The 144,179-nt window shown below is 40.8% G+C and overlaps 1 protein-coding gene across 4 annotated transcripts; it reads right to left on the bottom strand.

Annotated features, from left to right (window-relative positions):
* Positions 1-81,448: 81,448 nt before the first annotated feature.
* Positions 81,449-142,373, bottom strand: MPPED1 (metallophosphoesterase domain containing 1). 4 transcript variants are annotated; one of them, XM_054282071.1, is made up of 7 exons: positions 142,296-142,373; positions 129,105-129,367; positions 123,956-124,137; positions 111,347-111,572; positions 92,333-92,448; positions 87,628-87,741; positions 81,449-84,157 (listed from the first exon to the last, which is right to left on the bottom strand). In XM_054282071.1, exons 2-7 carry the CDS (start codon positions 129,254-129,256, stop codon positions 84,039-84,041), a joined length of 909 nt encoding a protein of 302 aa, XP_054138046.1. In that variant the 5' UTR covers positions 129,257-129,367; positions 142,296-142,373; the 3' UTR covers positions 81,449-84,038. The 4 variants fall into 4 exon arrangements, with proteins under 4 accessions (XP_054138046.1, XP_054138045.1, XP_054138043.1 ...); XM_054282070.1 differs by lacking the exon at positions 142,296-142,373 and adding an exon at positions 141,751-141,850; XM_054282068.1 differs by lacking the exon at positions 142,296-142,373 and adding an exon at positions 141,362-141,451.
* Positions 142,374-144,179: the final 1,806 nt, after the last annotated feature.

The following is a 144,179-nucleotide window of genomic DNA, read 5'->3' as shown; positions in this document are numbered from 1 at the left end:
TGCCAACTACTGAATCCAAGTCAATGTACTATTTTACTTCAGCTAGGCATAGCACTGTGACCAAACCCCAAATCGCCTTATGGGCAGAATAGTGTACAGAATATAAATGGAGAGAAATCACTTTACAGCCCAGCTTCAAGGATCTCAGCAGACAGATTTTAGGCCACAGGACATTTCCCAAAATGTGATTTCCTGCATAGGATCACTGTCATACACTGACTAGCTTCCTAAATTCATATTTTCCTTTTCAAAGCCAAAATACCATAGGCATGAAATTTTTTGTGGCTTTTGGTTAAATCTAGTCCAGTATCTCTCATGATTAGTCTCTTGTACTGAGAAACCAAAAGCTGTGAGAAGAAAACTGACAGAAAAGACTTTATACTTGTTGGCAACAGTGCCGAGGGCATATGGCCAGTCAAGGAGAAAGGGAGAACAACTTAACTCTTACACAGCATTTTTACTCCAAAATATTGCCTTAAGCTTGCCCAGGCACCCAAATCAAGCAGTGTGAGGAGGTCAGTAACCAGATCAGGAATTATTGGATAATGACTCCACAGCTCACATTTTATCTATTTAACCTGTTGAAAGAATGGAATTGCCTGCGTATGTAACAAGTTGGGAATTTTTTTCTGTCTACACACTGGTTAGCTGCACAGAGCTCAGTGCAGATATACATTTTGCAACAGCAGGTGCTGTATGAGAGTGTCATCTGCAGTAACCATATTGCTTTGTGCATTCAGCAGATAAATCTGATTTGCTTCTAATCATTCACAGTGGGATATACCAATGATCGACTATTACTTTGTCAAAAATTGCTATTATGGAGGTTTTGTTTTTTTTTTTTCAATTAATGTCACTTGTTAGTTTAAATCTTCAAGTAAATCTTACTCTTAAGGGCAGTTGCATAATGGAAAGATTTCTGCATGTATTCTTCCACTGAAGCTTTATTCTAGCACTGAAAAATATAGTGACATTTTAATGATGCTGTAAGCAGAAACGTTCAAGCCTATGCATGCTGTATCTCTTAGCTGATATTTCTGAGATAATAAAACTCAAAAGCTTGACCAGGTGAATGGAACAATAGCAAAAGCTTTTCCTCATCATCTAAATTTAAGAATGAAGTAACTTAATAGTACTTGATAATAAATGTAAAAAGAATTAATGGGCTAAGGACATGATTTCAAGGTTTTTAAATTTAATTTATATAATATGACATTGGTTTTGCCAGGAACCTGTTTGTAAGAAATAATACATGACAGCATTTGATAGTTCTTTGAGGTATATACAGCTCATGGGCTCCTAATACAAAATTCAGGGCCTGTAGAAGTGGTTTCAATTTTGCCTGGAGACTTCAGCTACAATTTTATCCTTGTCTGGTTTAGGACCAGATCACCAACACATTTTTCTCTGTCTCTGTCCCCTCTGCAGCATAATCAAGCACATCCAAGGCACCATTGAGGTGTTCTTCACTCAGAAGAGCATCACTCATCTGAGTCCTGAATTCCCCGAATTCCCTGATTTCCATCACTTCTACTCTCCAAATTTCCTTCATTTAGAAACAAAACATCATCACTTAAGGTTGTGTAAAGGGCTGCATAAACTGCAGGAATAAAATTCACAAAATCTTTCAGCATTCCCATGTGGGAAACGCTGAGATTGTGTCTTTGAGCTTTGCTCCCTTGATGAGTGAGAGGGGTGAGTGAAGGGTGCTCTTGTCAGTGGCTGGGAGCAAATCATGCATGACCAATGTGAAGGCTTGGCCAGAGGACCTCACTTCTAAGACTCTTTTCTCATGGCTGCCAGGATTTTTAATTGGTGACTTTTATTTGTGATATTAGGTAAATCATTATTCTCAGTGGGTCAGGACTCCGATGAACATAATATCAGTTAAAAACACAAAGACATGTTTCAACAGCAGAAGTAGTTTTTGTGCTACCCTCATGCTTCATTTCTTTGATTTATGATTTGTATAAAAGTATCAGATGCTAAGGCACTGATGATTAAAAATGCCTAAATTCCTAGTACTTTGTCAAGGACCAGTATGGGATGATATATCACATGGTTTTGCCAGCTATCCATGCTGTTATGGCTCTAATCAGTCAATTCTCTTGGAAATATATTCTTCTGAACTTGGACACATCCATAAGCATACTTCCAAAAAGCCATACCATGCAGAATTATTCTTATTACTTTTGTAATTTAGCTGGCCTCCTACAGTAGATAAAATGCTGGATTATCCCTCAAAAAGATGCACATTTTTATCTGGCCCTACAGTGGAGCAATATTTCTGTTTCTCAGTATTTCTACCTATGGCATCTAAATATTTATTGCCTTTCTAGCACAGCCTGAAATCCGAAGGCCAGTTTTATAAGTATAAGGAGGAAATGTTTTGAAATTAAAAAAACAAATCCTGTGAAATTCCTTCTCAGTTTTTATTCCAACTGATTCAGCTTTATCTGAAACCAGAGCTTAATGCTGGTGAGTTCCTCCCTGAGCTCCCCACCCCAGCTCCTGGAAGGACCAAATTCATCCCTTTCTGTGATAAAATAGGCAAGAGAAATGTGCTGTGTTGGGCAGACACAGGCAGCACTGAAAGAGTTCCACAATCCACTCCTCAATCTGCAATATGTGGCAAAGCCACTGCATCTGGTGGACGGATCAGCGGCACCACAAACTGGAGTGAGGAATGCCAGAGCTTCACACATCCTCACTGGTGCTTCTTCCTGAGCTCCCTCCAGCTCTCACAGGATTTTGGCAGCTGTCACTGCTGAATCTGAAAAGCAACTGTGGGATTACTGAGCAAGGAGGTGGAAATGGAGAGGTCTGCTGCTCTGACTGACACAGCTTTGCCTGGTTGCTCATTTTCAGTGCAGAATTGCTCTCCACAGTGTGATTTGAGGGATTTAGCAGCCCATAGACTTTTGAGTGTGAAGAGATCTCAGCTGGGGGCTCAAAATAACTGTTATTATCTTGGCCTTAATTTTAAAAATAATCTGTTATTTCATACTGTTTGTTTCATATTCATTTATCCAAGACAATAATCAGACATGAAATATCTATCCTTCCCACAGCTTTTTTTTTTTTAATAACTCATTCCTCAACAGCATTGTTGGCAAAGCCCTTCTCTGCATGGAATGAAATGACTCCCTGGTGAAATTTGAATGCCAGCACTGCCTCTGTCTTCATTTATCTTGAGTGTTTGGTGCTTGGCCCTTCCCAGCCCGTGTTTTGGGCTCTAGGCAGTGGAAGATGCTCAGCCCCTGAGCCATGGGGCATCTACTGCTCACAGGCAGCACCACTGGAAAAAGTCAGGTTCCCTCCACACTCCGTGCTGTCAGGTTGCAGTTGACCAATAAACTGTGTGATTCTTCTAACTTGTGTTGAAGCTTTGCTGGCTGTTTAGGCTGAGCTTAGCAAACTACTGGACAGTCTAAAACCAGGAGGTGTTTTGTAAAAGATCCTGGAAACTTGGCATACCTCTGGTAGTTTTTTAGCTTTGGTCTTTTCATCCTGGATTAGAAAATGCTCTTAATACCACCTGCCACCATTTTGAGGAGCATTAGGAGTTTTAAAAGCTTTTCTGAGGTGACAATAGTAGGAACTCAGCACATTTCAAAAAATACCTGAGGGATGTAGCTGCCTACAAAACCATCTGAAGCAGGAGTGCATTTAGCCATTGGATCTTTCTGCAGTACCACTGAAACTGAATAGGAGATAGGGTTTGGAGAATTGTGTGGACAGGTCCTTATTGATTTTAAAGTAATTACCTATGAACTATGATACTAGTTAAGTTACCAGAATTTTTAATGTAGTTTAACATTTCCAATACTTTTGATGCTTTCAAATTTGGGTACAATGTACATCATAACATTAAAACACCTCAATATCCTATTCCCCCTAGTTAGTTTCTCTACTGTTATGTGTAAATAATGAGAAGAGATGCATTAACTACTATCTCATTGTAGACATCTCTAATGTGAATGTCTATGCCTGAACTGCCCCTCCTGGACTCTGTTTTATAGTCACTGGAGAGGAACAATGGGCAGGATTCATCTAATCAGTTAGAGATGTCTGCTTTAGGATGAGATGAATCCTGTCCAGAAAGGGCTTCTTCCTCCCCAATGACTATAAAGGGACCTGAGAGTGGCTCGCTCAGGTGCAGGCATGTGCATTTGGTTAGATGAATTCCACAGGCAGGCACTTGGAATGGAGAAAATAAGTTGGCTCAGTTTACATATTTAGCAACAAAAAAAGCTATGCAAGCTTACTCTAATGATGAGAGTTGCACACACTGGCATCATAGTGATGATGCGAAGTTCTAGTTCAAAATTTTTATTGGAATGTAGGGTATTTTTATAAGGAAGTCTCTAAAAAGCATTTTTCTTTTTTTAAAAAATCAGATTTGGACACAAAGCCTGAAAGCCACAGGTAAAATTGCGTGGCAACAATTTTGAGAAAAACTCCAGGATCCTGGGAGCACCTTTGGAAAGCAGACAATTTCTTTGAGAAAAAGCAAACATAAGTAAGTTGTAAGCTCCTATTTGTTATGTGAGTCACCTGTGGCTACATATTTATTGAAAAAGAGACGTGTATCCACACAGAGATCACCCTTGATTAAATTCAGTTAAAAAATCTCTTGGCAATGCTTCCTCCAAGTGCATTCTTATTTCGAATCCTATCAAACCTAAAGTCTTAATGAGGTCATTTATTTTTCCTGCTCTGAGAAGATTATAGTGAGTGAAAGAGGGTGAGACATGAAAGCATTGCAAACTCTTTTTTCCTCTAGCAAAATAGACCCAGCTAAAGGAGATGAACATTTCTCTAGCGACACTGTTCTTCACAAGCTGTGCAGATACATCCAAGATGTTTATCCCTCTTTAAAGCAGGTTTTCTTTACGCTTGATGAGTTAGGAGCAATTATTTTTATGTGCCGCCTCTGTTAATTACTATTACAGCTAAGCATTTTTCTCCTATAATCTTCAAAGTCATCTGGTGGTTGCCAGTGTTTGTTTCCTGTTAGAACAACGCCCAGAATCTGTTTTTCAAGTTTCTTATATATAGATATGTGCAGTTGGGGACTACATAATCTGTAACAACTTCCTTGATGACCAAAAATTTTTGACCTTCTACAATTTCACTTTAAGTCATGTTGGCCAGTAGTTTAATCCTCCCTGTGGCTGCCTTTGAACTCCTGCTAGTTTTTCTGTACATTTCATCAAATGTTATGGCAGAAATGAGAGTTGTGCTTTCACAGAAGTTACATTGGTATGAGAAAAATAAGTAATATAACTTCTCAGGTACTGCTGTATGTTCCTTTGTTTCTACAGCCAAGGACTGCCTGAGTCCCTTGTGCCTAGAATCATACTGGCAATTTATTTATGCTTTGATTATATGTTATGAATGGTAAATCTTGTGGTAAAGCTTGTAATCAAGCTTCTCTTTCTATTCTGGCCTATTTTCTCTGTTTCTCATTGCAGGACTTCATTAGAAACTTTGTTCCTTCCTTCTTCTTCCCACTCATGCTGTGTTAGTGAAGTTTTATTTTTATAATTTTACCATTCCACTTATTTTTCAGTTTTCTATGGTCACCCAGTCTTTCAAAGTTTTGGAGAGGGTATTTTTTTCAGATTATTTGTGGATGTGTGTATGTATATATTTATATAGATATCCATGGAGAGGGATGTGTTTACTCAGTTTATACACCCTCACACACAGAGAGACACATATACATGGATGAGTGTGCATAAAATGTATGGATAGAACAGGGCTAAAAATCAGCCCCTGCAAAACCTCGTTAGAAACAGACCTAGCTGAGAATGGGTTATTGTCCACAAATGTATTTGAAGGTTTCTGTTACCTGGTTCTGTTACTCACCACACTTTGGTATCTGCTACTGCCAATAGAGGGATCCAGATGTGGAAATTTGCAGCTGTTGGCATCCCTTTGTTGAGTCCACCATTATTATCTGTGTTGTACCATAAAGTGTGGTAGCTCCCAGAAAAACTGACTCCCTTGTGGGTGAAAGGAAATGCAATGCTGACTGACTTTGGCATTTAATGGAGAAGAAGTGCTATGAAAAATATTCAGACACACATGATCAACACAAGAAAAGTCCTCTTGGACATCATATTTTCTGTTCACACTAAGATCTGCACAGTAACATTTAACAAATACTGTTTTCCTGCTCAGCTGCTGTATTATTCTTAAAAATTTATGTTAATGTGAGTAGGTTTTCAGCTATTGTGAAAAACCCATATAAACCAAATAAAGATATTTCTTCCTGTCTTAGCGACAACAAAAGGAAGCTTCCTGCCTTTTTTTTTTTTTTCCCCAGGAGATAGAAGCAGGTATGAACTTGAATGTCTTCTGCTCCAGGACTTACATCCATTCATGTTCTTATCTAAAAAATTTTAAAAGGCTCATGCAGCAACCTTCTAATTTTCCATCACGTCACTGCCCAATTCACAGGTAATGGCCTGCTCACTTTTCTTCCAGCTGATGCTCTTTCCAAAATATTCTCAGTGTGTTGGAGTCTAAAATGCCACTGGTCCCTACCTTTTTAATCCTGAAAGCAAAACCCCAGCCTAGTACTGGAGCTTTCTAATGTGCAAGCTAGAAATATAATACTCCCTCTAGCTGTACCACAAATTTAAATTTATAATGTTGAATGAGATTGATGTTTTATAAAAGGATGAGTGAAGCACCCTTTGATATTCTATTGTGAGTCTTGTAATATTTTGTGATTTACTTAAAACCTCAGATCCTAGAAAAAATTGTGAGGCAAGTATTTCAACACTAAAGAAATATCAATAAACAACTTCTCTAGCCTTCTATAATCTTTTCAGAGGGTTTCTCATGTTTATGGAGACACAGAAACCAAAAGGTATGAAAATAATTTGAGTGAGGGGCAATATTTGATATAAACTAATTGTGCTTTTTTAGCTAAAAAGTATTCTTGCTGTATCTATTATTTTTATACATTGCATAATATGAAATGAATGATTTTTTAGTTCTTATGTTGATAATATGTGGTCACTCAGTCACCTAAAACATTGGCACTTGTGTCATTTGAAGATGAGACATTATTTTTTAAATTACTTTTAGAGTCATATTGTTGCATCTCCTGAAAATTTGGAAATTTGGAATTGCAGTATCAAGTTATAACCTTTTACCTCCAGTATTATTCTTTTTTTTTTCCTCCCAGTCTCTTCTAAGAGGAGATTGTTCATCTCAGGGCAAGGAATTCAGGTGGTATTGGAAAGTTTCCTTATTCTTGCTCTTATATGCATCAGAGAAACAAATCTGGTTTGTCTCCAGTTCTGAAACATGGCATGAGGTAAACTTTAGTGTTCAGAGAATTCTACAAAGTTTCACGGAGCACAGTGGGTTTAATATTATCTCTTAGAACTGCAGTGCATGAACACCTATTAAATGTCACGTGCTGAAGGAGACCAATGGGTTGTGAGTGACATTTCAGTTAAGGGCAGGCATTAAAATGTGTAGGATAAAGCTGCACCTTGGAGAAGCAAGGCAGGTGTCATGGGTGTGTGCACCCAGATATGGCACTTAAGAATGGATGCACACCCCTTTGGTCCCTGAGCACAGGGGAGAAATCACAGACAGACAAATCTCCTCATGTGAAGAGATAAAATCAGCATGACAGACAAAGCTAATGAGAGTCAGAGCCATGTAACAATTATTGTAAGATAATATTATGGAACACAAACAGAGTGCTCTCATGTTTGTGAAAGGTTTGTGTTTGCAGTTTCCCATCTGTCAGCTGGACTGTAACACCGTGTGTGACACTGGGAGCACTAAACCTGCTGCCCCACAGCTCCCTCCATTTTCAGCAGGACCTTCATGTAGCATCTCCCAGAGTCTGGATTCCTTTGTGTGTTTGGTTTGGGAGATGAGCTCTGGTAAGAACTGCCTGTCTTTGCCAGTTCCTCAGCCCTCATGCTGCACAGAGCTGTGCTGGGCTGCCTTTCTGTCTGTCATGATGGAGTGCCATGATATGTGTTCCATACTGGCTTGGGTGATCATCTCTTTGGTGGACAAGCTGTATTTTTTCATTACTTTGATTTGCTACATATTGCACTCCTTAACTTGTAGGCTCTGTATTTCTAAATTGAGTGAGCAAATAATAGTCTGAAAAAATTAAAGCTCTCAGTCTGGTTGACACAAGCAAAGGAAGCACTGGGCATACCTTCAGAAGCACTCTTGGCATTTTTTATTATATGGTTTTATATAGATGATAGATCACAATTCCTTTCTAATATAATTACATAAAAACTGTTCACTTTAACTCTGCAGTATTTCATCCATATACATATACGTGTGTGACCTCAGAGGGAAAGAATTCATTTAGCAATTTATAGGAAAAGAAAATCAGTTTCATACATTGCAGTAGATAATAATAATAATGCTTACAACATTCAGGCAATGATTCAGTAAAGCACTTTACTACTACGATTTTTATTCATTTACTGAACAGGAGCATTTCTAAATGCGGTTGTTAACAAAGGCAGAGGTATTGGAGATGGCGGAAAGACAGGCAGAAGAAAGAACTATTTAATCCCCAGCTTCTGGAGGCTCCCACTGTGAAAGAAACACAAGTAAAATAGTTTATATTTATACATAACGTTATGATTTTTTTTTTTTTTTTGTTGGAATAGATCAGTACATCTATCTGCAGTCACATCACTGATGTTGGGCTGACTTAGAAAATGATCTGGGCAATGGAATGAAATCCTTTTGACTAAATAAAGTTGAGCTTGCAAAGTGGCCAATTAAGAAAATGTTTAATGAATCCTGAAGTAGTATGTCTTAACATTTCCATATTATGTAAGTTTTGAACAAAATGCAATTTCTTTTAATCATATTTCACTTTCATGGGTAAGATCTAGCCAGTCTGTACAATTGTTTCTTGTGAAGTACAAGCTGTCTTTGTATCTTCAGTACCAGATTCCCCAAGTTATTTACTGGGGGAGGTGGGTGCATTATCAGGTTTTGCTTCCATATGATTTAATGCAGTGACAAGAGTCTCTAAAGAAAATTCAAATACCCAATAGTAGTTTCACAAGACCATTATCTTTTGATTGCCAAACTTTAAAGTATTTCCCAGACCAACTGATGAAGTAAATAATTGCTCATCCTCTATATTATTACTGCCACCCTGGATCTCTGTGGAGGACTAAAGGGAAACAGAATTTTCTTAGGGTGAATTTCATGAACAGAAAGCTGTGTGTCTAGTGCTTAGCCAAAAAAGCTGAATCACTGAAGGAACTATTTACTCCTAATTTTTCTGTTATTGTTCCAAATCCTTTGTTCATCTTTTTCTTCTTTCTGCCCATTATGTCTCCTCAGGTTTCTTTAGAGAAAATAAAAAAAACAATCTGAAAAAATATGCAGGCTACTGAAACATGTGCAACCTCTCAGTTATTGTAGGTCAGGATGATCTGGCAGTGTAGAGTGACATGCTGGAATCAGCATTGCTTTGGTAAGTGTTTATTCTTTTTTATGCTTGTGGGGAAAAGGCCACAAGAAGTTACCTTCATCAGCTTTTAGAGAACCTGGTATTTCAGATGAAAAATAGAGCCTTCCAGGAGTTAATTAATTGATCCAAAGCAGACTGGATAGCTTGGCTATCATAAATTCAAAGACATGTTTGAAGAAAAAGAACTGGTAGTAAGTGTTTCTTTTTAATTCTGTAATCATAGTCTCTTTTATAATGACTGTGGCAAAATGCTGGACTGTGGTTTTGTAAAATGTTATGCTCTGTGTACACTTTTTAGCTAAGTTAGTTGGTTCACATTAATTCCAGCAATCAAAAATCCTAATCATCACTTCTAGACTCTGTTTCTGAAGCATCAGTTGCAAAGCAATCTCGTGGTTGGTAGAAGTTTTTGAAAACCCCAGCAGAATCTCTAGCTGACTCATGTGAATGAAGCAGAGGAACCATAGTAGTATTTCTTAGCTTTGTGTTGTCAGATCTGTTTTTCTGATATTTTGCTACTTCTTGTTATATCTATAATTCTTTATAATGTACATAGATTCAAATGGATCCAAGAGAACATCATGGAGCTGTGTCAGGGGAGGGTCAGGGTGGATATCAGAAAAGGTTCTTGCCCAGAGGGTGCTGGGGCACTGAACAGGCTCCCCAGGGACGGTCACAGCCCCAATACCTGCCAGAGCTCCAGGAGCATTTGGACAATACTCTCAGGGATGCTCAGGGTGGGATTGCTGGGGTGCCTGTGCAGCACCAGGGGTTGATGGTCCTTGTGAGTCCCTTCCAGCTCAGGATATTCTGTGATTCCATGAAAATATATTCTGTGTACTACACAGACATTGCATATTTCCCTGGGCACAGCTTTGACAGTTCTGAATTTGCAGCTGACTTACAATGCTTTCCTTTGGAACCGTTCACCAAGATACAGAGAGGTTATTTGCTGAAACCCACAGGCAACACTTAGCCTGCTTTCCCTGACAGAAATAAATACTCTTTTGCTCACTGAATTATTCCAAGAAATAACCTAAGCTGCAGGTTGCAAATTTACTACCTAGTGTAAAGAAGCTGTTCATAATTTTCAATATCAACTCCCTTTTAGGTTTGCATTAGTGTGTGAACAGACTCCATATTTAGCTTTGTCTTAGGTACTCTGGAGTGTTGTTGAGAGAAAGCAGTGTCAAGAGAGATAGCAAAGACACCAAAGGACTACACAGGTATCAAGAGAGATACTAAATGCACAAAAAGAAGGTTCCATTGAACAGCCCTGAATGGTGTGCAATTGCTTTGAAATATTTGGATATTAGTAGCTGTACCAGGCTAATTTTCTACTCTGGTGGCTCCAACAACAGCACCATTTGGTGCAGCTGCTCAAGTCCATTCCAGCTGTTTTTTTGGTAGAACCAGAACCTGGAACCAATCTAGGTCCCCAGCCAGCTAAGACAACCCAAGGGGTTTCTTCACCTCCTTCAAGGTCACCTAAAATTTTGTGTAGTACAATGTTTGGTCAGATCTGCAGTTATGCTGAGACTTTTTTTATCCAAACAGGATCCTGGCTTTGTTTCTTCTCAGAACCTTTATTTTTGACACACCTAATTTATGCATGAAAAACATTCTTAATCTAAGTGCTATAGCTACAGACAGATTCTAAAGCTGGTTCAGATGGCCAAATTTCATCATCATTTTCCCTTGATAAAAGCTATTGTCTTCAAATTATGCCCTGAGTGGCCTGAGTGCCACTTGCAATGCACTCAGTCCTAGGGGGTTTTGTTTTACAGGACTGAGAGGAGGAGCAGGCAGCAAAAGCTCAGTGTCCTCAGCAGACACAGACCTGCTTCTTCAGTCACTTACAGAAACAAATCTGTGAAGGCAGATGAGGGGGTGATTTCCTGCAGCCTTTCCAGTCTGTTTTCAGAACAAGTGTTTTCATGGGTGAGTTCTGGGCCTGATGTTGCACAATGCTTTGAAATTAGTAAGCTAATTTTTTTACGGGGAATGTAATTTTGGTTTAGCTTAGATGGTTTGCAAATATCTTAATGGAACATATGAAATAAGAAACCTGCCTTTCTTGTTCCAGCTTGTAATACTGTAAGCGATAACCCAGGTCATTTTAAGTGTAAAATATGTCATTTTAGTTTATTTTTCCATGTGGTAATGCTATCAAAACTACAGGAACACTTTTTTTCCTTACCAGCATTACAAATTCATTCATCTTTTAGGTGGAGGAGATCCTTTCAGATAAATTTGTGGAAAACCAGAAATATTTTCAGAAGGTTTTGCAGTCCTGTGATCCTGAGTGTACAGGCACAATGAATAGAAATCCTACAGCTTCTACAGCTACAGCTTCAGCTGTGTTGTCCCTCTTTGCCAGATCAACAATTTGGGAGGCAAGTTGATGGTGTGTGAGTTGTAACAGGTTTAAGGTAAGTTCTTTTTTCACCATAACTTACTTTCTGTCCTTTAATGTGGCAGCTATAACTGGTGATTTTGAGTCTTTTGGTTTGCCTTAAGCATATCAGAAAGAGAAGATTGGTGGAAGAGATTCACCATTCCTCATGTGATAAGCTTGTAACTTATTTAGGCTCTGAATGTTGGAAACTCTTGTGAGTTTGACATGATGACAGCATTTCAGAGGTGAGACAAGCCTTTTCTCAACAAAGGAAACCCATGCTGTGGATCCATGACATTATCAAATATTATTTAGCATTAGAAAACATAAAGAAATCAAAATTAGTGTCTTTCTTCAGGAGACTAGACTGTTGTTGTTAAGAACAAGAAATGGAAATTTAATTTTCTCAACATAAAATGTAATTTTCATTCTAAACAGGTTCCCCAAAGGAGACCCTGAGGAGTCCAAAGAGCTACAAGCATGAGTAGCATGGGGTCAAAATATCCATGCCCCAAAACCAGAAAATTATATTAAGCATTTTATTGCAATTACATTTCAGTTACATAATCAGGTCAGTTTATAATCAGGTCTAATCTGCACTCTCAGAAGCTTGGGTTTTCACTGCTTACAGCCAGTGACTTTCAGAAGGATGTAGAACTCTCTCTTACCTTTGAAAATGTAATAGAAAAATCAAAGAAATAATTTCCAGTCTGACCCTCACAGCCTAGTGTCCTGCTGATCATTCTGAGTAAGCACCAAACACAACAGCATCAATAGGAAATGATTTTTGGAAAACAGTCTTTTGTCCTGAAATATGAATGAGCCTGAGCGTGCTCAGTGCAACCAATTCTGCCACACACATTTTCCTTTCTATAAATATCTTAAGAGAAAACTTTGGGTGTAATGCACCAGGTTCATGGAAGTCATGTTCCCAGCACAGTGTGCAATAACTATGTGCTTTCACCATTTGTCAGTTTTATAGCTCTGTGTTGTGTAGTATATAATTAGTCATTGATCATGAACAAGTAATTATCCTTTGAATTACCTGAGACTCGACAGTTATACAATTTTCTAAATAATGTTTCTGCCATTATTTGTGTCAATGAGAGATCTGTACTGTAAGAAAAGTCAGGAATTGTAGCCACTTTGAATTGGAAAGCAGCCCTTCCTTGAAATTCGAAACATTACCTCTAAGAAAATAATATAGAGTAAGGTACTGAGAGGCAAACTGTTATGGCTTAATTCATTCATCACTGTGGTCAATGGCTGTTCTGCTTTTGTTTTAACAGGATGAATGAGAAGCCTTGTGAGATCAGTCTAGGAAAATGCTGGGCATGGAGATTGCTCCAGCAAAGTGCAGGGAGCTGTGGGAATGACTCTTGCTGATTCTGTGGGGGTGAACATGGAGCACATTTGCGTATTTGCATTAATAAGCTGTGGCATTGCTGAAAAGTGCAGGTATTCTGCCCAGTGAGATGTGCAACGCCATGGATGGGATGAGTTTGGAATCCTCCTATAGGAACAGCCTCTGAACTGCACATCTGAAAGACAAGGCTTGTGCCCTGTTGCCAGGGGCATTCAGGGACATCCAGCCTTGCACTGGGCATGTTTAGAAAACAGGGTCTCCTTCACACCATATCATTAATTCTTCTATAGTAAACATCTCTTAAGGCACCCGTTCTTATCAGTATTGTTCATCAGGGTCATGGTCTAGGCAGCTGATGACTGCTCTGGAGAAGAGATGTAGTTCTTAGAATAAGATGAAAAGAAAATTTACACTTATCAAGATAAAAAAATACCTACTTGATTGGAGTAGTATTTGGTATAGCTAATTAGGTTAGAATGGCTCACCCATGGGTGAGGAGATATTTCATAAAATTCCCTTTGTTGTAATCTCCTTGTAGAGTTCTCACTCTATATTTAGCCTGACCCCTTAAACATGAATTTTGCCTCATACCTTTTTATCAATCCATATTTCTTAGTTTCAAATGTGGCATTAATTTTTATGTTAAATCTTATTTAAGACATCCTAGGAAAATGTTGTGGATTGTGTAGAGAAACAGTGGATGGCACTGTTCATTCGCTACTCTAATATGGTAAGAAATACCAGTTTTAAAAAGGCTGTATTTTAAAATAATAAGGAGGAAAGAAAAAAAGAAAAGTAATTGACTCCTCTAAATGCATACACACTGGCTTAAGACTATCACATCTGTGCTGGGAATGTTGTAACCAGATTGGGGATTTAGCACGGGTGCTTTAAGGGATGCAGGGGTTTTGAGCAAAAGGTGGTGAAGTGACTGAATTACATTCTGAATTCCAGTGGTTCAGCTACATCAGTCTTATTTATTTGAAATGATACTTCTGCTTTGGGGGGCTCCTGCTATAATTGGACTTTTGCATTGATGTGACTCATCCGGAGGCACTTGAGGAGAATACTGCCATCGCTAAGCAGAATAACTGGCATGCTTGTCCCAGATGGCTTCCTGGGAGATGGCACTCAGACAGGGGAAAAGAGGGAACAATTTTTAAGGGCGTTTGGAAGCCTTTTATGGATTAGAATCACAAAGCAGATGTTGCTGTGTAGTGTTCACAGCCATTTTCTGTGTGAAGGCTACACTTGTTTTAGCTAAACAGAGCTTCACAACTGCTGGAAAATGGTGACTCTTTCCTCTCTTTGTCACCCCCCTGACACTTCCTCTCCTGCAGTACATATGGTGTGGATTGGGTTTCTGAAGAGAAATTAAAGCTTTGATTTCTTTTCTCTTCTTATTTTTCCCCTGAAGGAATGAATAGGAAGGTACTTGATATGTTCAGTTACAAGTGGGATTTTTTAGCACAGGTATTTTTTTTAGTGTCTTCTAAATAGAAATGGAGTAAGTGAAGTGTAGAGAATGCCATGTCTCCACAAGAGCCTTCTGCTTTCATCCAAGACTGCTCCAAAGCTTCATGAACATGAATGAAATCCTGGAAGGTGAAATAGCTCAGGAAAGCAGTGACACAGTGATGACAAGGGCTCTGATCCTTGAGCACTGCTAATTTATACAGAAGTGATTTCAGAGGGTCACTTAACAGGGAATACCAGCTCCACCTCTCCATTGGAAGTTCCCTCAGAATAAGATGAGGGGCTGAGCAAACAGCGTGCCTGGTTAAACCCAGGAGCACTGACTTAGCCTGCCAGGGATTTCAGTTTGTATTCATACACCAGGCATTGAATGAAGGCAAACAAGGGCTTTCATTCATGATTTCCAACTGATTTATTTGTGCAGTGCCTGTGATCTTAGCTCCCTTTGCCACCAATGCAGCTGATTTGACAGGTCAGTGTCAGGTGAGCCGAGCTTCTTCCCAGTTTCCACCATACAATTTAAGCTTTAATTATGCAGGGTATTCACAAAGGTTTGTATCCTAAGGCTCCTTCTTAAAGTAATAAAGCTCTTCCAGGTAATGATACAGTGCTTAAATTAGGTTCCTGTTTTAAGGAACGGGAACCTTCGAGGAAGGAGCCTGGAAAGGCGAGTTCCCAAGGATGGCTTTCTTAGTGATGCCCTTAGCTGTGCATTGAAAGGAAATTTACTGCCTTGATCATCTTTGCCTTAAGACATTTGTATTATATATTGTTCTCAACCTCCCCAGTTACTTTATCTTCTTATTTTTTCCAGGTTATACAATAAATAGAAGGATAACCTTCTGATAGAATCTTTTATAAGATGCTTTTGGATAACTTAAAAATTGCTGTTCTTCCTGGAGAATTTAAGTGGTAGCAGCTCACATATATCAAAAGAAATGCACCAAAGAGAAGAAAAAAGGCAAACAGAGCTTTCAGAAGTTACTGTTATTATAGACAATTTTCTGTTTAATATAAGGAAAAAATATGTATAGAAATTAGACTTTCAGATAGACTGAGGATATATGTTGTTTTTCTAATGGTAAGTACTGTCCTGGGCTGATCTCTCATTTCACAGAGATGTATTCAAAATTGTACAACTCTCAAAGCATTGCAACAGGAGAGCAAACACACATAGATCCTTCACCAAAGACTCCAGGATTCAGGTACAAATGTTGAGCTCACTTTACAGGGTCCACAAGGATTATCTCTCAGTGCCTCGTTCAAAAATTAGGGTTTTGCCAGTGATGACAGCAAAAGAGAAAGCTTGTGATCTTCAGCAGAATCAGCACAGGTCATGGTTCAGGACCTGGATTTGAATGTCCTCAGAGGATGGGGAGCTGTGACACATCTGATGGCTGTGGCTGCTGTCACACCCCCATGTGCACAGCCACCCCCCCTGGCACCTGGGGCACCAATACTACACACAGGTACCACCTATTGGCCTGCCTCTCTTTTAATTTGAATATATGCAAATGCCTGCCTGATCATGGCAGAATGGGGAACAATGGGGACACAGCAGACACCAACAAATTGTCCTTTGTTATGGAGTGAGCCTCTCCTAAAAGTATTTCTTTTGCAGTTGCATGCTAACCTCCATGTGTGGTAGAGCCAGGACAAAAGCATTTCCTTTCCCTTGACCCAGATAATGCTTTACTCTGATATGTCCTAGGAGGCACTCCCTATCTTCCCTTGGGTTTTGGCATTCCAAAAGCAGAATTCCATAAAATATATGGAATTCCATAAAACATACGGAATTCCATAAAACAGAACCCTATGCAATGCTCACTTTTCTGTCAATAGATCTCAAGACAGGAGTATGCCCTGTCTTGACCCAGACAGGGAGAAAGATTCAGTTCTCCTCTGTCACAGACATCTTTTTGTGAAAATCTTTTCTTGGGATTTTTTTCCCTTCTGAGAAGCTGAGGCCTCAGAAACAAAATGTAAACAATGGTTATCTGTTGCTGTGGAATGCAACAGGTTTGTCTGTGATTGGGTGATCTTGAATGTTTACAATTAATGGCCAGCCACAGACCAGATAGCTTGGACACTCTGTCCGAGCTACAGATCTTTGTTATTCATTGTTTTCTATTCTTAGCTTAGCTAGCTTCTGAGAGGAAACCTTTCCTTCCATTCTTTTTAGTACAGTTATAATGTAATATATATATATAATAAAATAATAAATCAAGCCTTCTGAACATGGAGTCAACATTCTTGTCTCTCCCCTCATCCAAGAACCCCTGTGAACACTGTCACACTCCTCAGCCTTCCTCATTTCCTCCTAAATGATGTGACCTTTTTGTGTTTCTTAAGTCCCCCAGCTCCTCTCTTTAGTGAGAATTTGTGACCAGTAATGGAAATTATTATTACATGAAGTCTCTAGGAAAGCAAATCTGGCCTCTTCTACTACAGCGGTGATGTTGGACCAATGGTCTGTAATGGGTGGAATCTTGATATTTCCACAACTTTCCATCTGTAAGTTCTTTAACAGGTTGGAGTGGTTAAGGCGAAAGATCCTGTTCCACATGACCTTCATTACTCCTCAAAGCTTCTAGCAGGCTGCTTCTGGCTCTGAAATTTCTAAATTTGTTTTTGCAAGACACTAGGATATATCTAAGACCTTATGGTTGGCTCCTTCTATGTAATATTTTTTGAGTACCGAGTGTTCCCACAGATGCCTTCCAAGATTGGCTCCAATATGAGTTGTACATCAGTCAAGAAATCAAACCTGGTGTTTTTTTCTGAGTTTCATGAGTTTGTCCTTCCTGTTCTTGAGGTCAAAAGAGCTTTCAGAAATTCCTCAAAGTTATTTTTACTGAGGTCCAACAGCATTCTCACTGAAGACTGTCAAAGCAGAGAGCTGGCAAGATACAAAAAATGCAGATGACTCACCGACATGGAATACAGCTCTGTCACTAGGACACAGTGCACTAAATTCAACATAAAGCAGCGACCTCACTAATAAATATCTCCATCTCCATCTTCTGCTCAACCACCATCTGGAGCTTTATCCACACCTTCAACAAGTTTCCTGGCACCCAGAACTGGTGTGTCAGAGCAGAGGGTTGGGCTGGGTTGGTTGGGCCTGAGACAAGAACACTGTGAGCCAGCCCCAGTGAGATGGGAATGTGCAGGGAGTGAGTTTGGTGCCTCACACAGCTGGGAAATGAGCTTGTGGCTTGTTCCTTCAAGGTGGAAAAACAACATTCCTCTCACTGCAAGCAGCTGGGCAAGACACAGTCCATGGCTAGCCCAGAGGAGCACATATGCTGGCTGCTTGGCTAGATGTTAATGCATGGAAAAAATAATGGATCTGCCTTCCCAGCTAGGAGCATGAAGAGTCTCTCTCCCTTTTGTGACTGTCAATTTCACAAGACTTGTAATAACTGTGTCTGAAGGCCCCTAGCACTCTTCAATTTGACTGAAATTGCTAAATGGACACCAAATTCAGGGGAAAGGCTGACAGATGTGGATGAAAAAGCTGATTGTGTTGTTCTTGTTTTCCTAGGAAAGCAGGGTGAAAGTGTTGCATGTTGGAGGGGAATATAATTTAAAATATAAGCTTGCCCGAACTCAGGATAGATCTCAAGGATCCCCAGTGACTCTTGTGTCTCTTAACAGGCTTTGAACTCTTTGTGACTTTGTAATTACTGCCTGAAAGCAGGAATAGATATCTTAGAAATATGTCAGTAAGTTTCCAGTTTTTCTTCTTCCCTTTTTTTAAAGCTACGTAGTGTCTTTGCATTTCTGCATAGATTTAGGGGACAATTTTAGCTAGTTCTTTAAGAGCTAATATGAATACATAGCAATATTCTGTAATTTGTTCTTTCCCTATTTGTTATTGATATTCGTTGTTCAAGAAACCTGTTGAGATTTGACTTTTATCAAAGTTAGATACAAAAGAGGCTTTAAGTGTTTCATAACCTTAATGCAATCTGTTGATAGTGCTCTTTCTTTGTTGAATATAAAGCCCAGATTTTTTTCCTGATCCCCCTCATTCTACAAATGCTTCACTAATAAGAATTCTTATTATTCTTGAATTTTTTTTTTCTTTTAATACTGAATTTTACATTGTGTTCTGGGCTTTCGTATTCTGGCCCTATATACTGTGCTGGTATGCTTCACTGCTGCACCTCCAGCTATCCTCAAGTTATTTTCCCTTTAGACTCATTTCCCACGAGACTACAGTTCCTCAAGAAGGTAGAAATCTACATTTTCCCCCCCTCTTCTCCTGCCTTCCTTTTGTAAATGTCATAACTTTTTCATTCCATCATCATTCCTGCCTAAGGTGGATTTCAGCATTTCAAGTAGTTTCTCTGCATTAACCAGGATAAAATATAGAAAGACTTTCCCTTCACTGGATTTTGTGGCATCAACAGGATGTCACTGCCACATTCCAATGATCTTTTGGACAACCCCTGTTCAGCTGTAATCATTATTCAACCAATTAAAAACAGCTCTTTTACTCTTAGGGGATAGAAAAATCTCCAAATCTCCAAGAGCTTCAAATCTAAACACTATTGTCCATAAAGATTTCCAGGTCCTGCTCTTTATATCACATTTCAAATATTCATGTGCTGACAACCAGCATGCTTGATCTGTGATGTCTGGTTTTGTCTCCTCTATGACCCTGTGATACATAACCCAAGTCCAAGTAATTTTAGGTCCTCTGCTGAGTGGCTGTGATTAATCCCTTTTTGTGAGCTTTTCTGTCAGCTCCTTTCTTCAGTCTGCTCTAAGGCTTGCCTCCTAGGTTATAAAGCTGATGGACAAAGAGGGCTCCTCTGTGAACAAGATCCTGACAGGGAAAATGCAGTTTAAATGACACCCTGCAAGGGTCACTCACTCACTTCCAGAACACAAGGCTCAGGTTTGAACTTCAGCAGGGAGAACGGGTATAAAGGAGATTTGAGTTTGTCATCATCACCTGTGCTTTAATTACCTGTTCACTTTCCTCAGGGATGTCCATGGCTAGGCCCATGTTGACAGGCAGGAGCACCACAGAACAGCTGGTGATGTTTTGGCCATGTCTCCCATTCAGTCAGGATAGCAGATATCTCAGAAGTCCAGGGGCCTCCAGCACATGAGTCCATCTGAGATCCTCATGAGGGAGTCACCAGTCACTGTCATCTTTTGATCCCTGTTGTGGAGGCTTAGAGTTAATCTGCTGTGTGCTGCTCAGATCAAAGCCAAATTCTTTTCATTAGCATATTTTTAGAATAAGTGTTAAAATGTTAAGATAATCTTCAAGTTTAGGGAATACTGTAAAACACACTTAAATCTATAAAATGAGACTGCTGAATATTTCTGCATTTTGCTTATATGGAAATACATGCTCTAAAATTTAACAAAAATAATTGTTCTAACTTTCTTTTTCATGGTTTATAGTAAATCCATAATGGATGTAAAATAGATACAAGTGGGACACATTGCATACACTTTAATTTAATTTCATTCTGTCTTTAAAAATTATTAAATATTTAATTTTTATATATTTTAATGCCTCAGTGATGAAGCTTGTGGTATTTCAGCAAGAAGGGTATATAGTCCATATCTATGCACTTTCTTACAGGATCCAAGAAGAAAAAGTATTATGAACATTCCTCCTAAGGAAAAAAGCATGGAAGTGATTTACTTGGGATCCTAAAGGACATAAAATGTCAAAAGATAATTTTTTTTCCTTTTAAATTCAATGGAAATGCTTTCATTAACTTCTTTCATGTTAGCTTAGCCATCTCATGCTAACTGAGGAGGTATTAAGGGATCAAGGTGGCTCCTTAGCTGATGAAGAAACTTGGGCTCATTAGAAACTAAGTCTGTGATATGGGGGTTGAGCATCTCCATTAGCAAAGGAAGTCATTCAGAACAGTATCAGTCATTCTTAAATTTTTTTCTGTGAAGGAAATATTTGCACAACACAGGCCTTGCAATCAATGTGTGTTCTAATTTGATGAACCTATCATTTTGTTTCTTCCATGGCTATGTCTTGTTTGTCAGTACAGCAGTTCCTGCTCATTATTGCGGAATCAAATCTTTGAAACTACAAAATAAGTGACTTGTCTTCATGCATGATCTTTCAATTTTGTAATCAAACAGCTTGAAGACCAAACCAATAAATATGCCCAGAATACAACTGTTGATGAAGTAATTAAAAGGCTGAAGGACAGAGAGATACAGCAGGCAGCAACTCTTAAAGACAGTAGCACCAGAAGTTACTGAACAGTATTTGTGATTTCATTGTTCTTTTATTGAACTGAGGATGATGCATTTCTGAAGTTTTGGCAATGCACAAAAGAGAAAACATCACCATGTACATGCAGTCAGGGATATGCATCACTATTTTGTGATGTTCTTGGCTTGTGCAAGATCAACAGAGTCCAGTTCCATGGAAAACTCATAAGGTTTGGTCAGGGCAGCCCCTGGGATCAATCCAGGCTGGGGATGAGCAGAGGGAGCATCCCAGGCAGAAGGACCTGGGGGCTGTGGGTGAGAGCTGGCCCTGCCCCAACCCAGAGCCCCCCTGTGCTGGGCTGCAGCCAGAGCCCCAGGGCAGCAGGGCAGGGGGGATTCTGCCCCTCTGCCCCTCTCTGCTGAGCCCCCCTGCAGGGCTGCATCCAGCCCTGGGCCCAGCACAGCAAGGACAGGGAGCTGCTGGAGCCAGGCCAGAGCAGGGACACCAAGGGGAGCAGAGGGATGGAGCAGCTCTGCGGGGAGGAAAGGCTGAGGGAATTGGGATTGTTCAGCCTGGAGAGGAGAAGGCTTTGGGGTGACCTCATTGTGGCCTTGCAGTGCCTGAAGGGAGCCCACAGGAAAGATGGAGAGAGACTTGACAAGGGCCTGGGGTGACAGGACAAGGGGCAATGGCTTCACACTGACAGAGAGCAGGTTCAGATTGGATATGTGGAACAAATTGTTCCCTGTGAAGGTGCTGAGGCCCCGGCACAGGTTGCCCAGAGCAGCTGTGGCTGCCCCATTCCTGCAAGGGTTCTAGGCCATGTTGGATGGGTCTCTGAATACTATGGTCTAGTGCAAGGTGTCCCTGCCTGCCAAATGGGTTGGAATGCACTGATCTTTAAAGTTCCTTCCAACCCAATTCATTCTATGATTCTAAGACTGCCCAGGAACTCTGTCTTCCTGCTGCTGTTTATGATCATTCAAATGGGACATGCTTCCCTGCAATAGTCCTGTTCTGCCCTGCTTGTGCTGAGTGAAACAAGCCTGGAATGAATAGGGATGAGAGCTCTGTGTGAATAAACTGGTTAAATGGGTTTCATTGTCAGAACTGAAGTGGCAGACTACCTTATGTCTCTGGTAACTGCTTTGGCACATATGTTTTCAGGGAAATGCAGTCTGAAACTGATTCTCCATCACTGTGGTCTTTAAGGATCTCTGCAACTTTTGTAAAAGAAGGGGGTTTTCCACTTCATAGTCTAGATAGTATTCCAGCTGGGAGTTTTCACATTCTTCCTGCTTTGATTTCCCTGACACTTCCAACAAGAGGTTCAGCAATCCCTGCCCTGGCAGCACAGCTGCTTCTCATGCTGGCTCCATAGCTGAGCAGGTGAGCCAAGGCCATTGCCCACCTTGGTGGCACGTTTGCCACCGCTGCTCTCATCTACAGCTTTCTCTGGAGCGGCCAGGCAGTTGCTGCATGGCTGGGCAGGGCTGCATTTCCTCAGAGGTGACACAGGTCACTCCAACAGGGATAGCCTGCTGTGACAGTGGTAAACACAAAACCATACCTGTTTTCTGATTTGTCATTCCAGACCAAGCCACAGAAGCGGGCAAAAGCTGTCCCCAGCATGGAACTGGGTAAGCTTTGTTTATCTGAATAACATTATGCTACAGTGGCATTGCAGGAGTGAGCAGAATGCACCCTCTGAGGGGTAATTATCTTGGTTTGCCTGAACAACCCAGAAATGCAGACATAACATTAGCAGTTTTCCTTTGCAGGGTTATACTGTTGGTTCTTCCTGTTTTTTGTTTGTTTGTTTTTTAGGGAGGGTGTCCAAGAAGGGCCCAGGCTCTGCTCCGTGGGGGTCCAGCAATGGCACAAGAGGAACAGACAGGAGCTGATGCCCAGGAAGTTCCACCTGAACATGAGGACGCAATTCTTTCCTGAGCACTGGAACAGACTGCCCTGAGAGGGCAGTCCTGCTGCCTGGAACAGACAGCCCCATCCTGCTGGAACAAGAGGGCTGGAGCAGAGCTGTGGTCCTTCCCAGCCTGAGCCATTCTGGGACTCTGTGTGAGGCATGTTAGTGAAGGAGGATGCCAAACTCAGCTCCTTTTCCAAAGAGCACCTTAGTATCTCTGGCATGGCTGACCTGGCTTTTCTAGGAACTGGGCAAGCAGGTGTAGACCCTCCTTTGCACCCTTGGACTTGTCTAACATCTGATGTGGTTCAAAATCAGAAAGATTGTACCTGCAGCTGTGTTAAGCACCATTTCTATGTGTGACTTCACTCTGGTAAAGGTTTTCAGTACCTCCTCCCTGTAAGGTCATCATCAATCCCTTTCTTTTAAATAAGCAGACACTTTGCCTTTTGTGAGCACAGAACAATGACCTAGTCCCACAATTTAATATGAATTAATCTTGCATGCAATTTCAGCAGAGTTTTATCAGTTTGGGTTTTTTTCTCCAGATGAAAGTGCTCATAGTTGAGACTGTCGTCACCAACATTACTGTTGTGGCTGATTCTCCCCAGCTTTGATTGGATTTGTGCAGCCAGATTTCTTTATCACTGCTATTAAGCATTTGATCTGATGGTAAATACTTGTTCAACTGAACATAAAATGTGCTTGCTTATCCAGAAGCTTTACATTCATAGAAAGGAATGATAATTTGCTAATTATTCTCAAATTTTTAGCACTCCTTATGCTGTTCAGTTATTTAATGATTTTTTTCTTTTAATCTGTATAATTAAGTAAAATATAATGGCAAGAATAATCACTGTAGGAACACTTGGGAAGTTAGGACAGAGCTGTGCAGAATAGTTATAAAAAAATACATCCAAATCAGGAGTTCCAAAGCAGCTGAAGGAAGAATAAAAATTTGGAGAAAACCCTCAGCATCAGGAGGGGCTGCAACTACAGCTTTTCAGGGAAACAGGAGGTGGGAGAAGTGCAAGAAAAACAGGGATAGGTAACATGAAGAGGGGCACAATGGGAGACTGCTGCCACTCAAGACTGCTGCTCCCCTTAGTTGCAGAAACACAGAAAAAGAAAAGAGGAGGACACATGGGAGGAAGATGAGAAAGTTCCTTGCTAAAACAGATTACCTCAAATGGATCCCTAAATCTGCTTTGAAGGGGTCATGCTTCCCACCTCCCTGCAGATAGATCTGTGTGGTTCTGGGATCTGAATACATTCAGCAGCATTTCTTGTCCAGGAGTTAATTATGGCTCATGAGGAACAGGGACAGCAGCAAATTCTACAAATCACATTTTTCCTCAAGTTTACTAAATGAATTATTGTGATTTCTTCTGGCACTTGTTGCTTTCCAGGTGAAGTTTTATCTTAGCTTGTCTCTCAGTGCTTTTGATGAATTACCAGTCTCAGAAATATAGTTAAATTTGCTCTCTGACTGTTCCTGGACAGATTTGAAGTTGTACACAATAGTACTCTATTTAAATAGCTTACTGTCAATGCAAGGAAGAGACATCATTTTCAGTGTAATTTAAAATTGAGCCATAGGATAAAACACACAGATATTTATTACTCAAAACAGCATATTTGGAAGAAAAAAGAGTCATTATAGGAATTACTTTATTTCTCATCCAGCATGTGTTGGAGGATCATGGCATGCCAATGGATCACAGTCAATTTAATCTACTGTTAGTTAATTGAATTTAGGGTTACCAGATGGAAGGTTGAGTTATCTGGATCTTGTGGCAATACTGGAAGTTTTAAAAAAAACCTTAACAGTACTAAAGCATGAAACAAACCTTTCCTGAGAGATCTAGAAGCTTTGTATTTCAAGTGAAGGCTATTGGTGAAATTAGGGAGAGATCAGTGGTGAGATTTTTAGCACACTGCCTGTATTCTTTGGCTCCTGATCCAGCTAAGCTGCTGATGAGGCCAAGAGGGAGGCTGAAACCTGTGGGATGTGAATGAAGATCCACAGGTAGTTGCTATGGAGTTGTCACCACTAACAGATTGCAAAAAGTAAATGACTGATTGCTCTGTCTTGAGCAGATCCTCGTTCTCAGCATTTTGAAACTCTTACTCACAGTTGTGGAATGATATTATATCCTAAATTATAGTCGATGCTTTATGATAGTGTTGTTCAGAAGCTTTTTCTACCCGTGTGAAAAGCCAGAGGACAGTAACCAGTCCTTTAAGGAAAGAAAGACATTTATGTCCAGTTCTATGGGCAGTACATACAGTGAGAAATCTGTGGTGTGGCCTGGGTTTAATTTAAAATACAGCTTTTGGATTTTTAAGCTGTTAAGGAATGTTGCTACTAGAGAATGCTGAAATGCTGTTGCCTATAATGCAATTGATGGTTTTGTTTGGGTATCAAGAATCCCAGTAAGAGGGCAAGGTTGGCTGTTGGTGTAGGTACAGATGTGTTGTCCACCCGGATAACCAGGATCTGGTCTTCACTGATTTACAGTTGCTAAAGAGTGAATAAGAGTGTATTCATAGTTTGGGAGCACATTTTTTAAAATCTCAGCTGCTTGCCTTACCCCATCAGTCATTTCACTGATTTCAAGGCACTGCAGTCAAGGGTTTTCATTTTCAGCCCTTAAAGACAAAGTTTATGCAGTGTGAGCCAATTGCTTGGGGTGGAAGCCTCAGTGTAGACTAGAGCTAGTTAGTAATTATCCATTCATCACTTATTTTTAAATTTATGTTTCAGGTTTAAATTTGTGGGTGAAATTCTGATGCCACGGAAGACATTTTTGTCATTGGTTTCAAGGCCTGTTTTAGCTTCTGTATTGTGCTTCTGTAATTTTTTCTCTCAGAGGCTGCATTTACTCTTTTCATGCTGTTACTACTATTTTCTGCTGTCATTATTTCTCTTTTAGGAGTAAGACAAGAGGAAGAGCTGACTTGTGGGTGGCTGACATAATATTCAGGTTTTTCCTCATTCAGGCCTGGAAGTTTAGAAGTTTGTGAATGTAGTTTGTGAATGCAGCCAGCTAATCAGGTATCCACCAAAATACGTGCACCTTTACATCCAGGAGCACAATAAAAGATTTTTGAAACAGGTTGACCTCAGGAAAAATGAGTGTGCCAGCTCTTTGATTTAAATCAAGGATCAACAGTGTTTTGTCTGTATTTAAAGCTTTTGCCAATTATGAGAATCACAGCTTTTCTTTCCATATGTTACTATATCACATAGTTGTAAAAGGAAGTGTGACCCACATTTAATATAAAGTGAGTCTCAGAAACCAGAAGGCAAAAGAAAAAACCCTCCTAACTTTTTTCTTTTTCTATGATTTGTGATTCACTGGGGTAGAGGGTGGTCTGTAGTTACAGAAAAAGAGACCTGATCTTCTTATAATCTCTAGCAGGAAGATAACATAAGTGCAAATGTTCTTGACTGTATTTCAATAGAAACTCAAATTAAAAAAAAATAAATAAAAAGAAAGGATAGTGCAAGTCTGTAGAGGAGAACAGGGTTTAAAGAGCAAAATTAGGAGAAGTTAAAATGATGCAGTGAAAACTATTTAGTGATTTTTTTGAGCAGTTGTACAGGCTCTGTATGCCAGCGTATGGAAGTATTTTAAAAATAAATGAAACATTCCTTTATGAAAGACCATTATCTTAGTGGTTTTTTATCACAATCAGGAGTAGGGTGTAGTGAAATGTCAGTGTGTATATTTTTCTTTGCAAGTTTTTCCCAGTTTAAAATCTGTCATGAATTTCTTCACTCCTCTTTGTGACTCATATGTTGCAGAAAATTCCTAAAATGCTCAAGAGGTTACACAAGATGCTTTTTCTCTTTTTCCCCACAGAAGTGAGGCAAAACAGGCTCCTAGAGTACCACTGCACAATGAGCAGAAGGGATCAGATCCCAGTCAGTCACCAAAACAGATTTTCTATGGCCAAAAAAGAACCTTAGTCCTTCAGGACTGGAAGTACATGAGTGCCCTGCTGGGAAAGTGGCTGTGGGATAATAAACCTGTGACAATGTTTGTGTGTCTGTTTGTGTGGGACTGATCCTTGCCAAAACATCAGGCAGAGGAGTTTCAGGGGTGATGCTCTGTTAAGCCAAGGGGTTTTGAGGGCAAATCCCCTGATACAGCTCAGTTGGTTCAGACTGCAGTAGGGCTTTCTTTGGTTCAGACTGCAGTAGGGCTTTCTTCAGCTTGAGATTTCCTTCTTCATCGTGTGCTGGGGAAATTACAGCAGCTGAGGCCATTGCAGCAAATTGAGTGGACACCACTAATGCTGCAGGCAGCTGCTGGACTTTGTCAAGCTGTGCTGTATAGTATTGAGTTGTAGAATTTCTTGGTTTGTTTATGCTTTATTACTGTGCTATTTATCTTTAATATACTTTCAATATTTGCTTCACTTCAATTTCATTCTTGCAGATGGGAGATTGAATGGGCTGGGAGCTACATTATGTAACAGCCCAAACCACAGAGCAAATGATGCTAAATATCACCGCATGACTGCTGAGGAATATTTCAATCGCCTTAATGATATGCTGATGGATGTCTGTGGGGTAAATACATCGAGCTTTGGTTTGTTTTTGGCAGTGAAGCTGGTAGCTATTTTGATCCAAGCATTTGTTTTAAAAGTTGGTTTGGAGGAGCTGTTGGGAAAGTGGCTCTAAAATTATGTTGGATTTCAAGGCTTCTGTGTTCTCAGAAACTTCCAGTTCAAATACATTTCATGTTCAAGGCAAAACTTTTTTTCGTTCCTAATTGTTTTCTCTGCAGTCTCTGCCAGGAAAATACATTCTGGGTTATTTTTTCCCATCCTTTTGTGAGCATAGCTATTAAGTATTCTGCAATTAGCAAAGAGTATCTCTGCACTACTCATTCATGGAACAGCCCATCTATTCATGAGAATGGTCCTTCAAGAAGGTGTTCTTAGTCCCCAAAGTTTGCAAGATGGTGATCTTAATCAAGAGTTGATTTTCCACCTTTTCTACATTTGGTTATTATTTTCTGTAAGGCAAAGCTACAAATGCTTTGCATTCTTAAACTGCATTAAACTGCTTGCCTGTTACCAGTACAAGTTGAGAGCAAACCTGTGTTGTTTATGTTTTAAAAATATGCACTAGACCAGTTAAATATATTTAGTTTAATATATTTAGTTAAATATTCCTTGTTAGGACACCTATTCTGCCTTCTGTGAAGCAGACAGCAACGGTGTCAGTATCAGCAAGTCCTGAACAGCTTTTGCTTGCCTTGGGGAATTCCTGTACCCACTGGGTTTGTTGGGAAGGAACCCTGACCTCCACGTTACATTAGCAAGAATTCTGTTGACTGTTTCACACCCAAGCAGCTAAGGAAGTACTTCCTTGGCTCTTGCCATCTCACAAGCAAGCAAGAAAAAGTTGCACAGCACCTACAGTAACCTGCTGTGTTTACAGAAATGAATATACAGCGTGAACACTCATAGTGGGTATAAATGAAGATGTGGTATTAAAATACATCTTTATCAAGCTTAAATGGGGAGCTCTACCAAGTTCTCAGTGATTTATGGCTGCATTTGATTAGACATTGAGTTCTTTGAGACTGGATTGAAGTGCCAGAACTACCCCTGGTGGCTGTTTCAGTCTGTGAGGTCAAACACATAAACTGGTGCCCCAGCTGAAGCCTGAGAGCTGAGTGAGCCTCCAACCTGGACAACTTTGCTGCATCTTGGGGCTGGGAACATGGTTTGGGATACAGCTGTGCTTTTGGAGGGAAGTGCAGGCAGGGTATTACCTGTCTGAGACAGTGTCTGTGAGTTCTGGCACGAATGTTGCTGCCAGAGTATTGCAGAACAGTGGAGCCTCATGCTCCAGAGTTTTAAGGCAGCAGAGCACCAGCAGCAGACAAGATGAGGAGAGATGTGCAGAGGCCCCATGGAGCGGATGGAGGGCAAAGAGTCACATCTTCCTTTCCTTTAAGCAATACTGCTTAAAATGTCTGGAATTTTAAATTTTGAGCTTAAATTCAATGATAAACAAAATTTAAGCCATAAAAAAGTAATTCTAAAAGCTCAGTGTGAAACTCTGTTTAGCTATGAAAAGACAGAAAAATTCATAAAAATAATGACAAGATACAACAGGACTGGAAAATCTCCTGATCAGCAACTCATCTCCACTGTGGCAGTGATGATGTGATATATATACATAGGCTTATTTCCCAGTTTTTATTTGTCTCTTACTGCTTTACTGTTGGCTCTAATGGTAGTAATATTTATCTGCTTGGTTTGTTTTTATTTTTTGCCGAATTGGACAACTGAGTGAATCAAGGACATCAGTCTAAAACAAAAAAGGAAACTGATATCCACAAAATCATTAAAGCTGCAAAAAACCTCCAAAATCAATGAACCCAACCTCTGACCCAACACCACCATGGCAGCTAAACCACATCACAGTGCTAATACATTTGCTCATTTTTTGAACATTTCAAGGGACAAAAAGTCCACTACTTCCCTGGGAAGCCTGTTCCAATGCTGAACCACCCTTTCAGTGAAGAAATTTTTCCTGTTATCCCACCTGAGCCTCCCAAATTCTAATTGAATCTTCCTATCAGTTGAAATCTGAGATTATTAATTACTGTTGTGCTCTCATTTCTGTTTCAGTTTATCCATAGCTAGAAATTGAAATCTTTTGACTTTAGCTCCAGAACTTCCCCATTTCAAATATTCCTGCTGATTCAGAAGTTTAACAAAGAACACACAATTGCATTTTCACAGTTAAGTTTTCAGACTATTTTATTGGTCAGTTGTTTATGTTTACGGACTCTTCTCTCAAGAAGTGCTTCTCAGGTGTGGCAGTCCTTGTACAGCACGTGGATTTAGTCAGATTTCTGTACAGTGCTGCAACCTGAGTCTCCTGTACTGCTCTGTGTGCTTGGATTCAATCAGAACCGCCAGCTCCCAAAATTTAGGCACTTGCAATGATGGCTAAATTTGCAAATTCTTTTTGTCTTACTCCCCATTTCTAGCCATGCCTTGGTGACTCACAGAGATAGTTTTGGTCTATGTAATTGATGTAAATCAAGGATAATCTTCCTGGAGTCACTCCAGGATATAATTGTTTCTGAGATAATTAACATTTCCTTCTATGTGTATAAATGATCCATGCTGGCTCTTGAGTTTGAGGGAGAATTGAACAGCATTGATTTGAAAATAAATAGGGAATTACAAAATTTAAAACATCTTTGCTAACCTGCAGCCAGGGAAATAAGGCAATATTTAAAGAATTAAGTTTACACAGATGTGAAGTAACAATCTTTAATGTGTATCTTAGAAATTAGAAAACAAAACCGCTACCAACATGAAGAACAACAAAAGGGAAGGAAACTTGTGGAGATTAAAGCTCCCACTAACGTATAACATACTTAGTTGTTGTTTTTTTTTTCTTCTCTGTGAAAAAAACAGATGATAACGGATGCAGAGCTAGCTTGTGATCACGCTCATTACTATCTTGTTATCAAAGCAAGAACCAGATGGTATGACCTGGTAAGGGTAAGAAGAATGTTTTCTTTAAATAAATAAGCAGCACTAATAGATTTCAGAACATCATGCAATGTTGATCTTCAGATTCTATAAATATTCAAAGAGACCCGTGCAAAATAGCTCATTAATGATGAAAACTTACTCTGTAATTAAAAAGAAATCCACTGTCTGAATAATATGCAATTTTTGTAATATTCATTACGTAGTAGGTGCTACTATGGTTATTTCTAAAACTTTCTTCATGTTCTACTGTTAATTTTATTTAATGTTTCCATTATAAGAGGGTTAATGGGCTACACCTGAGGCCTGACCACTGAGGCTGTGCACAAACACAGCTTTCTCCTCTGCTGACACTCAGTGCTTCCCATCACAGTTTTCAGTCAAAGATGTCCCTTCTCATTGCAGGGGATTGGACTAGATTGCTTTTGAAGGTCCCTTCCAACCCAAAGTATTCTATTATTCTATTATTTTCTGTTTCTTTCTCAATTCCCATTATTTATTCATCTTGCAGAGAGATCAGACATTTTGTCAAACTTGTTGGTTCTTGTTAGTGATGATTTCTTTTGCATTCCAGATTTTTCAAGAGTTTGACAGTGAAGAAAATGGCATTATACAGCCAAGGGACTTGAAGAAGTTCTCATTCCCATTTGGCATTCCAATCACCCTGTAAGGATTGAAGCAGCTTTGGGCAAGGTATAACAACTCTAAACGATTAGGTCTTGCAATAATGCATCTTTTATAGGATTACAGAGCCTTTGGTAGTGCAGTGAATGACAATAGATTACTCTGCACAAGAAATCTTTTATTTTGTTATGATTGTGACCTCAGTACACGACACTCTGTTACAGGAGGCTATGTCTTATCATACTAAGTTCAGTTAGATCCATCAGTTTCCAATGAATTCAAAGATAGAACTTCCTCTTGGCTTCAGTATTTCTGCTCCCTTTAATTGAACATGCATTTTCTTTTCAGATGGCACTGCAGGTCACTGGTTAAATTAACTTCTTTTCCAGCAGTTTTTCTTATACACACAAGTACCCAGCTCAATGTGTGCTGGGTTAAAGTCAATGCCAGATATCTTAGGTCAGGTGGGAACTGCAAACACAGCTTCCATCCAGGAGTCTGTGGACAGTCCACATTGCACACCTGGATGAAGGCACAATCTCTTCAGAGCACTACATTTACTTGCAATATTTTCAACCTAAATAAAAGCAACACAGTCAAAAGAAAAATGCCACCTACCAAATACTTAGCAAAAGAAAGCAAGGCAGTTTCATGCTGTGTAAAGATTTCAAGAAATATCGTGAAATGTTTTTATAGACAGGTAATTTGTTGTAAGTGGGGGGGAGCTTGTCTGCCTTGAACAAAGAGGAGCTGTGCTATAAACTGTATTTGCAGTGGGATAGATGTCAGCTGTATGTGACATTATATAAAAAGCTACCTTCATTACAGATCTATTTTGAAAAGTAATCACTCTAATATATAGAATCTCAGTGTACTGCATTTTGGTTACAAACTGCATTAACTATATTGATTTTTCTTAGCATTGATTCATTTATGAACTATTTTCTACTCCATTAGATTTTACTTCCCATTCTTATTCCTTTTTTGTATGGCACGTTGAAGAGTGTCCTTTTCATGCAGTTATCTGCTGCATAACTTCACTCCCATCAGCCACTCCTTTTAGAGAATAGCAAAAATCTCTTATGCGCCTGATATGTCTGCAACTTGAATAAAGGAACTAGAGTGAAGCTGAAGCTAAATTAGGCATTGCCATGCATCAGAGCACTGGCAGGGAGAGAAACTCCAGAGGAAACAGTCTATGAAAGGATTTATACCTAAGAAAATATGAGAAGTGTTTATGAAGCTAAACCTATGTTTCTGAAGGATTACAACTCTGAGCATCCTGTGTGACCACTTTGAGACACTTGAGAATGGATTTTTTGGAGATCTGCATCTCAAACCAGACTGAAAGACTGCAGCACTGAGAGCTGGAGAATACTCCCAGCAATTTGCTCCTCAGGGTAGTATTTTTAGAAGAGACTCTGTGATTACAATGCATAAGCCCCATCTTTTGAGCCTCATGTAAAGTCACTCATTCATTTTCAGTGTGGTATGGCACCTCTGTAAGGAAGGGAAGTCAGTGAGAGCTAAGCTGTTAAGCCAGTGAAGGACATCTGTAATGCCTTTCTATGGGGAACACATGAATATTTTAAAAGAGCATTTCTTTTTCAAGGTATGATACAGATGAAAAGGGATAACTAACTCACCAAGAATTTTTAAGAAACTGGGGATAGAGATTCCATCCACTGACACAGGCTCAGCCAACACATAACGGATGACAGCCATGCACATTTACAAGCATTAATTTTGTTTATTATTAGAATAATAAACAAAAGAAACATTCAAAACTGAAAGAGCAGCAGGGAAGAGCAGAAAATAAAGCTCTGCATGTAAAAGAAATTACAAATCAGACCAAGTAACTTATTTATGAGCTTAGCATTTAACTCTCAGTGTTTGTGTTTAGTTTGTCAAGATGTCACTGGGAGCAATACAAACACAATGTTACTAAAATAAAAAGGCTCTGAAAAGCCTTTGGAAGATGCTGGACCAAGCTGATCCATAGTGCTATTCCCTTGATTTGCTGGAGATGAGCCTAGCTAGTGTGCACTGTTCTTTCGCAGATATTCTCCATGGGTTGTATCCTTTACTACACACACCTTGCAGCAGCATCTCTACTGGCAAAGCACAAAGTCCAGAGACACTCCCAGACTGCTGCTGGACTGCCACACCTTTCACTTGTGACAGCTCATGTCCCCCAAGCCCTGCTTGGGAGCAAGACTGCCCCAAGGACAGCTCCTCCTGGGCAGTTTGGAGGCAGCTGCTCCCTTTGGGGGGCTGAGAGGGTTCACTGGCAGAGATGTGCCAGGTGTCCCCTGTGCCTGGGCCACTCTCTGGCCTCTTGATTGCTATCAGCTCGTGGTTCCAGCCCCAGCACTGCTATCAGCTCAGGCTGAAGGAGAAGAACAAGGGCAGGTCCTCCCCACCAGGCTGCTTTGGACAACCTTGGCTTGGACCTGGTTATGCTCACCAGGGGCTTCCCTTGCATCTGGCCTGGCTGGGTGTGTAGGATGCTGTGGTCCTGTCTCACTCCGTGTCCCTTGGATAAGGGATGGGTGACAATCACACTCAGCTTCACATACCTCTAGCAGCTCCTTAAACTGCCAGGAAACGGCTCTGGAATGCAGCAAAACCAGCCTTGACAAGGATGGACCCTGGCTCCACGTGACAGAAACGAGCACCTCGTGTGCGAGTCTCTGCCTGAAAAAAAATCAACACTCACAGTTGGCAGGTCACTGCTCCTGAGAAAAGCATTTGGCAGACAAATGACAAAATGATCTCCTGCTTGCAGTGGAGCCTAATGACCCGTGCCTGCCCCAGAGAGCCAGCAGTGATCAGCCTGCTGCTCCTGCTCCTCTAAGGTCCCTGCACCTGCCAGCAGACTGAGGCAGCAGAAGAATCCCCTGCCCCACAACAGTGCTGTAAAAACTTCATATTTCTGTGGATAAACACTACCTGGATGTTTACCGTGTTTCTTGCTTGTGCTTTCACTCTTCTCCTGAAATGTATTATATTTTTTATTTATTATTTAGGAGTATAGACCCTCAGGAACAAAACCCATGTAAAAATATATCCCCAGGAGCACAGACTTGCTTTCTTTTGTACTTGGAAAGGGTCTGGAAGTTCTAGAAACTAATAAATTATTGTTTATAAGAAAGATAATTCTCGATGACATTGTTGGCAAAGTTGATATACTCATAAACAGAGAAGAGCAGCCTTGTCTTGCACATAAAGAGGCAGCTTGGGAAATCAGCTCACAACTGCCCCACAAAAGAGAGACAGAAGCCTGTAAGCTAAGGCTTTTGCCTTTTCCCCCTGCTTTTTAAAATTCTGTTTCTCAGTATCCCAAATAGCCTGAAAGAATAAGAGCAAAACTGCACTTGTTTTTCCAACATCACGTCTCTCCCACCTGCATTGCAGCTCTCTGGCATAAACTGCACTTATGACACCCGCAGGTATCAACAAGAGTTCTACCTGTAAAGAATTGTATAATATAAAGCAGAGATGGTGAGGCAGCTGCTGAGTTGCAGGCATTGTTTATTATTGTATTTGATGTGAAACTGCCTCATGCTGGGCTTTTACACTCCATTCTTTGTACCAGCTCTTGTTATCAGTTATCTCTAGTCCGACTTGGATGAAGAGCTGTCCTGGTCAGGAACCTTCTATTTCTTTCCTGTTAGTGCAATGCCAAATGCAAGGCAGCCCTGCCTCCAATGCTATAAATAAGAAGAAGCTCTGCAAGTCAGGAAGATGCTGTGTGCTGCAAGCAGAAATTATACAGTGTGGCTCAAAGATGCAAAATACTCCTGAAGCAGCTGGAGAGTAATTAAATCAATGGAGAAGACATGCCAGGTAAAAATGAAATAGTCATGATGTGTGATGCTGGGCGCTTTGCATCCTTCAGAGTTATTTACTGTTGTGAACCTATTGTAACAACAACCATGGTCAGAGCTGCAACCACACTCACAGACATACATTGCTTAACCTTTATTTGGAGAAACAGAAATTGGAGACTGGGGCACACAGACCTGGATGCAGTTATGTGCTAGCAGCTGGAGCCAGATGCTCCTGGCTGAGGTAGAGCAGCATTCTAATAGATGGACATGGAATATTCTGACCCCTGCACTGGGGGCTCCCTCATCCTGAGTGCTGACAGTTTGCAGAAGGGACTTTTATAAGCCTTTCCAAAATTGCATTCTAATTATTTATTAGATTCTGCTTTTCTTGATTTTTATATATAGGACATCCAGTTCTGATTTTAATATTTTGAAATTTTTCATCTGCTGCTTTGTCTGGGAATGAGTTCCCTGTTTAATCACTCATGGTCTGCAAAAGTAAGTCTTGTTATTGATTATCACCACCTTTCATTTTTGCTGTATGTTCTCTTTTTGCCTCCCACTCTTCCTCACCCACCTCCTGGGTAGTGGCAGCAGTCCTGTGCCAGCAGTGCCTGTCTGGTTTTCTCTCTTGGATATCTGATGTGCAAGAGAAGTTGAATCCAGACCTCTGAACTTCTCAGATTTCATGTAAGGCCATGGAAAGCCATAAATTACTCTAGAGCTGGAGTCCCTGCACAGCGGATGAAAACATCCATGTGTGTGGAGGCTGTGAAGGCAGGAGTCCAGCCCAGTGTCGCTCAGAAAGCTGAGCTGTGAGGAGCAGAGGTGGGGATCCCCGCTCTGACTCTAAGGTGGGTGTGAGGAGATCGGCTCTCGGTCAGCAAAACTGAAGAAGGGGCTGCAAAACCAAGCCAGGGTGTTCCCATGGGCCTCAGCCCCCTCTTCCCTCTCAGTGTTTGGGAAACTGATCCCTTTCACCTTCCCCATTCAGAGAGGGAGGAGATCTTTGCCGGCAGAGTGGATTTACTGTTTGAGGACCCACTTCAGCAGCACTGGGAGCAGCACCCACTCCCCCTTCCATGACCTTGCCCAAGCCCTGGCGTTTTTCCCTGCCCAGTGGCTGTCCCCAGCCTCTGTCCTTCTCCTGCCCTCCTGCAAGGGCTGTGATCCTCACCCCACAGCTTTGGAGCATTTCAGGGCCCAGTGATTGCACACTGTGAGGCAGACAAAAGCTCTGGGCATCTTACAATTCAAAACATACTGCCTTGCACTTTTCTTTTTTTTTTTCCTTTTGCTTTTGGAACAAATTGCCCAAATTAGAAACAGACATTGAACAGTGTGCAGTGGCTCTGCAGATCTTCAAGAAAAAATACGAAACATTTGCAAGAAAATATTATTTTTTTGGCATTGCAGCTTGATCTATGGTTTTAATCCTCATTTTCCCCATGTAGATATTTATTGCTCTGAGTGGAATAATTACCTCCTGGAAATCTTTTATTAGACCAAAAAAATGTTGAATGCTTCAATTTTCCAAAAATATGAATCTCAAAATCTCAGCCTCTATTTTCATTGGGACTATTCTGTGAAGATTTAAGTGGAAGATGACAGCAGTGATGAAGAGTGGCACTGAAAGTAAATATAGTTGAAAAAGGGTTGCTGAATTTTCCTGCAATGAAGGCCCAATGTAGACCATATCAACCCTTCAAAGCCCACCCCTGCATGATGGAAGGGGCTGTGCTGAGCAGACTTTGTGGCTGGCAGAGATCAGTGTCTGGGTGAAATCACAAGTTGTCCTTAGGATGGTCAGCTGGCTTTGGCTTTTAAGTTGCTGTCCTGCTTCCTTGGTGTGACTCTCCTGGCCTCTTGCTGGGCCTCAGTCCCCATCTTCCTCCACCACCACCCCATTGCTGCAAAGCTCTAAAAAAGCAAACGCTCCTCTGACAGGAGATCTTAGTCTGGTTCTCTGCTGGAAGCTCTGCAGGCTTCTGAACATAATAAAAGTTGAAATCTAGAGATGTAATTAGCAGATGTTGGCTCTCTAGGGTCGGGTGTCTACGAGGAGGCTGAGCTGGGGCTGGTTAGTCAGTAATTGGAACATGGAGACTGGGGAGGGCAAAGCCAGCAGGAAGGCACTGCAAGTGCACCCTGACTGCTGGGCACCCTCAGCAGAGCTCCTCCACACTCCTCCCAACATGAGGCTTGCTGTGAGTGTAAGCCCAGTGCCACATGGCATCCGCAACAGGATGTGAAATAGAGGAAGGAATTAAGCAGAAAAAGAGAGATTTGAAAGCGAGAGAAAAAGTGATAGATCTTCAGGGGCTTTTAGAGCCTCTAAATCACACAGGCATTATTGCAGTTTCCTTGGAAAGCCTCACATCATGCCTTGGAACTTATATCCAGTGCCCAGATTAATCATAAGGAAGCTCACAACTATTTTCTGGAATATTGCAGGAGTAGGAGCTATCAAAGTTTTTAATGGCATGAAACCAAGCCAGGGTGAGAGGGCAATCCATGCAGTTACAGAAAGTAACTCACAAGGAAACTTGAACTTTTGAAAGACACAGGTTTCATATAAGAATGCAGAGGGAGGAATCCTTTGAAGAATTTTTGGCTGATCTTAAAATAACAGATCAGTCAAGTAGCTATGACATTTCAGAGATTGCATTTTAAAGGATCAAATCAAAGATCCAAAGACACAGAAAAGATCCCAGAAAAATAGGATAAAAAAAAAAAAAAGGTATGCTAGAAAAATCTGTTTAGTCCAGCTAGGACAGTTGTAAGGGGGCAATATGGAAACACTAGAAGGGGAGAAGGACATGCTCTCTGTCAGAAAAGGAAACAAGACAAATTTAAAGATTCTTAGAGCTATCTGCAAATAGCCAAATTCATATATGTGAAAACTATAGATTCACATTATGTTCAGGAGTTTAGAAACTCTGCAGCAGCTATAGGAAATACAGTTATTTTGCAGGACCTTGCAACTAAAAAAGCAGAGGCAAAAGAGAATACCCTCCATATCCCCAGATCTATGTGATGGTGCACAAGCATGCAATACAACAAAATATCACAAAGAAATGCTGTGCACAAACTTCAAAAGTGGGCTGCAGACTAAGAATAAACAACCTTTAAATTAAAAAGTGGTGCTCAGTCACTGCTACCTCCAAACACACTGCAAAATATCTGGCCCAGGAATCTCTCCATGTAGAGAAAAGACTATTGAAACTGAGGGTGTCTAGCAAGAATCTGATTTGTATCAAAGAACTGAATGCTCTTAATTTGAAAAAGATAAACACGGTAGTTTAAATTTATAGGCAGAAAAAGAGTTTGGTTTTTAAAATATGTCTATCCCTGGGCCTGGTTAAAGCATTGAGTTGAGAAGGATCCATAAACACAGGTGATCAGCTCTGAGAAATCTTTTGTGTCAGAGAAAAAGGAGACCCAGAATGCAGAGCTGTATTTTCAGAACAGTGTGTGCTGCTAGGAGCATCCCTCTGGTTGTGAGAGAAAAGCTCCTAAAGGAGCTGCATTCTTTGGCATTAATGATGGGAAGTTTGAAAATGAGCTAGTGAGCAACAGCAAGATAAAAAGAGAGGTAACTGAGATTGTTCTTGGGATCAAGTATCTGTTTCAGGGCAGCCACTGTCCTGTAAAGGATGTTTTCAGGTAAAGAGGCTGCATACCTTTTTACAAATATCAGTAAATTTTTTACAAAAATTAAAAATCCAGATTGTTCTGCTGGATCTAAGCAAACTTCCTTGTGTCTGCCAAGGTGTTTAACACCTTGCAACTTTTGACCCCTGGACAGGAGGTTTTTCTTTCAGAGACTTCCTTGAGGCTTGAAGTTCATTCTTGAGTTTTCACAGGGAAAGTCAATCACTTGAAAAAAGTGTCCTGCTTAAACTGGAGATGTTGAGTAAAGAGAAAACCAGTAAGGAATCTGAAAAACATCTGAGGGCCTGAGAACGTGATTAGACAAAAATGCAACTGTAAGGGAGGAGAAATATCATAAAAGATGAACTGTCAACAATACAAGCCTGAGAAATTACAAAAATGCCACCCACAAGGACAACAAAGGTGTGCAGAGCCACTTCGCACAGGAATGTTACATGAGAGTTCATTTCACACAGGAAATCTGTGCAAGTAGCTTTGGTTTAGTACACAAAATGGACTTACAGAGCTGTAAATGCGGGAAACAAGTGCTCAAATTAAAAGCATTAATAAATACTACCCCTGGCCTTACATATATTGGCACTAGAAGACATTTAAAGTCTTCAAAAGATGGCTTACAGGCAGTATTATTAAAAAAAATAAAAAAGGAAATGCGTGGCCTGTGTTTCTAGGACACCTGTCAAAACCAGGACTGGGGCACAGACTGAGAGCAAAGCTCTGGCTCTCACTAATGTGGAATATTTCTAGAATCAGCAGAGCTCTGGCTCTGCTCACTGGTTGTAAGGAATGTCACATATTTGCTAATCCACTTCTATGGTCAGAGCTGAGACAAACCACTCTGCAGGCAAAGGAAAGACTAGCTTCCAGAATGTGAAAATAGTGTGACTTTTAGTGGTTTGGGGATTTTTTTAGGTAAAACCATTCAGTCTTCTAATATAGTTAAGGTTGGAGAAAAACCCACTGATCAAAGACACTTTACAGAGCATTCAAGGAGTCTCCAGATATTTTGAATACAACACTGAGCTGAGCCAAAACTGTTAAAATACAGTTCAAGCAAGCTGTGAAGCTGAGAAATAATGTATACTTTTCAGCTGAACTTGAGAAAAATGTTGAAAAAAACATTTTCTTGCCAGTGAAACTTGGTTAAGGAGAGAGTTAGTCCACATAACAGTGAAAGGTACAGTGGATCTGAAGCACGTAATGAATAAACTGCTAACAACCCACCTAAGTCCTTTCATAATTCTGACTTTTTAAAGATGGGTGATTGCTTACACAATGGTGTTTCCTGGACCTTGAGGGCTATGGGGAAATTGCTTTTTGTTCCTGTGAAGCTAAAACTCCAAAAGTTTGGATTCTTAGGAGAAAAACTAGGCAAGGAAAATGCATTGTCCTTGTAAAGGCTAGACTAAACTTAGAAAACCAAGGATTCTGCAAAGCTGAGAGGAAAACAGCTGAGAACAAATTGCTTTTGATTGAGTCGAGATGCAGAGAATCACATTGCTTGAGTGTCCAAATATGATCCAAGTCCCTGATGTCAGTGAAATGTAAGTGACAAAATGAAAGGGGAGAAAAAGTCAAGACTTTGAGGCTTGAATTCAATCATGTGCAAGAAGTGAAAGGATTGAAGGTCCTGATCTCAAGTCCAGCACATGGGCATGGATCAGGCCTTGTTCTGCTCCAGGTGTTGGTCAGGTCCAGCAGGTTTTGTTGAAGTTGTCTTGCTGTGTTAGAGTTTCAGGAGCATCAAACATTTTAGAGAGTTATGGTGCCAAACCCTTGTAATTTTAATGGCTGTAGTAGTAATAAACATTTTGTAACTCTGATCAGGACAGGCTTTAAAAGAGAGAACTGTGTTTTGCATCTGCAGCTCTGAATGGCGAGAGGAACCAGTTCTTTTCCCAAGTAACATTTTTTTATAACAAGAGGCCCGAGCCATACAATTCCACGTACAAATTAAATGGAGGGCATCTTGGATTTAAAGTCTATTTCTGAACAATTGAATAAATAATATGAACTTATCACACCTAGATAAAAGCTCAAAATCTTTCCCTGCTCCTCCACCCCTGTTCTGTGTATTTGTTTGTATCCTTTTAGCCCATTTAACAAAGGAGCTAAAATAAACTTCTGCTGTCTTTCAGGGGTAAATTCAGGGATTACTTCCAAGATTTCAATAACACCTTTCATAAAGGATAAAAATAGAGATGGCGATGTAAAAATGTGTGGCCTGCACAAGACATTACAAGAATTCAAGCCTTATCTTGATGATAATGATTTCAGCAGTTTTCTAAACAGGTTTGTATGATTATCTCCTTAGGACCTCCTTGTTCACACCCACCGAAGCCTATAAACTTCTACTGAGTGTTCAGTAAATGGAAAAACTCTGTTAAAGCTAACGGAGATACCCAGAGGTTTAAAACTGCAGATGTGTGAAAAATATTTTTGCATAATGAATTGATTTTGCAGGCAAAAAAAGTTAAATAGCTTCTTACTTTTTTTTTTAAAGTATTCTTTGAGTATGTGCATTTCTTTGCTAGATTGTTTCACTTATTTAATTTCAGTTTAACTGAGCAAGGGTGTGCAACATCTTGTTCAAAATGGAAGCACAATTAAATCAGGCTATAAGATAACATTAGCTTTCAAATGATCCAGTGCTGCTGCCATGACAAGCTATCCTTTTCATTCTGTGTATTAATATGAGAAAGAAGAAAAATCTCTATTGTAGAAGCTGAAGAACACAAAGGACCTGCTCCAGCATTGGTACTGCAGTTCTCTGCACCAAGCCAGCCCCAGAGGTCACATGCCTGGCAGCACTGGGTTTTGTTCTCCAGTGCCTGCCACACCAGACTCATTTCTGAAATAAAATTAACAAAGTCTTTTCACAGTTCACCTTTAATTGGGTGATCAACTTTTTATGAATTGAAACGTTAATAGGAATCTGCTGCTTGTTTCTTTCTCAAAGACCTCTTGATGATAAACACCTCCATTCATTGTAATTTTGTGCAGATTATTCCTTTCTTGATCCAAAATAGTCTTTTCTAAATAATACGGAGTAGATTAGCATATGCATTTAGTTTTATTACTAAAATTTTAATGCCCACTTGGCAATTTATTTCTCCACTGAAATGGTGTTGATTATTTCCTTTTCCACACACTATCTCCAATATTGGAGCCAGCTTGACACGGGTAGTATGTGGGAGTGCTGTGCAGCTGCAAGATGCAAAATCAGGGCTCTTGAATGTTTTTTTTTCTTACTAACAGATATGGGGTCTATAGTTAATTTCTTTTCCAGCCTGTTTTATAAAGCTTCCTCTTTGTTTTACTGGCTCTCCCCATTAATTAGACATTCTTGTAACTGGATATTCTGGTGATTGGTAGCTGAGGCATTGGGCCCTGGTGATTTACTGTGGAAACAGATGATAAAAGTGTGTTACAGTAATTCATTTTTAAACCAGAAAATCGGGGTTGTGTGGTAGGGCCATCTCCTCTGTCAAACCTTGACTCACTAGGACTTGCCATGGTCATAATTCTAACAAAAAAGCTGAGTGTAAGACTGAAAATAAAATGCAGGCTTTCCCCTGCAGCATAGGACTTGTCTGCCTAACACATGTGTCTGAAGAACCAATAGTTCTGATGGTTTGCTATAAAATTATTAAAGTATTTTATAAACCTCTCCAAAGAAGGTAACTCTAACGTCAGTCTGGAATAGTTCCATGGCAGCCAGTGGACCTGTATCAAACATGCCTGGTGTAAACTGTATTCTGAAGATTCTCTGGTGATCTTTTAAGAGCAGGAAATTACACAGTTCTGCTTTTAAGAGCAGAAATTCCAATTCTGGCTACACTGGCTTAATACAGGGAAAACAAGGGCAGAGCAAGCCCCTGCTCCTGTATCCATTGTGGTGATGAGCTCCACAAGCTCACTGGGCTTGTTTGGAGTCCTTGTTTAAAATATATCAGGTGCCTTCTCATTAAGAAACCACAAGTCACAGGACATTGAAAATAGCTTTTCATGTAGTGGTCAGTGCTATTCATCTTGTCTTAATTTTTCATGCTAAATCACTTTTATAGTCACATATTTTATGTATAAGTGAAGCTTGCCTGGATTACAGTCTTTCTATAGTAAAAAATGCAAATAAAACTTAATTTAGTTTGGTAACGAAGTGCTCTGCAAAAAAAAAAAAAACAAACCAAAACACCACATTCCCAATCATATGCAAGATCTCATGATTCCCCTTGCTGATATCTGATGCAAAAATATATTCAGTGTTGTTACCTGGAGCTATCTGCAGTCAGCTCTGTGTCCCAGTCCATTTCCAGTGTGACAGAACACAGAATTCTCCAGTGCCTCTGATCCAGCAGATGTTCCAGGTGACAGGCAGAAATTTGGGAAGCTCTGAGTGCAGCCTGCAGAGCCCACGGGCAGGGCTCCCAGGTATGGGATGGGCTCCCAGGTTTGGGATGGGCTCCCAGGTAGGGGATGGGCTCCCAGGTTTGGGATGGGCTCCCATGTAGGGGATGGGCTCCCATGTAGGGGATGGGCTCCCAGGTAGCGGATGAGCTCCCATGTAAGGGATGGGCTCCCATAGAGGGGATGGGCTCCCAGGTATGGGATGGGCTCCCATAGAGGGGATGGGCTCCCAGGAACAGGATGGGCACCCATAGAGGAGATGGGCTCCCAGGAACAGGATGGGCTCCCAGGTAGGGGATGGGCTCCCAGGTAAGGGATGGGCTCCCAGGTATGGGATGGGCTCCCATGTAGGGGATGGGCTCCCAGGTACGGGATGGGCTCCCAGGTACGGGATGGGCTCCCAGGTTTGGGATGGGCTCCCAGGTATGGGATGGGCTCCCAGGTACGGGATGGGCTCCCATGTAAGGGATGGGCTCCCAGGTTTGGGATGGGCTCCCAGGTTTGGGATGGGCTCCCAGGTATGTGCTGGCCACAGGTGAAGTGGAAAGGAACCCTTGCTGGACACTTCCCACCACAAGGCACTGGCAGCGGGGCCAAATGCACCAGCCCTCTGTGCAGCTCACTGGGCACCCCAAAGAGGGCAGGGCCTGTGCCTGAGACAGTGGGTCTAAGCCCTGCCAAGAAAGTGTTAAATAATTCTCTAGTGGCCTGCCAAGCCATGCCAAGTGAAGTGCGGGTTGAGAAAGAAGTTGAGCCCTTTGTCATAACCATAGGCAGAAGCGCTGTATGGAATAAAGCTTGATTACTTCCCATGTGGTGGAGAAATTGTGAGTATAGATCTGTGTTGCCATGTCCACAACACCAACCACAGAAAGGTGCTGCATCTTGCAAGGCTGCCTGTGGTTCTGCTGCTTCCTCTCAGAATGATCCCAGCATTTAGGAGGGTCAAGCAACACTGGAGCATCTGCAAGTCACAGGTGTTTTTGTAAAGCTGAAAGGCAACGGCCAGTAGCAGCACTTGGCACCAAGAACATCCATTCCTCAACAGAGTCTGTTAGATTGTGCTTGCACTGTGATGTGAAGGAGAATTCTGCAGACAAAGCTGGGAAACTGCACGTCCTCCAGCCACATTGGGGATGGTGAGCCCATCAGTACATGGGGATCCAAAGAATGTGCTGCGTTTAAAAAGCAAGGAGTTATTGCTGATGGACAGGAAGGTTTTGCTCTTGGGCCCAGGCTAAAGCAGGTCTCCTCCTGAGCCCCTGGAGATTGGCCTGGATCTGCATCTGAGACTGTGGGTGAATTTAAATGACAGGATGGGTATCTTAGACTTGATAAAAAGCCTGGGCTGGAACTAACAAGATTTATACACGGACACCACAAGCATATCCTGAAGTGCTGCTGCACTACAAATAATACATCAAAATAATTAATCAGTTCAGACAGCATCAGATAATGATTTAAAATCATTGATATCTCATTCTGTGTTTTTCCCTTAGCTTAGGAATCAGCATTCATGACAGCAAGCTCTCTTATTTTGATTTCCTGAGAGCAATTGAGGATGGCAGAGCATCTGAATACCCGCAGAAACAAAAGCAGGCTGCACCACCTGCAAGCTTTGCAGAGCTCAGCGTAGAACAAACCCTAATAAAGATAAAGGAAACAGTTACATCATCTTAGGATTTGTTGTATAAGGTAAGTTTCATCTTACTTAATGTCTATTTTTTTCTGCCTGGCTGGGTACTACCACAAAGGCTTCAAAACTTTTCTGCTATTGAGTGCTACCAACAACCTTGGCCTATGTAGAAATATCACCTTCTGACAACATCAGGATTCTTAATTTATTGTATTCTGATAATTCCACAAAGCAAACATATCAAGTCAAGCCTAGAGGTTTTGTGACAGTAAGATTTGGAAAGGAAAAAGCAAAGAGCAAATTATCAGGGCCTTCCTCTCTCCCAAAAAAACCCCTAAACCCTTTTCTCCTCCAGTTGTCTGTAAATTGTGTCCCAAGCCTGTAAATATCCCATCTCCTAAACAGCTCTGTTGATTTTTCTAAGCTGAGATTTGTTATAACTAGATATAATGTGCTACTGCAGGCAGGCATTATGGTTTTATCAGGCAAAAGAAGCATGTAGCAACTGAGGATAAAGACATCTGATCAGATGTGAGCACATTATAGTGGTTGCAGAAGTTATCACCTGTCACCTGGGGCTCTGCAAGTATCTGCATTTATGCTCTGGGCCACTTCTGATTCTGAAACAGACAGATAAGAGGCATTAGCTGTCAAGCAGCATGTTCCCTGGTTTCTCCACCTGTAAAATGAGAACAATAAAAATAACCACTTCTCCCTAGAATTTGGAAAGCTCTGAATGAAAAAAAAAAAAAAAAAAAAAAAGCTGTATGCTAAGTAGTCTTAGCCCATTGTGTTGCAGCCTACTGAAATGCAGCATTCTCTAGAGGAAATAGCTCTTCCTGCCACAGCAAGATTGTTATCAAGCATGGGAAAGAATAATCAAAAAAACCTTGAAGAAAACCCTGCCATCACAAAGAACTCTAGAGCTGTGTCATCTGCACCTGCAGTTTCAGGCCCAGTTTAAGCTCATGCTTTTAGAGGCAGACCCTGTATCACCAGCCGTGTGGTCCTGCCTTCTGCCTTGGTCAAAACCAGCACTTTTCTTCTGGCCCTGTGACCTGAGGCAAGGAGCATCAATGTTGTAAAAGCCTGGCCAGCTGTGTGTGGCCACAGGGGACCTGCTGCCTGCACAGGGGAGGGAAAAGGAACAGTCCCTGGGAGGATAATGGGGATGGAAACTCCCTGTCAGCAATTGCTGGATTATCAATGGCTTCGTTTCTGAAACCTCATCTGTGCAGTCAGGGATAACACAGCTCCCAGCAAACACAGTGCTAGTGACGTCCCTGGAAGTAGAACCCAAATAAGAGTTCCACAGAGGTGCTGCTGTTTTACAGAAATCTCTTTTCACACTATTCAGAGACTCCTGGAATGTTTATTCCAAACTTATTGGGGTCACATTGCCACAACTTTGATCACAACAAACTGACCCACAGCTTTTCTAGACTCTGGTATTTCTGCCACTCTCTTGAACTGCTGTCTCCAAATTGCTGCTGCTGCAACTCTTCCCTAAACTGTTTCCCCTGGAAAACCTATGGAAAACTCCCACAAGGAATAGGCTGGGAATTTTTTTGCAAGGGAGGATGAGAAGAAAGTAAGCCTTCAGGATGACCTGAAGTTAATGAGGATGAAAGGCTATTGAGTCCTTTACAGAGCAGAAAATGAACTTGCCTCACCAGCAGTCATGGTGGGAGTGACAAAAGGAAAATTGAATATACACAGGTGAGTTTAATTAAAAAATATTTTAATGCAAATTATTTAAGGAAGCCCTCTGATATTTTTGTTTGCTTCATCTTTTGTCTTAACCACTACCTTTTCTGGAATGTTTGGATATTTGCTATAATGCCTTTTAGCAGGTTGTTGTTTGTTTCGTACTTACATTTACACATTACAGAACTGCAAACTATTTTTGGCTCATTTCAACAATTGCAACTTATTTTTAAAATAAAAGCATGCTTCAAATTAAATGTGGTTCTGAGAAATGTGATTTGTTTCTTCATTAAAAACCACCTGCAATTAACAGGCATATGGATCTCAGGTGTTTCCAAGTGAACTGCTAAATGGCTACTAAAAAAGACTGCTCTTCTGGAATGTCTAGGTATGCTTAAATAATTAGAATTCTTGCTTCTCAGGCATTTTCTCTGTTGGAGAAAGATGTGGAGTAAGTAAGCACTGAAATTTCAGCAAGTGCTTTGCCATTTCCCCTGTAAATGATGAGACAAACAGTTCAGGCACTTTCTCAAGAACCCCAGCTTTTGTATGTATTTCACAGCACACTGGAAAGTATTCTGGGAAATATAAACTACCTCAGACATCAGAAGAGCCACCTAGCTATAATACATTTCTTTAAAAGATAGGATTGGATGTGTTAGCAACAACTGAGTAAGTATGTGATTCACATATTTTCAAAAAGTCACATATATTTCTGTTGGCTTCTATTTAACTCCACAAATCCCTTATCGTCTTTCAAACTGCTCTAATAAGTTAACTTGTACACTCACTTAGATTTTGGTTTGGACATGTAGCAAGCTGGAAGCCTGAGATGGATGCAGCCTCATTGCTCCATGTGGGTGATACAGGACATGGGCTATCCAAATATGCCAAATGATCCCTGATGGACCGGCAGGGGCATACAGAAAAATGAGAGGAGTGGGAATCTCACCAGGTTCTTGGTGCCAAACTAGAATAGCAGAGTAGGTGTAGGAGGAAGGTCAAATACAGAGATTAATCAAGTACAGAGAAAATCTTGGCTGTAGTTATGGACAGGGTCTTTTGATGTACTGAACATGAGAGTTACAGCAACTCAGATTAAACCAGATTTGCTGTTTCTCTGTGCAGAGGTCAGTGCCAAGAGTGTCTCACTTGGTGCAGATTGCAGGAGCAGATCCCTCAGTTCATAATCATGTCCTGTCAGTGCAGCCATCATTACCATGTTTGCAAATAGGAGGAACATTATTAAAAGTGTAAGCCAAAGAAGTCTCTGTGCTGCTAATTTTCACCGTCCTTTCTTCTGTCTTGCCCCCTCTCTGTAGCAGCAGCTCTCTGGCCACAGAGAGCAACGCACAACTTCCCCAGGCACTGTCCTGGGAAAGGCTGTGAGAAGATCAGAGAAAAGAATGACAAACAATTCTTATCTTCACTTGCTGCACCTGTTGTTGTGAACATGAGGAATGTGTTATGGAGATTTGCTCCACCAAAGGGTGGTTTCTGAATTGGCAAGTGGTGATGGTGTTTAGATTGATGGAACAATTGGGTCCACCTGTATTGTGGCTGTCTGTAAGGGCAATGGGTTTCTTAATAAGTGTAGTGTAATAAAGTGATTGATCAACCTTTGGAGAATCATGGAGTCAATGCTAATTATTACCCAACTGGGGGCCTGCAGTAACACCTCTCAGTCTGCTTTTTCCAGCAGGAAGCAGGTGTGTGTAGATCTGAGCGTTCAGGAGTCCAAATGATATTTCCTTACAGCTAATTTCTGAACCTGGCTAAGGATGTGAAAGTTGGTTACTAGAAAAGAGTATGAACTTGCAGCTTATGTCCTAAGAAAGGAACCATGTTTCATTTTTGAAAGTACATGCTCGAACCACAAGTAAAATTAAAAAAAATTATCATCCAATGGCAAACTGTACATGTCTATTGCCATGGCAATACTGGAATGTTGTGCTAAACAGAGCTATACAGAGATTAAACCTTCTGTCATAAGGAAGAAGCTGGAAAACCAGTGAGACCTCCCTCAGTCTCTCCAAATCCTGAGTCAAAGTCTGTCAGGTATCAAAATTACAGGGCTAGAGTGATGCACAAGAGAAGGAAGAGGAAGGACCACAGGTTTCAAATAAAGGAAAATCAATAAACAGCTCCAAAAGTTTGTAGTGTGTTTCTAAATGTTTGTAATGTTTTACAGACATTTGTAGCTGGTTAAAGACTTTGTGTGTCAGTTGGCAATAGGCTGTTTTACCAAAGTGCTTATTGTAAGTGCAGCTTTATTAAAAATTTTATGAGGATTCTGAAATGTATTTTATTCTCTGCAAATACAGCATTAATATTTATAGTAGTGCAACTGTTACCTTGTCCATAATAATAGTTATTTTAAAAATAGCTGGGGACTTAAAAGTATTTATGCTTTCATCTTATTGAGATTACAATGCAGTCTTAACAAATAGGTTCTCAAGTATGGAATAGTGGGATACTTTCTAAAGGTTTGCAAATGCCACATTTCCCCTTTCTTGCTTTTATGCTGGAATAAATTCAGTAGGTTTCAACTGACTCATATCAATAGAAAGACCACTGGTATAAACTGTAACATGCCCATATAACTATTGAAAGAATTTATTTTTGTGCTGTAATATTGACCCACCAGCAAGCTCTCGGGCTACCTTTAGAACAGGCATCTGCTTTTGTTAGGGCAGGGTTGGCTGTGATGTCTTCTCCTCCTCCAAAGGGGTGTTAAGCATCCTTAATAACTCCTCAGGCTGCACAATCCATGGGGTCAAACTCTACAGAACTCTGTGTTTTTACATGAGGTCTCTTTTAACAGTCCCCCAATACTTTGCAGCTCAACTAAGCAATAAAACAAAGTACCTCCACATCTTTTAAGAGGTACTTGGTCCATGACAAGGCTGGAGCTTGAACTGCTTTTTAAAATACTGGGTGTTCACCTTGAACAGCTTGTTGGGATATGGTAGTGGCAGAACGGATAAATCCATCATTAAAATCCAAAATTAGTCCATAAGGGAGCACTTTTGAAAAGACAAAGCAAATACAAACCAGGTTTGCAGTGCTGGCTCAGCTTTCCAGGTGCTCTGAAATCTTTTGTTTTTATTTTGAGTTCAACATTTCCCAACCACATCTTTACAATTTCATCCCACCCTGGTTCACATGTATTCCTGGGCTCCTGTGCAGGTTGTGAGAAAAGGCTGCTTGTTAAATTATTCACTTCATCCAAACTCTCCAATTTTAGCCTGTAAAATATGTATGTAAATTAATGAGGTATGCAACTCATTCAGGCACATTAGGAAAACTGATCATTATGCTATACAATTTGATCAGTGAAGTATATTAAAAAGTAACAAGTAAAGTATGCAGCTTTATCATTAAAGTATGGAAAATTTACTGAACTAGTAAAGTATGAGCCTGGGATGACTTTTGTCTCACATGGCACCTCATAAATAAAACCCATAACCACAAAGGAAAACATTCACAAACCCAAAAGACATACAGGTTTCAGTTGTGAGGGTTTTTTTTCCTAGAAAACAGCTGAATAAGGAGAGATGAAAAAATCTTATGGCAATTATTTCTAAATGTTTCATGTGTCACGTGGATCTTCTGATGGCTTTGACATATGTTGATGAGCTTTACATTATGATTAACTCTCTAGGAGAGACATTACAGCATCTGTATACAAGAAGGATGCCCACTGAAATACATCAGTGTAGAGTTGTAAGGCTGTGCTGCACAAAAATAGAATTAAAGAAATGTAAAAATTTTTAAGCAGTGTGATTGCAGCTCAATATTCCAGCAGGAAAGAATCATGGTTAATGACATTTAGCTTGGATGTTGCCTGCAGAGGAGCTGAGGGAGGAGACAGACAGGGCACTGGCTTAGGTGAGATTCCATGAACCACAGGTGGATTCTCTAAGAATATTTGAAAGAACCCAGCCCCTGGAGCTATGAACACACACTTTTCTTGGCTGGTCTGCCAGTCTTGTGATTAGTAAGGCCTGAGAGGAGATCTTCTGGTTTGGCACAAGTGGCCAATGCTGTCAGAACTAGTGAAAGCTGCAGCCAGTACTCAGGCTTCCCCCAGGACAGAATGTCCTTCCTCACTGTGAGCTGTTCCAGAGGTGGAAGCAGAAGAAGTACAGTGTTAAAAGCACTAATTCAGGGCATGCTGGTCAGGCCTAGAATAGCAAGGTATTCATCCAGGATCAGCACAGCTGCCTGGAGAGGGGAATGTATGGGGAAAGGATGGATTATAATCAAGGCCAGACAGTGTTTAACCTTCCTGGAGCTGAGGCTGCTGAGTGATTTGCTGGAAGCAGAGCAAACCTTCCCCTCTCAAGTCCAGCAGCGAGGAGAGAGAGGGCAGATCAGGTTGAGATGACAGGCAGAAGTGACAAATGACCACTCCTGCCTGCTCAAGGGCAGGAACTGAGCTAACCAGGGGTTTGTTGACACTTGTGTCTTTCAGCTGGCAAAGGGAATTACAGGAATGAATGGAAACAGACTAAGCAATGTCTTTGTTTTTTTAAAAAAAGTATTTTCATATAAAATGATGAAATTTGGAAATCAAATTGAATTCCAAGACTTTGCATAAAAAATTGCAGAATATTTCAATATCAAATCAGGCATTTGGCTTAGCTTCATCCTGAACTTCCTGTTTCCACATTAAATTCTCTATTTTTGTTCATGTTTAACTTCCTGTTCTGAGCTTCTTTGCAGTCTGTCTCATGCTGCCAAGTGCCTTCCTCAGTGGCTGTGTGCCTTTTGTTTTCAGCCAGTGCCATCTAATCAACCTGCCTGCAAAACTGCAGGCTTGTCTGCTCATCCATAGCGCTCTTCCTTGGACTGGTACCCATGAGAAGATTCCTCCTGTACAGTAAGTTTGCATCTCTTCTTGAAGTCTGGCACTGTGAGATCTGTACCTGTAGGCCCAAGGACTGAAGTTTCTGCCATTCCTAAATCAGCAGAGAGGACAGTGCTGGCACACCAGCTCCACAAATGGAGAGTGGCTGTGCTGTGCCTCCCCAAACACCCGTTTGCCTACGAGTGATGGAGTGCACAGAGTGCAACTCCACTCTGAATCTGTGGAGCTCAAAACCCCCATGCAGTAGAGAAGTGACATCCTCAGTGATGCCTCAGGTTTTGGCTTTTATATTTTTCAGATTCTGTACTTCTTTAGTGTCTAGTTCTGAGCTTCATATTAGGGATAGTAAGCTCTCTTTACACAGTAGGTAGTCAAAACAATTCGTTCTCTAGATGGGGACCAAGGAGAAATTTTCCAAATTTCATGCCCAAGAGCATAAACAGCGGGCTGAAGAGAGAAAAACAAAGATGGGACTTCATAAGCAAAGGCTATAGTTGGACAATTAACTGCAATATGCAAATGGACCAGAACTTATAAAAGTGTGAGGTCCCATGGCTGGTCATCCATTTTGTGACTATTTTGGGTTCATCTTGCAGCTTATGTCCACACATCTTGGGTGTGGCCCTGGCTGGGCTCTTGTGCTGCCCAAGGTGTATCCATTGAAGCCTTTTAATAAATACCTACTTTGTTCTTTAGCTCTGTCTAGTCTCTGTTCTAGGTCAGCCTTCACAAGGCATCATCAGTCTTTCCACAACCTCCCTTCCTAAATTCAGGTTACTATTCCAGTCCTTTATTCACATGTGGGGACCTGAATCTGATTTTGCTGACCTTCAGTGAAATTGCAACAGGAATATGTAAAAAGCCTCACTGTGGCTCCCATTTCTTTACCCCCTTCAATATGTACTTAATATTTCATAGTTATTTAATACAATAGTTATTTTAATTGTATTTAGAAGAATGTGGGGTTTTTTTCCCCACATTCAAAGGCAGACAAAGGCGCGTGAGCCACCTTTGACTCATTGTGTCAAATCATTTTGTCAAACCATTGTATATTTTGCATATTCCAAACACTCCCAAGAATATCTTATCCTGCAAGTCTAACCTCAAAACATCAATCTGTGCCTTGAAAAAATTTGGTCAAAAGGAAAATGGTCCTTTACAATATGATCCTCAATGGAGTTTTCATCTTTCGCTTGTAGCTGGGTTTATTATTGCAAGCTCCTGTTGCACAGCAGCAATCAAATCCTCAACAGGTGTAAATCAGCACTCAGGTTAAGGAGCCAGCCTGATCACTGCCAGATGAGGGTACAGCTCCATGTGTAAACTAGGGATAAAACACAAGCTTCTCTACAGTGCTGAGACTGAATGCTGGGACAGGCTGGCTGGTAAATTACTGGTTATATGAACATGAGAGGAAAATACATTTCCACCACAATCTGTGCTCAGGCACCTAAGCCTACTGCTTCCACACATCTTCAGGGAAGAGCATTTGTATAAAATAACTTGAAGATTTGTGCTGTGAGGCTAAAGGAGCACCCATGGGCTAAGCTTAGAAGCCTCTAAATCTGTGTGAGCTGTCAAAAGGGTGATTCCTTCTGGCCAAGGTCATTCTCACGTACAAGAGGAAAATGCATTTTATTTCAGGGAAGATACAAGGGCCTTCTTATGTAAGCTGTTTCCCAAGGCCTTTGGTTTCTGAGCTTTTCCAGAAAGGGAAGGTCCGACTTGTGACAGAGACCTCTCCAATTCTGGAGAGGTCCAGAAAAATTCTAGTTTATCTTGATGTACTGATTTACTAACTAATTAAGAATTGCTCTTAATAGAAAAATCTTCCAGAAGCAGGAAGGAGCTGCAGGAATGGAGCTTCACTGAGCAGGTGTGGGTGGTGGAACCTTCTTTTATTACTAATCAGCACAGTTATGCCATTTATAGAAAAGGACATGAGGCTGTGCAAGGAACTTTCTAAAAAAAATAAGCCCTGCTTCGAACAGCAACTGAGCTACCTAGGGTGGCCCTTAAGGAAATCCATGGCCCTGGACTCTGAAGTGACACCCGCACAGATCTTGCTGACAGAACAGCAGAAGAGAACAAAAGAACCCTTTTCTAACCTATGGAAATTCCACTATGCATGTCCTGTAAGCACTGCTGGGGCAAACACTGCACAGCCCTGAAGTTCATTCCTGCTGCTGCCTTTCATCCATGAGCTGAGAGTCAGACAGAGAAACCCACACTGTGTCCAAGGCTTGTTCCAAATGCAGAAATGCACTTAAATAACCTGGTGCCCTGTCAAGAATCTCAGATTTTCATCTCCAGCTCCGTTACTTCAGTGCTTGTGATTATTTTAGTTCATGGATGATGGAGTCAGGGATATACTCTGAATGTACATGGTACAGGAATTTTCAATCCATGCTTTACAAGAACAAGTGATTTATTTTTTTATTGGCTCTCCAACCATTTTAAGATCGAATTGCACTAGGTCTCCTGAACATTTCTTGAGATTAAATAAATTAAGAAAGCTTGCACTTATAAAATATGGTTTGTTTAAAGATTACAGAAGTAACGCTTTCCCCAAGACTTCATTAGAAGAATTAAAAGCAGCAGTGCAGTGCTTTTTAGTTGCAGCAATGTCAGGCAGGCTGAAGGTGCACTGTAATCCTCATTTCTATGGCACAGTCCAGTTTTGCATCTGCAGGCACAATTCCCCTTCTCCTCTTTCTTCTCTTCACAATCTAACAGTAATGCCTGTCCCATATGCATGTTTTCTCTAAAATAGTACTGAAATAGTGGGGGTTTTTTCAGTCATACTGAAAAGTGGTACTTGTTTCTCAAGACAGAGGAGTTTTTTTCTGATTAGGAAGCAGGTTTCTTGCAGTAAGAAACATATTTTCTTTTCCATCCAGTTATAATGATCATGTGAGATGTGACAAGGAAACAGGAGCACAGGACCAAAAGCCATCTGTTTCTTTTTTGGTGTTTCATATTGCATGGAGCAAGAAGGTGGCAAAGATTCTATGCTTCAGCATGGGGGTATAAAATGCAATCGTAATATTTAACATGCTGTAAAGAAATAGCTTTGAACCAAAAAGACTTTTTTTTTCTTGTTGCTGTTTTTACCAGGACCTCTTACCACAGCTATAGTAAAACTGGCTGCTACTTGTGTTTGTGAAAACTTTGCTTTCAAGATATTTTACATATTTAGTTTAGACAGCACAGTGGGTGGAAAGTCAGCTTTCATTCCCAAAAATAAGCAGCTTCTTCTTCAAAATTCTGATAGTGTTTTTTAAAATTGTTATTATTCTTATTCTTCAGTATTGTGCCGTTCCTGAGACTTATTTTGTAAGTAAAACTTGGTTTAATTTTAAAAAACTGAAATTGCTAATTCTGGAGGTTGAATGCAAATGTTGAACAGATTTCATTGATATTTAACTTTACAAAATTTAGCCTTTTGCATGTAGTTAGATTTTTGGTTTTTTCAGGTGCGTCCATATCACAGCCTAGCAGTGCCTTACTCTGCAGTTTGTTACAACCAACTGCCTTTTTTCTTGTTTATTTTTGCCTGCCGTATGACCTTCTCCTGCATTTACCCAAAGTGTGCATTTCCACCCTGCAGAATGCACAATGGGAATTTAGCCAGTAATAAGCCCCAGTGGCAGGTTTTAAAAGCCAAACACCAGTGTTAGATTGAAAAAACAGGGGATTGTGTGTATCCTGTGCCAGCATTAACACATTTTCCTCCACCCCTTCTCACACATTCTGCACCTTTACAGCCTTCAGCTGCATTGTGTCACTGCACTAACACTACTGTGGATGACCAGATGAAAAAGTACCGCCCTAAATATACCTGAACTTAGAAAGGAAAGGGACATAATTGCCCTCTCTTTCATCTCAGGACTGAAGTGCCTTTTCAATCAAAGAGGTTTCCACTACTTGCTAAAGACTATTCAGATGAGAAGAATACGTTTAGGATTTTTTGGGCTAGTTAGCACTCACTTCCCTTTTTTCTGCATTAACAGAATAACCCTCTTTGTAAGATCACCGAATGTTTTAGACCATTTTTTTTAGTTTAGGTCTGTCTTGGAATCCTGTGCTTTTGTTGGCCTGTCACCAGACTTAAAGTCTATTTTTTCCCCCTTAACTACTTGCATAGCCCCTTTTCTCTTTTGTGGTGCAAGCCAGAATTCATGGAAGCAGGTTTTACTGCCTGCGGGATCTCAGAGGCCGCCTTCTCCATGGATATTTCCCTCTTCAGGAGGCTAAATGCCACACCAACTATTTATAATTTATTCAGTGGATCCATTAGCTATTCTCTGTGTATGTTTCTTGTCTAGACTGAGGAAGGGCAAAAAGTCATTCAGCCTAAATCTGCTTGGGAGCTGTCAGGGAGAGCCATCCCCTCACAGATACCAGAAGTACTGACTGCTGGTTTTAGCACAGTTGCACAAGAGTTTCAAGATATTTACTCTTCGAAAGATAATACAGTATCAAAAAGAGGAGTACATATGCATGTAACTGACATTTCCAGTGGCTGACTGAAGGACAAGTAAGAAAACTGTATTATTTTGTCTTGTTAAATTTTAAGCGTACGACTGGGTAAATTGGCTGTGGCTAGAGACATGTGTTTGCATATTCCTATGTGTAGGCAAGCAGTTTAAAAATTTGGATGAAATGAAAATGTTTTCAGACTATCATTCCATGAACATTTGTTGCTGCATTTGTGCGAGATTACTTTTTTCCTTATCTCTGAGTACGGTTATGAACTGTAATAATCACAGGGTTTCTGAAGCAAAGTCACGGAGATGCTATTGCTAATACTGAAGGTGTGAATTTAAAGCACAGTAGTTCTCTTTCTCTAGCTCTTTATCTGTGTATTTTCTATCTTAAAAGTTTCCTTTTCTCAATTTAAATTAATTCACTTCCAGTTGATGGAGAAAAAAAAAGCCTGGGATAAAAGTATTTCCATAGGAGCTAATGCAAATTCCTTTTCCCCAAAAGCTATTTTGTCCTGCCCTCCTTGGACAAAGAAAGGGGTGAGGATTTGACACTTCCTGGCCACCTCTCAGTTACTTTTCTCCTTAAAGATTCCACGAGATTAGCATTAATAATTCACAGAACCCTAAAATTAGCATGAGTTGCTGAAGTCAGGGCAGCACAAACCATCTGATAAGCCCAGTGCTAATCTCAGGAGAACCTTGAGAGGCTAGTTTGTCCTAAGGGTCATCTCCTGAGCTTAAAGTGAAAAAAGATGTGTGTTTATCTTTGCCAATATTGATTCAATGTGATTTTTTTCCTTCTCCCAGGACTAAGGTAAAGCAGAAGGAACGTTGACTGAAAAATTTCAGGTTTTATTTAAAATCACTCTCACCTTCCTGCCCATGAATGCATCATTGCCATTGGGAAGCAAACTGAAGGACAAGACATAGACCCTTCAGACTTGTCCATGACTACAAAACACTGCTCTGGTACTTTGATTATTGCATATCCCCCTCTGAGCTCTTGTTCCAACATTTTGGACTATAAATGGCAGGCAGTAGTGGGGCTTGCTTTGTAATTACAGCAGTGTGGTTGCACAGTCTGCCATGTTATCAGGCACTCCTATGGAGGTGTAAAATTGCAGATGGAAGCACTGAAAACAAACTAAAAATATTTTCCTTTCTCCCCTTGAAAATAGCATAAACCTCCCCTAAAACAGCCTGTGTGCTCTCATCCCAGTGGCCACACTTCTGGTGAGCTCCCAAGTGCAAGTGCTGAACAGAACCTGAAGCCTCGACATCAGGTGGGACCAAAGAGGCAGCGTGGTCCTGCTCTTTGCTCCTCCCTCTGAAACACCAGGCAGAAATGACAGGGTGGGCTCAAGGTTGATACTGGCTGAGCCAGGAGAAGAAACACCTTCCTGAGCTGTGGAAAACCTCTTTGTTTCATTCCCTTTTGGAAGAGGGAGGAAGCTGAAGAGTCCTCCAGGCTAGATCTTGTCTACTTTACGCTCAAGAAGAAGCAAAAGGACACAGGAGCTATTTTATACTTAAAAGAACCTCAGACAAGTGAAGAAAAAAATCTTGATAGAAACTGTCATCCATAATAGTAACTAGAGGCAGGCCTGAGGAGCCTCATTTATGTAAGCACCAGCCTCTGTGAGAGTGAGATTCAAGCCCTGTATTTCCAGAGATATTTTGATTTTGACAGGCCCCTCAAAGATATGCCTACATAGATCTATATGAAGATGCCCCAGGAGAGCCTTCCAATCTGGGTAGAGGTTTTGCCACTGCTAATCCAAACCCCTGCCATTCTGCCTGTTGTCATTGCTCAGAGCTGTTACAGAAGCGCTACTGACAGTCGTAGTCTGGGTAACTTCACAGAAAATGTCTTCTTTCATCCTTTCCTGGATGATGGCCACTTACTGTTTGCCATTAGCAAGGCTCAGCTGGAGTCTGTCTCAAGTAGTAGATGAAGAATTCCCTTCTGAAGTTTGGCTTCTTGGTCTTCTGAATTTGATACTGTAACCTTTTTAATGAAAGGCTAAGGATGGTAAACATGCTGCAAGTGAGGTGTTGATTAATATCTCGCCTTATGACATCTCCTTTTTACCACAGGCACTCCTCTTCTCTCTACCTGAACTCCCTTGACTTGCTTGTACTATCTGCAGTCCCTCAAACAGCTAGACTTCACTGAGTGTTGGAATAGTTTTCAACTGTAGCTAACCCAGTTCATTGGGGTATTGTTCTATTTAATTGAAGTTTGTAATACACTTTGAGATCCTCGTATGAAGTGTGAAGCGCAATGACAAGCACAAAATAGAATTGTTTATAATTCATAATGTGGCAGCAGCCAGGCCAACGGGGAAAGTTGAAAAGAAATTCAAAATGTATCCTTTGTCCTTTGAAGTCTGACGGCAGCTTGGCACACGCATCAAAGAGGTGACGAGTTTCCTTTAGGGTTTAAGTCTCTGCCGAAAAAGATCAAATCAAAAGCAGTCTGAGGTTCCCAATTAGATCTATATTAAAAATCAATAATGAAGACCCTGAAAAGCAATACTTATAGCTCTCAAAACAGTCACGAACTGAGAGCAGCTCATTTAAGGGCAGGCTCTGATAATCTTTGCTTTGATTAGTAGCTTAAGTCATAAGTCCCACTTTACTCCGTACTTATGGAATAAAGCACTGCTCAGTGGGAAATCAGCTCAGCCTCAGCCTTACAATTCCATACACAGCTCAGAGGGTGCCAGGCCAGCAGGAGCAAGAGTCCCCAGCTCTTCTGTAGAGATAGCGTTGTTTGGCATACAATATACATGATCCTAAAGGCTGGGAAGATTTTCTATGTTCCTTTTTCCTTTTTCCTTTTTTTTTTTTTTCCCTCGGGATGGAATAATTTGTTGGAGCGAAAACAATAACTGAGGAACGTTAATGGCATTCTGAGATGGTGGCATCACTCAGGTGCACCCCATAGCAGGAGAAATTCCTCAATGGTACTTAGCCAGGATGCAAGTGCAGCACATATTTGATTTACATCTGATGTTGAAGAGTTATTCTTCTATACTACAGCTCAATCATTATGTCTAATCATGTGGTTTAGTAGTTTCAACAGCACACTAAGGGCCCAATTCAATTAAAAATGTCCTGGATCTTCCTTTTTTACCTTGTTCTCCCAGTTTTGTGCAAGCTTTGGCAAATAAACTGTATTTTTATTTTTTTTAAAAAAAGATGGACCCTAGATTTTCTTCTATTCTAAAGCATCCTTTCCCTTTATTTTTGATATGTTTTTTCATATCCTTTGGACACAAATAAAATTTGTGCATTCAAGCATAATCAGGTTTCTGAGAACAAAAAACCAACCCCAGATTCAAAAGACCTAATAGCTGCAAAAGCAGCATTAAAAAAAATGCAGGCAGCTTATCTGTGGTCATCTAAAAAAGCTAGGCAGAGCTTTCAGATGAGGTTTTCCAGTAGGTGTTTTTGGTGGCCTGGCTTGGAGCATTCTGCTGGATTTTCCCACTTTCTGGTGGATGCCAAATTACAGCTGTTAGCGCCTGAGAGTCTAAGGGACAGACTTGCCATGAAGACCAGTGATCTGAGAGAGGTAAGAGGATTAGGAATGTAGTAGGTTCATTTCATTTTGGCGTCAGTACTTATAGATCCTATCAAAAATGCACTTTGGTCCTCTCCACTGCCATACTGGCCTCAGCCTAGTGATAGGATTCACAGAAAAGTAGGAAAATCATTCCAGGAAGAAAAATTAAACATCCCCCTGGCAGAGTTGGACCCATGTTCTTTAGCACAACCAAACCCGCAACAAAAAAAAATTAAAATATTTAGAATTTTTCATTGCCTGGAACACGCTTGAGTTTTCTGACTACTTCTACATGGAAATGTTTAGCTACTGAAAAAAGAAATAACAGATTGAGCAAATTAAAGATGCAAACAAATTGTCAGTGCTAGTAAATCTAAACATTGGCCCATTGTGAGCTCAATCATTGCATTAACTATAGGTTCTTTCTTAGAAAAGCCCAGACAATCAGCTGCATGTGTCCTTTGTGACTTGATCCAACTTTCAGAGAAAGCAACAGAAAATTCCTTGTTAATATTTGCAAATGCTAGACGGGGCAGTGTGAGACAATAGTAAGAGAACTTAAGGGTCCCAAAACTTGGGGCTGTTGGAAAGATCCCAGCCAGCCTGAATGTTGATGGTGATGAATGCTCCTGCAGCATTCATTCCATGGAAACCTTGGTGAGGCCTCAGCAAGCCTGCACCAGTGAAACCCTCCGGGCAGTGCTGGGAAATCTCTAAAAAATGAGGTTATGTGCTGGATCTAGAAGCCAACATAGCACGTGTGCATGTATTGTAGCGTTCTGGGCTGAGGTTTTGCTCCCACCTCCCCCCTGGTCCCGCTGAGGCAGCAATGGAAGACACAGAATATCAGGATCCTCCCAAGCTATTCCAGCTGTGGCTCTGCACAGGATCACTGCAGAGCCCCCGAGCCCTCCCAGTGACAAACCAGCCTTCTCCTAACTCAGTGACTTTGCACTGGTTTGCATTTGGTCTGAGATGGCATTTCAGTGCTTTTTGTGAACACAGTATCTGTTGCTTAATAACAAAGAGCTTGGGGTAACTATGATGATTTACAGATTAAGCCAAAACGATAAAAAATGGTCATGGCCCATTAAATGAATATTGTCATTTTGAATACACCCAGAGTACAAAATACACTTTTTTTTACCCAGAGTTTTGCAGACCAAATGCAAATCAGACTTAGAACTGACCCAAGTGGTAAGGTCCCAATCAACTTGCTCAACAAGAATTCTGAAAAGGCTTACAATGGCTTATGTACTCTGACTTGGACACACAGGAGAATAAGTTTTTGCTGTACTAACAGGATATTTCATGACCTGTTTCTATAGTCATTTTATTCAAGGACTTTCTTTCCTTTTTTAAAAATCCCATTATACTAATGGCTTAGTATTTATTTGGTAAATCCTTCAAGTGGAGCATGTAACTGCTTGGGATTATGCTCTATGAACCAAAGTCACATGGTACATTTGCCATATTTCCTAAAATTTGGGAAAACACAAGGGCTAATGATTTAAGAGCTTTTCTTAAAACAAAAAGCAAGCTAGAAATAAAAAGAAATAGTATGGCCTCAACATCCAGCAAGTTTTGCCTCTGCTGCAGTGTAAGGAAGGCCCAGAGGAGGTTCTCATTGCACTGCCCGTGGTGGTCTCACAGTGTGACCTGGCCAGCAGCCAGGATGGGTCAGGCCACTGTGTGCCCCTGCAGCTCTCCCTGCCCCACATTTCTGCTCCCCAGGCTGTGATGCAGAGGCAGAGGAGCCCCAGCACCAGAGCCACACACAAGCTGTTCCCCTCTGCCCACAGTGCCGCCCCAGGGCGCAGGGGATCAGAAGAGACACAGAAATCTGGCTCTTGTGGCCCAGAAAGGAAGGCATCAGTAATAGCATCCCAGTTGAGTTCTGTAGTAGGAACAGTGCCAAATTCCAAATCTGCTCATTCAGCGAGCATGCTACATTTTAAGGCTGTTTCTGACTGTGCCTAATTAGTTTAGATACGGTTAGTAGCAGCATTTTATAGAGAAATTACATTACCAAACTGTTTTTAGATGTAGAATGAACATATTGCTAGGAAGGTATGAAGAAAGCATCATTAGGAATTATCAAGTATTCACTACCAGTAGGAAGAGTAAGGTAAAGCCATTAAGTTTTGCCTCAAAGTACCTCATTATCTTACATAAGGTTTCCTTTATACACAAACTCTATACTGTGAAATTCCATCCCAATATTCCGGAGAGGATAAAGCAATAATATTTAAATCCCTATGCAGCTGTTTCAAATATTTATTTTTTTAAATTTATTCTATTCAGGAAAAAATAATTAAGGTCTCAATCCACATCGGAGCACCTTTATATAAGGTAATATTCTGAGTTAAATTTCCTCATAGATTTCTCAGTCCTTTCCACCTAAGTGCGCAGACACACATCAAGAGGAATCATAAAAAGCCCAAATAAACCCCTCTTCTTTTGGTGGCAGGCACAATTCCTTCTCTTTCTCAAAAGCCTGAGAGAATAAACAGCCTAAGGCTTCATGGAAGCATCCAGACTCTGAGCAATGAAAATAACCCAAGTTGCAGTCACCATAAATTGCTTTCTCCCTCCATTCAGTCTGCAGGGGTACTCAGTACTCTGGGCTGGAAACTGCATTATTTGTGTACCTGCTCATTCCTTTGCCTGTGACAGCTCCACTGACATGTACAGCTGGCACCCAATTACAACAATAAATACCAGGAAAGTGGGAGAAGCGGAGATGGAGATGTATTTTTTAAAGAAACACATGGTAGATCAGATCCAGAGCCTGCCAGAGGACTGGAGCGTGCTGCCTTTGGGAAAAGCCCCTTACTCATCACTCCAGTGTTAAGGTTATGTAATTAATTTTACAGATTAGGGTACAGCAATGTAACAAGTTGAACCAGGTTAAAACAACAGGTCACAACACGTCCCAAGGGAAAATAACCCCATGGTCCAGCAGCAGAACCATAGAAAGGTTCAAAAACTGCTAACACAGGAAGGAGTGTAGGAAGGAGTGGGGTTATTTTTTCTTAAATACCTTACCACTCCCAATGTTGGCTTATACATTCACTTTTAAGCAAAACTTCACTCTGAAAAAATGAACACTGATGAGAATAAAAAATGACTGAAAAAAGAGTTGAAACAAGGCAAGCGTAACACATGTGAAAACACTGAGCAGAAGTAACACTGACTTCAGAATCAGTTTAAAATAATAAAAAGTTAGGGCTTTGACAGTGATTAAGTAAATATACCATCTGCACTTCCCAAGAATATCAAAATGTTATAGGTTAAAATAATCTTGTGTAAACAGAATCTTGCAATAATTTGTAAACAAGTATTCAGCAGCCAGTCACAGACTAAGGCATTCTTACAATCCAGCATCTTTTCATTCTGCATTACAGTTCTGCCCAGTTGTGTTTATGATGCTGTTAGTAAATGCCAGTCATTTTCATCCATCTTTGTTGGCCCACAAAGTCCTGGACCACAAGCCAATTCAGTCCCAAATGCTGCACTGCTGGACACCAATGAAGAAAACTTTTAAATTTATAATTAAGTTGTATGAAATGTTAAATATTGCAGATTTCAGACAAGTCAGTTGCATTTATTAAATAAAAGCCTAAAACTAATAGCTGTCTAATCTAAGCTTCCTGATGGAAAATTTTCATGATTTTCTACTAGGTAAGGGTTCTGTCTCCTCTGCAAGTATTCAGGTACCTTTTATCTCCTCAAACAGCAAATACACCCTCACATATTCTGAGTATCAGTGATTCTTCATCTGGATCCATGAGACATTTGAATTTTGCTTAACTTTACTAATTCCACAATTTTAATAAACTAATAATAATAATAATAACAATAATCACTACCTGTTTAGGAATAATTCTGAATATTTGCTATCCAATTGCAAGAAAAAGAAATAGAGTAGGGCTCTGGACCCATTTAATGCTGGACATGTTAGGACACCTCCAGGATGTGAGGGTTACCTTTTGTAGTTAAAGCAATGGCAACAGTTTTCAAGACAAGCTCTCTAATGTGACATAATCTAGACCAAAAAAAAAAAAAAAAACCCCACCAAAAAACCCAACCAACCAACCAACCAACCAACCAAACAAAACAAAACCCAAAAAAGAGGAAACCAGTCACAAAACCAACATTAAATCTTCATGGATCTAGATCAAGAAACACCCTCTGATTCCAAAATCCTACCAGACAGGTATGAACCTGCTGTTTGACAAGATATCAAGTGATTTGGGGCTATAGAGATCCCTTTATCTCCTAGGTAACTTAATTTACTGAAACAGGGAAATTAGCTTTGTACTAACTTCTTGTACTAACACTGCTATTTATGGCTGTTCTGTCTGCAAGAGGTAATCAGTGATTTCTGATGCTGAGTTTGAACAGGGAAAGGGTCAGACTAATCTGAATTTACCAGGAAACTAAATACAACCAGCATAATACATAAGGACACATCAGGTCACTGGCCAGTTGCCTGGTTTAAATTCCTCTATAGTGGTGTTTAGTGTATCTAAACACAGAAGTAACCCTCAGAAATTAATGCAATATATTCTTTCCTGTGAGGGCACTGAGAATATATAAAACTGCTGAAGTGCTGAAAGATGTACCAGGTGAAATACCTGAAAGGTGTCAGGCACATGCACCTGTGTTTTAGCATCAGATGAACCAGATGAACCCTGTTCCAGTGGGTTCTCACTTAGGAAGGCTGAGCATTTTTCCCATGGAAATTAAATGCTAAAATTAAAATTTAAATTGCATCATGGGCACTGTGATGTGTATCTGGGGCTTTGCACAGTTTGGGTGATGGGATTATCTTTTTTGTTCTCTGAATGCAGATCACCCAAGGAGGATAGAGAGGAAGATAGTTCACCTTTTCATCACCTCATATCCAGACAATAATGAAAGCCTTCTAAACATTTCATTTTTGTAAATTAGCTTCTCTGCACAGGGGTGGTACCCACTCCCAGTCAAATGTGGACAAAACCCCTCCAAATCCTGGTGTTCTTATCTCCATTCAGGGAGACAGTATTAGCATGGCAAGAGACAATAAAGGAAGGCTTGATTTTCTAATGGTCTTGGAAAATTAGAGTGAACCTGGATAATCAAATTATATTTTAAAGAAATTTTAGTGAAGTAAACTAATGGTTCGACTTCTTTCTCACTCAAAGCACTGGAATAAGTTTTTAAGTTGTCTCTGTGTTTTGTAGGTTCTTCATGAATAGAGCACTGATATAACAGAAGGGAAGTCTCCCCCCAATATTTTAGAATACTAAGATAGAACTTCAAAAATATCCTACAATTATTTTCTCTGGGCATTTGTACAGTAGGATTTGGCCAAATGCAGGAAACTCTAGATAAAGACAGTGACTGATTTATAATTTCAAACTAATAAATTAATTGAGTACAGGTTTTTTGTATCTATTCATAAGAAAACTCAAAATAGTTTTAAGTTCTGACAGTGGTCCTGTATTGTGGATTAAATCTACACAGTGAGGGAATTAATTTTGCATAATCCATTTATCAAAAAAGAAAAAGACAACAATTAATATTGTCAAAGTAGAGCTTCCTAAGACATTTCCAAAAGCAATTCATTTAAGGAAATTATTTTTAAACTTTATGCATTTTATTACTGGCACACTCTTAACTTCACTAAAAAGGTTTACAAGACATACTATTGAATTTTCTCATTTGCCATTTTCCAATTGTATTACTTCTAATACATTTGCTTTCATTATTCAAAAAAAAAAAGGGATCATATTTCTTAATGCATCTTTTTGCCCTGCTTGCAGTGCCATATGTGTACTCTTAAGTACATGTTTATATGGACCAAGCACTGAAATCTGGGCTGATGCCACATCCACACATGTGGATACCACATCTTTCTCCTTGTTGCAAATGAGTGGTTTGGCTGCTTTAGGACAGCATCAAAAGCATTGGCAAAAGAATATGAACAATATGAATTTGTGGAAATGTGACTTTACAAAACTTAGTGGCAAGGTCCACTCTATTACTTGCTGTACAGATTAAAACATCCACAGGAAGATCAAATTAGAAGCAATTTGGAATTAATTACAAGGAAGCTGGGAATGCAAGAGAGTGTCAGGGTACAAAGGATGCAAAGATAAGGGTACAAAAGGTTTAGCACCATTTAATGACTTCAGCATTTTCAAAGCAATTCAGTAGGATTTACAAGAATTATAACAGTGCTTTAGCTATGGATTTGAGGCAGAAACATTCATACCAGAATCAGTTCACACACACAGACACAGACACAGACACACACACACAGACACACACACACACACAGAGGTAAAACCTGTGTGTGCAAAGGCACCTACTCAGAGTTCCCCTTAGGATGTGTGAAATACTCACATCAAATCCCCTGGAGCTTCCCAAGGGGAAGGGTTGCACCTCAAGGCTGTGGAGGTGGGGGCTGGGGGGTGTTCTTGTTGTCAGTAACAATCCTTTGTGCATCACAAGCTTGAGGGTTTGGAGCCCCACCAAGGGTCGCACTCAGAGGGAGTTGCTGGCACAGCCACTGCAGTCCAGGAGAGCTCAGAGAGCCTCACTCAGGACTGAATGCTGTTTATAGGGCCTCCAGATGATGATTTTGGTCACCACTAAGTTTCCATCCTGGCAGTAACCCAAGCTGGTAACTACTGCCCTTCTCCTGCCCAAAGTGCAGCATCAATTGTAACATTTCATTCAGGCTATAGCTCCCAGTGGGGCTGTTTCACTCAGGACATGATTCAGGTAAAAAAAAAAAATAATAAATTGTTTATCCTTTGTTTCCCACTTTGGCTGGGCAGCTGACGGTCCAACCTCTGCCAGGCAGCAGCTCCTGGTACCATCAGTGAATGCCTCATGGCTCCATTGGTTTCCTCAAGGCATCATTCACCAGTTTGGTCAAGGCTTATCAGGATCTCCTGAGATCACAGAGCAGGCCCAAGGATGGGGAAGGGAGGGGAACAGATTAGGGATGTACCCACCACAGTCCATTGAATATATATATATATATAAATATATATGTATGTATGTATGTATGTATGTATGTATGTATGTATGTATTTACACAATAAACAGTAAACTGAATCGCAGACAAAAAACTCTGGTTAGATTACCAGTTCTAGAAAGAAATCCTCTTTGAATACCTTGTGAGGTATTTAGATCTTGGCAAGGGAAAGAAAAGATAATTGTTTGACCATTGAACTCTTGTGATAATTAAAGGCTAACATGATCATCAGAGCCTGCTTCCTGGGATTATATCAACAATTAAACACCCACTCTGAAGAATTGCTAGATAAATATTTTACTGTCTAGCTCCTAAATCAGTTTTCATCAGAAAACCAAAGGGCCCTTGTCAGCTGTGCTGATTTAGTATCTTTCTTTTTCCCAAGTGAAACACAAAGAGAAGTCAACAGATATTATGGGGAGAAAAAATGGAGCAAGTTGTAGGTGTCCAAATGCACATAAAATATGAATTTATATCTCAAGGAAAGTCTTAGGAATGGGGAAGAGTAGAGGAATGTAATCTTGTTTTTCTTATTCTTTCTAGTGAATGTATGAACCATTGCATGAATCTGAAAGATTCTCAGTGCAGAACATTTTAACACATAGAGGTTTATTTTCTGGGAAAATGCTTGTTTGCATTTGGAATTTTTCAGGAAATACTGCAAAGGTTTTAGGTAAAAAAGCTTTGGGGATGCCTAAGGTTGGGTGCTTTATATTCTTCCTCTTTTAGCTTCTAAGATTTGTGTAATTAGTACTCTACTACAAAATAAATACATTTGGAATTGGATGAATTTGGAAAATAAGTATTAAAAAATGCTTGCTAGACTTTTTCCCCAAAATTGATGCCTATCTGTATGTCCCTGAAATTGCTGCTTAGATAGTTGATTACCAGAGAAAACTGAAACTGCTGTTATTTAGGGACGTTCTCCCACAATAGATCATTACAAAAAATTCCATTAGTTCCATTAGTAAAAAATGGTTTCTGTTATTACTCCATGCAATTTATATAGTGAATTTATCATTCATATTAATTAAACAGTGAATTGCTACTTTGATATCCAAGATTAACATAAATACCGCACGAATTATTTTTGCAATAGTGCTTATAACCAAGGAGAAAAAATTAACTACTCAAGATTACTGGGTGTAATTGCTTGGGTGTGCCTTTTCTTTGTTTGCTTTTTGTTTTCCCCGAATCTCCTGTACTTCCTGTTTGATAACTGCTTTTAATGTTGTATCAAATACAGTAAGATTTCCATCTCTGCACTGGTTTCTGGCATGGAACGTGGCTGCTTGGAGGGATGCAGGAGTTTTGTCCCTTGCTCTGCAGTTTTCAAGCTTCCACCATCTTCAGGAGAGGCAATGCAGAAAGGGAATGGATGGCTCTGAGCTTCCACACACTCTGCCAGAGGATTTTTCATTAGTTCAACTGGCAGGAGTATCAAATCCAACAACTCCAAAGGGATTAAAGAACAATCTTTTTGCTGTAAAAACAAATCAAATCACGCTGGGTTCTCTTACTGAGTTCTTAAAGGCAGGGATGTCACTTACCAACTGTTTATACAACCTCGAAGAAATAAACCCCAACAAAACCCCAACAAACTGAATTTCAATTGCCAGCATTTTGAGAAACCCAAGGTGGCTTTTTATATTAAAATTGAAAACTGCTGGATGGATAAGCTCTGAAATAGAAGAGGAGCTGGGGATTTTTTTGGCAGCTGCTCCTGTTTTCCAAGGGTCAGCCATGCAGCCAGGAGGAGCTGGAGAGAATCCCTATGCTTCCACCCTGAGATTCATGTGAGCCATTTTCTACATGGACAACTGGCACGAGCTCTGCAAGGCTAAAAACAGAGTGTGCTTCAGGAAAAAAATCAAACTTCCTCCAAATGCAGCCATTTGTTTGATTAAGACATTACTATGTGAAGTGCTTGTATCTTTGTGCAATTACTGTTTTTATCAGAATGATGTGCAGCAGGTCATGAGCAGTAAGGGATGCTCCAAATATGGGAGAATGAAAATCAGATTTAAAAGAAAAGATCCATTTTCTAAAAAATAATTTCCTTCTGTTTTTGAGTTTTTCTAAGCTAAAGGCTGTCATGCAGTGGAAAGAGCATTATTATGCTGTGAAAAGAGTCATAAAGAGAATTTTGTATTATATCAATACTTAAAATATGCAAATATGATATCTTCACAACGCCCCAAAATTATGCTTGGCATGAATTCTTAGCAACAATACAAATATCATCATCTTCAAATAAGCAGGTATAACATGCTGCTCAAATAGCTGTAAAAACAACCTCATCACAGCTCTGGGAGCATCCAGATTTCATCTTTGATGTAGGTAGATTTTAAGTAGGAAAGGGAAGAAAGTTGTCTTAAGCATCAGGGTGTATTGGGATGAGCCTTAATGGGATGAGCAACTACATATTTAACGTGGCAAGGAGACCTGCTGATGTGCATTTACAGAGCTGTTGTCAGTGTAAAAACAGAGTTTTAGTGCTGTGCAGGCAGAGCCATGGAGGCTGAGTTCTGTGGCACAGCCTCCTCCTTCCCTCCCAAATCTCCATTGAAACAAGGTGGCCTCCAGTGCCTCAGGTTAGCTGGAGTCTGTCTTGGTCACTACACCTAAATTGGTGATTTTAAATAAAAAAGGACAGGAGGAAAATAGTAAAATGAATTCCTACACAGATGTTTCATGGTGGGGTAGATACCCTTTTTCACCTCCTTTCAGTGTAAGTAATTTCACAGGACTTGATCCTGACCTCCTTAAATTAACAACTACTCCTCTGGCTTTGGTAGATTTATGCCAGCATTTGAGATCAGGATCAGATCTCAGCATTCCATTTTCTTTTCTATTTTTTTTCCTTCAGGTTTAAAAAAAAAAAAAAAAAAAAAAAAAGGCAGCTCTTTCTGCTCATTCCAGAGCAAGAGTGGCGGGAGGGTTTTGCCTAAGGAACAATGCATCTTTCTTGGTACACTGTACAGAATTCCCATCTTGTGCATTAGAATAGATGTTGAAACAGTTCTAATTAACATTTTTAATTTGCATTTTAATTGCCTGCCGGGGTGTGAAATGACATGCCTAGGTAAGGGAGCATTTTCCTCAGTTGCAGGGGTGTGCACAGGCCCGGTGAGGCTGAAGCACCCTGGCCACTGGTCATTTTGCAGCCTCTCCCCCAGCTAAGGCAGGGCCTGATCCAAATCACAATCATTTGAGTTGAAAGGATTCACATGGATGTTTGTTTGCTTATTTATTGTTAATGAATGGGACTCCCATAATTATTTTCTGTCTGAAGATACATATGAAACCTTGATTTTAAAATTGCCAGTTGCAAAGATTCAGTGCAATCATTCAAAGGTTGTTTTGGTGGCTAATTGCTCTCTTTGTAAAGAAAATACCATATCCATACATAGGAATGCATACATTTTTAAGATGGTGTCCTTGCTTCAGATATGAACTTGCCTCTGTGTGACTTCCAGCTGGTGCACCCTGCAGTTACATAAAGTTCACAGCAAAATCAACTTAAACCTCTTCTGGTTTCAGCAAGATGGAGTCAACTTCCAAGATTTTCACCTCTTAGAACAAATTTTCTGGCCCTTTCCCCATTTCCACAGGCTTTCCTGGAGTCAATTACAGCTACTCAAATTCATGCTGAAGTCAGGGATGTCTGAACTGGGCATTTTCAAATCTCAGCCATAAGGATGCCAAAAGCAGAGGACATGCAGCCTCTCCCTGCCAGCTTTGCCCACTCAACTGCTGCATTTGCTCTTCTGGGCACACTTTATGCCAGCCAGACAAATATCCAAGGCCTCTTTTTTGAGAGCTCTTCTCCCCAAGGCAAGTTTCTCCATGTCCTTGTGATGAGGGACTCAGGTTTATACATGTCCATGCTGAAATGTAGAACTGATTTGCTGTACCTCATTTTCTAAAACACTTTGGACCAGAGTGTCTTCGTGAGACATCCCATTCAGTATTTCCTGCAGTCCAACACTTGGTTCATTTGAAAGTTTCAGTGACACCTTCTGGGGTGGGGGAGGCAAGTTTCCTGATCAAGATGTAGCATGTAATTCACATCAGGGCAGGAACCAGTACCTGGATGACCCTGCCAAAAATATAGCCTCTTCAAGATGATTCCTTATTTAATTACTTCCTTTGGGTGGTTTTAATTCACTTATTTTGTACCATGTTGAAATTATATCATTCCTCTTTCTTCCTCAAAATACCAGACAGAGGTGCCAAGTCATGTGCTTTACAGAAGTCTATTACCAAGTCTATTACCTTAACACTAATTCATTTGTCATCCAAACTTGTAATCTCATAAAAAGATATCAAATTAGTTTGAGAAGATCCATCTACCTTAAACCCACCTTGATTAGCATTTAATTTTATTAGTCTCTTTTAATTCTTTATTGCTAAAGCCTTGCACAATCAATCCCATCACTGCTTTTTTTCCCAGGGATCAAAGTCTGGGAAATGCTCTCTTGCTTTGGCCATTCTCTCACCCTTTTAAAAATATTGGCACAATTTCAGCCTTCTCTGGACTGCTGAGACTTCTCTCATGTGCTAATGTGTCTGAACATTCATTCATTATTAGCAGCTTAAAAAACATACCTTCTCAGATATAATTCTGAATCAAGAAATTTGGTAATTGCCATTTAACATGCTCTTTCAGGACTGCTAGGCTTAGAAGTAACTGTGTGCAATGTCTCATCAGCACCACGGGCATTTTGTCTGCAATAGCAAAGATATCTTAAAATTCCACCTTTTAAAAAATACCTCCCATTTCCATTTGCTTTTATGTTGTTATTATTACTGGTTTAAGCCATTGACAGCCTCTTCGTGTGTTTGTTTTACTTGTTCCTTTTTAACACAAATTCCTCCCTTCATATATCTTTTTTCTGAGTCTGCTTTTATTTATCCTCCCAACCAGGGTGAGGTTTTTTTGAAACTCATCTGAGTCTCTCTTTATTCTGGGACTGTTCTTTGGCAAACTTGATAAAAAAGTTTGTAAATATCATCTCTATTTTCCAGCTTAAATATTCTTCCTCCTCACTGGTGTGTTAACATTTGCCTTTATGAAATTTCTCTTTTGAAAGACAAAGAGTTTATCTGACGTGGTTTATCTCCTTATTTTATGTTTACACAATGAATGCGACCAAAGTTGTGCTGCTGATACCTCAAGCTGCTTCAGCACTCTCATTCTGTGAACGAGTTCTCCTTGTCCGCCAAGATGAGACATGATGTAGATGTCCCAGCTGGAAGTAGCCTTTCTGTCAGAAAATTGCCATCTGGGAACTTCAGAAATTCTGGCGGACTGAAATTTCCACTTTTTACCATTCAGAACAAGCCACCTCACAATGACAAGTGTGGGGTATGCTGCAAACAATATTGATGTGAGGTTGAGTAGTAGTCTTCCTCTATAGGGATAAAAGATCAATTTAATTTCCTTTTATGACAGGGTAACCCACCTGTTGATGGAGGGAAGCTGGTTAATGTAACCTTTTTGGACCTCAGCAAAGCTTTCAGTACTGCCTCTCCCAGAATCCTTCTGGACAAACTTTCTGGCCCACAGCTGGATAAACACATCCTGTGATGGGTGAGCAGCTGGCTCAGGGGTCAGGCACACAGGGTGACAGTGCCTGGGGTGACACCAGGCTGGCAGCGGTCATTGGTGGGGTCCCACAGGTTTCCATCTTCATTAAACTTCCCCATTAATGATTTGAAGGAATAGTAAGTAATTTTGCCAATGACACCAAACTGGGAGGAGTTGTTGACTCCCTCACGGGCAGAGAGGCCCTGCAGAGAGCCCTGGACAAATGATGGGGCTGGGCAGTTCCCACTCTGTGAGGTTCCAAGGGGATTCTGCCCCTGGGATGGGGCACCCCTGGCTGTATGGACAGACTGGGAATGAGAGGCTGCAGGAAGGGACCTGGGAGTTCCAGGCTGTGGCCAGCTGGACATGGGCCAGCAGTGGCCTGGTGCCAGGAGGGACAGCCCTATCCTGGGGCACCAGGCCCAGCATGGCCAGCCAGGCCTGGGAGGGGATTGTCCCGCTCTGCTCTGGGCTGGGGCAGCCTCACCTCCAGTCCTGGGGGCAGTTTTGGGTGCCACAACATAAAAAATCATAAAAAGCACATTAAGCTGTTAGAGAGTGTCGAAAGGAGGCCACAAGGATGGGGAAGGATTTGGAGGGCAGTCTTCAGAGGAGTGGCTGAGGGCACTTGGTCTATTCAGCTGGAGAAGAGACTGAGGGGAGACTCCTCACAGTCTGCAGCTTCCTCACAACTGAGAAGCAGGGGATCAGGAGCTGATCTCTTCTCATTGGTGACAAGTGACAGAACCTGAGGGAATGACATGAGGCTGTGTCAGGGGGGGGTTAGACTGTATATTAGGAAAAGGTTCTTCCCCAGAGGATGACTGGGCACTAGAACAGGCTTCCCAGGGCAGTGGTCACAAAACCAAATCTGCCAGAATTGAAGAAACATTTGAACAACACTCTCACACACATGGTGGGATTCTTGGGGTTGTCTTTGTCCTGTGCAGGGTCAGGAGCTGGACTTTGATGATGCTTGCAAGTCCCTTCCAACCCAGGATATTCTATGATACAATTGAATGTAATGTGTGAAATGTGTATCACCTGGAGGGACACCACAAGCTTTGCTTCATAGGTGTAGTGGATAATATTGAATAAATATTCCAGTTGACTAACTTCATAGTTGCCAGCATCAACATTTTATAGTGTGAGCCATTTTCATTTCCCTTTTGCCCAGTTGATCTTTTCTAAAGAGATTATAAACAACTTAATCAACATTCCTGTCATGTGTCATCCTATTAGGTTTCATTAATATCAGCTAGTTCTAATGCATGGTTCTAAACAGGCAATTTCTATTCCTTGCATTTATTACCTGGGCTTTTAATCTTGATACATAATCAATTTAGGAATTTCTGCACAGCATAGTCTGTCTCTATTATGTGTTGCCAACACTGAGAGTTTGAACAGTCTTAGGGTTTGGTGATCCCTTCTTTTCAGACATTTCTGTTATTTGAAACCTCCCCTTGCATCTCCAGACAGCCCTGTCTTCTGCAGAAGTGGATCTCTTCCGAGCCATGCAGCTTTTCTGTTGCCCTAAAAAGCAAAAATTATTTAATTTATACCTCCCAGTTAAGCAGCATTTTTACTGTCAGGTCCTTGCATCTTCTGATTTCCTTCATTTTCCTCCAAGCAGACATCCCTCTCCCTCAGTCCCATTCTGAGTGTACATTTTATACAGTTAGATCATGAATCAGTGCAGCAATGTCTTCTGTTTTCAGGAGGTATTGTCCTTTGTGCTATGGTTCCACTGTCAGCTCATCATTTTGGTGCTAGCCTGTCCTCTGTAGGATATTTTCCCTCCTCTTCTCCAAGAAACAGGAGCTGATCTTCCTCCCTGGTTTTGTCTTTCCTTGCTTCTTCCAGGTACCCAGTGAGGGGATGCTCTTTGCCTTCCACTGTCCCAGTACACAAAATCCCTCAGAGCCAGTGCCGGCATGAGAATACCCCCTCCCTGGTGTCTGCTGTGAGATGTGACCAGGAATAAGCAAAGCAGGCTCCTGCTTAGAAATAAAGACAACTTTATTAACTAAACTACAAGAAAAGAGGGAGAAAAAAAAACCACAAGGAAAATGAAAACCTTACAAAAGCATTTTCCTCCTCCCCCCCCCACCAAATTTCCCAATGCAATACATTCCCCCAAATCACCAACTCTCAGTCTGGCACCACCTTTTAGAATACTCAATCTTCAGTTCATGAAGAGGAGTCCTTCTTGCACCATAGGCTTCCCCTGGAAACACACTGAAACCTCGTGTGCTTCCATGTCACTCAGCACCACCCGGAAAGTCCTTTTGCCATTTGTGACATCTTCCTTCCATGCCCAGTGCTCTCACCACTGTGCATGGACCAGAGCTTCTTTTAGGGTTGTCTTTTAAGGATGCCTTGTCTCACTCCAAAAAGGCACAGTCTCTCCTTCGGGACATCTGTCCCCTCCCAAATTTTTCACCCCCTGGAGCCGAGGGGTACCCACACTGAACCCTCCTGGTTCTGAGGCACTGCCTCCCCCTAAATGCAGTCTCTGTGTCACAGGAAAAAAAACTGGTTCAGTCTATGGCCAACAAGAAAAGTCCAGCCAGAAGGCCACTCCGTCATCTCTCCCCCACTCAAGAGTCCTCTCCACTTCCCTCGTGGCCCATTCCCTCTTATCTTATCTCTTATCTCTCTTCTCATTCAGATCCAGGAGGACCAGCATTTGCAAGGTTTCTATCATGCAGGAAAAGGGTTAAAAATTTCATTCTCTGCCTGTCCCAGAGCTCTGGCACTCCCACGCTGCCCTGCTGGGCACCTTCTCGCCACACTCCCCCCTTCTCCTCCTGGGCCGGCCACTACCAAATTCAGACGCCGGCTCTCCCTCTCTCTCTCTCCTGGGGGGTGGGGGGTGGCTGCCCGATGTCTCTTGGCGCTCCTCCACCCTTCCATCCTCAAGGGCCTCCTCATCCCCCACCTCTGTCCAGCCCCAGGCCTACAACATGGCTGCCCCTCCCCCGCCCAGCAGCAGCAGCTGGACGGGGAAGGGAGATCCAACCTCTTCGCCTCCAAAGTCCCAAGAGAATCTCCCAGCGCAGCAGCTCTGGTTTTTAACCTCTGTGTGTTCTCAGAGGTGTGTCCGAACCCCACTGGCCACACCAGGTGCCAATATCAAAATCTGAGCACCCATTGGTTTGACCACAGCATCCCAGAATTCCCATTTCCTGGTCAAACCAGCACAGTGTGTCACTCTTTGCTTCTTCAGCTCAGCCAGAAAAGAGCAGGGTGCAAAGATGAACAGGCTTCTCTTGAAAACATCTTGAAAAGTTTAATAAACCTTACGGGGAGGTCATATAAAGATGCCTTTGACTCATTTAGATGCTCATTTTGCTTAGCTCAGTGCTCATTTTTCTGCTGAATTGAGAGGGACCCAGACCAGCACCCGCTTCTTCAGAGTAGGTTTTCTTTTTGCTCTCCTGAAACAACCAAAGCAAATCAAACTATTGCATTGAAGACATCAGAGCAGCAGAAAGAGAACTGGCAGAGGCCAGGGCTTTTTGCTGTTGCTCTCTATGTACATTAAGATTTTAAGTGGCTGGGGCAGCCAGATGGATGTGGCGGCTGCCTGGCATGGGCCACCCCTCTGGACATCACCTTGAAGGATGCCACTGTGTAGCCACATGGCTGGGTAGCAGGGCAGGTGGTTTCCCTTGGGGAGGGCAGGGCTTGAGCTTTCCATTCCACAGGCAGAGCATGTTACACCATGAGGGGGTCCAACACCAGCACAGATGCCCAGAGGGGTGATGAGCTCTGCACCTTTGCAGATCCTCAAAGCTCAGCTGGAGCAGCCCTGAGCAGCTGCCACTGCTTAAAGCAAGAGGTTAGGCTGGGTACTTCCAGAGGTGCTCTCACCTGAGCAACTTGGAAAAAAGCCTTGGGTCATTTAGCTCTCCACAGCTGCTCTCCAGATTCAATGGACCCTGGGCTTCTGGCAAGACCACTCCCACTGGTATCAGCACTCTCATCTAGTGGGAACAGCTTTGCAGTTCTCTGAAGTCATGTTACCCAGGAAAGGAAAAGCCTCTGAAATCATCAAGGAGTCAGGAGAAGTAACTGCCTCTTACAACTACAAGGACCTTTTAAAGAATAAAAAGTCTTTATTTTGTCTTTATTAAAAATTTAAAGAAAAAAAAAACCACATACCACCTCCCTATTTCAACTCTACACGTGGGCCGTGAGTTCCTGATGATTTTTAGACCAACATCACAACTGCAGAACATAACCACTGTTAATAATGCCAAGCAGAGACTACTGAGACAAGGCTGTTCTTTAAAGTAGGCTCTCCTTTTTCACTCAGAGACAGAAACAAAGCCAATAGGGAGCACAAAACATCACCATCACTTCTGAGAGCCCCATTCAAGTAATTTGCTTTCATACATTTTGTTGCTTTCCATCTCCCTGCTTTGAGTTCCTTTTGTTGTTTCTAATAGATAACACCAGCTTCAAAGTTTGGAGGAACTGTTCTTTTTCTGCCAGTGTTCTCCTTTTTTCCTTTATTCCTTTAGCAAATATTGATTTTTTTTAAATTTTTTTTTTTTTTTGCAAGTGAAAAGGGACTGCTTTAACAAAGCCCATCCAGGATCCAGGAGAGACAGGTGTCTTGCACTGTGGCATCCTGAGTTCATGTAGAGATGGAAGGACCCTGGCCTGACCAGCGAATGCAGCTGCACTCTTTTCCCCTCCACCCACACAGCCTTGTGGATGGCAGAGAAAGTCCTACTATTCAGATTAAAATCTGTGCACTAAAAGAGCTTGTACCTTTATTTTGAGGGAAGGCATAAGCTTGGTAGCAGTTGGATTAAAAACAGTTAAGGAATCTCCTACTGTTAATGCAGAAGAGGGTACAAAATTTTGGAGTTTGTTGCAGTGTTTGTGAGTGCCTGGTGGCTCCAGCTGCCGTGCAACCAGCTCAGTGTTGACTCCAGTGCAAAAACACTGACGCAGAGCTGCAGGCAGCTGATGAAGTGTCTTCATCATAGTTTGCTGAGTTCCTTGTCTATATTTTCATGATTTATTACTTCCCTGACTTTCTTAGGTGTTAGAAAGAACAATGAATCAATCCTAGCATTTTCAGAGTGGGGACTGCTAATTGCATGAGCTCTGTTTACCACTCAAGGGCTGCAGTTTTGACAAGTCTCTTGACCCCATGTTAATACACATGATTAATTATTGTTAAGGGTGTCTGCAGAAACGAATAGGATAGGTAACTCTTCAGAGCTTTTCTTTCTTTCTGAGCAAGCAATACACATAATTGTGTTTACACTGCTGGAACAGGTGGGGAAAGAAGGTGCTTTTGAAGGCATGGGGGTAAACCATTGCGGCTCAGAGATGGGCATCCAGAGAGCACAGGCTGAGAGGATGGGGAAGGAGGTTGGAAGCAGTTCCTTCTCATGACTCCTTGGTGGCTCCAGGGCAGCTTTCCCTTTCCTGTGTGTGTCACTACAGAGGATCTATGTCACTGCAAGCAAGGGCAGAAGTCCTGCATCCCCTGGTGTGTGAATGAGGGGTGGGAAGCACCACGGGCAGGCTACAAGGTTATTGGCGTGCCAGGGGTTTGTGTCATTTCACAACTGATGGAACAACTCTGATGCTGTGGACCCCACTGGGCCATTTTCTCTGGAGGCTTGCCCTGCCCTGCCTTGCTGTCCTGCTCTGCCTTTGCTCTGTCTGGTATTGGTATTCATTCCCCCCAGGACAGGGCTCTTCCTTCCCAGTGGTGGGAACCTACCCTGTGTGCAGCTACTGGCTCACCTGGAGAGGCTTGAGGTGATGGTGGGAGTTGTCTCCAGGTTCCTCCCAAGCAGAAGGACCTGTCTCCTTTTCCTACACCACTCCTGGCTTGTTGCAGGTCTTTGGAGCTAAAGCTGCTGGGGAAGGTGTTGAGTTTTATCTGTGGGCTCAAAAACAAGGCCAGGATGGGTTGACCCTCACCCTTGGGGAACCCCAAAGAGATATCCAGAGTGGGATTGTCCAAGGCAAGATGCTTCTCAGGGACCCCCAATGTGAGTGCTGTGAAATGTCAGGGACCACCAGGAGTGACCATGGGAAGCACAGGAGCTGGTGACAAAGGCAACATAATCAGCAGCTGACACAGTGAAGCAGCATTTTAGAATACCACATAACAGACGTAACCAGAATGGCTATGCCATGCAACAACCTTAGAAAAGAGTAGAAAGAAACAGAAATACAGGTTTAATTGCCTGTATTAAACTGCTTTATCTTGCATAATTTTATTATTTCTAGAAAATTTGGCCCAGGTCATCATGGTGGGAGGTAAAGTTGCCAGGAGACCCTGAAATTTGCCACTGTGGGTTACTACAGGGCACAGAGGATGTATCTCTGTCTGCACAAAGGCCTCTTCTGCATGCCCAAGGTGCAGGGTTGTGCAGGACCTGACCTTGCTGCTTCCTGTCCCTTGTGTTTCAGTACAGCAGCAGCATCACCAGGCTGAGAGAGAAACCCTGCAGGGACAAGCCTCTCTCTGAAGTTCACACAACACCATGGCCATCTGGCTCTGTGCCCTGCAGAGGTACAGGAGTCCCCTAGTGCCCTCCATCAGCTTCGGCCCACATCCCCACAGACAGTGTCCCCACCAGGACACATGCAGACATTCCCGTGTGGACAAGGGGGCACTCATTGAGAGAGGGCATCTCAGCACCCTTTGAGACCCCTTCTCACCCTTCCAGTGGCCTCTGTGGAGAGTTTTGTACCACCAATCTTGATATCTTTAGTATTCCAAATTTGCACTTGTCAGTGAGCTGGGCTAGCCCTAGCCCCCCCAGCCAGGCTCTAACTGCAGTGGGGAAGGGGCACGTGGGGCTTCACTGGTAGGAGGGTGCTTTAACATCACCTTTGATTCTCCCCAGCCTTTCCTGGGTGTTGGGCAGCTCATGTGGTTGGACAAAGCTTTTCCCTTACTCTGATGTTGAAGCTTCATTCTACCATAAGCCACTGCAACGTTTTTATAGCGACCAGCATTTTCCCGTCTGGCCCTGCTCAAGTTGCTCATCCCATTCAGAACACAGAGACGCTGACAGGATAAATGTAATGAGAGCTCTGGAAACAGCAACCTGTCTGCATTGGGGTTTCCCATGGCTGTCCCCCTGTCCCCAAGGCCATGCAGAGGCAAGACCAGAGCTCTGAGGGAGAGAATGGGCTCTTCTCCCACAGCAGGGAGCATTTGTCCACTAACCAGGCCCACATGGCCCTGGGTGAGAGCAAAGAGCACAAGGGCATGGTGTGCACACACCCACTGACATGTGGTGAGGTTAATTGCTCTGCTCAGTTTTAGTCCATGATGCTCTGGAGAGGGAATACACTTCACTGGGTGAGGGAAAACAATGCTGACTGATTTGTGCAGAAAAGCCTGTTCTTTTAATCTATTTGAAAGCTTTTGTACATCAAAGTCCTGGCCAGAAGAGCTATTGCTGATATAATTGGTGTAGACAATTGTGAAGGTTTTGATAAAGACCTTTGTGGAAAAGCTATTCATGGGGGGCATAGAAGGGTCATGGTTTAGGCAGCAGCTAAGAAACAAAAACCTCAAAAGCAGGATGAAGGCTACACAAATGTCACACAGCTCCTTATCCCAGCCAGGGATGATGAGGATTGCCAGGGGCACCCCAAAGCCAGGGGAACAGGCCAGAGTGGGGGAAGAAGATCCCCACCACAGACACAGCCTGGGCAAGGCTCCCTGAGAGGAAGGAGGGACAGTTGTGCTAAGTCCAGATCAGTTCTCACCTGTTGAAGAGAAAACCGAGCTACGGCCACGGGCAGCTCACCACAGTGGTCCATTGTGGGTTACAAATATGTGCTATTATCCCAAAAACTCCTAAAAAAAAGAGAAGATATTGGATAAAACTCAGGAGAGAAAGTAACAGAGAACTGTATCTAAATGGTCAGATAGGACTGAAGAGGAGGTTCTCTTCTGGCACTGCTGCCTCTCACCAACTCCCAAATGACACATCAAAAAGAGAGGAGGGGAGCATTTCCAAGATGAGAAAGTAAGGAAGTTAGGAATGGAGTCTAGCTAGAATTGCAATTATTTTAATTTCTAGAAGAAGTGAGTAAAAAGCAACATAATGGCCAATATACAAAATAACAAATGCACAAAAGAGGTGTGTATAAGTACTCCTATTTTCACTTTGCACATAAAAAGAGAACAAAGGGACAGTCAATAAACCCAAGCAGCAGCACATGTACAAGGATTAGTGAAATACTGTCGTTCTAATGCACTTTGCATAATCATCCAGGGTGCTCCCTGTTCCAAAATATCACTAAAATTGCAGATGCAGAGAGACTTGCAAGAAAGGGACAAGAATATACCTGAAAGGAAAGACCATTTGCAGTTATATTTGCTCTGTGTGAGTTACTTGAGCAGAAAGCAATAATATAGCTTTTAAGAGAGAAATTTTCACACAAACAGCAATAAATGGGATGGGGGCAAAGGTCCCCATGGGTAGATTATTCCAAAAATTGCCTTCTAAGGGATGTCTCATTCCTCCTTCCTCTGAAGTATTTGCATTGACTGTAGGCAGCAGTCAGTGACTGGAAAAGACAAATCACTTCTTATCTCCTCTGGATCCCTCCTGCAGCAAGAGCAGAGCACGTTCCCACGTGCTGTGTCCCCAGCATGACCCTGAGACAGGGTTTTTGATCCTTCCTGGAGCACCAAAAGCAGCTGCTTGGGTGGGTGCTGAGTTCCAGCCTGCTCCTTCCTTCTAGTCAAGGAACATTTCACATCCTCAGCCGTATGTGACTGAGAGAGGTAAAAATAATCTTGTCATCTTTTTTTTTTCATTGACGTGCAGTGATATCTCCCCTATTCATTGCTGAAATGAACCAGAATTAATCTCAGCCAACAATTCTGCCTGGTGATGGGAATGCACATATTAGTGATACACATCAGCACACCTTCCTTCAGGAGCACTGCTACCTGGATAAATATCAATGAAGGTCAGCAAAGGGGAGGTGGGGCAGGAAATTACTTGAGAGGTCATCCCAAATTTAAATAGAGCTGACAACTGCACAGCCAGATTTGTGAAAATCTTTCTTTTCATGGCCTCCCTTATCTGAGGTAGATCAGAAACTCAGGTCTTTCTGTGCCCACAAAATTAAAATAAAAATACTCAGCTGGCCTTAATCTCCCTCTCTGTGAAGATGTGTCCTGACACCCAACTCAGAGCAGGAACTTTCCTTCCCCCAACTGCTGCCCACTCCCAAAGGATGGCATCCCAGTTCCTGACCTCTCCAGAGCTCTGCTGCAGCACTCCCACGGTAGCTTTTCCCTGCCTCCCAGGCCCACCTGGCACATTCTCCCACCAAAATACATCCACTACAGGCGGTGGTTGCTGTTTTCCCCTCTCTGCAACCCAAACCTCGAGCTCGTTACCCTCTGCAGGAGATGTGGAGGCTGGAAGATGGGGGACAGAGCAGGGCACCCTCTGCTGAGCCCCCTCCATAACAACTTTTATGTCCCATAGCCTGGCTCCTACCCCTGGAGAAGATGGCAGTCATTCCAACATGGAGCTGATCACATGAGCTGCACATTAAGAGACCTTATTTTTTGTTGTGTGTTGCTTTTTTTTAAGACTTTATTCATCTAACATGCTTGACCAAAAATTACAACACTCAAGTTATGTCAAAATGATTAAATAATCTTTAAGCTTTCATACCTCAAGTACTTTAAATGGTATTTTGAAGTAACAGTTGCTTTCATATCCTTTCCACATAAAAATACACAGTATTTGGAAGATACCTTAGGAAAAATTATTTTTAAGAGAATATTTTATGGTTGACATAGACATTTTGCTGAGGCTAATAAAAGGACCTCTTCCCTTCACTTTAACATTTAGGTGCCGTGAGCAAATGTAAACATTTCAGACTTTAACATACAGCCAATTTCCTGCCACATTTGTTGCAAACCACTTGAATTGTGACTAGATAAGCCACTTTTATTCTAACTACATGCTATTGTTCATCTTCCCAATGATGACAGGAGTTCATATTCAACTATGAATTTCAGTTCTTACTGATTTAGGAGCTGATCCTGAAATTTCTGCACAAGTAGCTCTGACAGAAGTGGCCCCATCTGACTTAATGGCAGACTGCTCATGCACTTGTGAACCACTCCCCCAAAAACCAGTTGCAGGTGTCACCTATTGTTTTGGGTTTCATTTTCAGGAAAAAAAAGCAGCACATTAGTTTAGACACATGGTCACCCAACAGATTACAAAAATGACAGACCTGTGACTTATGTTTTTGAGGGGTCTAGTGGCTTCTTGTGGGTCCACAGCATGAGTCAGTTACCGGGCCTGAACGTCTCAGCTCCAGGCAGCACCTCGAAGACCTGCTGCACATGGGAAGCCAGTGAAAAGCAGAGTTTGTGCCCACCTAGCTGAGAGTCGAGGCTCACATGGCCTGGTTTTGCAACACAGATATTTTAAATTGTTTATTTGTATAATGTACATGCAGCTGTTACATAAAACACATTTACATCCATGTAACACACACAATTCTCCAATGTTTGCAGGTGTGGGCTATACACAGATCTGCAACCAGCTCTAAGCTGGCAGTGCTGTGGTGTGCCCAATGTGTGTGAACAAGATTAATGCCTAGATGCTGTCAGCCCCAAATTCAGGATGCCCACATTCAGAATACAGCAGTTAAATTATCTCCATTGAGTCAAAAGGACATGTTTGTTAGTTCAAGACAGAAATCCATTTCTTGCAGGACATATCTGAAGCCCTGGGGTTTTTTGGTAGCGTTCTAATCAATTCTTAAACTTCTGCCTAGGACAGGACTGAAATCCCAGCAGCTTCAATACCTCTGCTAGCACTGCAGAAGAGCTGCACGGGCAGTACCATGACTGTGGACCATCCCAACCAGCTCCTGCCACATTCCCTGCTTTGTCTGGTGCCACAAGCAACACAACAGATGGGTTTCTACTGGGTTTGTGCTGAGCCTCTCTCAGCAGTGTCCACGTGTGGGCAAACAGCAATACCAGGTCCCCTGAGGTGACCTCTGCTCTGCACACTTTGGTGTTTACCTGTCACTCACAGCCACCCAAAAGGGAGTGCTTGAACCACACCTTGGGTTGATACCTTCCCTTGACATCCATGTTTCCCAAGGACAAAATGATCACAATGACATTTAACCACTCCTGACCAGGGCCAAATTCAAACCAGTAATCTCATCATTGGCTACATGTCCCATTAGCAGTTTGTAAACCAATGGTCCCAGTAGGTTTTATTTAAAATACCATTACTAATCATTGGGTGGGCTCTTTGCAGGTCCTTTCTCTTTCTTTTTTCCTTAAATACAATTACATATCTCTTTACTATATGAAAACACAGTTATATTTTTTCTTTTTTTTAAGGGAAATGTCATCCTTTTTTTTTCTTTTTTAAACAACCGAGGCCAGGTTACAAATTCCTGAGTTTATACTGCACTTAACACAGTCTCCCTTCTTGAATGTTGAGCTGTTTACAGCATGCTGGCAATATGCACCATTTCCCTTGCCATCTGTAATGCCAGATGTAGTAAAACTTCATTTCAGTACAGTGAATTAGGGCCTGTATTGCATTGGTTTTGAATAGATGCAAAGACTTAGACCTGGAGGACTTGGAGAAATAGCTTTCCTCCTGTGACTGGTCATTTGTGCATCATCTTTTATAATTGCCATGTTGATTAAGGGAAAACATCTTTACCATCATTTTTATTTTACCAAGAGCTCACTGAAAAACATCTGAAATGAGGAAATCCTAGTCTAAACATTTACGTTTAAACTGCAAACTTTCTTAAAGAAACACTCCTTTGAAAGACATCGTTCTTTTAATAAAGTCCAGTATACGGTATGTACAAAAGCCCCTACTAGAGATATATATATATATATAGATATATATATATGTATATACATATATGTGGAATGCATTCACTTTTCTGTGTTCACAAACATTTTAATGGTGAAATGTTAGTCTTTAATCTGGTTCTGGCACCAAAATGTCTTTGTTCCTTGTCCACTTTTGTTACTCCAAATTTATCTGTGAAGAGCTAGCAGGGAAAAAAAGGATTTTGCTTTTTTGTTGAATGGTTCCCTATTGGGATTCTCAGCCAGCAATATAAAGTTGCTTATGTGTTGGGTACAACTTTAAATCCTGATTATAATCATGTGTTCCTTGGAGTAGGTAAGTCAATAACTATAGGTGGATTAAGTGGCTGGTAATTCACAGTGCACACAGATGCATTCACATAGGTGGTGGTTCCATCAGCCATGACACCATAACCTAAAAAGGAAGAAAAATTCTGGTTACTATCATTATTCCTTATTATCTTCTTTCATTTTTAATTACCTTTATCACACAATGATAAGTGCCACATTTTTTATTACTCAGAAGGAATTTAAAAATTATCTTTGTGCAAAACATAAATGTTCCCTGAATCAATACCATCTTTTTCCTACAGAATAACTTTTTAAATTGTGCAAGAAAAGCAAAATGGGCCTTCAGTAGCTGGTGGCTATTATCTCTGGCAGCCAGCGCACTAAGCCTCCTTAGAAAGACAGATACTTCTCTCTGCAGAGATTTTTCTCTTAAAACCGTTTTAGTTTTGGAAAGCATGCTTCTGATAGTTTAGGGTTGCAGTAATCAGTGCAGCAAACTTTGGGCAATTTTAATCTTCCCACCTTTTTTTCCTGCCCTGTGTTGAACATCCTTTAAGCAACCAATGAAAAAGAAAACATTGCTTGACTGAAACAAGTATGTGTGCATGTGCATCAGGGCAGGATTTGCCTAGTAGGAACCTCTTCTTGCTATGTCTTTGAACTTGTTGACCAAACTTGATGGAAAGGCACTAAAATGCCTGCCCAGGCTGAGAAAAGATGGCTTTATTATTGAGTGCATTGTCTAACAGACAAGGTGAATTCACACACTAAAACACCAGAACATTTCCACAGGAGAACACACACATCTCTGTGTCTCACCAGTGGTGAAAAAGCTTCAGCTACATCTCATGTTTGGCTAGACACCCAAGGCAAACAATTCCAGAGTTAAATCTGCAGAAAACCAAACTTTCAGCTCTAATTCCTGTAGAAGTACAGTGAAATGCTATTTCAGAAAGTGAAGAAGCCCTTTGACAACCTTGGTGTTATGAAAAAGAACACACTCTCCATTGTCAAAAATCTTTTAATGAATCTCTAAAAAAAAACATAAGCTTGATTATATGAAAGCCAAAGGCCTAATGTTGGAAACTTTCACTGAAATATTATGATCAATATGAAGAACTGCATTTGACATCAGAAATACGTGATTTTGGGGAAATCACCTGGTGGAAAGCATTTGCACTAAGATTCAATCTCACCTTTCATAAAGTTAACAGTGAAATGCATTCATTGCTATATACACACTAAGCTCTAGCTATTCAAACCCTAGGTACTGAGGACCCCATGTTTTCTCTGAATGCAATTTTGTGTCTTTCACAGCACTGAAAACTGCATAATTTACAAACAAAGAAACAGTAGCCAAATTCCTTTCTTTTTGGTTCCTTGAAACACCCTGAATAATGCAGAGCCTCCTGCACCTTCCATGGAAAAACTAGACTATAATTAGGGCCTAGGGAGGGAAGAAAACTCTGTCAGGCTCCTGTCACAGGAATTTCTTTAAATCCCTTTCTGTTTGCCATGGAATGACTGTTCTGACGAAAACACAAAATGCACGGAGGAGAGTCAGCACCGTGGCTGGGACTTTCTGTCTCCTTGGCTACATATTTGAAGAGACCAGACACTTTCTTTTGCTGGAAGATTCCTAATGCTGCAGCTTTCACTCCTGTCCCACTGCCAGCAGGGTTTCCTCGGTCATGACCTCAGTGGAATACTGGCTATACTGGGAAAAGCAGAATTTTAGCCAGAGCCTCTGCCATGCTGCTTGTCCCTTCCATGGGTGCATCAGCGGCAAGCCCATGTGCAGAGGTAGTTTTTGGCAGACATGGTAGTGCAGAGAGGGAATAGGGAAGAAACATCTCTTATAAGCACCTCTTCTCCCCAGATGTTCAGTAAATGACTGCTGCAGATGTAGCCATGCTCACTCCGAGAAAGAACTCATCTGTTCAAATCATGCATTCTCTCTACAAAGTGCAGCTTCGTTTGCACAGGCTGCCTGCAATGGGAATTCTCCTCTGCAGAGATTTAGCATCCCACTGACAAACAGGCTCTGCAGTTCCCCATTTGTTTTCTCTAAATTATGATAGTTAACAAGAAGAGTACCTTGTTTCTGTGTTTTGATACCTACTGTGCCAACTACAGGATTTACTATTCTATGGAGGTGCCATTCTCTTCCCTTGAGAGCCAAAGCTGGACTTGGTTATAGCAGATGTGATTTTGTTTACCTGCCTGAAGCTTCATGGCTTGCTGTTTGCTTATATCCCCTGCAACCCTCTTGGCTTATAATTTCTGAAATGACAATGAGTCTGAACTGTACTCACCAGCTCTCTTGGTTGGAATATCAAAGACTGCTCTAGCAGCATTATTTGTTTACTCTGTGATTTAACAGCACTTTGGACATTAACCAGGCATTAACAGATCACTGCAGATGAGACACAGGAGGACAATGGACCTAATCCTTGAGCTATAAAATAATGATCTGAACATCTTATCCATTAATTTTACACCACCAGCCATGTCACTTCTATGTGCTGTGGTGAAAGCCTCCAGCAGCAAGTCAGAGAGGGATATCTTAGGAAGGGTTCTTCACAAAACCAGAAGTATCTGAATGCCAGCTCCTCCAGTTTTTCCATCTCTGCCCTGCTGAGACCCACAGAGATCTTACAGCAAAGGCTGGAGCAGTCCCAGAAGCAGAAAACTGGCAGCTGTGGAGTACCTTTTCCTGCCAGTAAGTTAACTCTGCCAAAGATGGAGCAGTTGATAATACACATGTACATGCCAATGGCTCACTCCTGCACAGCCCACTGCTTCTGCTTGGGGTGGCAGCACTGCTTGAAGCCTTCTGCCTTGCTCTGTGAACAGGACAGGCAGCATCTACCTTTCCTTTTGCCTGGAGATGAGCTCCTGCTGTCACTGACTTCAGCAGAGCATATCTGACACCATTTACTTGGCTTGTGCAAAGGGAACTCTTTTTTATTTTTTTTTTCCTCTAGTTAAATATCAAATCATCAATAGAACCACTTGTTTTGTCTAAGCACAAAATGTTTCCCCTGACACAGCAACTAAATGCATCCATAAATATCTTGGAACTTCTACACCAGTCAGTGGTGATACCCCTCTTGATTTCAACTTCATATACACTCGGATGGGGAGAGACAAGTTATTGCACAATCTTGAAGATCAAGCTTTAGAAGCAACACTCAAAATATTCCTACCCCTTTTACAAGCACAGAAGTTAACACACAGAGATCTTACATTAATTATTGTGAAGCACAGATTCTGCTAAGGAAAAAAAATCCCTCCATCCTAATATTTAGTCACTTTCTGTAACTACTGGACTTGTATTCTTATTTTAAAATTCACAGTACTCATCCCTGTGAAGGAAGCATCAACATGTTTTATAGATGTAGAAAATGAAAGATAAGCTCAAGTACAAGTATTGAAATACGGATATCAGCCAATTTCACCTCTATATATACAGCTAAATATGTATCTGAATTCAAGTGCTTCAGTTCAGACATTCAAGTTTGAAAATGCTGGTTAAGATTTCTCTGTTTGCCATTTCTAAAAACACATATATAAAAAGAAATGTGCTCTGACCTTCATGGATATGTCCAAAAACATGAAGCCTTGGCTGTATTCGTCTCTGGACTGTGTTTAGCAGTTCAACACATCCTACTCGTTGCATTTTCTTAGGAACCCAGTCTAGAAAACCTTTGGAAAAGAAAGGAAAGCTTTAAGAGAAGACAGGTGATCCACAAAGCTGTGCTGTTATACAGAATTTTTGAGATTTCATGTCTCATGGCTTTTTACAAACAGCCACAGGAGAATTGAAATGGCAAAAACTGTGTTTGCCTTGGTATGCAGAAGAGGAAGGAAAGAAAAATACTGGTAGAAAACCATAAAAGCTCATCTGGATAAAAAGGACTATGATAACACTTTCCAGGGTTTTTTTTTAAAGAATAAAAATAATCACTGCAATCAAAGCATTTTTTGCACTGTTGTTCATGGGATAACTCAATGCTTTACCCCTTTTTCTTCCTGAAGAGAATGAGGTGTAAAGTGCAGTAAATCCAAAGTGAGCCTCTAAAGAATTTAAAAGAACATTTAACTATTTAAAACCAGTCCTGGGACCTACTTTTTTGGATTGAACACTTGAACCAATGTAATCGAATCTGGGCTGCCAATACTACAACTCTACTGTTATTACATTTAATCCTACAGCAGGGGAGCTCAGGTGAGGAATCCACTACATGCCCAAAAGTGACATCCTTGAGTTAAACCACTTCATGGCACAGCAAGCCCCACTTCCCTAAACTGACGAATCTCAGGAAGAGAAACTCAGGCCTTTTGCAGAAGATGTATTTAAGTGCTGCATTTACTTGCACAAAAATTGTGTAAAAATGTATTTCTTATGAAAATAGACAGAAATGTTACATCAACTTGCCTCTTTGTCTAAAAATACTGCAGGGGGAAGTTTACTGCCAACTGAAGTCCATGTTTCTTTCCAAGTAGTAGTATAAGGAGGATGTTGTATTGGAGTGTTTGCAACAATCAATCTGTGTTCTCTCTATTGTTCAGTCATTTTCATCAGGCTCAGATTTGGAAATCTAGAAGATAAAATCTTCCTGGTTTTATTTTGTTGTTCTAACATTTTCCCTGTGTGCCTGTCATAGGTTTGCATCTCTTGGATTTTCTGCAGTAGTGTGAATATATTGTGCTTTTAGCCAGAGGTACAGAGCCTGGACCTGGTTTTCATACATTTACTTTTGATGTCCACTCAAGCATGGCTAAGCAGCCAACCAACTGGTTTAAAAGACCAAAAGTGTGGTATTCAAGCTCTTGGAAAAGCTCTCAGATTTGCTAGAGCTTCAGGGTAGGTTCACACATTGAGAAATACCTCTTTAGCTGCCAGTGCTTGAAAACTGGGCTCAGTAAACTGTGAGGTTTTACCAAAATGGCAAAAGTTTGCACTTGTTTCATAGCTACTCAGAGAGCTAAGTTCAATTTTCAGAAAAAAGAAAAACAAATCTGGGAGTGGGGCATCCTAAGTGCCAAAAAGAGGAAGTTCTCATCATGGTCAAACACCTGAAGGTGCTGTTTGACCCCTGTCAGGGAATGTAGAAAAAGAAAGCCCTGCTGAACTACAGCCAGGCTGAGCAATGCTCACTCTTCCTGAATTCACATGTGCCATCAAAGGGAGGTCAAAATTCACCAGAGAAAAACAGCACTTATAATGTTAAAGTGAGGTCAGCAATTCCTCTGGAATAAAGTCATGTTTGGGGTTTTTTTCAGAGTAAACATATTATAGCCATAGGTTTTATTACTCCAGTGATTTGAAACAGTTAATTGTCAAAATGTCTGCGGTGAACATAAAGCCGAAAGTATTTCCACTTCAAAAACTTCACAAACAAAAATCCATAAAATTAACTTCTCCATTAAATTAAGCATTATTTATGTTGAACATGTTTTTGTTTACATGCATTATCACCCTTCTGAAGCCTTCCCATATGTTTGCAGCTTATTATGTACACCTGACTACACAGACTAAGAATAATTGATTACACCTAGCTAACAATTAGAGTTCATCTTAGGGGTTTTTTAATGTTTGGTTACTTGAAACAGGTTTCTGCAGCTGTCAGGAAAGTATAAATCTTTGTCACAGACTATCAAGCAGACAGCTGCAAATGAAGACTTAAAGGTGAAATTAAATTAAAACCAAAGAAAATAAAGTGAACTTTTGGAAGAGAAATAAAAGAATCATAAATGGAGATCTTTAGGAAACAAAAATATGCAGATATGGAAATGAGCACTAACACTGACCCCATAATCAAAAATTCTATATTTCATAAGCTACGAAATACATTGCATATCTTTGTTAATAATAATAAACAGGTTACTGATAAAATGGTCCAAAATAGCTGTTATAACCTTTTATTCCCATCCTCTGTGAACCTCCCATCTATTCTGTTTTAGAGTAGTGCTTTGGGATGAAGTAGTGCTTAATCCCAAAGCACTACTCTAAAACAGAAGAGAAAAATTACTTGGATTTTTGTTACATGGCCAAATGAAAATCAAAGTTCATTAACTCTTAATGGTTCTTCTGCATCTATATCTGACCATTTCAAATCTATGTAATAATGTATTATTAATTAGTTCAGGAGGATGCACACTCTTGAAGTGAGGGAATCAGAGAGCAGCACAGAAAATGGATGATGGGCAGAATTTAGGCAGCCATACTGGAGAAAAAAGCCCAGAATTTGCAAGAGGACTGATTGCTATTTATGGTCATTAGGAACAACACTAGTGAGGTTCTGAGTTCCAAGATGAGAACAACAGGAATCAGCTTTCTGGTTAGAATAATTGGCTGGGAGGTTCAAGGGGGATCCTGTCTCCCAAAGGGTCTGTGGACAGAGCTGCACAATGAGGTGGGTCTGTAAGTTAAGCAGAGTGCTCAGTTCTTTGAAGTGTCATATATTTGTTGCCATGGGTGTCAGGGAGACCAACAGCTCCTGCCCTCAGGCAGAGGGTTCTGTGCTTGAGCCATCTATTAATGCATCAATGAGAGAGAGACAAAGAAACAGGAACTTCTAAAAAATAAAGGAAATTCTTGGGGGATGATTGAAGATAAAGAATTAAAAGGGAAAAAACCCCATTAACTGAGCCATGGAGATGGGGGGAATTCACATTACTCCATTACAATCACTGGAGATGGGTGGCCTTTCCTCACAATTACTGCAATTATTAATTACTTTTCAATTATTAAATTTACTATTAAATTTATTATTAAAGTCTGCCTGTTGAGTGCCAGCTCTGCAGTGCTCTTTAGGGGTCCTCCTCCCTCTGCTGATGCCTGAGGCTACTGGAGAGGCCTGGTGGCTAAAGCAGCAAGCTGGTTGAATCTCCAATTTCCAACATTAGATTTCAAGTGAATCTCCAGTCAGCTGAAGTTTGAATTGTTCTACAGCTGGCCAGCTGGCTTTAAAAGGGGTTTTCAAAGTGCTGAAAAAGCTTCTGAAAAGTTTTAAATATGACTTATAAATAAAACTACATGAAAGGCACAGCATTGTGCCTTGGAACCTAGGAGGGATTACCCCCATACCAGTGGCTTGGAGCTGATATCTCAGGGCTGAAACAATTTCTGACATCCACTTTTACAATACAGGCTCATATTAAAATCAGTCTGTGGCATGGCATGAGACTCCACTTAGGTGAAGAATCAAAACACACACCCCTAACTGTGAGAAACTGCTCACAAAGAGCTACTTTCTCCCAGGATTAGTGAGCAGTGGAATGCAAACATGTCTTTCTAAAGAAAACAAAACACAAACCCTCTAGATACTTTCTCCTCCAAGCTCTGAAAGAGAAGAAAGGGTGGAAGATGAGGGTTTTAGCTTCAGGAAATTGGGGAATCTAAAGGTTTAAAGAAATCAACTGCCTCCATTTCACACAAAGCACAGTAAGGCTCAGCAGAACACTTGAGTACAAGCTTCTTGTTCATGTCCACTTATTAAATTAGTGAGAGTCAAACACACAGTCGCATTAAATATAGACTGCTGTATGTTAAATACATTGAAAAAAAGCTTAAAAGCCTTAAGCCTTTACTGAATCTGGACAAGTTTATGTGATTGTATTTTTTCTGTAGCAAAGGTAATGTCCAAATTTTCTAGGAATATGAGAAATCTCTCATAGATAGACAGCTTTTATATCATCTATATTAAAATAATTGGAAAATGTACATGCAAAACTATTTCTTTTTGATCTCTTCATGTTGCCAAATTGTATTTCAGATAAGCAATTCAACCATCCTGTCCAAAGAACAGGCAAACAATGGGGAGCATCTGGGTCTGTGAGGCAGAAGGTGCACCAACTCAGCATAATGAGGGAAAAAAGAGATTCTGGGTACTTGTTGGTGGGAGAATGCAGTAGCAAGTCAGGAAGAAAGTGATAAAAAATAAAATCCTAATCCTTCATTTCTCTTCAAACAGGCTCCATGCCTTCAATCTAGTAATTTCACCAGTGGCAGATTAGAGATGTGCATAGGAAAACTAGACCCTGCTTATTTTGTAAAGCTCATTATGACTTTATGTGTTAATATTTTATTTTTAAAGCCATTATTTAATTCCCTGCCATTGAGCAGAGGTATCATAGGTAATCATGAGCTGAAGTCCTGGTGCTGCTGAAATCAGTATGCATGTTGCTTTTGACTTTTGTAAGTGAGGATTGCACTCTTTTTCTAAGGAGAGCCATCAGTTACCATATAATCATCTGAAATACACAGCTAAGAGCACTATTATTTTCTTACCGAGAGGTGGTCCATGTGTTATAAGAATATCTATTCCATCTGGAATAAGGTTCCATTTCTCTAATAGTGCTTGGCCTCGTGGAAGATTAAAGCCCCAGCCATAAAACCAAGGTTGCCTGCCAAGAGAGGAGGAGAATGTCTTCAGTGCTACTTCCATGTACTGGTTATCTAATTAAAATACTGAGGTTGACTCTTTGCTACCATGGAATTTGAAGACACAAATAGCATTAATTTTCTTTGTGTGCACAGTAAGCCCCTCTTTCCATACTAGCAGTGTAGTTTAACTTGTATGGCAAATACGAGCAGTCCTCCCCGCTTTCAGTAGGCAGCACAGTAAAATATTCACAGTATTGCTCCAACTACTTACAAGGCCTGGATACCAAGATCTCCATGTGTGGATTATCACGCTGACTCTCACAACATTTAGAAGAACAGCTGTCTCAGACACCTTCACGTGATTTATGTTTCGCATTGGCTCCCAGCACGTTTGGCCCTTAGCCTATGACCAGCTGGGCAAGGACAGACCCTGGCACCATGACAGATCCTGCTCCAAAGTCAGAGACATCATCTCTGCTGCTTTGCTTCCCTAATTGGATACATCCCATCAGAACAAGAATGCTGCTGCTTCTCTTACACACAAATTTCTTCTGTCCTCTGGTGTGTTGACTTACTTGTAAGTAAGACTTTCCATATTCAGGATTCCTTATCAGACAGGCATTTACATTTTTTCAAACATACTCATGGAGCAGCTCATCATGGAGCAGCAGGACTGTAACACTGCCAGTCAGAATATAATTTATCTGTATCTTGCTATCCCATTGATTAAAAAACTATCTTTCACAGCAATTATATCACAGTGTTAAATTATGTCTTGCTGACTAGGCTCTAATTCTAGGTCATAAAATTGAGGGGTTGGTTTTAGGTAGGAAGTTTTAATAATTCCTTGACTGATGTCCTGTGGCCATACTCATATTTGAAGAACAATGAACAAAAGATTTTTCTTCCACAGACAAAAAGAGGCTCAACTGCTGATAACTGAAAGGCTTTCTTTCTCATCCCCTGCCTCTTCATCACATGCCCTGGATAACCAGGGTTTTGAGAAACAGGTGTCCCAGGGGAAAAAAAAAAAAGGTGAATCTTCGAACATCTGCTATTGGGACCAGAAATATATGTCCCAGCCTCCAGAAGCTGTGATGAGGGAGGTGAAGAAGGTGTGTGAAGGAGAAATGCCAACAGCACTAGCAGTGAAACACAAATCTTATTCTGAGTAACATTGCTCAGGCCAAGGCAGCTGGCTAAGGCACATCCCTACATCAGGCCACAAAGTCACACTTTTCTGGTTCCCTGTTCAGCATTCCAAACAGCCTTTCCTCACCTTCCTGCTGCCAGGGTCTAGAGAGAGACTCGGGGGAGACCTTATCTCTCCAAAGTTACCTGAAAGGAGGTTTTAGAAAGGAGGGAGTTTGGTCTCTTCTCTCAGGTAACAATAAATAGGACAAGAGGAAATGGCTTAAAGTTGCACCAGGGGAGGTTTAGATTAGATATGGGGGAAAATTCTTCCCTGATAGGTCAAGTGACTAAGTCACCATGCCTGGAAGCATTTAAAAGATGTGCAGATGTGGCACTTGGGGACATGGTTTAGTGGCATCAGGTTTATGGCTGGACTCGATTACCTCAGAGGTCTTTTCCTAAACAATTATGGGATTCTCCTAACTGGCTTATTGTGCAGCAAGGTACCAGCAATGTTACCATGTGACATTGCCACACAGCAACCACACAAGCTCTGTGGAGCTGGATCTGCCCCTTCTTACATTCAGCTCACCACTGAGATAAGGAAATTATTTTTACCACACAGGAATGCCTTGAAAACAAAAAACCTGAAGTTTGTGAGGTGCTTGGATATTACAGAAGTGGAAGGCTTCGTAAAAATACACAGTGGTTGGCTTTTTCTAAACTCTTCATACTTTCCTGCCTTGGGATTGCATTCCACACCTAACAGGACAAGTATTTTTCTTCACTGAGAAGAAAATACTCAACTGTTGGGCAAATTGTAGGCCCAAGGTAAGTTCTCTAGCAGCAACATCTCACTAACAAAATATTTGCAAGGGCAAATAGGTGGCAAAAGAAGTGTCAGCACAGTAAATCATGTGTTTTAAGTCACTGACAGTTTCAATGGATATGCCAGAAGTGGGCAGAGACAGGATTGTCCCTGGGTCCCTGATGGGAAGCGAGGGGAGGCACTGTCCATAGGTATGCCAGATGGCGAAAGGAAACCAAGGGGAAAGACCAGTACTTGCCCAAGAAGCAAAGGTCAAAAACTCACAAAATAATTCTTTTAAGACTACAATGAAGCATTTTTAAAGAGAAATATTCATGACTGCCACAGGTCTCACCAGAAGTCAGCTTAATTCTGCTGAAATCCAGACGACCACAAACCACATAGGCAGCTGTGAGAGCCTCTGCCTGCCGCTACCAGGGCTGGACTACACACGGCCACTTTCTAAAAAAGCCCATTTCCCCTTATGAATAGGCATGATCTGCTTATTAAGACAAGAAGCACTTTCCCCCGTCCCTCCCTCCTCCCTCCCTCGCTCCCTTTGTGGTGACTGCAGCGGGGCTGGTAAGTTATGCATGCTGGAGCTGTTCTTTTGTGAAGGGGAGATGTTACAACTTGTGTGATTTGCCATTATGCTGTCTTTTGTGACAATCCTGAGATGGAAGGAAATGTCTGGAATATTTCTGGCAAAAAAAAAAAAAAAGAAAAAAAACCCCAGGTCCAAGAAAGGATTCAGTGGAGGATGCTGGCATGCTTTACATTGGAGAGAAGAAAGACAAATCACACACTTCAGTGCCCCCACCCCCAAAGCAAATACCATCTTTATAAGCATATAGGGATTTTATAAATCCCCAAGCCCCTTCTTCTGAAAATTTATTACAAAACGGCTATAAAAGTTTCTGAGTAGGAAAAAAAGCCTTCTTCTCTAATACCCACTAATGAGCCCATGACCCGACTATCATGCAAAGACAACTTTGTCTAAAATTTGCATTTATGATAGAACCTGAAAGCAAAGTTAAATTCTTTATGTAGAGTACATGGAATTTCTGTATTCCCAGTTAGAGGTTACTCAGGAAAAGTGTAATTATTTTTATAATGTATTTTTCAATAATCTTACATTTGACGAAGAAAATATTGCCAGGTATGTTCTACAAGAGAAAAATTCACTATCATCAGAAAAAAAGAAACCAACCCAAGAAAAATTTATTTGGCAATTAAAGACATACATCATTAATGTATTTCACCTTTGAAGTGAAGCACTCATCTGTAGAAATGTACTTTGATTTAGGTCCTACCTTTTTCAAGAGAACAGCTTGAGTGTTTCCAACACTCTACTGAAATTCAACCGGTTTGTTATTTTGATAAGAATAATGATTGTCTACATGTGAGATTCAAGGGGGAAAATATATCAGAGGTGAATTTGTTTACAGCACAATTAACCTTATGTTTAAAACATTCGAACAAGTTTTGCAGGCCAAATAATCTGCCACACAAAAAGGGCTGAATTATCAGAGTTTGTGCTAGAAATCGGATGTTGCTTTATGTACTGAATTTCTATCTTTCTGTTCTAAAGTAACCATTGGAATAATTTTCTTACAGAATGATAGTTGCTATGACAACCATAGCAAATTTTCCTTTTCTGAAACAGATGTCTCATTTAGTTGAAAATTAGAATGTGAAAAACCCATGGGAAAAATTAATTCAAACTTTAACAGAACACTGACTACAATGTAATCTCTTATAGGTTAACCCCTTAACATCTTTCTGCACTCCTACAGTAACCTTCTCATAAATTCTAATTAAACCAGTTTAACCTCCTAGGAATGACCTTCTTAGCTATCATTAGCACTTTAGTTGTCTTTGAAAGGATCATTTCTGTTATAATAGTAACAGAAAAAAGTCGTACTAAAAAAATAATGGTCAAACATATTACCACCCTAATTATTTATTAGGATTTTTTTTCTTTTATTCAGCTACTATGGGAAAGAGCTAATATGTAGCCCAAGAACTCTTTTGTCATTTAAATGGGGCTTTACTTAGCTTTACATGTGATCTACTGCAAAAGGTGGGGATACACCACACACATCTGACCTGCCCTTTATGAAAAAACTAAAGGTTTTTCATTTTCAAATCAGTGGTACTCATCTCAGTCTGACAGGCAGCCCTAAAAACAAGGGATACTTGACTGGGGAGAACTATCAATGCACATGGATTTTTCTATTACAAGCGATGAAAGACTGAAATTTGATTCTCCATTGACTTAATTTAATTGAAACCTTTTAACTCAAAGAATGGCTTCCTTCCTTTCCAGCTCAAGGGGAGTCCTCATAGTACCTGGGCACTCCTGCAAACAAACAGGGCAGAAAACCAGCGGCACTCCCAGAAACAATCCCCCTTTGCAGGGCTGGGGGTCAGCTGACACAAGAGCTGCAAGATTTACTGCAGCAGCTGCCTCTAGGCTGCCCAGCTGAGTAACACAAATCTTGCCACCAGCAGGCACCAATTACCCTCTTTGACTTCAAGGGAAAAGCCCAGGAGCCACAGGGAGCTCTGGGTGGTTTGACTGAACAGCAGTGGTGTTTCAATGGGATTGGTGGGCAGCATCCTGCAAGCACCCTGGTAGCAAAAAGTGCAGAACTGAAACACATTGTACCTCCTAATTTCTATTGCTTCCTATAAAAATCTTCTCCTTTTCCACAGCTGGAAGTCACGTTCTCTCTCTAGAATTCCTTTGCTTACCAAATAAATTTCAAAGGTTCACAAACACATGCAACTTGCTTCAGTCTTTTCTCCACAACAGTTGTCATTTTTCTCCTACAGGAATATAAAGAGATATTGGTTGGTGACTGTCAAGAAACTCGGTGGGAAAAGAATGGACCAAATCACCTTTCTCAATCCTGATCCTCTTCCTGAAAGAAGCAAATATTCCATATTTAGAAGACTGGACTACCCATGCTGAAAGCCATACTGAGAGGAGTGGCTGGTCAAAGGCCATGGAGCATGAAAAGCAGATTCCACAGTGGCAAACACAAGCAAAACTCCAACATACCCAGATTCCCAGCCCAAAAACCTCTCTGTTGGACATTTAAGTCTCATTTTTCCTGGTCTTGATATCATCTTACTATCACAACAAGCTACAGTCCTGTGAACATGGGTGTACAGTACTATACACACTGCATAACTTCCCTGGTGGGCAGGTTCTTCAGGTGTTCATATTTTTCCATTCCCCACCACTGCATAAGCTGAATTTAACCAATCACTGCATTTGCCTTTTTAGCCTTTCCTCATTAAAGGAAATTGAGGAATTAAAGGAATTAAGTAATTAACTATTTTACTGAGCATTTCTATTATTTTTAACTCTACTTTCTCGCCAAGTAAGCATTCACAAAAGTTCATATTTTTAGGGTTTATTTTGTATCGGCCATTTCATCTAAAGTAGTTGTGAAATAACACAGAGCTTTTTATCTTTTCTTCCTTGCATGCAAAAGGGCCATCCAAAGCAGGAAGGAAAAGGACAAAAGCAGCTATCAGGCCATTGGTGCTAAGACTGACTGGCAGGGCACTGTTTGTTTATAGGCTTTGAAATTTCTTTCAGTACCTGGGCATCTGAGCCAAACATAACTGAAATGTAAGGAAAAACATGTTTCAGAAATCTTCAGGAGCATGAGAAGACTTATGAGTAACTTCCATGTAAGAGAGGAGAGGATGGTGAGATTTTTAGAGAATAGCAGTGGGCAAAAAGAATTAAACTGTGCAAAAAAATAAATTTTTTTTTTATTCTTAATATTGAAGCCAGAACTTTTTAAATGAAAGTTAAGGCCTTGTACTAACTAATAAATGGAAATGATGCAACTCAAATCCTCTACTGGCCATGACACACAACTCAGCTTCCATGGGGAACTTTGCCTTACCTGCTTTGCATCCAAGGTTGTCACTCTTGGAACTCCGAATCAAATTAAATTATTGTTTTCACAAAAGGAAAGAAGGATAAAAATCTGAGTATAGCCCTTTGTCAGTAATTATTTCTCTTGCAATTCGAGTTACACATGAAATCATTCATCTTTTGTTTAGTAAAGGATTTCATACAGCTCTGACTGCAAAGAAGAAAGAATGAGCTATGACTAATAGGAACTGATCATTTCTAAACATTAATCTGTTATAAAACAATGAAAAATAAAATGAAATCTACTTTATCTTCATAATAAGAAAACAAGAAGGTAACAGGTAAGGAGGAAAATTAATGAAAGACTGAATTTAAAATATGCCAGTACCAAATGCAGATAGTTTATCTCATTCTTCTGGAAAGCAAATGATTATACCCCAGCTGATATTTTTTAAAAATAATAAAGCAAACAAAGGTAGAAACTAATTTGGAATAATTAGTCAAATGCTGAGGCTGCAGCAAATGATTCAATGCTGAGGCTGCAGATGTAGAACAGTACAGACTTTCAGAACAGACTTAGGGATTTAATGCAGAGATGAGATCTGGAGTTCCTGATATCTCAGAGCCTGTTCCCCCAGTCTCTTGAGTTCTCAGGATATAAAACTAGAGATACAGCCAGGTTATTCAGCCCATATTTGAGATACTGATAGCTGGCAGCCACAGAAAGAAGGGTTAGGAGAGGAATTAACTGCCCCTCTGTTTTCAGTCACCATCTCATTTTAAATGTAAAACCTGCCAAGAAGGGGCCAACCCAGAACAAAAAAGAAATTTGATGCCCATCTATGCATGGCATCTTTTCGTTCACTGTCAGATGCCCAGACAGCTGAAATAAAAGAATGTTCTTCCTCACTTCCAGCTAGCTGGTGTTTGTTGTAGTCTCCTAAGACACTGCAGGTGTTGGCCACCTGAGGAGATGGAACACCCCTTTTAGGGGCTGTCTCAGATAAAACATGACTAAAATATGTAGGATATGTAACAGGTGCCCTGAGAAACAACAAAAAAGACTCTCACAGTAGCCACTGAGTTACTGAGCGCCCTAGTTACAGTCAGGCCCAAGAGTTACTCCCTCTAGTAATTCACTAGGTTTACATTCTTGTCTCCAAATACCAGGAGTGATCAGGCCATATGGACTAACTGTCTGCCAGTTCTTTTCTGATTTTCCTCCCTTTTTATTTTTTTTTTACCTTCTTTTACTTAGAAAATTCAAATCCATTTTGATTTAAACAAGCATGAAAACACTTCCAAAACTAATAAATTATTGCAACATGTGTGCATATATGCATGAAGTGTATTATTATTAATGTTTCAAATCTAGCAACAGATGAACTTACTTCTTGTTTAAAAAAGCACATACTGATAGTTCATATGCCATGTGTCTACCCGAAGTGAACAAAATCCAAGCAATCCTAAATTCCATGTTTACGTTTTCCCACACTCCTAAATTCACTCCACAGTGCAGTGGTGGAAACAAACTGCTGCAATATAGCTTTCTATACAAAAATGTACATGTTTAACAGCTATCCTTCAGCTATCTAGGAATCTGAGATACCTTAAAAATGTACTTATCTCATGTATATTACACAATTAGAAATATTTGACATGCATAGGTGCAACCCCGTGTTGTAATATCCGGAAAGCTTTGTCTGAAAAAGGGAAATTAGGACCTTCTGAAGAAGGACAAGAAACTCAAGAGGACTACAAGGATGTTGTTGGTTATGCAGGGAAAAAAGTAGAAGGGTCAATTCCCAGATAGAGCCTAATCTGCCTACTGATGTAAAAGACAGTAAAAAAATAAGTACATCGGCAACAAAAGGATTGCCAAGGAGAATCTCCATATTTTATTGGTTACAGGGGGAAACATGGTGACAAGGACTGAGGAAAAGGCTGAGGTACGCAATACTTTCTCTGCCTCACTCTTAAACAGTCAGACTGGTTGTACTCATTGTACAGAGCCCCTGAGCTGGAAGACAAGGACAGGGAGCAGAATGGAGCCCCATAATCCAGGGGGAAAGAGTCAGTGACTGCTACACCACTGACACTGAGGCACACCCAAGTCTCTGGGGCTGGATGGGATCCACCCAAGAGCTGAGTGTCATCACATGCAGGACACCCAGGGAATCAGCTCCAGCCAAGATGGGTTTGGGACAGACAGCTACTGCTTGACCCACCCAGCTCCTTCTGTGACAGGGTGACCCCCTCAGCAGATGAAAGAAAGGTGGTTGTGTTTCCCTGGACTTTGGAAAGCCTTTGACACTGTCTCCCACACATTCTCCTGGGGACACTGGATGCTCACAGCATGGGTGGGCACTGCTTCACTGGGTATAAAACCAGGCTGGTGGGGAATGGAGCCACATTCAGGTGGGGCCAGCACCAGTGGGGTCCCCAGGGCTCAGCACTGGGGCCAGTCCTGTTTAATGTCTTCACTGATGATCTGGACAAGGGGATCAAGGGCACACCCAGTCAGTTCATGGACAGCACCCAGCTGCGTGGGAGTGTGGATCTGCTGGAGGGCAGGAAGGCTCTGCAGAGGGATCTGGACAGGCTGAATCCATGGGCCCAGGCCAGTGCTCTGAGATTCCACAAGGCCAAGGGCCCAGTCCTGCCTTGGGTCACACCAACCCCCTGCAGCTCCAGGCTGGGGCAGAGGGGCTGGAAAGATGGGAAAGGCTCTGGGGGTGCTGGGGACAGCAGCTGGACAGGAGCCAGGAGTGCCCAGGGGGGCAGGAGGCCAATGGCACCTGGGCTGTGCCAGCCCTGGTGTGGCAGCAGGGCCAGGGCAGTGACTGTCCCCTGGGCTGGCACTGCTGGGGCCACACCTCAGATCCTGGGGCACTTCTGGGAACCTCAGGACAAGAAATGGACATGGAGGGGCTGGAGCGTGTCCAGAGAAGGGAACGGAGCAGGGGAAGGGGCTGGAGCAGCAGGAGGGGCTGAGGGAGCTGGGGGGGCTCAGCCTGGAGAAAAGGAGGCTTGGGGGGGCCCCTCTGGCTCTGCACAACTCCCTGACAGGAGGGGACAGCTGGGGGGGATCAGGCTCTGCTGCCAAGGAACAGGGGACAGGATGAGAGGAAATTGTCTCAAGCTGTGCCAGGAGAGGTTCAGGTTGGACATCAGGAGGAATTTTGTCATGGAAAGGGTGCTCAGGCACTGGAAGGGGCTGCCCAGGGAGGTGGCTGAGTCACCAGCCCTGGAGATTCAGAAGATGTGTAGATCTTAGGGCCATGGTTTAGTGTTGGCCCTGGCAGTGCTTGTTTTATGCTTGGACCTGATCTTAGAGGCCTTTCCCAACCTAAACAATTCTATGATTGCTTCCAATTTTGTCTGCTTTCTTAGTGGTGAAGAAAAATCCTCATTTTAATTCATTTTAAACAATGCTAATTTATTAAATGAAATAATTTATGAACAGCAATTCCAAAGGAAGTGTTCTGTGTTAAAACAGTTTCACAAGTGGTAAATTACTTTTCCCCTTAAAATCCAGTCAGGGTAAAGAGAAAGAACTCAGACAGCTTTGTTACAATTAGTCCCTATGCCAGTGGCTCTATTTACACTTCTTCATGTAGAGCCACCATTTCCTTCTTGATGTAGTAACACCTTTACTGTGTTAAAACCTGGGGAAAATGCACACATACAAGCTACCATGGAGTAGGGAGGCTGATTCTCACCAGGTGTAAATGGCTTGAAAGCTGGTGGAGTACTGCCAAGCTACTCCAGCTGAGAATCAGCTCCACACAGACCCACTCTGAACTAGTTGACTATTTGTGTTTCTCTTGGAATATTGCCAAGGGGCTCATCACAGTGCCCAACTGTGTTTACATCTTTGAAACACCCTGAAATTGCTGCGGTCTGGGATTACAGCTCAGACTACAGATAGAGCTGGTAGTCTTTTTGTTTAAGAAGAAAAAAAAATGGGGGGAAAAGCAGCCAAACAACAACAACAAAAAAAGCACTTTAAACTTTAAAATCAGCTCTGTTTCATAAAATTAAACTTTCAAGCAAATGTGAAAAATAAAGAGAAAACTGCTGTGGGGGATAGCAATTTCACTCTTGTGGTTTATGGACTGCAGGAAAGTGAAGCCAATTCCCCATAGTGAGATTACAGGTCTCCTCTTCTACAGGTCTTAAATTAAAAACCAGCTGAATCCAAAGTGAGCTAGTTTACTGGATCGGAAGATTCAATTATTTCTGCTAAGTAACTGAACGTGAACTACTTCCTTTTAATAATATACAACTAATAATTACTGCCCAAGAAAGGACTTTTCCCTACCAAGCTAATTAAACTAAAGCAATATACTTTTCAACTGCTCTCAAATTTAACTAAAGGGAGGAACATTGAAAAGCAAGTAAATGCAAATCTCCACTCACATGAAGATATCCAAAGCCACACAAAATGTTCAGACATTACAAGAAATAGGATTTGCCCAAAATTGTTATGTTGAAATCAATGTAATTTCTGGTCTATATTCAGCATACGTGCATGTGTGTGTCCTGCACACTTGTACAGACACGGTGGAAGAGCTCTACTGCAAAGTGAGCTCTTACTTTGGCTTCATTAACTGCTTAAACTCCCCCTGCAAGAGGTCACAGTGAAATGTGTTAAGGAACTGGTCCATATCTCTAATACACAACAGGCAAGAGGTTTCTAAAGTACTGATTTTCCTCTGTTGTGATGCTCTGTTCCAGACTCCTCAGCCCTAGGCAATGCTGAGAAGAAATTTTATTTGAGAGAAAACATTTTCTGGAATGTTCATCAACAAGAAAAGAATAAAAAAAGTGATATTCTAAACTGCTGTGACTCAGGAATACCTAATAACTAGAACTTATTGGTTTGACTGTGAGGTATTTATGGACTACAATATGTGTAGTTCAGTCCACATTTTCATTTGTTCACATACCTACTGCAGAGTTTATATAGTTAATAACAACTATACTCATTCAATGTGATACAGAAAATTCACTTGGAATTAACAAATTTTTATTTTCTTCCATGCACTTTTTCAGAAATGTTAATGATTCTTGCTAATTCATTTCACTCACTTAATTTGTATGGAAGCATTCATTAAAAAGACCTCTCCTGAATTCAGTATGATTGCTCACACAAGCAGTAGCACCTGTATACTCAGAGCCTGCTGAATGACATTCACATCTCCTGTATGTTCAAGTCATGCAGAAAATGAAAGGCTTTCCAAGACAAATTTATCACATCAAATGCACCAATTTAAGCTATTTGTTGTTGTTGTTGTTGTTGTTAAACAAAAGAAAAAATAAGGAGAAAAATGATCCAGTGATCCATTCGTGATGCTAAAATGGCAGGATGTTAAATCTCACTTTCTGCCACTGGAAGACCTTTCACACTCCAGAAGTTCAGTATCGTTCAGTTCTCCACACCACTTTCCCTGAACAGCTGAGCTTAATAGATCAAAATAATTTTGCAGGAAAAACCATGCTTATAATCTTCCATATGCTGCAGACTAAACTACAAGTGCAGTGTGGTTTTAAGTAGTTTTAGAAGCACCACTTCCAAAATGGAAAATGGCTTCTTGCAAGTATGAAAGAGGAAAAAAAATATATCCCTCCAGCATTCTGTTAAAATACAATTAAACCTGTATCTGTGTGCCTCAGACTGATGATATATTTTAACAGGATGATGAACTTTTCTCTTCTGAGAAATGTTGCTATTTCTTACACATCTGTCACGTCTTACCTACCTTATACTGAATGCCTGAAAGAAAATATCTTCAGCATTCTCAGCACAGTAAAACAGCCACATCAGGAAGGCTTAGATGACAAATTTCTCTCAAAAATTTCTGAAACCTGAGATGCCTCATTTCTAAATAGTGAGTAGAGTCTATTATTCCCATTGACTACTTTCATTTTTTTCAAGAACCACATCAAGTCTACCTAAATTACTCACTTCTATTGCCTTCCTCAAAGTCACTAATTAAAACAACTCCAAATAGTTCCCAACTTTAACAATCAGGGAACATCTACCACTTTTAAAACATATTTCTGAGCAGCCAAACCCAGCAGTCTATAATTCATCCACATCCAGGATTTCTGCATCCATCCAAACAAAACTGTAGCACAGACATGGAAAACAAACCATCTGCTCAGAAATCCACTTAATCTGAAGTTTGGAAGTGTTTTAGAGGGAATTTTCCTCAGGAAACAGTACAGAAGCAAGTGCACTTCAGTTATTTGTATTTTTATCTTTTGACCAAGTGAGAGTGCAGCAAAAAAAGAACATAAAAGGATCAGATATTTTACTACGAAAAACATCTAGTATGGTTTTGTCCAGTAATAAAACATTTTTGTCATGTGGAAGATGCTAAATAAGTTTTTTTATTTGAAAGGGGACATAAGAACTAAGAATTGGAATGGTCACTTTGAGGCAGAAGTTTTTTCTGTCAATTCTAGGGAGTGAAACCCACAGTGTAACACCTTGAGCTGCTGCTGCTGCTCTATATGGAAGCCACATTCCCAGCTTGGAAGGTTTATTATGTTAAATGAAGTCAATATATTATTTTAATACAGTTTCATTTTAATTGATGTTCACCTCAATGACTAAAAATTTGTACAAGGTCCCAGAAAGTAAACATTAGGTGATTCATCACTGGCAAAATGAAAGCGTGTCTCTCTCATGAAATTAATCTATAAATCTTTGCTGACGGAAACTGAGTTCAGTGAGGAATGAAAAGCTGTTCTTGAAAAGATGGAGGAGGAAGGCACTGAAATGGAGACTTAGGCCTGGAGTCTGTGTGGAACCAAAATAGGGCTGCCTCAGTTTGGCCCTTTGCATGCTCTTTGAAACTGTTTTGATTACACATGGAAGTTACCAGCCTTTCTATGCAAAGTGCATGTGCACATGTGCATGCACACACAGAAAGAAAAAAGAGAACATTTGACAAGAAGTCAAATAACAAAGTCACCTACTCTGTGATAAAACACAAATCAGACAAGAAAATATCAACTGAGATGCACAACTTGAGTAAGACCCTTGGCTGGAATAGTCCAGACAACTGCAGTGCACCAAGAAAGGGACAACAGGTTGGAACCAATTTCCAGCTCTCCAGCCAAAGGGGGATGATGATTTGGAGAATAAGGTCCCTGTCAAGGCTGCTTTGGGATGATACTAATGCAACCTACATGCTGATGTTCTTTAAACTGGAAGGAATTAACCCATCTTCTCTGATGAAGCCAGAGCTCATGGGATGGGCCTCAGCCAGTTTGCTAAACTCAATAAAAACAAGACTTAAACAGAAAGAAACTGTTTCCCACATACCTTAACTTTCTTCGCTCAGTTCCCAATTTTGGAAAAATAATGTGGCACCAGAGCTGTTGATCCATGTGTAAACATGCCAGGCCAAATCTAATCAATGCTCCATTGGAGGGAACCTACAAAACTCCAGGAGTCCAGCCCAGGCATCTGTCTCTGCAGGACAAATGGTCACAAATGCCTTTCCAAACCGACATTAATATTTGCTCTCACATCTTCCCTGACTGGGAAATTAAAAGTTTCTGAAGTTCAGAAGGCCTTTAACAAAATAATGAAGGAGGAAATGAGAATACATAGACACTAGAAAAAAAAAATTACTTCTGCAAAAAGAAAAATGAGGTTCTGTTTCACAAGAATAGATCTCTACAAAAAATTGAAGCCAAGTAGAAATGCACTCTGGATAGAGTCTGGAGGCAATCTCATCCAAAAGGGCTTCTTTAAGTTATCCAGACCAATATGTCATTTAGAATAATGAAACTGTCCTATGTTTGCAAGAGAGTTGTGATTGTCCCTTCCTTTCCCACATGGTGGAAAATGGAAAACAAGTGCTGAAAGAGATAACATGCTTTCCTGCCACCTTGCATGCCTGCTTGAAAGCAGGAGGACCAAAGTTTCTCCTGCAACTGTATACATCTGCTTACAACTTTTATGGAAAGCTAGAAGAAGATCTTCTCCTTCAAAAGAAATGCTACTTGCATTTCTTTTGCATCATCAAGTAAAATATGTACTCTTATCCTGTCACAAATGCACAATCATCCACTTCTTAACAGAAAGGCCACTCACCATTTTCCACCAGATCAGACCATACACACAGTCCTTTAGCAGATGCACATCTTTTCTACAGACCTCAGAGACCTGTTCCCATGTCCATACAAAATTGCACATGCACCTTTATAGGCATTTGTTTTTTACAGGGCATTTCTGAATAAGAACTGTAAAAGGATTAATATACAGTGGACTTGTTCAGCAAGCACAGCAGATCTTGTGCACTGAATGCATCAGGTCTTTTTGAGCAAACACAGTGTGTAATTGTGCAATTAAAATCTTTGGCAGTTACAGAAACAAGAGTGAATGGTATAGTCTATCTTCAAGCTGTGGCTAATACCAAAACTCTTACCTGCAACATAGTACTGGGAGGGAATGATGAACTACAATAGAAGGCTGAAAATCTGTAACTCAAATACTCACTAATAAATTATTAGTATTTTTCCATGAATGATGTCATCATAGAGTTAATACCCTATCTGATATCAAAGAACGCTGTCTGGTGACAAAGACCTTCTGCTTCAAGGGGCCATCTACTGCTTGTAGTGAGTGTGATAACAACAGCAAACTCCCTGTTACAAGGCCTTTGTTGATACCTGCCCATTTCAGGTGTCTGCCTCACACACAGTTCTAGCTCCATAGTGGGATTGACAGAATCACAGAAAGATGGCTCAAAAAGGACTTCTGAAGATCTGCTGTCCAACCTACCACTCACTACCTCTCACCACCACGAGATCTGGTCAGCCATGACTGTCTAGCCAAGTCTTGGAAACACCTAAGGGTGTTTTCTCTGCCACTTCTCTGGTGTTCATTCAATCTGCCAGTTTGTCTATCTTCATAACAGTTCAGAACAAAAGGGGAGTTTAAAAGTACTTTTCAAGTAGAAGCTTTCCATTTTACAGTAAATGTTATTGAAAAACTAAAGTCTTCTCTTTTACATTCACAGCAACTACAGCTGGTGTGTGCACAAGATTGTTTCCAGGCCGGTGAATATGTTCTGGCTATGCCCTGGGTTTTGCTGGGATGAAACTAGAGTGTATTTTCCTATGACTTGTTTTTGCAAAAATAAATCAGAGTGTCCAGCCTTTATACTGAAGAAGAGCCAACAGTTCCTAGCATCTGAGCTGTACTGAAGGAAGTGCATTAAGAAGAGCAGTGCCAGCAGCTCAGGGAGTGATCCTGCCCCTCTGCCCAGCCCTGTGAGGCACATCTGCAGTGCTGTGTCCAGTCCTGGGCTCCTCAGCACAGCAGGGACAGGGAGCTCCTGGACTGGGGCCAGTGGAGCTGCAGAGATGATTCAGGGCCTGGAGCATCTGTGGCAGGGAAAGGCTGAGGGAGCTGGGGCTGTCCAGCCTGGAGAGGAGCCCCAGCTGAGAGGGGCCCTCAGCCCTGGGTGTCCCTGTGTGCAGGGAGGGCTCCGAGCAGGGCCCAGGCTCTGCTCCAGGGCCCAGCAATGGCACCAGAGGAACGGGCAGGGACTGAGGCCAGGAGGTTCCACCTGGGCAGGAGGCAGAACTTCTGTCCTGGGCAGTGACCGAGGACTGAACAGATTGAACAGAGAGGGTGTGGAGTCTCCTCACAGGGGATATTCCAGACCCCTCTGGACACAATCCTGTGCCCTGTGCTGTGGGATGGCCCTGCTGGAGCAGGGAGGTGGGACGAGTGACCCACTGTGGTCCCTTCCAGCCTGAGCCATCCTGGGATTCTTTGAAGCACATTGCATTCTTACTGGTGCCCTGCTCATCCATCCAGATCTGGCAGCCAGCCCCATAAGCACTGTGAGAAGCATCATGCCCCTAGGCCAAACAGCTACCCATTGCAGTCAGCATTGCTCTGGACACACTTCAAGTCTTGGTATTACCGAGTTTCTCATGAAACTTCTAATGTTTTCACACTTCTCCTCCTTATCATCTATCCTGATAATCCACTGTCCAAGATATGGCTTTTGCAAGTGCTAATTCCTAAGTAGCTGCTTTTGTGCATTGCAAGTGGCATTTCAAAATGGCTGTTCCCTGCTCAATGATAATACTTGTGTAATTAACAATTAAGACAGTTAAATTTTTTTTAGTGAGTAGAGGCTCAATTTGGCACTTGAATTCTTGCCCTTGGAGCCCAGGAGAGTTAGAGCATTGGTTTCTGAGACAAAACACTGTCCCATTTCTTCTGTGCAATTAAAAATAACCACTTGGTTTTAGATAATAATAGAAGACAAATACGAAGTGCTATTAAAAATATTTAACCACACGCAAGTGGTACATATTTAAAAGACCTTAGAGACTGGCATGTTATACAAACCAATCAAGCTCTCGTGGTTTAATTTGCAACTAAAACATTTTAAATAGAAGTATAATCTAATGTCTGCAGGTTATTTATACAAATGCAGATGGCTACAGGTAAATGATACTAAGTTAATGCTGCTTGGCTTTCATTCAGACCTTACTCCAGTGTTGTCAAAGTACTTTGCAACTATTGATCAACATGTTTTATGAATGAGGGAAATCTCTAGCTTCTAATTATTTCTACAAAAGGTGATGTAAAGACAGAAGGTCAGTGCTGCAACTAGAAATGGAAAGTTTAAATGCATATTTTTAAAGCAGAAAAAGAAAATTGTTTTAGGATATTAGACAAGCAACTACATGAAATTTGACTTTCTTATGGAGTTCTGAGACCTTAAAAAACTTAAAATTGTGAGGTTTTGACTATGTTGATAAATATTTTCTAGCGGACAAGCTTTTTAATGCTAGTTCAAAAAAATATTCACTATGTAAAGTTCAGCAAATTTCTGTATCTTTTTAGAGATTACATTACTATGATGTAGAAAGAAACTGAGATTGGTTTCCCAGAGAGGACATGACAAACCTCTCCTTTTAGGGCAAACAAAGTATAGCAACAGAAATGCCAAAGAACAGTGGTGCTCACTAGGCGCAGGAGTGTACCGCAGCCTGGGATCCAGCAGCAGCTAGTCAAACCCCCACACAAGAGCTGTTTGCCTTCCCAAGCTTTCTGACTGGTGACCTGGCTGATGGGACTCTGCATCTGCTGCCCTGATAGACTGATGAAGGGCTGTTATTACTACTGTTGATGTTTCCACTGGACACGTCATCAATTGGCGTGGAAACTTCATTCTGTCTTGCTGAATAGCGAGCAAAAAAGCTCAGTGTGGCTGGAAGACTTTCATCAAGACTCTCTCCCAGATGGAGAAAGCAAATATCTTCAGGAGACCTCACAACACTCACTTCCTGGATCATAAAGGGGTGGGAGATGATTTAGCAACATTGTAAAACATGGAGTGTGGAAGTGTGGCCATGACCTGGAGTTGCAGAAGAGATGGAAAGTGTTGTTTTTATTTGAAGGATAGATCATGGCAGATAGCTCAGGCAACTTGTGCAGAGTGACAGGATTTGTCACAAAGGGAATGTGGTAGAGCTGATTTTACAGAAACATTATTTATGGGTTAGTGGGTGGACTAAAGGTTTTCTCCACAGGGTTTTGCAGATCTAATCACACACAGAAAGTTCAAGTGGTTCTCTTTAGCCTCTACATAGTGCTACTTTATAGATAGCATTTTGTTTTAATTTCATTTTTCTAGACTTCCATGCAACTTTTGGTACTTCACTGCCTAAAAAATTATTACTGACACTGGCAATATGGTGCCTGATTACCAACATTGCAAGGAAGACATGAGGTGGCCAGACACATTGTAAACAGAGCGTAATTACAGTATTTACAGTTCAACATCAAAATGGGAAAAGATGCCAAGTGGCATTTCTCAGAAGTTAATATTGGGACTGATACCATCTAACATCTTCCCAAATAATTTGGAAAATTAAGTAAAATGCACACTGACTGCATACATTGTACACACAAGAGGAAGATGAACTATAAAACAGCAGGTTGGTAGGTTGAAAAAAACCAGAAAGATCTGGAAGTCTGAAAGGGAGAAAGAGAAGGGTGCATTTAAGAAAGAAACTAATCTAGACAAATGTAGAATAATAAGCTCAGACAAAATTAACACCCATCTCAAGTAACCAAATGGGAAAAAGACTATTTTCACTAAAAAAGAAAAAAAATCCAAGAGATTTCACAGTTTATTCACACTGAAAATTTACATCAGGGTATATGCATCAGGTTTGACAACTTGTTTGCTACATTTCAGCCTGATGTGATGTTAAAAGGAAGAATAATATATTCCCTTAAAACCTGCCTTTTAAAATACATTTTTACTTATTTTAAACATGTACCAAATGCTCACAAAAAGATCCAATTTACAGGCCCATCAGCAGAAATAATAAACAGGAATGGGACATTAGTAAGAGACACAGAAGCAGCACATACAAGGAAGTCAGGAACCAAAGTCCACCTGCCCTCAATACTGTCAAGGGTTCTAAGTGATCACTATGCAGTAGAGCAAAATCCATGAAATATTAAGCTGCCACTGAGTTGTTGACTTTAGAAGCTCAGCTAGACCTTGAGGAAAGCTATTACTTTATAAAAGAAAGTAAGGTTCTGAGGGATATGCAATAAAAGACCTTCAGAGTTGCTGAAATAAGCTTGCTCAATTAAGTGACTACTGTACACACTAATGAACCTCCAATACTTTCTGTAGGATAGAAATTGTCAAAAGAATGTACCCTTGCGATAAAATTAACCTGTAATTAAATAAATTCACCAAGGATAGAAAACATATTTTATGACACAAAAGCCCCCTGCATGGACTGTTAAACAACTGTTCCTGGCTGAGAGTTTGAAGAGCACACCATCTTTTTTTCCCATCATTATTTGGTTAACCATACCCACAGTACAGTACATTATTTTGTCACAGAAATGATTCATTACAAGAAAATATAAAAACTTTATAAAAGTGAGTGTTACTTTTCTTCCTAACACAGCAATTCAAATACAGCTGATGCGGACAAAATGGCTGATGTGATAGCAATCAACAATATTTTTTTTATGTATGCTTAAAAACCTGCTTACCAAGGGGAGCCATATATTCTGAATCCCCTCACCGTCACTTCAGAGTCTTGAAGATAGATGCAGTTTGTTAGAAGAGACTGTACATTTTCATAGCTCTCTGGCTTCAGCTTAGAAACAGAGGGGAAATAGTAAAAGTCCTGCTTGATTAAGTCAGCCATGAATTCCTGGTCAAAGGTCAATTCATGATTTCCTGCTATCACAATCTTGTATTCATAGGGCAGGCTACCTAAAACAGTGAAAAACAAACAAATTACTTGTTTTATGAAAAATCTGATAAAAGCAAACAGATAGACAAAGTGTTATCGGTTCCTGTAATATGCTCACATAGTTGAAACAATCGAGCCTACCCCTACTACATGTTATTGTAATTCCTGCTGATTTCAGGTAAATGACATTACTGTCTTTTTCATGGCACACTATGATTTAGCATGCTTAGCATTAATGTGTTGAAATTACTTTCAACTCATCAACCTTAAAAACCAGTCTGCAGACTTCTGCTCTACTATTTACTTCTAGTTAATTGCCATTTGTGCTGCAAGTATCATTTACTGTGACAGTGATGATAACTCTTTGACAGAAATTAGGGTTCAAAGAAGATCAGCCGTAATGCTTCATAAAATCATGTCAGCTCTCTTCTCCCAGAGCTGAGGTCTTTGTCAGCCTGTACTGACACTCAGAACTTGGGTCAGCCAGAGGGGTCTGTGCCCTGACATTAATATCAAGCCTTCAAGCAAGGCATGGACTCAGTTTGGCTGTCAAAAATCCACATCCCACAGTGAAATCTCACTCTTTGCCTCTATCCCATGGCTTTTTTCCTGCTCCATTTTCTCAGTGACTCCCTTAGCTCTGCAGACTATAATTTAAAGTGACTCATGTTCAAGAATATTTTACAACCCGTATTTAGTGAAAAACCTTAGATCAACCTCCTGATGAAGGCAAGAATATATATGCCCACACACGTGGGCTCTTCCTGAGAGCAGCACTGAAACAGAAACTTTTCACCTGACTCTGCATTTGGTTATTCACTGGATTCTGCCCCTGAGAGCTGGCATTGCCTGTCTCAAACAGCTCAGCACAAACCTCCTAAGCACATCTGGAAGAAACAAAGAGAGAAACTGTGCAAAGCTGCATTCATTAGCTTTGTTTCTGCACTGTTAATTTGCATCAGGATCAAGACGGTCAGAAGAGGAGATTGGGACCAGAAAGAAATATCTTACTGAAAATTAAACCCGCCTTGCGTAACAGCAATTTTTTGGGATTTTAATTTTAGAAATGCATTGCTGATAACATAAAAATCCTTAGTGATGGCCCAAGCTTAACCTGGAGGCAGGCTACTTAGAGAACACAAAAAAACAGTTAATATGCAATGACAAAAGTTGGCATGAGTAGGACTTCAGAAAAAAATGCAACAGTGTGATTCAGAGCTATGGAAACAGAAGACAGAACAGTGCTAGCCTAAGGGAGGTGACACAGGGCTGAACTTTGCCAGATGAAGATGTGGGTGATTCTGAAATACAAGTTTCAGACACTTGGAACACCTGTATTAGGAAAGCTGATGGTACAGGTTCCAGTCTTTCCTATGGACCAAATACATACATGTCTTTAGAGTATTTACCAAAAACTCTTTTCAGATATTTATAATTACATGTTAAAGGTTCAAGATTCAATTATTTACCTGAAAGGCTTCTCTCTTTAGTTTCTGAAACACTTGGCATTTAGCAGATGTGTACTCCACCTGTACAAGCTTTCTAGGTGTGTACACACACACACAAGTTAAAAATGTTATTTACATGCTGCAACATGAGGCATCTTCAGGCCTTAAAGGAATAAAGAAATCCTGTATCCCACAATGTGGTTACCAGCTCCATTTCTGTTCTGTTCAGTAAATCTTTTCCAGCTCATCTAATCCATCCATCTAGCAGCCAAGAACCTGTATGAGCTGGTTATAGTTGTTGCTTCCACTAATGTATTTATGTCATGTTGCTGTCTGTGGGTGTTACTTAGGCAAATTAGCAAATTACTCTAAATGTACAGTTACATTTATTACAGTGGCGGCCAGAGGCACTGCTGTAGTTACAGGTCTGTCAGCTTTTCAATTAACAACTGTGTTTTTGATGAGTATGCATCTCAGTTGTTTGTTTTATTCTTTCATTCCACACCAGTCTTTGGTAAAATTATTTTCTTTTCTTTGTCTCCTTAACTACACTTTTTACCTTTCAAATCTTAATTTTTTTACTAACAGGGTACTTTCTGCTGCTTATTCATAGATTTAGCAATGTTTTGTTCAAACTTTGCTCCTTGGAATACTTTAGAATGCGCTTTGCTTTATACTACGAGGGCTCTTGAATTACAAAGTCAGACTTAGGTATAAATCTTTGAAATCTTGTTCCTGCCTAGGCACTGCTGCTGTGAAGTTATGTGTAAGGAACAGATTTCTGCACAGTTTGCAGCCTTGGCTTCCTTGGCTAGGAACAGGACATCCCCAAGGGCACATAATCTTAGAGCTGTTGTATGGCTGTGTTCCTATGCACAGCCCTAGAACAAACACTTACCATTTTTTATCCCAACAGCTCTTGTTCGTAGATAATTCAAATGCTTCCATGTTCATCAGTTATTCCCACAGCTGCACCCAGGATGGAGTAACTGCACTCAAAAAGACTCTGCAGGGAGTCTTTGTGGCTGTGACACCCTGGCTGTGTTAATCACCACACTGAGTTTTCAGAAACCAGCTGAACAATGGAAGTGATCTTTCTCCACCATGTGGCACTTGTGAGACCTCCTTTGGAGTGTGGGGTCCCATCCTGGGCTCTTCAGTGACAGGAAAGCTACTGAGAAACTGAGGCAAGCCCATCAGAGAGCAGCCAAGGTGGTTGGGATGAGAGGAGAGACTGAGATCTGAGGCTGTTCAGACCCAGAGAAGATGCAGGGTAGACCCTGCTGCTGGTCTGCAACCACCTGAGCCCGGGTAAATGCAAGAGCAAGTCCTTCTTAGAGATGCATGGCAAACAGCAACAGGCACAAGTGAGAACATGCTACAAGGAAAGAATTTTACCATGAGGATGGTAAAAAAGTGAAGTAGGTGCCCTGAGCAGCTGGGAAATCTCCCTCAAAGGCACTCAGAGTTCACCAGGCCAAGGTTCTGATCTCTAACCATGCCTGCTTTGAGGAAAAGGTTGAACTCAATATCCTCCAGAGGTCCCTTTCATCCTCCCTGATTCTCTAGACTCCTGTCAAGCCACACTGAAAAACAAACCAGAATTTTAAAGAGCCTGCAATGCTAAAACAAATCCAAACCTCATTTTGTGTTTTGGTTGTAATGGAACAAGTCTATGGCAGACGGGCAATTTGACAAGACTAGAGAGTATGTTCCATTAACTCTGGTATAAGTTTCTCATACTACCCATCTAGCAGATGAGTAGGACTAAATCCCCAACTGATAACCAATTAACATTTGATTCTAGCATATGGCTTTGCTGGTGGGCAGGTAGCAAACTCAGTATTAATACAGAAGCTCTATATGTATACAATGATATTAAAGAAAAATTATGGCTGTCACAGGAATCCTGCACACATATCCAGGACAAAATTAATTCCCCAGAAAAAAATAAGGCAGGAAGCATGTAAGAAACAGATCTGCCCTTCAGGAGTGCCAAGAAACACATGCAAGAACATATGCTATGGGAGTCAAAGATGTAATTTCAAACAAAGAAAAAAAAGAAGAAAAGTTATGAATTTGGGGGAAGTTACATTTTTTGTCTGATCTCTTCTCTTGACCAGCCAAAACAAGGCAAGTGTTTTTGTCCAAAGTCCAGGGATCCTTCTGTTCTTGGCACCTGAGAAGATTCTGCTAAAATATGTTAAAATATGCCTCTAATCTGGCCATAAACTGCAACTAGAATCGGTTGGAAAAATTTTACCTAAATATTTTTTCTGTATTAAAATGCCACTTGGATGGAATGGGTTATATTTAGAAATTCACACAGTCTTTCTGACATTACCAAGGAAAAAAAAATTAAGCAAAATGTCCATTTAAAATATTTTGGGGTGAATAAAAATTTCATTTCTAGGCAAAATTTCTTTTATTTTTCCCTAAAATAAGTGTTGGGGTTTTTAACTCCCATAAATTTTAGTTTAATTTGCATGAAACTAAAATTATTTTCCGCCATAATCAACCTATATCCACTTCATCCTATTTGGATTTGGAATGAAACTTTTACAAATCAAAATCCTATAAGAAACACACTGGCTCAGATTCAGCCCTGGGCTTCTGAGCTTTCTCTTTCAGGCCACATTCAACTTTTGCCTTCTGCCAATTTGGAATGGGGCTCCAAGCCACCATCCACCTCTGTCAGCCTCTGTTTTAATGTGGGATAAGAGATTTCTCCCATCCTTTTCCTTCTTCTTGGCTATATGACTCTTTATCGCTCCTGTCTTATTTTCCCCTTTCCATTTTGTAATCTCCCCTTATATGCAATAAAATGCTGGAGACACATTATCTTGCCCTTAATTTAGCAGTTTTAGAAAATATATCTTTTTTCTTAGGGAAAATATGGAACTTGCTGAAGTACAATGCTTTAGACTTCTGCCTGCTTGTCACTCTACATCTGTCTGAAACTGCCCAGCAGATTGAAAAGCCATTTACTATATAAAGACCTCAAAGGTAATTATGTTCCCTTGAATTTCCTGAAAGTGTCTAAGGTAAATAATCCCCAATCTGAAGGAGAGGTTTCAAAGGAATGAGGCAACTTGGAACCCACAGCAGATCTATAAGACAAGATCCAAGAAGTCAGGCAGCAGTGGCTCTGCTCCCAGAACAACCCCTTACACAAAAAAATCAGCCCTAAATTTCCTCCATCAATATAATTTCTTATCATTTGAGATTACTTTACTATCAACAAGCTCAGGTTATCATATTTAACTTATATATAGCCAGATGTGTTATCATCTTACAGACTTTTTCACTTCATCCATGGAGTTTTTGTCAGTTTACAGCAAAGCTTCCTCAGAAAGTTTCTTAGCCTTCATTTGTTCAGGATAAGAATATGACAGCAGTTCTGGTAATATAATATGTATAGGAACATATATATTTCTTCAGCTAGGAACATCTTTGTTTATTCCTTTCATTACTGCAGATTACTAATTAAGAAAATCAACCTAACATCTAATTTTTGCATGTTTATGCACCAATTACAGAATTATTGCAGCAATTTTTTGCTTCCAAACTCCAGTAGGTTCTTTTTATGGTGAACATAATTTTTACAAAATAACTTGAAGTGCTGGGGAACCATTACTTGGACTACAGGCTACATAATGCAGCCTGCTGAGCAACACTGTTTGTTTGCTGTTTCTCTGCAGCTGAGCTTGTTCAAAGTGGAAGTCTGTGTTATTAAGGGTTCATCTTGTTCTATTATCAACCAAGTAAACCAGATAAACATTGCAAATAATCCAAGAGCAAACTCATGGTGTCCATAATCCAGGCTCCTCTTGTACCAAGTGAGGCATCTTTATCAACTTGGGACCTCCTCTGAAGCTCACAGTGGTTACCAGCTCCCAACTTTGCTGAGCTAAATGCAAACCTGGACAGGCAGATGTGTTTTGCTTCTTTCCTGGTACTTTGTACTGAGCAAAATTTTTAGTATTCATTAAAAGAAGTGACAATCACGTAAGTGCCCACTTAGTGCTTCTTCCCTCTCATTTCAACCTTTTAGAATACAGCAGTGAGTGATACAGTGGAAAGACTGCATAACTGTCTCAGATTGCTTTTTAGCATCTTTTTGACAGTTCTGTGTTTAAACACTGGTGCTGATGTCTGGGAAATTCACATTAACATACTTTTTGTATGGTGTGTAATCTGGAATAATACTGTAAATGAACACTCCCTCTGAAGTCATCTGTAACCTTCCAGCTCTATCCATTCTAGCATTGAAAAAGCCAGTAATTATACCAAACACTAAAACAGCAAACACATAAAACACTGCTCACGTTGATAAAACAGGATTCCTTAAAAATAGACGAAAGCAAATCAAACTAAAAAAACACCTGATTATAATCCAACTTAGGCTCTTTGATATACTGTGCTTTATACCCACCCACACACATATAATTGGTCGAAATTACTTCTAAAGGAAAAATGGCTTCCTTTTAGCCTGGTTTATTTAATTACCCTGCAATTATGCAGAACCAGCCCAATGCATAACTAGGCCATTAGAGTAGCTGCACTGAATCAAGACAAAAGGTTACATGGATCTGCACCTTCTGTTCACCTGTGGTCTGTAAGAGATGTCTAAAAAATTGCACAACTGCAATGTCTGCCTGTACTGAACCTTCCTTTGATGTGTCCCCTCAGCTTATGGCACTTGATGGCTTGAAAATCACTGACTATGTAAGTCACAGTCCATTTTCATAACTCTGTTTGGGGGTTTTTTGCTTCCTGGGATAGTTATAATCTTAAATTTTCTGAGGAGATATAATTCCTACCACATCTTTTCTGCCCCCTGAAATATTCTAGTTTTGGTTACAACTTGTATCTGGGGACCATGAAAAGGAAGGAGCTGGGAAAACTGAGTTAAAAAGTAACAATTAAAAAACGTTTTACACTTCCTACATGGATCTCTGTGCACGCTGATACAGATTCCTATTCAGATCTTCAGATCCCACGGAGGTGCTTTCAGCATCTCCCACTTGTCACCTTCTGGAAGGGAAGACTACAAAGAGCCATGTGTCATGTCAGCGTACGAGGTGCACAGCACTAATAACCATGTTTAATGTTTGTGTACAGTGCTGCACAATAGGTGTTCAAAGTGCTGTGCTGAGAATAATTAATCCTCCAACACATTCATGTAGTAGGTGGATCAAGCATCATTTTCACAATTTCACAAGGGGGAAAAATAAAGAGGCTGTCAAATCTGAAGATGACTAACTTGAATTTGGTTGCCTGTCTTCCTCAGGCTCTTTCAAATCTCTCTGCCAGAGGCAATGACAGTTCACAGACTCACATCCCAGATCTTTCCAGTTCTGTGGTTGTTCACTTCTGGGCCACACTGCCTTCCTAAAGCTACCCTTGTCTGCTAGTCTGGCATAAGACTAGGTATTTTTATTCACTTGCTCATTTGAAGGGTCAGGGATCTTGATATTTGTGAAACCTCAGTCTCAGAATCCTGGAGTTTGGGTACTTTTCAATGCATGAGTGGAAGGAGGCAAGCTCAATATTAGTACAAAGTTCAAGACATCCCCCAGAAGCTCATGGGTTTGGAAGTTGGAAATGAAGGAACAATGCTTTAGCACCTATCACCTCTACAGCTTGTCACCACTGGCACGGGAAGTCTATGTGGAAAAAAGTTCCTTTGGATCATCTTCCCAATACAGGGATGCAACTTAAATATTCCTCACAGAAGCCAGTTTAATATTCTGAAGTTCCTAGGACATCCTAACTCCCCAGAACTGGAGAAGTACTGGGAGAGTGCATTGCAGTGCAATTTTCTGTGTCTGAGCCTTGGATGTGTAAACGCATCAAGCCACCATACATTTAAGAACAGCAGTAAAAACCAACATTTGTTTTCAGTATGCCCAGTCTTTTAAAACTGACATCTGTTCTGAATCCCTGCACAGCTCAATGTTTTTCACTGCATTTCCAAAGCCATTCTTTTGTAAATAGATAATTAATGCTTAAATACTTCTTTCAAGGGATTTCTACATTAACATAAAAATAGTGTAATTATCGATGGTCAAAATGGCATGACTACAATATATAAATTCTAATTCCTTTTGCTGCTCTGAAGCTGATTTTTTTCACCTTCAACATGGTTTTAATCTGGTTTAAATGTGAGTATTACTGAACTTAAAAATATACCTGTTAAGAGAGGAAGAAAAATAATTACTATCATTTTGCAAAGCTGAGCAGTAAAGCAAAAGTAAAGCTAAGCCTAGTGACCACAAGTTTTTCTGAAGATCTTTTTCAAAACCTTTAAAAAGTAGAGATAATATTTATTAACAAATCTCTGATTCTGTCTACAGAATCTAATACTACAAGTTTAGATCAAATACAATCTAATTCTAGAAACAGGTAATGTTCTAGTAATGCTAATTATTACAATTGGTAGACATCTTCACTCTAAATTATTTTTTAGTCTGAAAAAAAATCTCATCCTTTGTGCTGAGTTTTCCTAGGTCAACTTCTGAAATGCATGTCAAATAATGTAATCCTTTTTTTTGTCTGTGTTTGTGTGTGTACAACATGTAATAATATTTTCAGGAAAATACTCTGAAGAGCTAATTATTGTTTTCCATTACAACTGCAAGTCACTTTCTCTTTTTTTTATTTCCAATTTACCTTGAACTTGAATCTCAAATAGAAAGTCTGTCTTAGAAATTGGAAAATCTCAAGCAAACACACTGAAACAATATATATTACACAATGTGTTAGTTTAAGTAATCTTCCCGATCCATGCACAGAAGGGAATTCTCAGAGAAAAGATGGAAGTGTGTGTTGCAGCTTATACCACAGATCAGCTATTTAGTTAAATTTCCAGGAAAGTAACCCACAAGCTCAAAGTGACAGCGGGTCCTGGAGCATGCACAATTTGGAAATAATATTACAGGCTTGAGCAAAGGGAATTACATGAGCAACTGAGCCAAGCAGGCAATTTTCAGTGCCAACAATATAGGAGATAAAAAATAGAGATGGTTTTGGAGTCAGTATTTGATGAGTGTACTAAGGCAGGACATATGTCTTTGTATTTGTCCTACAACATGTTTGATTGACATGCAGGTAAGGAAGGGAATAAATAACAAAACCCAAAATAATGAAAAAGCTGCAGATTATTTTTGTCTGTTTGAAATGTTATCATTAAAATCTCCTGAACATGCTGGAAAATTAGCACACATTCAAAGTCATACCAGGCATTCTTATAAATCATCAGAAAGTTTCCCTGGGTTCTTGGCCTCCTGTTCATTCCTACCATAAAACATACCTTGTACTTCATCTTATTCTGGTTCTCCAAAACTGAATTTTTAAATTTGGAAGAAAAATACAGTAAGAGAACAAACTAGATAAAAAAAGGAAAAAGTTGAGATATGATGGCAGGAGAGGGGTATATTCAGAAAAAAACGAAGGGAGGGCAATGAGCAGGTTGGCACTGTTTGTATGCTTTGTAAACTGACTATTCATCCCCTATTCCCTTAATTTCCTAAGTTACCCTGAAAAATGTCATCTCATTGTTCTGTTAAAAACAGAATAATCCACAAGACCAAAAAGGAAAAGAGAACTAGGAAATTTCATTGTGCAGGGAATAAATCTGTAGTGTTCTCAGAACATGTGCAGTTCTGGTCTCACTCTTTTTATAAGGATGAGGAACAAAGAGGTACAAAGAGTGACACAGATGATCAAAGGCATTTAAGGACTTCTGAACAATCTTCAGCCTGAAAAATATCTTAGGGGCAGATATGGAAAGAGCCTAAAAATTTTTAAGCAGAATAAAGAATGATAAATTTTTTCACTTGCCTCTTCCAGTATTAGGAAATACCAAATGAAACTAGTAGGTGACAGGTTCAGAATAAGCACAGTTCATCTCAACATCCCTGTTATGACAGCACAGGGATGAACTGTGCTTATTCTGGAACTCTGCTGCAAAACTGTCTGTGCTCATACTTTGCACAGACCCAAAATGCTATTAAAAAACTCAGAGAAGAAAAATCTATATATTAAATTAAAAGTAATGCTGGATTGCCTACCAGAGAAGGCTGGGAAAATAAGCCCAGACAGCGATCACCAACATTTTATCTCTTCCACAGAATTAGACACCAAGCCAGTCCTAGTGAAACCTCAACTCTCTCCCTGAGACAGGGCTTAGAGAAAAACACACATGACAGAAAGCAATTAATCACCAGAAAGAACAAACTGAAATGAACTAGAGGGCTTTAGGGGTCAGAAGTATAAAACTTGGTGACTAAAGGGCTGCCAAAACAGAGCACCTGGGTACCAGCCCCAGGCAGGGACAATTCTGGGATCGTAAGCGCCGTTACCGAGCTGGTGGCGGCCTTCATGGGAACCACGGACTGTCAGAAAAAGAGAACAGATTTTAGGGGATGACTCATCCAGCCAATGTGCCTCTATTAGCACAACACTTGAGCATGTGCTTGATAGAACCATAAGGCCCATGGAAGTTAATGACGGTAATGTAAAATAAATTTTCCATCAGACAGGCACAGGAGTTTTGTGTAAAGCGCAAAGATAAAATCTGAACTTGCTGAAGGGCGAGTTCATCTGGAAAGATGAAACAGAGAGATCAGAGTGGCACAGACCCAAGAGGGTATGGCAGAACTGAAAACTGAAAGGTGGGAATCAGTGATGCACATAGAGACTTGGAGCAAAAGCAGAAAGAGGGTTTGCATCTCGTGCTTGAGGGGAAGCTGAGATCAAGGGAAGCTGTACCAAACCTGGTGTTTATTGCAAGGCAAAAACAAAATTGTAATCTAAGGACAGCAGGAGACATGGATTAGACAAAGAAGTGGGAAAGTGAGCCCTGTACATGAAGGAATAAACAGGGAAATCTGGCAGCAGCAAGGAAGAATGTCACTGGAGGAAAAGTTGGTGCCAGAGTCTGTCAGTTACTTTCTCAAGAAACCAGTAAAATATTAAGGAAAAGTAAGAAGGTTGGATTAGCTGCAAAATTATGGAAGGTACTGGAAGCAGCTATCTAGAAAAATCAAACCTGTTGGAGACTAACACCTTCACAAAAAAATGGACAATCAGCAAAACCTTCTGAAATTCCTTCTCAATGGGGATGCTTTTAACCATTCTGCCATTTACTGCAGATTTTGTGAACACTCAGTATATTCAAGAGTTGATAAACAACCAAACAAAAACTTTATTAAAAATTTAAGTTAAATCTTTATTTTAAATTGCCAAGAAACTGAACAAAAACCTTTTAACTTGCTAACTTCCTGTATCTCAAATCTTTTGCTCTTGCAAAAATATAACTCCAACCACCAAGATCACCTTTTCCCAAGCGCACGCTACCATGAAATTGGAAGCATGCCTGAAAAGTCAGAAAATTAAGCCCTTTTTTTTTGGAATAAAAATGATGAAGAGAACATCACAGAAATGCCTTGGGAAATCTTCCTACCATTCTGAGAGGATTTCAGCTTACAGACATCTTCAGAACACGGTACAGCTGTGACCAGCAGGGAGGCAGATGGAGAACTGGAGACAAAAACTCCAATTGCAGCAAGCAATGAGCACAGCCCCATCCTTGCTCACCAGCAATATCCCAAAGCACTTCTCTTCCCACACCAGCAGATAAATAAAATCAGGATTATTTAGAAGGGGTAACCATATGGTTTGAATAATTTGTAAATGCTATTTTCAGCACATTACTATAATACATGGTAAAGACCTACAAAATAGGGTCAAAACTTGCTGTTTTATAACAAACCTGTTCTCTTTGGGTGCAGAGACAGAGTTGATGGCTCTATATCAATTATTCCACTTGCTGTTCCTACCTTCATAGTCACAGAAAAAAAACAATTGTTCCATGTGGGGCATATTATTGGCTTCCTGAGCTCAAATAAATATTTATCAGCCTTGCTAATAATTATTTGCTAGTAAATATTTGTTTAAATTGTGAAGTCCTGACTTTCCTTTTTGAATTCCATTTCAGCCTACATGCATCTGTCTGCTTTGTGCCTTCCTAGTGGATTGCTGCAATATGTAGAAAAAAAAAAAAAAAAAAAAGGAAAAAAACGCAAAGATATCAACTATAAGAAAGAAAATCAACATAAAACTTGAAATCTGTTACCCTTAAATTGTGTACTTCCTCTCTCCAACTCCTTCATTCCCTCTCACCTTTTTTCAATTAATAAAGTCCTAAAATCCAGAAGCCACTTTTATTCTAAATTAAGGTATCTGCAATGCTGCAAGAACAGCACTGATGAGGGTTTTTGTCTGGATACAGTGCATGCTTTCCAATTTTTTTTTTTTTTTTTTTAGCATATACAAAACATTGCAGAAGCACATGTAAATCATCGCTCTCTTGCCCAGTGGAACAGAATTTCAGTTAGCAATGCCAAAAGTTGCCTACAGAAGGCATCTACATCTGGTCTGCTACATCCAAGGCAGCAACCACAGGCACACAGGGTTTGCTTTGTTCAGAATTCATCTCTGTGGCGCAGCTGAGCCTCAGATATAAAAAAAACCCTCAAACCTATGAGCCCTCTGGGGTTAAACAGAAAAATGTTTTCAGTCACAACAACTTTTTAGGGGAGGCAGCAAAGCTGTAACAATGTATGCAAGAGGTTTTATGCAAATCATTAAAGCCTCCTGACTTCAATTGTTGCTAACACCAAGAAGTTGCTTAATGTACACTTGAGAGTGTGAAGGCAGAACAGATGAATAGTCTCACAAATCCTATTTGCTCAGTTGGAAAAATGCAAAAATATTTGTTGAATCTAAGGAAAAAAAATCTGATTCCCGCTCACTGCCATTCAAATCTAAAAGTCAAATTAATATTCATGATTTCTGAGTGTGTGATGGTTTTTAACTGGGAGGCAGAAGGGGCAGATACAATCAGTAAACAAATTTACTGTTGAATCCACACAGAATTCAATACCTACCTAGCCACTCGTTGAATTTTTTTACTTCACTAGGAAGCCCCAGCTCAGTAAAATCACCAGCATGTATTAGCACATCTCCATATGGCATTTGGATGGGATCAGTTCTTGAGTGAGTATCAGAAATACAGACAAATCGTGTATATCCTGGAGGCTTCGGAGCGTCATGGGGCACCGGATCAACCCTGCAGGAAATGCATCATAACAAGGTTACAAAGTATTTACCTACTCCTTAGTGTCTGCTTTGCAATTCTGACACTACTTTTTTACCTTTACAAAAGAGTACACAGATTTCTAAATCTGCCTGATGGAAGGATTTGTTAAAACAAACCTAACACTAATGGGAGGTGCAAAAATTCTTGATGTTCACATCACAACATTTGCAGTATTTGTTGGGTAGATAGATTAATTTAAAGAGATTAAGGAAAAGAGATTGGACTCTGGCAGTAACTCTGACACAAATACAAATAAATAAAAGGTATTGCCATTTTCAAAGGAAAAGTACTATCCCATTTCATTGTTTAAATATGATTACACTGTACACAGGAAAAAGATTTATTTTAGATACATAAATACATTTAGATGCTTTTTTTTTCCTTAATTATAACTTCTTTTCTGCAAGTTACTCAATTTGAGCAAATTTAATTAACACATTTTGGAGATATGTTTCAGTGTGTTAATGCAAAGCAACATTAAAACTCTCCTAACAGCTGTAAATGTATGTTAAAGCCTGACTATTGTCAGGACAAAGTGACGACTTTCTGGGCTTAATTACACTAAATGAAATCAGATGCTGTGAGGGGTGAGGCAGTATTGTTCAGAACCCAATCTCTACATTCAAAACTGAAGAAACTAGAAGATCTGACCCAGTTTGATGAGACTCACTTATATCTTACAAGAGGAAATCAGAGAACATGCCTCTGCCATAGAAGGAATACTTGTTTTCAAATCAATCTTTTTAACCTCAATCCATATTTTGTTTGAATACATAGAAGCAAATCTATCTATATGCAGCTATACTGTATCTGCTACTCCAGTTAGGGAATTCTGGTGGAAAAAAATCAAAAAGCAAGAGATGCAAGAGTTATATTAATGTCACTAGAAACCAGAGAGATATACAGAAATGTTATGAACCATTTTACTTTCACAACATTTCTTTTGAAAGGGCAAATAAAATTAGTTTTGCTCCCTGTTGCAGTATACAGTACATATTTCTATCCCTTGCTGGTTATGCTTTAATTCAGGAGCTTACTTTTACATAAACAAACTCAGGGGAAAAAATTACAGAGATATTTTCTTTTAATAATACTACTTCTGTTTACTAGGTAAATTTTCAAAAAGCATTTTAGAGCTTAAAAGGTGTAAGATAATAATCTTTAATCACTCAACCTTTTCTCTGTGTCAAAAAATCTATGAAATCCATAGGCAGATAAACTGAGGTGGTTTTGCCAACTTCCCAGGATAAGTGATAGGGTGAGGAACAAATCTAAAACACTGAAACCTTGTTAAATACAGAAAAAGTTCTTAGCATTTTCTACAATGTAACTAGAAAACCAGAGTATGAACCAATTATTTTGTATCTTTGCCACATAGGAAGAAGAAATATTGGGGTTTTTATAGCAAAACTGGAGGAGCAGCCTTTTTGTACAAACACCTTAAGGCTGTCTTTCTGAAGTTCAGGTTTTAAGCAGAAAGTAGTTGAATATGAGCTGAGGGGTAAACCCAGCTGTGATCAAATCCTACCTGATGAACTACATGCCAGGGGCATATGTAAGCAGGGATGCAGTGGGAACTCCAAAATTTGGGTGGCAAAAAGTGCAGTGCTTGGACTCCAAGCAGCTGTAAACACCCTGTGTAGGGCATGTGGGGAAGGGCAGATGAAGGAAAAGAGTTGAGATGTTAAAAATGCCTCTGTTTTGGAGGAGGAGAGAGCTGCACAGGGCAGGCTCCAGGGGAGGCAGCAGGAGTGCAGAGGAATGTGGGTGGTGAATGGTGGGGCTCAGACTGGGAAGTGAGGATTTGCCCTCAGGTGGGAGCTGGGTGAAGGATGGTGCAGTCAGTTCACAAAATGAACCAAGAAGGTTGGATAAAAATGATGAGGGGCTGACCTTGGCTATCACTGTAGCTGTTCAAGCTAAAAGGATTAAACACCAGCGCAGTAAACTGAATTACTGCTCTCCCTGCCCAACACTTCCCAAAGCAAGTTACAGATGGCATTACTGAGCCAGCTTTAAATCATGGATACTGCCTTGGCAAACAGAAGGATATGGACTGGTCCAAAACACCACTCTTTGACTTTTCATGCTAGGGTAGCCTTTAAAGCAGGTACAGCTTCTCTTTCAGAAATCTTTTAAAGCTCAGCACAGCAGCAAGCCGGGTGCTAGGGAGCAGTGTATGTTTCACATAGGAAGCTGTGTGGAAAGAACAGCAGACTTACCATGGCAACCCCATGCAGCACATAATGCACATGCTTTGGATGGGGATGGGGAAGGTGTGGACAGCATTTTCCTGGTTGCTGAGGTATGTGTAACTTTTAAATTCTCTGCAATAGGCCAGAGAATTTTCGTGGGGAAAAGGCATCAATATAAAAAAAGCCACCCAAATAAATGAGATGCAGATTTCTCATGTTGAAGTGATATGCATGCACTGAGACCATATATAGGTAAAAGCATATGTCAAGTTTCACAAACTCATCTAAGTTGTATTACTGGAAATAATTTCTGAAGGCTCAATCCCCATATTCTTGTGTAACGCATTCCCACAGCAGCTGTCACACCAACACCCAATGCACAGCTTGCAGCATAAGCAGAGGAATACAGATCTGCTGATTATTTTTGTGCAAATGCTTTTGTTTTTCTTTAGATCAGAAGGAAAACTTGCAGAGAAACTGAAAAGTGAAGTTGGAACATCTCAAAGAAAAAACACTTCTAGAGGTTAGTTCATACACTAGATTTCAGTACTTCAGGAAGGAGTGAGACAGGCACTTTCCAGAAATGACTGATGGACTTGAAAACACTGGCAGAATTTACCATCCTCCTTGTCAGAGGCAATCCAGTCATCTCACAAGCACAGGGATGCCAGACTATGACAGGTCTAGAAAGGGCTGTCAGCATGTTCTGGGAGCTAAAACATCAAATAAGAAATCCAAACCTGCACAGAGGACCAAGGAAGAGCAGAAGAAAAAGAGCATACAACCCTCTGCTCCCCCTCACCCGTGGTTAAAGTAGTTTATTGAGAGTTCAGATGTTAACAGGTCTGTATGAAATCTTGCTGATTGTCTGCAACATCACTAATGGAGGTATTTTGAACCATGCACAAAGCCTTCACCTCCCTGAAGTTAAGGACAAAACTTGCAGGCACAGAAGCAGGGCTAGGATTTCACCCACAACAATCATGTGAATAAAAGGTGCTTTTGTCACCCTTTTTATGTCTACTTTTCCCTTCTTTGTTACTATTCTGTTCACTGGTAGGAAGAAAAAGCAATCCTGCTGGTATTCAGAAACATTATTTACTATTTCTGTACAAAGAGAAAGAGTAGGTCAGATTGTGGTACATGTTTCAATTGATTTGGTCTGTTTTTCTATTTGCACAAGCTTCTTCAATAGTATTAATCATTCATGAGAGATTGCTAAACTCTTCTGAGGAACTATTTTCTAAGGATATGTTATTTTCAACTCCTTGCTTGGGTGCTGGGTTTCGATGGAGTAGTTGACTGCCTAAGCCTCCAGTACCATGTTTTCTTACTGGTTAGAAGTTTAAGCAGCATTTTGTTGAGAGCCAAGTGAATAGTAATAAATAACTTATTTTCAGCCCAGTAAAAAACATTTTGCTTTTAAGATCAGGAAACAGATTTCTGAGTGTCCAGGAGCTGTCTGAATATTCACAAAGAAAAGCTAAGCCTCAACAAATCAGGCAACCTGCATTTGGCATTTTCATTTGTAAAAGTATTTTAGAACCCACATTTGTTTGTTTGTACTTTTTCTACCATTTGCCAGCTCTATAAACAAAAGATGTTTCCCAGTGCTAACACTCAACTCATTTTACTGTTTGCATTTCAGTAGGATCTAAAATACCCCAACACAGACCATAATATACTGCCCCCAAAAACCAAGTGTTTGCTCACCATCTTGATATATATGTTAGTCATCAGATTTTTTTATATAATCTAATTTATGCCAAAAAAGCATTCACTAAATAGACACACGGCATTCTACCAGTCACAGTGCTGAGTTTTTTAACTGCAGAAATCATGACCTACACTTTTAAGTTATCAAATTATATTACATACACAAAATGTGAATCAGGTGACTATTTGTTCAGTCTTGCTAAAGGAAAAGGGTTCTCTTTAAAAAATTAAAACCAGCCATCTGATCTAAAGATAAGGCTGCTTCTCTCTTTAATATACGCAATAAAATGGTGCAGACATTTTCATTCCCTATAAAAATATTTTACAGTAGAATTTTATACTTAATTTATTTGTAATAGCTTTACTGTTTTGCTCTTCCTTCTGGCTTTAAACTTTATGGCAGGTTTCATTTTGTAATTATAATTCTCCACTTTACGTTACAAGTAAATCATCTAGAGCAGTTAATTTTACTGATGTTGTCATTATATTAAGAAGTCAGAAACAAACACATTATTTTAATTACTCTTTAAGCACTTGGCAGTTTTGGAAAGTAAGTTTTCGGATGGGTGCCCACAGTATTTTATGTATTTATATGATTTTTCACTTATATTCAGTTGTAAAATAACTAACCAAACAGAATGTGTGCTGTACAGATCCAGGCTTGGTATGTTCAGCAACCACGTACATCATTATGCAAGTGCACAAAGCAAACAAACGTTAGTTATTAAGATTGCAGAAAGTATCATCCTTGTATCATCTCGTGTTTTATTGCCACCACTTGTTTTTTATTTCTCTTTTCAATACCTAAGTACTATGTATTACACCAGTGAGGGAATCTTTCTCCCATCTTTTAACAAAGTACTTTTCAAATGGCCTGATTTCTTGTCATTATAGTAAATATTATTAGAAAGGCGGCAAAACAGCGTTCCTTGAATTCTTTGTGACTGGTCCATGGAATACCATATCGACAAGGCAATAACCATTCCGAAGGCTGTGCCGGAGCAATAACAGCGCTATAATACTTACATTTGCACATGCGGGGGCTGGAAGCGTCCCTGGTTAATGTTGTAGAACGTGAAAGCCTGTGTGGGGTTGGAGCTGTACTCATCCACCTCGATGATGAGCCGGCTGTGCTGGTGCCTCCTGGCCGCCATGATGTGGGACTGGGCGAAGGCCATGTCTGCGCGCGGTCCCGGCGCCCTCAGGCCGCCATCTCTGCTATCTGCCTGCTGCGGGGGCCAGCAGCATGGCAGCCCCCGACCCGGCCAGCACGCTGCCCTCGCAAACACCTGCGGCACAGGGAGATACGCAGCGTCACTGTCAGCACTTCCTCTGGCACAAGGGCTCTGTGGAACGGGAGGGGAAGGTGGAGGGATGGAGACAGACTGCTCAAAGTACACAAACTTCTCCAGTCAGCAACCTGGTGAACATGCTTTACTAGGGGTGGGAAGCACGGAGTAAAAGTAAACTTGCTACTCTTAGAAATGTATAGAAATGACTGTGTGAGAGCTGTCTCTCCGTGATGCACAGAGGAGAGGAGCCATAGTAGCCCCCCTGTCACACCCAATGCTGTTAGCCTGGTTCAGCACCAATCTGATCTTTGCTTGAGGCCTTTTTACAATTGTATTTTAATTATGGAATAAATTCTCCTTATTAATCAAATTGGCTCATTCATTTATAACAAGAACATAGCTCAAGTGTTTCAGACTTTCAATCCAAACGCAAAAGATAAGTCCAAGCCACATCAAATCACAATATTTTTCCAATACAATCATTCACATTCTTTTTTTTTTTCTATAGAACTGATGAAGTTTTATTCCCCATCCTCCCTCAGAAAACCCCCACCAAACCTGAAATGGAATACATGACTATGCACAGCACTCAAATGTAAGTAAATTGAACAAGAACTAGTTTAACTAAATTTTCCCAATCTCTCTGACATTAGAGAGAAGCATTGCAAATGCCTGTTCTTTACATCAACAGAAGAGTGAATGGCTTTCTGTGCACTCGATCCTGGTTTTATAGCATCACTGAAGGAACTCCTTGAGGACCACACAACTCCTTGAGTAAAGGACATATATAGGAAGGGCTCCCCTCTTTAAACAATTTCCAGTCAGTACTAGCCCAGCATTCTGAATTCACAGGAAAACAGAGTGATTCCAAGGGTAACACACAGTTAAAAGTTACTAAATATTAAAAAAATGTAAAATCCCTGCAGGTTTTATGTTTGGGAATAATTTTTTCCCTGAAGGTTATGCAAGTGTAGAACAGCAGTACCAAAAATGTGTAGGGGAAGAACAATGTGAAACCAACTGGAATGCAAAGAGTATCCCCTAGAAACAGCAGAAAGTAATTTAAATGTGAATTTTACTCTTATTTCCCAGTTTTAATAAAAAATGGATTATAAGCTATAAAGGTGGGTATTTTTACAGTATAACTTTGCATCTTTTTTACAAGTTGTCTGACTTAAATATTGACTTTCATGCAAGCAGGGGCTCTTTTCTTCTAGGGAATACAAGCAATCTGATTCAAAGACATATTTCATGAAAAGCCATGCTAGAGTGCAACAATTCACTTAATATGCAGAGTTTTGGAGAGCAGGACTAGAAATATTTTCTGTGACCAAGCTGATGTGCCTTTCTGCCATTCTGAAGGGACCACTGCCGAGAGTGATGGATGAGGGAGGCCTTCACAGTCACTCAGATTTTTAAAACTATTTACAAGTACTTAGGTCCAATTCAGTTTAGTGGCAGTAAAGCACTTAAGCATCTTTAAAAATCTGGGCTGCAGTCCTCTGCTTAACTACCGCAGATGTTAAGTGCTCCAAGAAGTGGCAGAGTATTTTTGTTTGGGAAAATCTTGTTCTCAGGAAGCCGAAATGAAAGATTCAGCTTGGTTTTTGTTACTGGCTGAATGGCTGTAAGATGATGACAACTTGCTGTCACTAACAAGCCACAGCGAAACAGCCTCAGAATAAAGGAGCAGATTCCTACATGCCCTCCCCTAGAACGGAGTGGTAAGGAAATGCTAGAATAACAACAAAGAAAATTTGGGATTTCAAACACTCTCAGATGCTCAGTTCAGGCTGCAGAAGAAGCAGCAGCACAAAGGAATGTGCCAGAGCAGGGGGAGGGAAGGGAGGCACGATCCTTGTAAGAATAATCAAGTATAAATTGCTGCATTTAGGAAATAAGAAATTATGACAGCAGATGTGAAGAACCTTCCCTAAGGAGCTTCCTGTATTAAATGATGCATTTGTAAAGAAGTTTGAATAGTCAAGGTCAGAGATTTTATAGGGGGCAAACTGTTCTAAGTGAACCTACTTCTGTTTGAAAGAAACTATTAGAACTGGTGACCTCTAGAAATATTCTCCAGTAAGAGAAATAATTTATGATTCCACGCCTCCACATAAGGATTTCAAACTACCTGAAAAATACAGCTTTTTTTTTACAATTTGGGGATTGTACCCACTTTACACACAACTGAACAGGGGTTTCAAAGGAGTTAAGGCATTGCCTTAGGGACCTAGAATCTCCCTTTAGCCTTGGGAAGCTCTCAGGAGCTCACAGCAGCTGAGGAAACAGCTTCTGTCAGTCTCCTCTTTGGCTTCTGTCCTTTACAGCTTGTCACAAGTCAGATGTCAAGTCTGCTGCAGAAACAGCAGATAAACCTGCATGTACCCCAATATCCACCCTTTGGCTCTCTTCCCCTTTCTGGGTTAGTGGAATGGCACATACCAACACAATTTAACTCAAAAGACAAATTTGTTTGGGAACAGAAATGCATCCAGTACACCACTCGACACACCCTTAGTGCTGAAGAGCTCTTTTAAGCAGGGAATCCACCCTTGCCCACGGAGAGTGAGTGAAGCAAACACCATTTGGCCAGCCTGAGAGAATGGCAGCAAACACCCAGCAAAAAGTTCATCCTATGTACAGGTGAAAAATGGGAAAACAACCTGTTTCCTTTGATTTAAAAAAAAAAAAAAAAAAAAAAAAAAAGGGGAAAAAATGCAACGGTATATTGAGTCTTCTGCTCAGTGACAGTCACTCAGTGCCAACCCTGGACACATAAAAACCATAAAACAAGATGGAAAGGGAAGGGAAGTTCTGGGAAGAGAGGAGAGGAGAGGAGAGGAGAGGAGAGGAGAGGAGAGGAGAGGAGAGGAGAGGGAAGAAAAGATCTTAAAAAAAAAAAAGAAAAAAAAAAAGAACAGCAGTCACTGAAATGCCCTGAATGCCCTGCGCTAAACAGAAATCATCTATGTAACACACAGGATCAGTAAGCATAATTCAGTATCAAGCTGATAATTCAGTATCAAGCTGATTTCAAGCTCATTTCAGAAACATACACAGATGTCTTTGAACCTTACCTTTCAGTCTATGGTTTTCTTCCTGCATAAGTGATTGGCTGACTACTGACATTCTTGGTGTTTGACAGAACAAGCTGTCTCCTTCCAGCTTGACTGATAACCAGACTGACACCCATTACTTCCCTCTTTCTCTTTCCATTTCCAATAGTTCCCCAAATTGTAACTTTTCCTTTCTTTTAATATTCTGAAATGTATTGCTTTCCCAAACCACAGTATAAAATGCAGCAGGGAAATAATTATCTGCTTCTGCAGCATGCAAGTTTTAAAATTATATGCCCAGCATTAACAACACAGAGAGTTAAGGCTCAAATCCCCACAGCAACAACATGCTAACCATCCTCTTCCCCCAGACTTATGGAGCTGCGGGATGTCTGCCAGGGAAAAACAGAGAAATGTAAAAAGGACTGCAAGAACATGAATACTAAAATAAATATCTCAAACCTGGCTGTTGGAATCACAGACTGAGAAAAAGCTATTAAATCAGCTAAGCCATCTTCTTACAGAAGGCAGGAATGTTCTCTGTACATTAATTTCCTGCTGTTCTCTCCAGCGTGCGTTCAAATGGGCCCCAAAGTCCACTGTGTGCAATGGACACTGCTCCAGCCTTCAGAAGGCTTCACATCAGGACATAAACTGTGAGCACTGAAACACCTCTCCTAAAGAATTACTGGACTAGGCAGCTAGGACTACCCAGCTATATTTAAGTACTTTATGAGGTCCTCAAACAAATCTTTGTATTAAAAGTCTATATTTTTTTTTTACTTTTTCAGCCTGAAATTTCTGGTGTTATATCTCACCAGCATAAATATTTCCCCATCTAGATGAACTTCCCAGCCTTTTTATACATCCTATTTATCTTTTTTTTTTTTCATTTCAAGCCAATGTTTTATTTTGATCTCACTTCTCCACTCACATATTTTGCTTTATTCTAGGTTCACTCTCATGACCACTGTCTCTTCCCAAATCTCACTCCACTGCCCCACTGTTCTCTCTATCATCCACCCTTTGTGTCAAGTCTAAAAACACCACCGACACTTCTTGAAAATAATTCCTGCAGCACACAATGTGAATCCAGAATTGAAGCTACATGGATCAAGCAGATGTCATTGAAATAATAATTAGAAACCAAGATAAAATATTGATTATGATAATTTTAATAATAATTTTTAAAAGTCAGTAATTGGGAGAAAACTATAAAGGTGTTCTCTGTTGAGGACTGAACTTTGCTAAGCTGCAAACATCTGAAGGTCAAGAAGCACAGTGTGACTGTAGCATATCACAGCAAGAAGCTGAACAGGGGCAGTTGCCAGATTTTCCACTACCAGTGAGACAAAGAGAGAAGAGAATGCTGGGACTCCAGACAGTACCAAGGTCAGGGGCAAAGAGGCAGCTACAGAAAACATGTTAATTTTGCTCAGCCAGCCTCTCAAGCTGATGTTTGGGGAGGCAATGAAAGAATAAAATGTAGTATTAAAAAAAAAAAAAAAAAAAAAAAAAAAAAAAAAGAGGCATTTCCATGCAGCTATGAAACATCAAAGCTGTATTTTTTTTTTCAGGGAAAGCCAGTAAGACAAGAGCAGTAAAGCACCTTAAAGAGGAGCATTGAGAGTTTGTGATAGACTGCATGGTGACACACTTGCTTCTCATGCAAGTCTTGGACACTGCTAAGTAGAAACTCTTTCAAGAGCTTTTATAAGCACCCAGGTCTTCCCTATACTACAGTGCCCCTCATAAACTGTCAGATCACCCCTTACATGAGGAAGTAGACCCTTTATTTAAACCCCCAAAATCACAACTGTCACAGCAAAATTTTTGCAATAATCAGCTCTACCGTCACAAATTCCTGCTTTTGCTTTAACTCCTGAAAACGCTTGTTACAAACTGACCACCAGTAAGTGAACATACTGAGACTAGAAAAGCAACCACTTACTCTGAGAAATAGGCTGAAAATACCAAGGGTTTTTGCTAAAATACCCATTTCACACAGTTCAGATAGAGGCCAATCAATGGAATCAGTCTGCTATCTTCAGTTCTTCCACTGGAAAATGAATATTGAAATAATCCTAAAAAGGCATTTCTCTGCAGGAAAGGATGAGCCAGGGAAGTAACACTGCTGTTAAAATCTTTCCAGAGAGATACACTTTCCTCTTCCTCCTCTTCATCTTCTGAAACAGAATGCAGGTCCTGGGAAAGCAAAACCACTGAGCCTCCCCTTGGCAGCCTGGTGTGCTCACCTGACAAATGAGGACTTTAAAGGGATGGAAGCACAGTCAAATGTCATGGAGACACTTGAGGATTTTAAGTTTGATCATGCACACTTCTACTGATGGAATCATTAGGCTTCCTAAATTAATAGGATTTGTCTGAGATAGGAACATTTCCCATTGCATTTAAAACAATAAACAAAACTAAATGTACTTCTAGGCCTTTTTAGAAAACATCTGAGATGAAAACATTTCTGTGCCAGCAAATCTAAATTTGATATCAATCAAATAACACTCAGCTCTGTGACTCCATCTTTTCCCTGGAAGTCATGGCTATTTCCACCCATATAAGCAAAACGAGGGAACGTAATTCTGAATTACCTGTAAGCCTCAAAACCCTACTCTTTTTGTCCTCTTCTGTTTAGAATCTCATATTTCAGATATCAATGAATACTTCAGTGCCTCATCATATATCTCACATATTTGTTAACTGCAGATCTGCAGGGCACTGAGCAATCTGGTTTCTAACATGGGAAAAGAAACAACCAGTGACTTAAATAGACCTCTTATTTCTCTATAATTCCAACCACCTTAGCCTGCATTAGGAAAAAAACAGGCAACAAAATCCCCCAAGTTATCTCTCACCATTCTAAAACACACATCATTGCTCTCCTTTGCAGGTTATAATGACCTGTCACATACAGTATGAGAAAACTCTGGACTGAATTTTTTTTCTTCAAATTAGTTACCTCCTTTGCTCTCGAACATAAATACTGCACATTTCTCTCATAATTTTCCTTATAAAGAACACGAACATACTTGTGAGCTTTAACTGTAATAAAAAGATTATATGGACACAGCAGGTAAAAAATGAGATAAATTATTTGGGTTTTGGGATTATGTGGTAACATACACTTCTATGAAGTTTCATCCAGAAATATACTGTACCTACAGCACACCAAAGTTCCGACAAGGCATCCAGGAAAGCATACAGACACTGAGTTCAGAAAATACAAAAATGGCACATTTACCTAAGAAATTCAATTCTGTATTTATTTAAAGCAGTTACCACTTAGAAACCTTCTTTGTCAGTTTTATTTTGAATGATCATTTGATTTTTAATTACTTTTTCTCATTTCCTTACTTAGTTCCCAAAACTATACAGCAAATGAATATTCTATTTATGAAAATTTAGTTTTATTTTGGCTCATTAGCAGTATAATTTTCTGAATCAATTTCTCATCCGTACAAATAAACTGTTCATTTATTCAATTTGAAAAATCAACAAAACCTAATAATATTGCTTTGTTTCCACCTTAAAATTCTGCTTTACCATATATCCAATATGTTTTAAATACTGGAGTGCTCTAAGATTTACAAATAGACTGAATGTTTGTCAAGGCTAAACGCATTACTGTAATCCTACATACGATAGCGCCTGAATGTATAAAAACATTGTAATATTTGAATGAAGTATTTAAATGGATACTTTTCTAAGTAAAACCAAATGTTTTTCCTGAAAAATATAATATTTTCACTCAATACTACCTTTAGTTATCTAAAAATACCTGCAGAGTGGATAATCTATGTAAGTAATTACCTCTAGGGAAGGAAATTTTAAATAAATATCTAAGAGCCACAAAAATAATTTCTCAATTTTGCCTTAGTCTCCTGCAAAAGTAATATATAATCTGCTATGTTACTGTAAACCATGTGTATATATTCATTCAGGAAAAATTAGAATTCCCCAAATGAGAATATTCATTCTAAAAGAAAATAGCTAAAAATACAAGTTATGTGGGAAATTACAAAAAAATGGACATTCCAACAGAAGTAAATTAGGGTTGTGGGGGTTTGATTCTACATTTCAGTTTGCAATTTGGGCATGTCATCTACTCCTGAATCTTTCAAAATATTATTTACTGAGGAGAAGAAGACTAAGTACTGAAACATATTTAAGACACAGTTTGGTTTAATTTTAAATTGAAGAATGTTCTTATTCTTTACTCTTTTGTGACAACTGGCCACATCCTCACTTCCTAGCCTAGTACAAGCCCTGCTGGGTGAAAGCCACCTGCCTGCGACACTCACTTTATCCAAATTGCTTTCAGTGGAATTTGTGTGTAATAAATTGACAGGCTCTTCCCTTTTCGTGCAGCAGCCCTGCTTGGCTGTGGATTCATTTCTACTGCCAATATTCTCATCTGATTTCAGGAAGAAATCTGATGCTAACAACTCTTGAAAGGACAAGAGCACAAAAGAGAAGTGGCCTATCCATCCCTGTAGTTCAAGATGAATGAAATGCCAAAGTACCAGCACATATGTCAAAGGTGGGATGTAGAACACAGCTCACATGCAAATATATTTATAGTGATACTACTTCTGCCATCAGTGTCTCTTTTTCTACTAAGATCTGGAGATAAATTATAAAATTAAACAAGCAAATCCTTCACAGCTACATTTTTTTGTCTTATACACAAAACTTTGAAAATTTACTATGCTGTCATATTATTTCTGCTGTTTCCACTGCTCCCTCATTTAGCTGCATCAATCCCACTGAAACCCTTCATGTCATCTGATTCATGTTCAGGGACAGAGTCACTGGGATTGTTACCTTTATTTTTCCAGGTATTGCCTCCAGGACTGATGTAAGGAAAAAACAGTCAACAACCACTCCCAACCTGAAGTCATGTACACAAAGAGCCCCCCTACGTGGTCCATGTGAGATAAAGAAAGGCTGCCCCTGAACTGTGCTCTGCCCATCAGCTGATTCACTGGCTGCTTGAAACACTCACTTGAAAAATTTTAGCTGCACTGGTGAAAAGATTTTCATGGGACACAAAAAAAAAAGCTAAAATAAAACTACACAGTATGGGGATGGAAAATAAATGGAGATCAAAATGTAAAAATAACTGGGAGGAAAATAATCAAATTCTGAAACGAACTCATTGTACATTTCTTTTTCTTTTCCCTTCTGTTTTATTTGATCAACATGGTGAAATCTGAACATTCTTTTTGATGTTAACAAACCTAAAGTTTCCACAAATATGTGTTGAAATTGACACTTACTGTCGTTCTTGTTGAAGTTACAAGCCAGTTAATCTCTGTCAGTAGCTAAACTCTAATCTACCCCATCCCCACTACATTAGGCAAGGTGTCTTAAACTTTTACCAAAATCCTCTCATATCAGGGACACAGTGTTGAGGGACAAAACTCAGAACAGTGATACAGTATAGAAAACCTCCAAGTAGAAATGTTTTGCTTTTCTGCCAAAGAACCAGAAGAAAGGCTAACCCACCAAGCCAAAATAATCCTTTTACGAATACATTATGAGTGTCCACAGACCAGGTGAAATCCGGCAGCAAATGATGCTGGATACAGCCCAACAGTAAAACAGTCTCTGCCCCAGATTACAGCCTCCAGAAACTCAACAAAGGATATGGGAGGAAAACAATGTAGCACAGGAATTATCAGTGCAATGGCAGCACACTGTGCTCCTTCCATTTTCTTTTAGGAAAAAATAATGCAAGATTAACATCACAAAAGACACAAGTGGGAAGAAGATGGGATCTGATAAGAGTCGGTGAGAGGAGGGAAAAGGTGATAAGGAATCAAGCGGCGTGCAGGGTGCTGGAGTTCCACAGCGCATCAAGCGCAGCGATGCGATTCCGAGAGCAGGCAAAAAAGGAGGCTTGTGCAAAACAGCCAATTAGGAAAACAGGGAAAAAACAATCAAAAATATCAGTCACAATCTCCTCCTTCATATGCCACTTGTGCAGCTGCTCTGCTGGCTTCAGTCTTTGGTTCAGTGACAAGACCCTAGATGCCGTAAGGGAAGCTGGACTGACTGCATGACAGAGGAATTCAATTTAAAAGGTGAAGAGGACACACCATATAAAAAGTAAGCTTGCAAAGAAAAGTGATACACTCTTGGTTTTAGCAGAAATGTACAAATTAGATATATGTAACAAGTGATGGCTAATGCTTGCAGTTGAAATGTATTTCTGCATTCCACCTCTCAATCAGTAAAGACGAGCCCTTACTGCACTGATATTAGTCTGATACAGAATACAGCGTATTTAAATGATATTATGAACTCAACCTCTACTCCCATAGTAAATCATAGCATTTTAAATTGTGACTGAATGGAAGATGCTGAGCATTTTGTGTTTCGGGTTAGTATAATGAATTCCAGATCAGTTATGACTGTAAGTTGCCTCGTATATACCACGATGGCTAATTGTTGATCCTAATACAATTCCCACTGCCTTGTCAAAGCATGGCAAAACTGCCACACTTGTTGACAGTCTCAACAATGAGGTCAAGCAGTGAGCAGTGCCCAGGAATGAACTGCTTTGACTCCAGAGGTGGTTACTGCAGAAGCAGGGAAACAGCCAGCACTGCAACAGCTCTACCACTTTTTGCAATGGATCTTATCAGGGGCTGTCACTCTGCAACCTTGCCTGAACATCACATTCTCATGCTATTTTATTTGTAATTACATTGACTGAAAAGATGATTTTCTAATGGGAAGTTAAAGGATAACAATCCAGTGACCTTAAAGAGCTGTCTTACATTAACCAACTTTGCTTATATTTTGAAACATAACCTAGAATAGCCAGGATTTAAAATGAAGGTTTTAAGTTAGAAATAATAATTAGAATTCATCTCAGACAGATGAAATTGACCTATGGAAAATGATGACAGAACCCAAACTGATGTATGAGCCAGAACATCCAAATTAAAGTTTCCAGGGCTACACTGAGTCTTATTTTGAAAGCTCATACTGTATGTTGCAATATTCTAATATTCCTTCATGTAACTGAACATGGGAAAAAGCTTTTCCTTCAGCTTACCTTGCACATCCCGTATGAATTCTTCAAAACAAAATTCCGCAAGGATCAAATGGACTGCACTGGATTATTTGTATTATGTTTATTAACCAACTGAGATGAAAACTGTTCTCATGGATGAAAAGCATTAAAATTCTCAATTATGAATGCACTTTCTAATTACTATTTGATATTGTTTCCAGATGTCTGAAAAAAAGAAACTGACTGGGTAATTGACTAAGCAGCTACCTGGTTTCAGGGGATTTGAGTCTCCTTCCTTGTAATTCAGTGGCAGAACTCAAGCTGACTTAAAAACCAATGATCTCTTTATACACTTTTACTTGTTCTACTAAATAGAAAAGTCCACTTCAGTGTAACTCTTCAGGTCAAGAGGACTGCACCTGAGGCAGCAGATCTGAACATGTTTGGCTCCTAGCAGGAGGTTTATAGTACATATAGTACATCCAATTAAATAAATATGACCACAAACTACACTACATTCTATGAACTATTAAGTGAAGAAGCAGAAACATTAATGTCAGAGTCATCTATGAATATATGCCAGATCAGAACTCCAGTCTGCTTTACATTCCTGCTGACAGTTCCCACAATGAGCATGCAGCATTAAATAAAAACCATGACCTGTTTAAACAAAGATCAGAGCACCAGCTTTATCTTTGCATTCTCTAATGTTTGTTGTTTGGCATCACAAACTAACACCAAAGCAAGTCGCTTGTTAATAGCAGCCCAGAAGGTTTGCATACAGGGCATGAGGGGATGGCTCCTGTCCACCAAGAACATTTGTGTATCGTTAAAATGGGCATTTTACTTCACACAAACATATACAGGTATTCTCTGCAGTTACTCTGCTGTGAATTATACCACAGGAGATCAGGAAGAGAAGAGAGGAGATAGAGGGGATAGTGTACAAGCAAGAAATTTTAAAGATTTTTAAAGATGTCTCGGATAGATTGAGACAATGAAACAAACCCCAAGAGCCAAGCTAAAACTGTTTAAACATACCATTGAAATTTTATGGGTAGTTACTAATATTAATCAGTTCACAAACATATGATACAAGGGAAAACTACTGCATTTAATAATTTTAAAAAATCTATATACAAATAGAAATCAGTAACCCCCCTATTTTTGTAGTACACTACCAGAGAATTTACAGTGTCTGGCATCACAAAACTGTTTATTCCAAATAGGTGCAAAACAGATTGCCATTTGCCAATGACTCCATAACTGGTCTTCTCAAAAGATGCATGATTTTTTTGTAGTCTGATTTCAGATAGGCACTTTTAAAATGTAGCCTTGCATTTTAAATATTTACCTTAGAAAACCTGAAAGTTCACTTCATCACAGGCTAATATTATGCAAAGTTTAATAATCATGCCTAGTTATCAATTTATCCAGAATATCCGGAGCTCCTTTACATTAGTCTAAATTAACCACAAAATTCATTAAACTGAAGTTGCAATGGCTATCAATACCATACATTATCAGCAGATCTCTCAATGATAATATTGTTAAGGTACAGACTGTGCAAGCAGGAATCTTCAACTATTGATCTTCCGCCAAAGAGAATGAAGCATTTAAAATCTGCCCAGTTTTTCACGTTTCCCATCTGTACCCTCAGTGTTACCCACGGACAAGCACACCCATTTATAAATGTACTCCACACCACCCATCTGAAAGGGTGAGATAGAAAACGCTAATCCTAAGAAAGCAATGAAAAGAACTGAAATCTCTGTCTACATGTCCTCAACCTTTTTACCTTTTTTTTTTTTTTTGGTCTGCTATACTGCTTTAAGCGTGCTGGATACCAAATAACAGCGCAATAAATCACATGCAAATCGGCATGAATCCTACCAAACTTATTCGAGCGGTTTCCTCCCGGAACAAAACTTTGGAGGTAACTCAATCCTCTCTACGACAAAGGGAAGTTCTTCCTCTTCCATCACCCTTCCCCCGGCTGTGCGAGGGACTATCCGGGAAGGCGCGCACGGCTTTTCCACGGGGGCTTCCTCGGCGCTGCTGCCCGGTGACGCTGAGCACGGCGCGGGGATGCGAGCGACAGCGCCCGGGGCGCCCGGGGCTGCCAGCCCGGCCTCCGCGGCAACTCTGCGAACAAAGTAACTTGGCGGCTGGGCGGCGGCGGGGCACGGCGGGGCAGCGGCCGCCCTGCCCTCGCCAGCGAGCGCTCGCACGGCCGGGGAGAGCGGCCCGCAGGGTCCCCGGAGCGCGGTGCCAGCCCTTACCTTGCTCCGCAGGCGCTCCGCACGGCCGGCGGCAGCAGCGCCGCGGGGCCGGGGCACGGGATGCTGCGAGGCTCCCGGCGCCTCTCCCTCCGCCTCTCTCCCGATCCTCAGAAAAGCCCTTCCCCCCCTCGCTCCCCCCCGCCTGCCTCACTCTCTCTGGCTTTGGGGCATAGATATTATGTGTATATATGTGTGTGTGTGTGTGTGTGTATATATATATATATATTTTTTTTTTTTTTTAAGAAGCCAAGGGGAAGCTTGGTTGGGAGAAGCAAAACCCTGACGCGCTTGGGGGTGGGTAGGTGGGGGGTGCGGCTGGGGGGGCTTCAGACCCTCGCACGGCAACACAGGCGGACCCATCCCCCCCCACCGTCTCCTCGGTCCCCAGCCGGGGGAGGCGGTCGAAGCTCACCGCCTTCCACCGATCCCGCATCGGGAACGGGCCCTGCGCGCGATTCTCCCGCCCGGGGCGGCCGCCCGGACCCCAGCCCCGACCCCCATCCCTGCGGGGGCAGCGGGGCGGGGGGGGCTCCCCAGATACGTACCCTGCCCGCCCGGGCCGGCTTGAGGACGCAGGATTTTGTGCGAGCGATCGTCTCCTTCTCCGGGAGCTCAGCCTCCCCTCCCCCCCGCCTCCCCTCCCCCGCCTCCCCCACCTCCTTTGGGGGGCCAGGAATCCCCCACTGCCGGCCCTGCCTCCTCCCCGCCCGGCCGGAGCGCTGCTGCGCCGGGGCCGCGGCGCGGCATGGCCCCGGAGCTCGGTGCCCGCGGCCGGGCTGCGCTGCGGTGAGCGCGGGCCGTCCCCTCCCGCCGCGGGCGCGGGTCAGCGGGGGCGGCGCGGGGCCGCCTCCGGCGTGAGGGGAGGCTGCGCGGCCCGGGGCACGGCGGCCGCGGGGAGCGGGTGCGAGCGGTCCGCAGGCGGGACACTCCGCGCCGGCCTTTCGGGGGATTGGGTGTCGCTGGTCCCCCTCCTTCCCGCGGCGGTCAGGGGGAAGTTTGGCGCCGGGGCTGCGGGGGGACTCTCCGGGCAGCGCCCGCGGCCAAGAGAGCCGCTGCCCGTCCCTTCGGCAGCGCAGGTGCTGGGGGGCGAGAAGGGCGCCGGGGGACTCCGGAGGTCCGGTCCTGGCAGGGTGCAGGGGGACACGGGGGTGGCCGAGGGAAGGTCCCTTCCCTGACAGCGCCTGGTGTATTTCTCAGAGGCACCGGGCACGCACAGCTTCCCTCGGCTTCGAAATCAGGCCATCGTAGAATCATAAATATATAATACTGCGTTCCTATGATATTATGAGTAGAGAGCAAGAGTTAAACGCATGCATTGAGGAGAGGCAAATTACATGTAAAGGGCTTCACTGCACAACTGCAGAGTGATTCTCAAATGAAAAAATTTCAAATCCTTACAAGAATAAATTTAATTCCTGCTCGTACGTTCCCGTATCGCCTGCTAGGCAAGCAAGCGTGCTGGATATCGAGCAACGATTAGTGGAGTTACATCTGGGCTGGGTACACATGGTGACTTACTGCTGATCAAACAGCAGTCTGAAAATCCCGAGCTGGAAAATACCCATTCTGGACAGAATAATTGTACTTTCCACATCTCTTCCAGGTCAGGGTGGAACAGAGAGCCCTGGGAAGCGTTCTGGAGGAAAGGAAAGAAGCCATGGAGCCCCGCACACGGTCCTGTACTACCGAGCAGAGCCAAACTCACACGCAGGCTCTGCCCGGGCCAGGGGGACCCCACGAGAAGTTCCTGTGCCCTGTGCTCAGAAGTCCAAAACTGGACCTGAAAACCTTCCCCCACAGCTTCCATTGCTGGCAAAACATACGTATTTATCTTGAAAGTTTGCTTCTTGACCTGTCAGCGCTTTTGCAACAATATAAATGTGCTTGGGAAATTTTTGATCGGCCTAATGGTTAGGACCTATTAGAAGCTGCAGAACATATTCACAATCAATTCACTTATTCAGATGCATGAATGCAAGCTTAGAAAAGTAATTACAGGCACCTTTTTTTGGAAATCTTGAGGCTGTGTGGCTTCCCCACGGGAAATATGAGTAATAAATTCCTACTTAAAAAAAAAAAAAAGTAAGAAAGAAGAAAATGTGCTAAGCATTGTTCTTATTTATTTTTGTCTTTAATATTAAAAATTGTTGATTAAATGTTCCAGGTGAGGCAAGGGTGGCTGGATGCAAATCCTTAATTTTCACAGAAAAATGAAAATCCTCAATTTCAACTATTCCTTAAAAGAACAGGAAAGATTTGATATTGATAATTTAGATCTTCTTTTCACTTTTTAAATTTTAGTTGTCTTTTGTAAGAGAAATGGATTTTTCTTTTTTGAAATCAGCTGGTCAGAATTAGCAGACTGGCCATTTTTCTACTGAGAGTTAATGTATCTATAGAGTTAACATCATATCTATACACATTAAATA

This window comes from Melozone crissalis, unplaced genomic scaffold (assembly GCF_028551555.1).
Source record: "Melozone crissalis strain CALT ecotype California unplaced genomic scaffold, PUWL_Pcris_2 ptg000033l_1, whole genome shotgun sequence".
NCBI lineage: Eukaryota > Metazoa > Chordata > Aves > Passeriformes > Passerellidae > Melozone > Melozone crissalis.
Note: the sequence above shows the minus strand (reverse complement) of the source record. Positions and strands in the feature narration are given on the sequence as shown.

What these genes read in the sequence shown, in the direction of transcription:
- MPPED1 (XM_054282071.1), bottom strand. Translation starts at nt 129,256, where the DNA reads ATGGCCTTCGCCCAGTCCCACATCATGGCGGCCAGGAGGCACCAGCAC. An exon ending in AAAATTCAACGAGTGGCTAG is followed by an intron (nt 111,573 to 123,955) that starts GTAGGTATTGAA and finishes TCACTGTTTTAG; the next exon opens with GTAGCCTGCCCTATGAATAC. An exon ending in AACACATGGACCACCTCTCG is followed by an intron (nt 87,742 to 92,332) that starts GTAAGAAAATAA and finishes TCTTTTCCAAAG; the next exon opens with GTTTTCTAGACTGGGTTCCT.